Source organism: Lissotriton vulgaris, chromosome 4_1 (assembly GCF_964263255.1).
Source record: "Lissotriton vulgaris chromosome 4_1, aLisVul1.2, whole genome shotgun sequence".
Lineage (NCBI taxonomy): Eukaryota > Metazoa > Chordata > Amphibia > Caudata > Salamandridae > Lissotriton > Lissotriton vulgaris.
The window spans coordinates 1,589,955,380-1,590,099,558 of record NC_141691.1 but is presented as its reverse complement, the minus strand read 5'-3'; the positions used below and the strand labels follow the sequence as shown (position 1 = coordinate 1,590,099,558).

General features: G+C 45.7%; 1 protein-coding gene and 3 non-coding genes across 14 annotated transcripts; all 4 read left to right on the top strand.

Moving 5' to 3' along the window:
* The first annotated feature begins 45,486 nt into the window (after positions 1-45,486).
* LOC147724276 (uncharacterized) lies at positions 45,487-138,127 on the top strand. Of its 11 annotated transcripts, XM_086965829.1 has the most exons (19): positions 45,487-45,559; positions 64,005-64,041; positions 64,315-64,390; positions 88,154-88,241; positions 88,978-89,071; positions 89,274-89,367; positions 89,570-89,663; positions 89,866-89,959; positions 90,162-90,255; positions 90,458-90,551; positions 91,235-91,342; positions 115,048-115,141; positions 115,344-115,437; positions 115,640-115,733; positions 117,087-117,190; positions 123,061-123,152; positions 123,807-123,900; positions 134,149-134,256; positions 137,653-138,101. In XM_086965829.1, the coding sequence occupies exons 3-10, from the start codon at positions 64,345-64,347 to the stop codon at positions 90,547-90,549; spliced, it is 696 nt and encodes a 231-aa protein (XP_086821955.1). In that variant the 5' UTR covers positions 45,487-45,559; positions 64,005-64,041; positions 64,315-64,344; the 3' UTR covers positions 90,550-90,551; positions 91,235-91,342; positions 115,048-115,141; positions 115,344-115,437; positions 115,640-115,733; positions 117,087-117,190; positions 123,061-123,152; positions 123,807-123,900; positions 134,149-134,256; positions 137,653-138,101. The 11 variants fall into 11 exon arrangements, with proteins under 11 accessions (XP_086821955.1, XP_086821961.1, XP_086821950.1 ...); XM_086965835.1 differs by lacking the exons at positions 90,162-90,255; positions 91,235-91,342 and adding an exon at positions 114,309-114,399 and having other exon boundaries at positions 137,653-138,127; XM_086965824.1 differs by lacking the exon at positions 90,162-90,255 and having other exon boundaries at positions 137,653-138,127.
* LOC147724279 (small nucleolar RNA SNORD87) lies at positions 91,072-91,154 on the top strand. Its single transcript, XR_015295383.1, has one exon. It is a non-coding gene; the product is annotated as a small nucleolar RNA SNORD87 (small nucleolar RNA).
* LOC147724278 (small nucleolar RNA SNORD87) lies at positions 115,490-115,572 on the top strand. The gene has a single exon (XR_015295385.1). It is a non-coding gene; the product is annotated as a small nucleolar RNA SNORD87 (small nucleolar RNA).
* Positions 116,931-117,013, top strand: LOC147724277 (small nucleolar RNA SNORD87). The gene has a single exon (XR_015295384.1). It is a non-coding gene; the product is annotated as a small nucleolar RNA SNORD87 (small nucleolar RNA).
* Positions 138,128-144,179: the final 6,052 nt, after the last annotated feature.

The window sequence follows — 144,179 nt, the reverse complement described above, 5'->3', positions numbered from 1 at the left end:
CAAAAAAAGGGGGCCCACAGGTCAGGGTAAGAGGCAGCTCTATCATCTAGTGTAGGGGACATGCGTTCCATCCCCAGTGTAAACCACAATCTGTGCAGCCATGAAACGTATTCAAGAATTTTCTCCGTCCCCCAAAACAAAGGGGTTACTTGGCGCACAGCGCTTAGTGCTAAAGCCGTTTGTATGCCACAGTTCGTTCGCAAAGGAAAGGTCTGTGGGTTGGATAGCCCTAGAATAATATAGACAGGGATTCGGGGATAGAGGTGTCAAATGCCTTATCAATATCATTCAGGACCTGCTCCCAATACCTAGCTAATTTGGAACAGTGCCACAGGAGATGGAAAAGAGAGCCTTACTGCCTGCAGCCTCACCAGCATTTTTCAGACTCCCCTTTATTCCAGCTACGTATATGTGCAGTTGTGAGGTACCACTAGGAGACTACCTTATAGGTTGACTCTGTACTAGCCATATTGCGTGCAGTGTAGTGTACCATATAAAAAATATCATCCCATTCTTTGGGAGTGAGAGTTCACTCCAGTTCCTCTTCCCAGCGTATTTGACCCTTAGATTTAGAAGTGGAGCCTTCCTTAGAGAGCAAAGCATTGAGTCCAGTAATGAGATTTTTGTCATCAGTCTTAAGAATCAACCATTCCTTGAAGTTAGTAAGGGGTAGGGAAGAACCAGTCTTATAGCCAGATGATGTCACCCTGGGTCTCAGCTGTAAGTGAGGGAACATGTCGGTCGGAAGCAGGTAGCAGTCATGCCTGAGTTGGTTGAAGGGAATAATCCGGGTACGGTAAAAAAACAAGCACACTTGTTTACTGCCCCCTTTCTGCTATTGATTAAAAACTGAGTCATAACCAGGAGGGAAGGCGGGATTGTTAAGAATAGGTGTCATTGGGCAGGGACACGTCATCAGTTCATGTTTGAGGGCTACAGATTCCCACATTCTCATCGTTGAGGATGTCACGGCGAGGAGTACAGCCCCAAGCAAGGTTGTTTTGAGGAAGTCAGGCCTCCTGCCAGATATTAGAGTCAGCGACAGTCTGGTCAATAAAGGAACAATGCTTTTTCAAGTGGGAGTGATTCCACTCTACGATGTAGCGAAGTTGTGTGTCTTGGTAATATTGTGTGATCAGAGGGAACCCCAATCTCCATTTCCTTTCTGACGAGACAATTTGCTTATGGTGTAGACGCAGCTTCTTGCCAGTCCAAATGAATTGATTGATAGCTATTTGTAATGTGCGCAGAACTGCCGCAAAGGGTGCCAGAGGGATGGTTTGGAAGACATTGAGTATGTGCGGGAGCACTGTCATTTTAACTGCTGCAATGCGACCAGTCCATGCGAGATGAATTCGGCTCCATGAGAATAATGTATTGCTCATCTGGGTGACGAGGGCATTGTAATTTACAACTAGGGTCTTCCGGAGAGTGGAAGCTATCTGTATACCCAAAAACGAGATGGTCTTTTCCACCCATACGAAGGGAAATTGTGAATGCAAGATGGTTTCATGAGGAGGGGAAACTGATAGGTTCAGAATTTGTGACTTTTGGAGATTGACTTTAAATCTAGAGACCTCACCAAACAGACGAAGTTCATTGAGTAAGGATGGCAACGAGGTCGTCGGATCAGATAAGGATAAGATAATGTCATCAGGATAGAGGCAAATAGTGTGGCTGTCCCCGCCAAACTGAATGCTGGTCATCTGTGAGTTGTCCCTGAGTCTTTGCGCCATGGGCTTCATATATAGCGTGAAGAGAAGCGGGGACTAGTGTCATCCCTGTCGGAACCCGCACGCTATAAATAACGTGGAAGACGATATTCCGTTGACACGGACAAAGGCCCGGGGAGCGCTTTCAATGCAACATACCCTTACTATAAATGTATCCCCAAATGCAAATTGGCGAAGGGTCTCAAGCAGGTATGGCCAATGAATGAGGTCAATCCCCTCTCTTTGTGATTTATGGGTTACGTCAATAAGGTGCAGTAGTCATTTAGTGTTGTGGGCCCATTCCCTTGTAGGAATGAAACTGGATTGATCCAGATTGACCAAGCATGACATAAGTGGGTTTAGGCAGAAAGCAAAAATCCCAGTAAAAAGTGTGGCGTCTCTGTTAAGGAGAGAAATGGTTCTATACAACCTGCAGTTTCCAGGGTGTTTAGATGTCCTGAATATTATGTAGATTGACTCCTCCAGCATTGAGGAAGCCTGTGTTGAGGAATGAGTTAATAAGCTGTGTTAAATTAGGCATCAATTCCTTACAAAAAGTTTTGTAGAATAGGGCGGTGAACCCATTCGGCCCTGGTGCTTTAGAGGGTTTGAGGTGAGCAATAGCCCAATCACCTCATCCACTCGTATAGGTTGATCTAGCTCTGACGCAAACGCCAGCGGAAATCGAGTCAGGGAAACCCCATGGAGATATTACAAAGAGTCACCTCTGGGGCTGTCAGAGGAGAAATAAGGGATCTATAAAATTCCATGAATGCTGAGACAATCTCCACATCGGTGTAGACCTCTACACCTTGACCTGTAGCTGTCGTCTTTACGGAGCCTGAGTGCACTTTGTTGAGGATACATTGAGCTAACATATATCCACAGCAATCCTTACTCAAGTAAAATGCATGCTTGAGACACAGAAGCGATACAAAAGGGGATGATGGATGGAGCGTTTGAGCAAATCAAACACTCACCCCCAGGCAACTGATCTGGGTAAAATCCATCACCATTCTTTAGCTCACTCAGCCACCCCAGTTCAGACATGGCCATATGCAAATCAGTCTGACCCTGTGCCTCATGGGAACAGTCCAGCCCGAACTGCCAAACTATGTCTTCCCTGGACCGGAAACAAGCATCCTGGACCGGTTTCGGATTCATAATCCTCATCAGCCAGGCTATCTTGAATCCAGTGGCCAAGTGAGCAAGGGACTCACGTCTGAGCATACCATGCCAACTTAGGGCGAACAAAGCGATACAAAAGGGGATGATGACGATTATGAATCCGAAACCGGTCCCAGGATGCTTGTTTCCGGTCCAGGGAAGACATGGCTAGGGATGTGGAAGGGACGCAATAATTTAGGCATGGAGGATGCCTGTCATAGCTTTAGGATCGGCGGGACGTAGAGCTCGGTAAATGCGTCTCACCCTGTAGTGTAGTTTCTATATCCCTGATAGGCTCAGCGCATTGGAACAATATACACTATAGATTTGACATAGGACTACGGTCAGTATGTCTCTATCGAGTACAATAAACTTAATAACTTCTATGTGCCAGCTAACTCAGAGGTCACTAGAAACTTCTCGAATGGGATTCGTTTCTGCCAACCTCATAAACATGACAACTTTGTTTCCCTTAGAAACGGAACAATATATTCAGAGTCATGGAAACAATAGATTACGGTTTCACTCAGTCAATCGTGCATGCTTCGTTTCTACAGAGTTGCATAGAAATAGAGAGACGGGCATGTCAACAAAAGGGTTTATTGAACAGTCTTATTTCTCATGCAAGAGATATGAACTGCTACAATCGTAAGACAGAATGCGAAGTATAATACGTACAGCGTTAGTAGTAATAGAAAATAATACTGTAATAGCATGGTCTGTTGCTATGACATATATAAAAATGCATACATAAATAACACAGGCTAAAATACTCAACTGGTGCTTCTAAAAGAATCCTACCCCAGTATACCTAACCTAAGTGTAATACGAGGGAAGAAGTAGGTGCTCTTTTTAACCATAGTCTAGTTTAGTCTAAGTTTTAGCTTTGCCAAGAATTGCCAAAAGTTTCTCTAGGTTTTAATCATCTCCATACCTTAGAATGAGAGCGGTTGGTATCTCTTTCCCGGGACTCGATCTCTAACACCCCGCAAGGGGAGTCAGAAACACTGGAGCTGGATTCTCGGTGATGAGGATGACAGCGTCTTGGTCAGTGAGTCAGATGGGGACTTGACTTCCTTCGGGACTTGCTGTGGCGATCCGCGTCCTGCAACGAACCGCTCCGTACCTTGCCATAGCAAGTGAAGGTATATTTATACAATGAACGTGTTTAGGAATGCCAGTATTGACTTACAAGTCGGGCATAGGAACGTCATGAATGAACCCCTAAGGAATAGATGTCCATGCATAATAAATGAGTTCTTGGAGAAATCCATATCCAGGCAAGGGGAAGTCCTAAAGGCTTAAGAGTCTGGTTTTCCAAGAACTTGTTGTGACGAAGAGGATCGGATGTAGTTGACCATGCCTGTATTGAGTTAGCATGAGCAATGCCTAAATAAGGGCTGGATTTCGTTGCCTAAATAAGGGCAATGTGAATTGTACCTATATAAGGGCATGAATCGGGAAATCTATATACGGTATCTAAATCGACACACAACAACCCGTCTGCCACCTTTGACACATCCCAAACTGCCATTTCAAAAAAAGTAAATAAGACCCCTATGGTGGGCTTGGGGAGGGGGCCGCATGCCCCCCTCCTCTTAAAATAGAAAACAGTAAAATAAATTAGTATGTCCCCATGGAATCGGTGCCTGTAAAGGGTTGGAAAGTGGAGCTACACACATCCTTCCTCAATAATATTTTTTTAAGGATATCCCAGGTGAATAAAACTCTATTAAACATTTTTGTAATAATCATGGTTATTAAAGATGGAGGTTAACTGCCCATGAAGAAGGGGGGTTGGACTTTACTTTTTTTTTTTACTTAGAAATTCACTGAAAAAGTAGGTAAAAGTTACATTGTGCTTAGATGGAAATTTCAGTGGCAATGTAAAGTATTAAAGTTATAGTTATCTTTAGTAACTACAACTCGTGCCCTAAAGTAGCTATAACCCATGCCCTTGCATGCACTGCTAACTAACCCAAACATTATATCACTCATGATCTTTGACATTATTGATAACATGACTGAATATCTGGAATGAAATCATTGATGACGAGACCTCTACTCTGCATCCCAGAGCCTGATGGCCTTGTGTTCCTATGTCCTTTTTCTAAGCCCTGAACTCCTCAGTGGTGCTACGCATTCCAAGATGATGATGGCGGTTCTTGGGAGGGTGGCGCCTGAGTGGGGGTGTTTGGGGATAGGTACTTGGAAAGAAGTGTGAGGTGAATGTAAGAAAAGAGTTGAGTGTAAAAGAAGAGTGTAAGGGAGAAAGGAATGAAAGTCAGTGTAATAAAAAAGAACTGTAAGAGGGTTAGAGCGGCAAGAGGTGCACTCCTGGCTGGCACAGTTAGACTTTCGATGGGCACAGAATGCAGGTGCATGAACACAAAATCTTCAGGCAGCCCTTTGACTACCAGATGATTCAAACAACCATATCTGATAGTAGGAGCTGCATTAGTTCCTCATTGCACAATAGGGAAAGACCAGGAAAGTGTCACATCTACTACAATATGACACTGTCCTGCTCCCTGCCAAGGGGTGGCGCACAATTAGGCTGCATGGCGCCATTTTCACTCCTCTGGACGATAGTGCAAGGATGTGTGTGTGATGTCTGGCATAGATTTTGTGTTGGAAGGGTAGCCTTCCAGTACAAAATACAATGTAGAATAGTTTAATTTTCTATTCCAACTCCAGCCCACGTTACAGTAGGGAAGGTGTTGGAATAGAAAATTAAACTATTCCCTATCCAACAGCGCCCTCCAGCGCAAGTCGTTGTAACGACTTGCGTTGTAAAAGCAGCGTAGTAATGGCAGCGTGTGGTAATGCCCGCGTTGTAAAGGCTGCTCACCATTGGTAAGATCCTCGGGTTGAGACTTGGACTTGAAGCCAAAAGATATCTCCTGAATGTCTGAGAGCCCACCAACTTAAACAGTAAAGACAAAATATGGGTAACTGTGGGCTTGATGGTGGCAAAAAGGAACATAGCTGTGGGGTTCCGGAGTAAAGCCCAAGGTGGAGACCTGGAAGGCCAATATGGACTGGTGTATGGCTAGAGAATAAACTGTATACATTGCACGGGGGTGCCCCACATTTTGGTCTGCTATATAGAGCAATTGGAATGACTATCATGGCAATATTTGTACCCTACCATGTATCCTATCTCTTGAAGATCCTGTGATGCCATAATTGTCGATAAACCACTATCTAATGTATATATAATGTGTCAAAACTTTCCATGTATGCATATTGGTATTTGCAACTATCCCTGCTATTTGTGTTTAGCAACTGTCGACTCTCTGTTGTTCAACAAAAATAATTATTAGAAAAAAGAAATTGTGTGGCATTGAGTAGAGTTGAGTGGACTTGTGGGGCATTACGTGGAGTGGAGTGGAACTGTGTGTCATTGTAGAGTGGAGTGGAGTGGACTTGTGTGGGATTGTGTGACTTGGAGTAGAGTGGAATGGAACTGTGTGGCATTGTGTGGTGTGGAATAGAGTGGAATTGTGTGGTGTGGAATTGAGTGTCATTGTGTGGTTTGGAGTGGAGTGAAATTGACCGTCATTGAGTGGAGTGGAAACATGTGGCACAGTGTGGCGTGGAGTGGAACTGTGCTGCATTCACACAAATCTTTGTTACCCTCTCTCTCTACCATATAAAATGTACTACCACTATCACATTTCGCCAGAGCTGCTCAGATGGTTGTATTAAGCTTGTTGTGATGCTCGGGACAGGCAGAACCTTTGAATTATTTTGATTGCATTTTTTAGAGAATTCAATAAGATGTGCGGTTAAGATGAAAAAAAGTTCAAAATATGAGTGTAGCAGTAGAAATTAAAATGTGAGGAGCTTGCTTTTTTTGCAGATGTTAAACAGCCTACATCATCAAAGACGTAGAATGATTGCACGCAAATTAGATTAAAGCAATGATAGGCAACGTGTCAAATGAACAAGTTGCACGCTGCAGATGTTAAGGCATACATGCCGTTTGACCCGATTCAGTCGAGAGATGACTGTCTTTTTTTAAACAAAACATTGTCTCCATCATTAGAAGTCAATCCGAGAAATACATTCTCCCGATTATTATTTTTTTGAATCTCCCACTTTCGCCAGCTGCGGGGTGCCTTAGACAATGCGCTGCAGAAGGTACATTTTTCTACGTGCTCTGGGAATGCCCACACATTCAGTCCTAAGGGGGAAGAATCTTCTCCACACTCACAAAGGTGTGTGGAAATTCATAGCCAGCTCCCCACGACTTTGCTTGCTGAATGTTTGGGTGGCCACCAATTTGACCCAGACCGAGCGCATGTGGGTCTCACTGGGATTTGCCCTTACCAAGAGAAATATAGCTCAGATATGGTGGGCTGGGGATTTGCCCACCTACCAGAAATGGTCCAATGACATGGACAATGCGATGATTGCAGAGAAAGACGTCTTCAAACACAGGGATTGCCCTAATAAATGGGACCACAAATGGGCTAAATGGAATGTTTCACGTGGCGGTCTCTGTGTATCCCCAACTGAGGAACTACGTAGGGCTGGGGTGGACACCGATTTTGACATTATTTAAAGTTATACAGGGATTGTATATGACTGTGTTCAATGATTACTTGATATGCCACCACTGTATTTTACTATCATGCGGCCTCACTGCCTTCCACTGTACATCACAACTCATTAATAAAAAGAATAATACTTTTTTTTTAAAGTGGGAAAAAAATGAAATCTTCCACTTTCTTCTACTTAAATGTTGGCTTGTATGGTAAGGAAACAGCAGCGTCTGTTGATTAATGTGGCACAGTACCGGTTTCAAGATAAGGTAGAGCATGAGCATGGCAGTAAGTATATGACTAGACAAAACAGGAGAGTTTACCAGGGCATTTTAAGAATGGTAGGTGAATTCCGTAAACTGAATGAGAAAATATAGAGAAGGTGAAGGTGCGGGGGCTAAAAAGCTCAAGAGACAAAGGGGTGGGAGAGGAAGAAGAAATAATACTTTTATTACAGTCTGAGCAGTGGAGGATACTGTGAAAATGAGGAGACGGGTTTGTAAGAGGTGCAGTAAAACTTAAGAATTTATTCTGTTACAAAAGCACCCAGAGCTCATGCTGCTTACCAGGATCTCTGCCAATGGAACTAATGTTCACAGAGTCCTGGCATGCATCGTTCCAGCCTCGGTCGTGGAACCACAATCAAACAATTCATTATATACATAAAGATCGGAGACATCCATGCGCTGGGTGCAGCAAGCAAGGGCCTTGCGCTCAATAATGCTGTAATATGTCGCAGACTGTCTCAGCATTCTTGCGAAAAAGGCTATGGTGTGTTCCTTTCCAGATACACGCTGTCCTAGGACTGCACCCAATCAGGTGAGACTAGCGTCTACCATGAGGAAACATTTACAACCATCCTGAAAAGCATGCAAAGCTGGTGCCTCAACAATCAACTTCTTGACTTGTTCGAAAGATTTTTTTTAAATAAACAGATTTTATTGGTTTTAGAACATGTGAAATTACTAAGCCATAATTAATGACATCTCTTCCATCTATAATCCCCCGTTGTAGCCCTGACCCATTCGAGCCGGACAGTATAGACAATATATGACAATATTTCCTTTCCCTAAGGTGACAGCAAGGGGATGTTCCCACCTCTGGAATTCTATATTAAATCCCAAGCCTTATACTTGCAATAACACAATAATCCGTTATTAACCCCACAACCATTCAACTGCCCTCCCCCTCCCTCTATCACCGATGTGTTCAAAACATTCATTGTGACTACATCATGTATCACGTGTCTTGTTCGAAAGATGACAATACTTCATCAGATCAGACAAACTTTGAACCGTGCGCAGTAGGGTCCACAATGGCTCAACAGTTTGGGCATAACCCTTTACGAATAGTGCGTAGTATTCCACTGGTCCCAAAAATGACCAGAGGGTATCTTTGTCTTTGGGAGAAGCATCAAGACTGATTGCTTTAATTAGAGACAACTTGGGTTTGATGCCCTCTGAAGACAAAGTGTGACCCAAATAGTCCAGTCCTAATAGTCATACCTGCTTTGTCCAATTTGTTCAATACCCTGGTCAAAGTTTTCAAGTATGTTTACCAATCATCTGCGAACAACAGAATGTTATCCTGATAATCCTGTACCCCTGGCATGTCTCCAAAAAGATTATCCGTCAGTTTTTGAAAGACACTAGCCACGGAGGCCAGACCAAACGGCAATCTAAGATACTTGTAAATCCCAAAAGAAGTGACAATTGTGATGACCTCTTGAGAATCCATTGGTAAAGGTATCTGCTGGTAGGTTGAACGCAGATCAATGATTGAAAAAAACTTTGCACTCCCCAGCCTGGCAACAAGTTTGTGAATTTTAGGGAGGGGATCACAATCAATCGAAATGTTTTTATTCAGAGTGCGCAAGTCAGCGCACAACCTCACCTCACCAGTTTTTTCCTGACAATAAAGATGGGGGACACCCATTCTGAGGTGTCGAACGGTGCATTGACACCTTCATCACACTGATTTAAGGGTTGCCTTTAGTTCATCTCTTACACTGAGAGGCAAGGGGCGTACCTTGTAAACAATGGGTTGGGCACCTATTTTAAGTCCAACTTGGTGCTGGAAACCTTTAACAGTGCCTAAGTTGTTGGAAAATAAACCAGGAAACCGATCTAGTATCTTTTTATAGTGCGGTCTTCAAGACCTAGGCAGTCCACTTTGTCTTCTTCGTTCTCCGAAAGCCCAACCCCAGTATAACCCTCAGGGATATTTCCTACAGCAATGGGGTTAGCTAACCCTGGAATGAGCTACAAGCCCATTTTCGCCAGTTCCTGCCACCCAATTATGTTGTGTCCTTTAACCGCAACATAACATTTTGTGTAAATTTCTCTTCCTAGGCATTCCAACCTTGAATTGAAATAACCCAACATTTCTATATCAAATTCGCTGAATGCTTTGGGGTTAACATCAGTATGAGTTAAAGTAACAGAACCCTGCCATTTGTCAAAAAACATGATGTCCAATAAGATTGGTTTTAAAAAAAAATGTTTTATTAATTTTATTTTGAAAATTTCGGATGGGTAACAAACAGTAACCCCGGGTATAAGTATCAAAGCACCCCTCCCAGCCCTCAAGGTGTGAATACATCCACTTACCTTTCGTCTACTTTCCTACTACAGTTCAGGGAATACACAGCCATTTAGCCAACAACCCAGTAAGCAGGGCAGGCGGCGCATACCTCATGCAGCATTGCTAACACAGCTGGCACAGCAAATGATGGTCGGACACAACTCTATCTCCCATGGCGCCCGCCCACCAGGATCGCAGAGCATTAGATGACCTAGGTACAGCACCCAGAATTCCTGTCAGACTTAGCATTCCTGCGCCTCAGTAGCAGCAGCCCCATCCTCTTTGTTCACAAGGTACTTTTGGTAGAGTCCCCAGTAGTTCTTGGGCCTACTCGTGGGGGGGAGAAGTTCGCAGTAGTTCTCAGATTGCGTATAGCAATATACCATCTCAGGTGCCCATCGGGTATAGTCGGAGCAGGACCTCTCATCCAGCAGCACGCCACTACCTTACGCGCTATTAACAGCCCCATGCCCACTAGTCTACGCACAGACACCAGTAGCTGCTTGGTGTATCCCAACAGAGCCATCGTAGGGTCCGGAGCTATGTCAGATTCTACTGCTGCGCTGATTTCAACAAAAATCTTACCCCAAAAGTCCCATACTCCAGGGCACTGCCATGCCAGGTGTAGAAGCCCCGCGTCAGGGGTGCGGCATCTATCACATTCCACTGTGGCCCTCAGGCCGTATCTGCAGAGTCTGTCAGGTGTGTAATATATTCTATTTAGAAATTTGAAATGTATTAGCCTATGCAGACCATTCAATTGAAAGCGTCTTAGTGGCGGTGCAACAGTATTTCCACATATCATCATCCAATACCGTTTGCAAATCAGACTGCCATGCCAACCGTGAATAAATATAAGTGTTTTCTCTATGTGTTTGCGAGAGGGCGTACAAGTGAGATAGTAGTTTCTGGGGAGAGGTGGCCTTAAGTATGTACGTGAGCTCACGTACCTCGTGTGGCTCCGCCATGTCTCCCCCCAGAAGCTCAGAAAGCGCATGACAGACTCTGTAGAACTGAAATCTCAGCAGTGGAGTTGGGAATTCCAATTCGGTTACTACCTGTTCCCAAGTCCTGACGACTCCTTCGACAAATAGATCCCCTGCAACCTTAATGTTAAGTTTCAACATGGCAGCCACCACCCCCTCTCCCGAAGAGGAGGCAACCATCGCACCCAGTCTATAGACATAATAAGGGAGTAAAGTAGCGCACCACCCTGGATATGTAATAGCCTGGACCACGCATGATTCGTAGATGTCACGAAATCGAGTATTCCAGTCCTACGATCTGTAGATTCAAAGACCGTGTGAGGGAGTGTGAGGGGCCGAGCGAACAGGGTTTCCAATTTAACGTGTGGTATATCCCGATTCCCGTGAACCCAAGTGTGTAGGTGTGCGGCCTGCGCTACTCTGTAGTACACTTCGAGGTCAGGTGCGCCTAGGCCCCCCATGGAGTAGGGCAGAGTGAGAAGCGACCATTTAGCTCGGGTTGACTCCCTGCCCAGGCAAGCTTCGTTAATAGTTGTTGCAGCCTCTGGAAGAACACCCTCGGAAGCACCATCGGGATGGATAAAAACAGGAAAAGGAATCTGGGGAGTACCACCATCTTCATAATAGCAATTCGTCCCAGTAGGGAAAGGGGGAGTCTACACCAGGCCTCCACATCATCCTCCAGTTTGCTGAACGCAGTGCCATAATTAGCCCTAAACATGGTCTCTGGGTCTATGTGTAGTTGGACCCCCAGATATCGTATTGTGTCTGTTGTCCATTGAAGTGGGTACTCCATGGTGGTCGGTTGAGTAATTGGAGTCAGGGGAATGCTAGTAATTTTGACCAATTGACTTTCAATCCAGATAAGGCGCCGAAACGGACCAACTCTCTGAGAACCGACGACAAGTTATTGTCAGGGTCGCGGACATAAAGCAATGTATTATCCGCATACATAGACACCACAATCTGATAGTTTGGGAAGCTTATGCCCCTATTGCCATGATACTCCCGCAGGGCTCAAGCCAAGGGTTCAGCCACGAGGGCATATAACAGGGGCGAGAGTGGGCATCCCTGCCTAGTACCCCTCGTGATCGGAAACGAGTTGGTGACTAAATCGTTTAATCAGGGCCTGGCACGCGGTCGGAAGTACAGTGCCCTATCATTTGGATAAAAGGCTGCCCCAGTCCCATCTTCATTAAAACCATTCTCATGAATGACCATTCAACGGAGTCGAAGGCCTTCTCCATGTCAAGAAAAACCGCCAATGCCTTCCCATCCTGACGAACGTGCTGCATCACGCCCAGGACTGTCCGGATATTGTATGTCAGTTTCCTGCTCAGGATAAAGCCCGCTTGCTCAGGGGCTACCAAGTCTGGTGCCAGAAGAGCCAACCGAGTGGCCAAAACCTTGGCAAACAGTTTTGTGTCCACATTCAACAATGAGAGGGGCCTATATGAACTACAGTCCTCCCTAGGCTTGCCCGTCTTCAGTATCATCACCAGTAGCGCCTCTCTCATCGAGTCCGGCATACTGCCCTCCAAACAAATATCATCAAAAAGAGCCGACAAATGCGGGATAAGCTGGTCCTTAAATGCTTTATAAAATGCAGCTGTGAGACCATCTGTGCCAGAGGCGCTTCCCGATTTCCTTGCAGCCAAAGCATCCGAAATTTCATCTTTTTCTATCGGCTGCATAAGGAATTCCCTATCGGAGTTTGTTAACATGGGGATGTCGATATGGCCAAGGTAGTCCTCAATGTCATCCTCAAGGTTCCCACCCCGTGACATGTATAGTTCCGAGTAGTAATTCTTAAAAACGTCGGCTACTTCTAGGGGATCGGAGAGGAGAGCTCCGCTGGGCGACTTTATTTCTATGATGGAATGCCGTTTTCCAGTCCCTCCGATAATCCTGGCCAGCAAAGCGCCAGGCCTGTCACGTTCTCCATATACTCTGGCCGTGGCATACCTCCCCATGTATTTAATTTCTCTATCGGCTTCCTCGTGGAACTCAGACAGTAGCCTGTTAATGTCAGCTGCCACCGTCTCGTCTGCCTGTTCTCTTTGTCTCCTCTCTAGCGCCCCCAATTGTTTCTCCAAGTCGGCCAGTCTCGTCCTAATGGATTTAAGTATCCCAGAGTGCTTTGACATAGCCACACCGCGTATATACACTTTAAAAGCCTCCCAGACTTCCTGAAAACTCTCAACCGAGCCCAGGTTAGTATCAAAAAATGTGTCGATGGCCTCTGCCAACTCCCCCTTAAACACCGGATCCGGTAGCGAGTATGGCGGGAACCGCCAGGTAAAAGTGGGAATGGATCAGCCTGGAGTCAGCAGCTCCAGTAGCACAGGAGAATGATCTGATAATGTCCTAGGGAATACCCTACTGTCACCAACCGCACCCATTCTGAAGGAGGGAACCAGTATGTAGTCTATTCTAGTGTGTATGTCATGGTAAGCGGAATAGTGTGTGTAGCCTCCCTGTTGTGGGTAGCGGGACCGCCATACATCTTCAAGGCCCAGGCAGGTCATAGCTCTCTGTAACTCCATTGCTGCCACTGACGGTCTACGATGTGGGCCCGATGACCTATCTAGAGCAGGATCAAGGGTGAGGTTCATATCCCCCCCCCCCCCACAACAGGAGATTCGGGTTATGTTGTCAAGCCCTGGCCTCCAGTGCCCGGTAGAAATCTGGAGAATCAAAGTTGGGACCATAAGTGTTAATAATTACCAAGGTCAGTCCGAGACCAGTGCACCTGGAGATAACATATCTGCCCTCAGGGTCTGCCTCCAGTGTGTGTTGCGTCATTTTGGATTTTGGATTTACCCAAGTCATCACACCCCTGGCATGAGTTGTAAAACACGCAGTAGCTGTATTCCCCTCCAGGCCCCTACATTTCAGCATCCCACTATTGTTTGGAAGGTGAGTCTCCTGAATTAACGCTAGATCAATATGCTGACGCTGTAGGTAGCTAAGTACCTTCCTGACGTTCCTGTGGTCATTAAGACCCTGTACATTCAACGTAAGTATCTTAAACCTGGGCGGGGTTGTGCGGCCTGTGCTATCCGTCATTGTCGCCATTAATGCCAGTCATAAGTGTCGCCGCTATGGATGCAGCCTGCATGCGCCATGTGGGCCCTGTGTCAGGAGGAAATTGGTACAGTTTACCTTGAGCAAATGAACAAACCCAACCCAGAACCCCTCCACCCCCCTCCCACAGTAGACCAACCCCAACTCGGCCTAACATGTTCGCTTCCCTCCCTAGAGTAACTACCCTGAGAACGCCAAAGGGCTCCCTAGGGAGCCAAAAATGCACACAGCACTGGGGCCGAGGTTGCCAGAGGTAAAGTCAGTAACTCAGAAAAGTTCTGACTTGTGGACCGCCCCGGGCGCCATCGCCCTACAGTGTAATCTCAATGAACATCAGCACGGCTCTGTAATAACAAACACCTTAGATACAATGCCTCTTCAGCGTACGGACACCAATATGTGTACAGGTAGGGTCTGCTCACACTTCCATCTAGGAGTGCTCTGCCTGAGCATATTGTCCAATATAGTCATATATCAATATTACAAAACTATACAGTTCGGAATGATCTCATCCATAGGCCAGGTAGGCTGCATCCTTGTGTATGTACAGGAGACCCGTTCACAACCCTCAAACTGGAGCTGAAACGGCAGACCCATCAGTGGCGAGTGTCAAATCCGATTGGAGATGTCATATCAGAGAAAGAGTCTTGTCTCGAGTCCTGTTCAGCATACCGGCCCTCGTATTCATTCCTGCTCATCCAGTTGGCTGTTGTTGCTCTCCCCTTCGGTCTGGTCACTGGGGCTTCCCCGATGTTCCTTAGTCCACACCTTTAGGGTCTTTTGGAGATCCTTCGGGTCCATGAAGAAGTGGGAATGACCCTGCCGGTTAATTCTCAACTTTGCTGGGAACAGCATGGCATAATCCAGCCCCAGGTCCCTCAGCTGTTTTTTATATGGGGAAAAATGCTTACGCTCTTCCTGCACCTTTGCTGTGAAGTCCAGATATAAGGAGATTGCTGAGCCCTCGTATTGCAGGGTCTTCTTTTCCCGAGCAACACGTAGGGCTGTGTCTCTATCTCTGTAGTTCAAACGTTTTGCGATAATAGGCCTTGGGGGAAACCCCGGGCGAGGTTGAGGGCCCAGTGTGCGGTGCGCTCTCTCCACAATGAACATTGGTGAGAAGACGTCTTCCCCAAGCAACGAGAGGAGAAGTTTTTCAACGAAAAGTTCAATTTTTCCAGTGGGTGTCGTCTCCGCATTTCAAGTAATCCGTATGTTAGATCGACGCGAGCGGGCCTCCAAGTTCTCCGACTTGTCTTGTATCACCTGAAGAAGCCTGCCAATCTGCTTACGGTCCTTGTCCAGTTCCGTTTGGGCTTCCTCCACTTCAGTCAAGCGCCTCTCCGACATGTCCAGGCGCTCCGCGTGCTTGTCAACGCGCTCCGCCATGCGGTCCATCCGGTAGGTGAGCGCATCAATCTTGGTGCCGATGGATGCCATACTGTCCTGGAGGCCCTTCTCCATGGTGATCAGTAAGTCTTTAATGTCCGAATAGATCATGCTGTCCTTCCCTCTGGACACAGGTGCGCCATCCATTTCCGGGGCGTCAGAGGATTTGGCGCAGCGGCTCTCAAAGGGGAGCTTGCTTTGTGACTTATCTCCTTTACCCATTGTGGAGCGCAGCGCCGCACTGTCACAGAGAGAAGTCACCCTCGGTGGCAAGAAACGCCAGACAACAGGCAGCAGGCTGAGTGAACCCCGTAGCGCACCACACCAGTAGTATTCCGCTTCGATAACGAGTCGCTAGGCCGCCGCAGGCCCCCCTAGCGCAGCATTCCGCGATGACCACCCTTCGCCTTCAAGTTATTGCCAGGCGTTGCGGCGTAACTCCCGGTGCAAGACAGCGCGGCCCTTTCGCAGTCTGTCCTGTCGCAGAGCGGCAGTAATTAGGCCACACTTTCCAATAAGAGCGCTTTCGGTCACTCCATGCTCTCCACCAAGAGTCTCTCCGGGTCCGCACATAGGGGCCTCAGAGCTTTCAAGGGCATCAAAGCCCGTAGCAGAGGGAGCAATGCCCAAGTTGCAATCGGCTGCTCCCCACCTTCCAGGGGGGGGGCAGTGTCAAAGAGTGCCCTCCGCGGGAGCAGGCCGGGGGGGGGGGAGGCGACCCCTCTAGGGTGCCACAGAGAGCCCCCACTCACCACCGAGTCGATCTCCTCCACGCTCTCACGTCGTGCCTGATGAGTGTGCCCAGTGGTAGGGATGAACCGCCACTCTCCTCCGCAAGTCGTGTCGCCGATTCCAGGGCAGTCCCATAGGGCAATGTCAGTGGCCCGGCTCAGGCCCCACCGCAGCGCCGCACGTCGAGTGACGTCGGCCGGCGTGCGTCTACCCCAGATCCGCGGCTCTGCGGCCCAGCGCCCGCAAGGTTCCTCCTCTCTCCCGCGACTCTGTAAGAGCGGAGCAGGGGTAATTTCGCCCGCACAGGAGACCGGAGGTGTCCGGCTAGTTGAGGGTGCGATGTCCAGTCCCTGGGGCCCGTCAAGTTAGGATTTTTGAAGGATGATGTGGGCGATGGCGCGGAGCTCTAGAATCAAGCGTCCGCCATCGACCCTGGCAAGCTGCGACCCCACCCCCCACCCCCCCTCCGATAAGATTGTTATAGGTGAGCCAGAGTCTGCCATGATTGCAATTTCTATTTTGCCAAACAATGCATTTCCCAAAGGACCTTTGACTCTATTACTGTCAAACACAGTATTGTATTCTACGGTTAACAGTACATCATGCAATTGTTCTGTGCAACCGTGGAGGAGTGTGGCTCAATGGTTAGAGTGGCAGACCTTGATGCAGAGCTCTGGCCCGGGACCAGGGTTCGATTCCCACCTCGGTGGGTCTCGGGCTCAAATTTCCTCGGACCAGATATTCTCGCCTCAGTGCCTATTCCAATCATGGGTCCCACGCTGCAACTCTGGGCAATAGCTTGCTTAATCTCCACAACGGCCCCAACAGCGCTAGGATGCCTGGCTTCACCCTGGGAGTGCCCAGGAGTGGACACTTCACAGGGAAAGCCAGGAAGGGTTCCACAGCAGTATGAGTAATAGCGCCACGAAACCGCTTGGTAGCAGTGCGCTCTACAAATACTTTACATTTACATTTACCATCAAGGGGTTTGGAGAACTGTACACTCTTGACTCTAGTGGTTCTTTTAGAAGATTTACAGACACCTTGGAAAAGGGCTATTTTGTTACACAACACGCATCTTTTACCTACAGCAGGACACATAGAATTATAGCTAAGATGTGACCTCGACCCACACCTATAGTAACTTGTATGCCCTTCCTCAAAATGTATTTAGTGGGTCTGGTTAAGTTCACCGAATTAACGCAGTCCCCAGTTTCATTTCCAGAGGTCTTGACCAGATTGACAGACTGTTCATTTAGTAGTGCTTTTGAAGTGCTCATGGAACTCTTGATGCTTTTGGCAATGTCAATCGTTTCCAGGAGTGTGGGTTTTCTGAAACTAAGGAGGCGTTCTTGTATATTCCTCAAAAAACAAGCGAAAACCAATTGATCACGTAGAGTGGGCCCCAAACTCACAGGTGAAGGCTAAAACTTGTAGCTACGAAATGGATTCATCTACACACTCATCTGCACGCTGTTTTGTTCCTGAAGAAGTTGTGTCTTTCTAACATTGGCTCTTGATCATATTGTTTTGCCAAGCGAGCTAATTCCTCTTTGTAAGCATCCCAGTGCTCCATATCACCAGCCTCTCCTAGGGGTGGAGGAAAAGAGGGTAGATTTTCAAAGACATGCTGAACAGCGAGTCCCAAGCAACCATAAAGAATTACTACTTTCCGAGCAGGTGAAAACTTGACTGCGTCAATTGCTACAAGATGATTTTCAAATATTTGTATCCATTGCCACCAGCTAATGCTAGGTTTACCTGGATGTTGTAGGAAAGGAGGCGTCTGTGCAAATTGCTGTGACGTAGGCTTTAAATTGGAAAATGAGATAATAAGAGCTTTTAGACATAAAATAGAAAGGTGTGCCTGTCACCGTAGGTGTCGACACACTCAGATCCTACCTGAAGATTGATATTGATCATTGACGTGAAAATGGGCCTGTTTGGGCAGCCAAATCTAATATGGCCGCCAGTGTGATGACGTTTTAATATGAGTGCGAGGCAGATTCACTGTGGGTGTGCCGACCACTTCTGTGGCGGTGACGTCAGGCCCTGACACAAGCCCCGTGCCTGCTCTGCTGAAAGTGCCGACCAGACATGTAGCAGTGACGTCAGGCCCTGAATTGAGCTCCATCCTTGCTCTGCTGAAAGACAGGAGCAAGGGTGCACAGCAAACGTGCCCGAAAAGAAATGACGAGAGCCGCAGTGAGCCGCAGAGCTGCACTGTTCATAAATGGATCCTTCCTGAGTGCAAGAGGTCCTTCCTGAAGTTGGTCGGTGGGTGCTTGGCACGTAGGTTCTTCCAGTCATTGCTAGATGTGAAAATGAGGAGACGGGCTTCAAAGAGGTGCGGTAAAACTTAAGGATTTATTCCGTTACAAGAGCACCCACGACCGAGAATTCCTGCTGCGTACCAGGTTCTCTGCCAACTTAGCTAACGTTCACAGAGTCCTGGCCCGCATTGTTCCACCCTTGGTTGTGGAACCACAAGCAAACAATGCATTACATACATAGATATCGGAGACATCCACGCGCTGGGTGCAGCGCGAGATGCCTCCACGAGATGCTGCATACTACAGACACTAATTGAAAGTAGGTAATCTGTGCAGTCCTTTATGCACTGAAGAAACAGGAAGCTGTGCCTGGCGTGCACTGGCCAATATAGAAGCAGCAAAGAAGAGCTATAATGAATGGTAAATAATGGGTGAGCTCCAAGCCTTTTATTGTAAACAATAGTAAACAATACCCTGCTAAGAGGACAGCACAGTTGCTGTTGTCAGGCGAGACTTAAAAACGCATACAGGAGGGGCCGACAGGACACCCCTCTTGGGTGCTCCATCTCCCAACCGTATTATCCTGCAGAATCCTGCTGCGAAAACTGCCCTGTCTGCTACAGGGGCTTGGGGACTGAAACCTGCTGTGATTGTGAGGCGCTGGGGCGATTCCAGGGTGCGGTCACGCCTTGGAGCGGTGCCTGCTCGATCTCGGCCTGTGGAGGCCGCTGACTGTGTTGCCTGCGTTGCTGTCTGCTCCTGTACCCTGGTCACTGTGGGGCCTCCGCTGATGGACGCAGGTCTTGGCGGGACTTTGGCTGTTGGTGGGCGAGGACGCTGTCTGCTTTTCATCGCAGGAGCAAGCTGCCTGCATGAGTGTGCCTGTGTCAAACTCAGACCCCGTAAGGGGGCTGATGGGGCCTGGTTAGCTGCCCGCTACCTACGCCGGTGAGATGCTCGGACCTGACTGGCGATTATATTACGGATCCTGTCAGGACTGCGGCCGGAGATGAGCAGTTGAGTGGCTCCCTGGCGTAAGAGGGCAGAGAGTGACAAAAAGAGCCCGCAGCGGTGCTGGAGGGCTGGGCCTCAGGAAAAATGGCCCAATGCTGTTGAAACTCGAATGAGCCCGACCGTTCTCCTGTGAATGGGTGTGAGGTGAGAGGCCCTAATTGGGAGGCAGAGACTTAACCAGATCCTCAGAGAGGTGACCAGTGGCTGGCTGGAGGAACAGCCTGCTGCAGGGGGGCACGCTGTGTATTGAGTACTGCTGCCCTGAGTGGAGCGTGGCCCTGGGAGTGGGGTGAGCCTGTTGAACTAACTGGGTGCTGTGGGGCCAGGCCTTTGAAATTCTCCCTCTGGCACGTAGCAGTCCATTCCTGCCACCTATAAGCCTCGACTTGGACCCTGGCTATGAGACCTGTGAGTGTAGTGTCGTCTGCCTGACCCTGTCTGCATACGGGGCAGGTGGAAGAGGATAGGGAGGGACCGGGGAAACAGGAAGTCAGTTGGGATCGGGAACGAGAGAAATAAAGAAGCAGTTACACCCAGCTCCGGGTCCGCATCTAATTGGGGGGCCAACCATCTAACACTGGCGACGAGGGTGGAATGCCCTGATCCACCACTCGCCCCCCCTCACTGTGGTTACAGCGTGTGCCTGCCCATGCCAGGAACCGGCACGAAAGTGCAAAAGGCGCAAAAATAGACGCAATTGCACTAAAACAGCGAGCTACAGCAGGTCCAGCAGCCACGAGCAGCAGCGCGCACAAGGGTGAGTCGGAGAAGGGACTACCTAGGCTAAAATGATTGTAAGAAGTGAGAGCAGCCTGTGAGCAGAAAGGAGAGCTGTGTCTCCACCGGTGGCCATTTTGAAGTCAGGCGCTGGCCACAGGATTGCATTGGCCCCTGCTGCGGTGGCCATCTTGAGGTCAGGCGAATACAGAGAACCTCATAAGAAACCCTGAAATGTACAGAAATAAGGCGATACGAGGCCAAGTGAACCTGAATAGGCACTCAAGATGCCTGGTGAACCAGATACTTTGCGCCCAGAAACTACAGGGTCCACCCAGCAAGTCCCGCAACCGCACCCGATGATGATGGGAGTGTCCTACCTACGCCCGCAAGAGCCCCTAGAACTAATGTCTGGAAACAGCATGGGGCCGAAGTGGAAGAGCTGGGCAGAGGACTTCGAGGACCTTATGACAGGGTCTCAGGTACAAGACTCCAAGCAGAAGCTCATAGCGTTGCGAAACCTGATAGGAAAGGACATTGCGCAGATTATCAAAGAATTACCCGTCGCCACGACCATTTCATATGAGGAGGTGAAAGGAGCTCTAGATCAGAAGTTCCTACACAAACGAAACCTGGACTACGAACGGTACACATTCAACCTTGCCTCCCAAGAAAAAGACGAACCAACGTGCGACTTCATTGCTCGCATTCGGCGCCTAGCACGGTATTGCGAGTTTGACGCATTCATCACAGAAGAAGCTCTACGACTGCGTATCATCGAGGGATGCCAATCGGAATCACTGCGTCGCAGACTACTGAAGAAACACTACACATTGGAAGAGATCGAAGAACTCACACGTATCAATGATCAGGCAGAAGACCAATCTAAGAGAATGGAATCCAGCGAGTCAGAAAAAAAGGAGCAAGCCTTCCGGATGCAGTCACACGTAGACTCGAAACGCTACTCAGACCGCCGCAAGTCGGACAGACCGACGCAGAAGACCCGAGCAACCCCATCGCGCCAAGGAGCCCGAAGTTATCATACGAGGAGGTCCGCCTCAAAAGGTTACAGATGCGCTCAAGACTACCCGCACTCGGGACAATGTCCTGCCATAGGACAACGATGCCATTGTTGTGGGAGAGAAAATCACTTCGAAGCAACCTGCCAAAAACGCCGGTCACAAACAAGGTCAGCCAAGTCGAACTTAGAAACCTGACACCACGCCTGAGCGGTAAAGGGGAGGGAAAGTCGCTCTTCCAGCTCGTCGAGGTCGAGCACTCACTCAACTGTATCAGGAAAATCTCGGAGGTCACCGTCTCGAGAATCGTCCTCTCCCACGCCCGTGTCACAAGATAGTGACGAGTATGTCCTTATGGTGTCAGTCACCGACAGACTAAAGAAATATCCAAGGCTGAACATTCATATAGGAAGCTACCCGGCAAAATTTGCCCTAGACTCAGGAGCCTCTTTAAATTACATCTGCACCATGGAATATAACAGCATGAAGCCTCAGCCAAAACTGGAACCAGCCTCTGTTCGAGTCTACACGTGAATGTCCAGGAAACTCCTGCCCTGCCTAGGACAATTCCGCACGACTCTAACTTACAAAAACCGTCAGATCCAAGCTCATATCCATGTAATTAAGGGTCCTGAGGCAGCAGACTGCCTCTTCAGTATGCCGACGGCGGAACGCCTCAAACTTGTCGAACTATTATACTCTGTGGATGATTCCCCGGACATTGTCAACAAATTCCCCAACCTATTCAAGGGTCTCGGGAAACTCAAACAATTTAAAGTCAAACTTCACATTAATGAGTGGGTGCACAACACCATAGGAAGGTACCATTTCATCTACAACAGGCAGTAGACGAGGAGCTCCAAGACTTACTACGGACGGACATCATTGAAAGATCTACAGGGCCCACCCCATGGGTGTCTCCAGTGGTAGTCGTACCTAAGAAAGGTCAGAAAAGCAAAGTGCGCCTCTGTGTGGACATGCGCGCCCCGAACACCACCATCGAGAGGGAGAGACATCCTGGACCTCATATCAGTGATATTATCCCCCTGCTTTATTGTAGCCACTGTGTTCTCAAAGCTGGACCTCAATAAGGGATACCACCAATTGGAACTCCAAGAACAATACCGGTATATCCCCACCTTCACCACGCATCAAGGCCTGTTCCAATATAAACGCCTCAACTTCGGAATTTCCTCTGCAGCAGAGATCTTTCAAGAGGCCATTCGGAGAGTCATCCAGGGCATCCCAAATGCCTTTAACTACAGCGACGATATCCTAGTGTTTGGAGAGAACCAGGTGGAACATGACAAGGCCCTAGACCGTGTGTGCCACGACCTACTTAATGCCAACCTCACACTCAATCCGGACAAGTGTGAATTCCACAAGTCCACGCTCAAATTCTATGGGCACATTTTCTCCAAAGATGGCATGAAACCAGATCCCAAAAAAGTATCTGCCCTCGCAGACACCCCACAACCAGAAGACGTCAGTCACCTTCGCTCCTTTCTGGGAACGGCAAGTTACTGTGCCCGATACATTAAAGACTATGCTACCATCAGCTATCCACTCTGGGAACTCACTCGTTAAGGTCAACAATGTCTGTGGTCATCCGCATGCGAACATGTTTTCAACACAATCAAGGACGCTGTGAGCACCGCCATCAACCTTGCTTATTTTGACACCAAACGGAAAACCGAGATCACAGTGGATGCCAGCCCCGTGGGGCTAGGTGCCATCCTGGCTCAGTATGACAGCAACGCAGATCAACGTCACGTGGTCGCCCACGCCAGCCGTAGTCTTACGGACACAGAGAAGGCATACTCTCAGTCAGAGAAAGAAAGCCTTGCGGTTGTCTGGGCTTGTGAACATTTCCACCTGTTCGTATACGGCAAGCACTTCACGCTCATCACGGACCACCAAGCACTCATCACCATCTTTGGCAACCCGCGAGCTAAGATACCTCCACGGATAGAGAGATGGGGTCTCCGACTACAAGACTACATCTAAACTATCATCCATAAGCCTGGGAAGGCCGAAAACCCAGCAGACTACATGTCAAGGCATCCACAATCTCACTTGCGTGAACGAGGCTCGATGGCGGAGGAATACATTAATTTCGTCATCAACAGTGCACGCCCTCCAGCTGTGCCCCTAGAAGCCATTCAAACATCCTCAGCCGAAGATCCTACCATCCAGGCCATCATGGGTCAAATACGTGCTAACTTCTGGAGACGCCTTGACACCAGCCGCCACGATGCGCCCGCGGATGCCCAGGAACTGTTGGCATTCAAGCATGTTCAGGCAGAACTCTCCGTCAGCACGGACGGTCTACTGTTAAGAGGAGGGAGGATAGTCATTCCCCAACGGCTTCATCAAGGGATTATCAATCTGGCTCATGAAGGGCACCGAGGAGTCGTGGCCACCAAGAAAGCACTTCGAGAACGTGTATGGTTCCCGTCCCTCGACTACATGGTGGAAGCCACACTCAAAGACTGTGCCTCATGTCAGCTTGATAGTCGGGAGGAACCACCGGCTCCTTTGCAGATGTCTGAATTACCCGATAGGGTGTGGCAGCAGGTGGCTATAGACTTCTTCAGGCCACTGAAATCAGGCAAATACATCCTTGTCATCATGGACGAATACTCCCGCTTCCCTATAGCGCAGAAAGTGTCCTCCACGAAAGCATCAGCTGTTATTCCCGTCATTGATGAGGCGTTCGCAGCCTGGGGAATACCTGTAGGATTAAAGACAGACAGCGGACCACCGTTCAACAGTCACAAGTTCGCTGAATTTGCGAAGCACCTCAATTTCAACCATCGGAAAATCACTCCCCTATTGGCCCAAGCCAACGGCATGGTTGAGCGATTTATGGGAACCCTTAAAAAGACAGTTCAGCAAGCGGAACTTGCTCACTGTGACATTCAGCAGGCACTAAATGAAGTGCTGCGAGCGTACAGGACCATGCCACACAGCACCACAAATCAATACCCCGCCACCCTGATGCTAGGGCGAATTCCCCGCACGAGATTGCCGACATCAAACACTGTTATGCAACCCCGACTCGTGACCACCGATCATGACCCCCTGGTAAAACTAGACCATGCAAAGAAAGCCAAAATGAAAGATTACGCTGATTGGCGCTGGCACGCGCGACAGAGAGACATTCATGTAGGAGACTGGGTGCTGGTAAGACAAGATCGCAAGACCAAAGCAGGAAGCCGATACCTTGCCCACCCGATGTGAGTCTCTAGCCAAAAGGGGACTATGAAAACTGCCGAATCAGAAGGAAAAAGGATAACCCGGAACATTTCTCATTTCAAGAGATACCACTCGTCGGCCCACGTTCGTTCTCAAGACAGCGGGTCCAGCACGGATTCGTCGAACCATCGAGAAGACAGCGATGGAGCACGTCCCATGCCAGTGAGGCTAGAGGACGCACAAGACAGGCCTACTCCAGATCAAACACGAAGCTGTCGCCCAAAGAGAGTAGTCAAGTGACCCACTCGACTCATTGAAGAACTCTGAGAGACAGTAAGCATTATTGTATAAAGGGGGGAGGTGTAGTGTCATCTGCCTGACCCTGTCTGCATACAGGGCAGGCGTAAAAGGATAGGGAGGGACCGGGGAAACAGGAAGTCAGTTGGGTTCGGGATCGAGAGAAATAAAGAAGCAGTTACACCCAGCTCCGGGTCTGCGTCTAATTGGGGGGCCAAACATCTAACAGTGAGCACTGCTGTTTATCATTGGCCCTTCTGAGCTGAGGATCACTTTGGGAAACGCTCTGCCGAGAGGGAACTGCCCTGCTGGCCTAAGCTCCTGGACTTGTGGTGGTTACCTGACTGTGACAGTTCTCCATATTGAGCTCCTTGGGGGCTTATAATCCAGCTGGGGACTCATGGTAGGCTCCCATTTGGCCTCTGGGCGCTTGCTTGGACTGGGTGGCGAGGCATCACCACAACAGGCCGAATCAATGGTTAGGCCTGCGAACATTCGTGGCTGCAGGGTTCTGGCTTAAGGGCTGCAGCTGTAGCAATTGTCCAGTGCCCTCTTCTGGTTGGCCTCCTACTGGTACTGTGCTCCGCTTGCTTTGTGGGTTCACTCCGCCTGTTTGAAGGCACTTCTACCCCTGCTTTAACCTTCTGCAGCTGTTTCGCTGGTGAAGCTCTCCTGGAGGTGGACTAAGAGCTGACAATCTGTGCTGACTTAGCTCTACCATGGGGAAGGACAGGCCCCAAAGACAGGTGCAGGGCAACACCATCACCTAATACACCACTCCCCATCAGGCCACACATAAGATCACTAGACAGGGCCCTCTGAGTATTTCTATTAGGGTGGTTGTGTGTTTGGGTTTTAAGGTTCAATGCTATCTTGACGTGTGTGGAGGTAAGTAGATTGGCCACTTGGGGCTCAGATTTAATGGCTGTCCCGAGCAAGTATCGGCTCCTCTCTTGGAATGTGTGGGGCCTGGGGTCCTACAAAAAATGTTATAGGGTGTTATATTTCCTCAAGCAGTATGGTGTAGGCATTGCCTGCCTACAGGAAACCTACCTTACTGACACTGAGGCCATGAAAGTGGAGAAGAAATGGAGGGGCCAGGTATTTTATGCCAATTAATTATCCTTCTCTCGAGGGGTGTTGGTTTTGTTTGCCTCTGGAGTACCTTTTGCATTGACTTGCATGGAAGCAGATGTTATGTTATGTTAGGTGGTGTTTTGTATAGCGCTCGGCTACTCCGAGGTGTGTCCCGGCGCTTTAAGTGACCTACAATGGGAGCAGGGTGGCAGGCAACGAGGGGGCAGTCCTACTGAGCAAAAAGCCAGGATTTACGGTCCTTCCTGAAGGCCAACAGTTTGATATTCCTGCGAAGAGAAATCGGCAAGGAATTCCAGAACTGAGGCGCCAGACGTTTGAAAGATCGGCCACCAGTCCGTGCTCTTCTTATAGCTGGGACCACAGCTAGAGCCAGTGACTCTGACCTCAGCGATCTGGCAGGCTGATAGAGAGCCAGCCGCTTTTGAATGTTTTTGGCCCCCGTAGCATGAAAAGCCTTGTGGGCCAAAGTAAGTGCCTTGAAAACTATCCGTTTCCGGATAGGCAACCAGTGGAGAGTGTACAGGAGGTCAGACACTCTGGCTCGCCTATGTAGGGCAAAAATGGCCCGAGCCGCAGAGTTCTGAACCACCTGTAACCGTTGGAGAAGATACTCTGGCAGGCCCAAGTACAGGACGTTGGCATAATCAAGCCTCGATCCAATAAGGGCTTGCACCATAGTTTTCCTGTGTGCCAACGACAGCAAGGGGAGGAACTGACGGAGCATCTTAAGGAGGCCGAAATATGTTCCTGCTAAGCCAAGAATCTGGGACTTCAGCGTTAAGCCATTATCGATTTTAACTTCAAGATTCTTGGCCATCGTAGATGCCGCCGATGGAGGGAACATATTTACAGGCCACCAGTCCTGCCAGCTAGGATCAGATCGACAGCCGAAGAAGAGCACCTCAGATTTGTCTGAGTTACACTTGAGGCTGTTAAGCTGGAACCATTTAAAAACAGCCCCAAGGCACCCTTGGATGTTCTCCTCGTCGAACTCAGACCCCTTCCCACACGTGAAGAGGAGCTGGGTGTCGTCAGCATAGGACACGATCTGGGCCCCAAAAGACTCTGCCAGTGCGGCCAGAGGGGTCATAAAGATGTTAAAAAGAGTTGGGCTTAGAACAGAGCCCTGGGGAACTCCGACCTTCAGTGGCGGCACTACCGCAGAAAAAGGGGGGGCCCAGACCGTTTGACAACGGCCCGCTAGAAAAGATCTAAACCAGCTGAGCACCGTCCCCCGCAGACCGATCTCACTAAGTCTAGTGAGGAGACCCTCATGGGGGACGGTGTCAACAGCCGCCGACAGGTCGAGCATCACCAGCATGGCTTTTCCTCCTGCATCCAGTAACTCCTTGATTGCCTCTGTAACTTCCAGCAGCGCCGTCTCGGTGCTCAAGTTGGTACGGAAGCCGGATTGAGTGGAATGTAACAGATTGTGGCTTTTAAGGAAGCTAGAGAGGGATGTATGTACGTGCTTCTCCACTATTTTAGCAAAGGCTGGCAAGAGGGAGATAGGCCTATAGTTAGCATGTATCTCCGGGTCCAAGCTAGGCTTTTTTAGTAATGGGATGATCATGGCTTGTTTCCAGACTGACTGTACCACACCAGTGCTGAGTGAAAGGTTCAGCACGGGGTTGACAAGGGGATTAATAACCTCAGCTATTTTAGCCAAAAATTTGGCTGGGCAAGGATCAAGAGGAGACCCAGACTTAAGTTTAGCTAAGAGCTCCAGTGATGTAGATACAGCTAGAGGTGGAAATTCCGAAAGAGTGGGCTCATGGCTAGAGACTGACCCAACCCTAGCACTGGAGGCGGGATCCGCCGCTACCCCAGCCAGCAAAAAAGAGTCCTGAATAGTCTTGATTTTGCTGGAAAAAAAATTGGCGAGTGAAGACACCCAGGATTCCGAGCGTACACATAACGGCGTACTCATTTTGGGGGCAGTGAATTCCCTTACAATTGTGAATATCTCTTTACAGGAATTGGTGGTCGCCTCAATCCTCTTTGAGAAATAAGCTTTCTTCTCAAGCAAAATATCCTGATGATAGGCTTTAATGGAGGCCCGATACGCCATCTTAGCTGTGATGTCATATTGGCGACGCCAGGCCCCCTTACACTGCCTCCGTGTCAAGGCCAAGGCTTCTGTGAACCACGGTGCAGAGGAACGTTTGGCAGATTTGTGGGGGGCAATCTCGGGGGCAAGATCAACTAACCTCTCCATAATCCATGTCTGCATCGATGCCAAATCCCTCTCTAAAGTCCCCGACAACGGGCATGGGTGAAGTAAAAGCGCCTGAGCCAACATTTCAGGAGAGACCCGATGATGAGCCCGCAGGGCCTGACAAGGCCGTAAAGGGGTGCTATAAAGTGGTTTATCAGTGCCTAGGATATAGAAGTTAACCAAGAAATGGTCCGACCATAGCACAGGAGAAGGAATAGAAACGTCTATGTGAACGGTGGAGAAAACCTGATCAAGGGTATGGCTTTTGCTGTGAGTGGGTGTATTCAGGAAGGGGGAAAGACCTAGGGGGGAAGGGGGGGCGGTATCTGCTTTTACAGGGTAGATTGGAGGGTGATGAATTGCTTTTGACAATTCATATGGACCAAACACCGATGATGAGTTCAGTGCGGTATGTGGTCTCCCCAGCGGTTGATCCCACTTTAATGTGGGTGGGGGACTTCAGCTGCATTCTGGATGGTGCATTTGAGCATCGCCCTCCCAAACCCATGATGACATCCACGCTGCAAGACGTTATGGGGCATTTGGGGTTGTGCGGTGTAGGAAAGTGCCCCTTTTTGAATGGTTACCCCCCACTTTTTGCCTGATATCAGATGCACTTTGACTGAGGGTGCACTGGGTCCATGCCAATCAGGTTCCTAGTGCCTGTGTTGGATTTACCGAATGCTAAGAAGTTTGGTATCAAACTTCTCAGCACCAGAAACCCACACTGATTCCAGTGTTGGATTTAGTACAAAATGTACTCAGAGGGCATCTTACAGATGCCCCCTAAAAAACGACCAGCTCACTCATGTTCAGCTGACTGGTCTGCACCAGCCTGCCACACTCAGGCATGTTTCTGACCCCCAGAGGTTATTATTATTATTATTATTATTACTGAGTTTTATATCGCGCCTGGTTACCCTTGGGCATCCCCCCGCAGAGGTGGGAGCCCTTGTGCTCTCGTAGGTCAGGAACAAAGCCTGCTTAGGTTGGAGGTGCTTCTCACCTACCCCCAGGCAGAAACAGCCTTAATGGCGGTGAGACTCAAAGGCTTCCTGCCCTTGTTATGCTGACCACGGCCTCTCCAGCTAGTGAAGATGCCCGCCTCCATGACCAAGCCCCACTTTTGGTGGCAAGGTCAGGAGGAAAATAAGTAAGCAGAAGAGGTGTGCCTACCTTCTACCATGACCACCCCTGAGGTGCCCTGGACTGAGGGGACCCCCTCCTTAAAATATCCTCTATTTTGAATGAAAGGAATTTAGCCAATCAGATTAGGGGATGCCCCATCCCCAAAGGGAGGAGACATGCATAGGGTGTAGTCACCCTAAGGCAAGTAGCCCATTGACTACCATCTGCCAACAAATGTAACGCCCCTAAATTCAGTATTTAGGGGCACCCCTAAACCTTGATCCTCAGATTCCTGCGGCCTGAGAAGAAAATAGCGAAGAAGACACTGTGCAGCCAAGCCTGAAGATGACTACTGATTGGGCCCCAGCCCTATCGGCCTGTCTCCTGCTCAAAGACCCTGCAAAGAAGACTACACTTTTCCTGTGGCCAGCAACTTCCAGAACCCGAGGAAGACTGTCCATGTTTCACAAAGAACAGATCTTCCAAGGACATCTCCTCCCAGTCACCCCAGTCTTAAGTAACTAACATTGGGCCCAGTAACCTCTGCACCCCCCCTCCCCCCCCTGTGCCGCTGGTGGTGCAGTACCTACCTTGATCTAACTCTTTCCCAGTGTTGGTCCAAACTCCTGAAGACTGGATACGTAAGTCGAGTCCTTACCTGTAACTGCATATAACTGTTTTCCTTCCATAGGATTGCATTGCAGTTTCTGCCTATTACACTAAATGTCGATCTTTTACATTTGCTAAGCTTGCTACTGTTTGAATGACATTGCCAAGGTATTTTTAGACTAATGTAAAGTATTTGACTGCCTTTACAACACAATAACAACTGCATTTGAAAAGTATTTCTATTCTTGAAACTGTTACTAACCTGCAACAGAGTTCCTCTTGGTTCTAAAATAAAATAACAAAGTAATAACTTTTTATACAGAACCATTGGTCTTGGATTCAGTCTATGAGTGTGTGTAATCATTTCTTGCCTGAGTGTGTACAACAAATGCCTAACACATCCCTCTGATAAGTCTAACTGCTCGACCACACTCCACAAATAGAGCTTTTAGTATTATCTACTTAAGCCTCTCGGGAGCCAATGGACTCTGTGCACACTATGCCTTACTTTGGTATAATATATACAGACAGCCTCCTATAGGCGACCTTTGGAGGAAGTTCACCTGGTGAAGTGGGGGTTTACCTGTTTCTCTCCAACTCACAGTACTTTATATAAATCTTTTTATTAACTTTTGCTTCATACAGGATGTACAGGTAATAAATGCATTATAAAGCTAAGCAACAATCCAAAGACATCAATGCGTGTAACATTTTTCAATGTGCTGTAATATTACATTCACCTCTCAAACAAACGATTTAGACTAAAAGGTCACATGCATCACCATAACCCTTTCCAGACTCTGTGTCTTTTCTAGTCTTCAACATCTCCTGAACTCTCTCCTGGAACTTTTAGCAGACTTGATCACATTTTATTGTCTACCCATTTGGCCCCCAGCGTACTGGGATGACTCATCTGTACTATCTGTGCTATCTTTCTGATCATGCCCCGGTGACGTTTGCTTGACTGGGGGGGCGGCCATTGATCTCCATCCACTTGGAGGTTTCCGCTGGAGATATTGCAGGATCCTGTGGGCAGGGATACACTGGCTTGGGCCCTGACTGAATATTTTGAGATCAATTGGGCCTCTAATCAGAACCGGGTAATGGGGGGCAAGGAAGGCTGTCTGGCGAGAATGTTGTGTGGGTCTTTCCTGTGGGGTGCGCCGGGCATTACAGGAAAAGCTTCTTCGGAAAGAAGGAAATTTAGCGGAGATACAGAGGCTCCTCGCCAGGTGACGTGGAGCGTTGCCAAGATGAGGTGGCCATTCAGTGGGAGGTGGCTTCGGTCAGAAATTGGCTTGAGGGTTACACCCTGAGGTCATACTGCCAATCGCTATATAGGGAGGGGGACAGCTCTGGGCAGCTTATGGCCTGGGTGCTCCATCAGGAGATGCCACAGGCCCCTATCTTGCATCCTCGGACACCTCAGGAGTGGGATGTGACTATGCAAAGCGATATTGTGAAGACCCTTAGGGATCACCCAGAACAAGAGAATGCCCAGGGCTTTAAGTTGGATGAATAAACTGGGGAGTCTCTCACAGTGTTGTGGCTAATGTAATTAAGGGCATGGCTTAAAATACATAAGCTAAAAATCTGTGTTTAGCACAGTGTGCCGCCCGACATGTATTTTGCTATTTCTGTCACTGCATCCAGATATATGATACAACAAGTAATATCATGCCTACAACAAGTCATGACTATTGGCTTTGTCAATGGTTGTTAGTTGCATAAGATAAATAAGCATAAACTATGGCTTGTATATATTAAACAAGCATTGGCATAGCCAATAGGTCTCGCCTTTGGGACCTTATAAGTGTTTAGTTATGCAGCACAATATCCTTGGTGCAACAACATTAACTGTTGCATGGCTAAGCACCTATAAGGTCCCAAAGGCGAGACCTATTGGCTATGCCAATGCTTGTTCATCAGAGAAATGGGTAGCAGTAAAGCATGACTTTAGACCGGATGCCACAGAGTTGTTGTGTCAATGGCATGTGCTATTTTACATTATCCTTGCAGGCATGCTTTGTTTTTTGAGATGAAGGCCAATTCAAGTCTGACGTTGTTAAAAAGCTGTAAAAGGGGTCAGATGGCATCGCAGATTCATGAATACCAGTGGCACGATTTACAGACCAACCCCGTTCTTTACTCAGCAAGTCCTTGTAGTGTGTCTGTGAGGTATTATGCAAATAGATTACATAATGTGCATTTCAAATTCACTTCCTGATTACCATTAAACAGCCTTTATGATGTTAATAACTTGTGGAGTCGACACCTCGCCATTAGGTTTGTATGGTAGTGTATATAACGTTGTCAGTGAGTGCTTTGTTATTATAATCTTTAGTAAGGGAGTAGTCATTTTAGTCCTATGCTAGGAGTGGCTACCAAACCAGAGTCCTACTTCTATGTCTGTGGTTATCGTGATCTGGTCACACTTAAACATAATATATGAACAACATATAACAGGGTCGGCAAACGGTAGTCAAAAAAAGAAAAACAGTCCTTACCAGATTTTCAGCATAGCCTTCAGATAAAGTTGCATAAAAGGAATTTAGGGGGGGCGTGGCCAAGATGGCGGTGTGAGCAGACGTGCCTCGTCGAGCTCCCGCCGTTGGCCGCCGATTTATCGCAACTAACGCATCTTCCCCGGCCCCGGGTGCCGCCCCGGGGTGCCCAGACCCGGCATTGCTACACCGGCATTCCCGAGGGGCATTGTAGCGGCCCTAGAGCGCTTGGACCCGGCAGTCTCAGACTGGGCTGGACGCGGCCTGCGGACGCAGGGAGAGCGACATCGAGGCCGCGAGGGGCGGAGTCAAGCGGCCGACGCCGCGGCAGCCCAGGCGGGCAGGGCAGGTCCGACCCGCGCGGTTGGGCGCGAGGCCTCCCGCGGCTTCTCAGCGGGGGCTTCTGCGGACCTGCCGATTCTTCCTGGAGGGACGGCCGGACCTGCAGAGCGGCGGCTGGGCCACTGGTGAGTGGAGGCCAGGTTTACAGCGACGGCACTCGTGGTCGGCGGGGCCCTGCAGGTGAGGAGAGGAGAGGGGGGCGGACGATCCCCTGCATCGCGTCCACGACAGACTGTGGTCTCAGGGTACCTGGGAAGACTCGGCCTTGGCGTTGATGGGCACTGCGCGGGGCACCGTTCACTGAGCCCTCCCCAATCCCGGACTACATCGGCGGGCCGCCATCTTGTGGGATCGGTGGCGCGCCCCAGCTGGACTTGCTCCCTGAGCCCCACCTCGGGGCTACGCATCAACCCTGCGGCCTTACTCCTGCACTATAGCGCGCTCCAGATCCGCGAGGGCTGCAGGTGTGTTGGGGTGACCCCGGGAGAGTGGAGAGTGGCAACAAGAAGGCCCAGCATCGGGGACAACTGATCACAGTGCTGCTACTGGCCGGAGGGTGACCGGCTGCCTTGTGGTCTTCGGAGTCTGGCGGGTGGAGTGCCGCCATTTTGTGTAATTGCCCGGTCCCACATCCTACCGCGTGGTCCGAAGCTGGACGTTGTATGCCGCTGCTGAGGCAGGGTGGACAGCCGCGCGGCCTGTTCTAGAGTGATTGCATTATCCGGGAGCCCCCGGAAACCAGAGCACGGGGTTCGAGCGGACACTACGGGAGATCGCTGGGACTGGTCACTACGTCGACTCTGTCCGGGGCCTGGTGCTAGGAACTGTAACGCGTCATTGCCCCGGTCTGGCCCGCGCCGTCCTGATCTGCTCCCTGGCCCTAGGGCATGGCTGCTAGTAGGGTGCGCAAAGACAGGACCATTAAAGACTTGCTCGCTCCTGTCAGTATGGGAAAGAAAACCGACCTTCAAAATGTTGGAGCCCAGGCGGTGCCCACTAAGCAGGTGGCTGGCTCGCCGGGCAGCCATTCCCATAGTAGAGACGAGCCTGTCACCAGATTCTTCTTGGAGTCTCTGTTCGGCGGATTGAGAGAGGACCTCCAACTCCTTAAGGCGGAACTAAAGGATGAGATTCGGGAGCTTCGGCGAGACACAGACGCCATTGGGGAACGAGTAGTGGACCTCGAAACAAAGAGTGACAGCCGGGATGTGGAAATGGAGGCCCTCGAACAAGAAATCATACGCATTCATGACCAACAGGTCGACTTGCAAACGCATGTGGAGGACTTGGAGAACCGTTCTCGGAGACATAATATTCGAATCCGAGGAGTGAAGCATACTCCGGATATAACGGACCTCTTCAAGTTCACGACGGGCCTCTTCAACCATATTCTGGGCCGACCAGCGGACTCGGTTCTCATTCTGGACAGGGCGCACCGGACTGGACCGCCCAGGGCCTCCGGTGCCCTGCCGGCTGATATACTGGTGTGAGTCCAGGACTTTCGCACCAAGGAGGAGATACTGACCAAGGCGCGACAGCTGGACTCTATCACATATGGCGACCACTCACCAACGCTTTTTCAAGACCTTGCCGCCATCACCCTTGAAAAACGCAGGTCGTTCAGACCGGTCACCCCTGAACTGAGGCGACTTGGCATAAACTATAGTTGGGGGGACCCATTCCGCCTAGTATTTAAATGGGACAACAAAATACATCAGCTGCGGTCCCTCACTGATGCTTGCCGGTTACTGGGCATTGAGAAACCCGACTCGGAGAGCAGCTCGCAGTCCGGGAATGCCCCGGAGACCGGCTCTTCTAACAGATGGCGGCAGCAGAAGCGGCGACGCAGACCGCGTCGTCCACCCCAGGAAGAGATTCACAAAGGACAGAGAGCGGCAGTCGAGACAGCGGCGGCGGCGGAGCTGATGGTGGCGGATACGGGCTGATGGCCGGGTGCCCTGGACGCGGGATCCCTCAGGCTGGTGGTGGATTGCCTCGGCGGCTGACGGCGGGAAGACTCCCGTTGGTGACGGACACATTCCTCTACTATTTTCCACTCATCTGTGAGAGATGAGGGACAGTATGGTACTTTGGTGGCTTGATGTTCTGTGGTTTTCACTTTGGGGAAGTTGGGGGGGGGGGGCGGGGAGGGTGGAGGGGGGGACGGGTGCTGGGCAGGGGTAGTTTTGGTTATGGGCGTGCGAGGGGGGTTCCAGGTCCAAGGGGTTCCGCAATGACAGGCAAGTGGGCAATCCTAGTTATCCAGGGCTTGCCTTCGCTAGGCACGACTCAGCCCGGTTCCGGAGGTTCGCAGGGAGGGATGGTGTACATCAGGGGTCACAGAAGGTGTTCAGAAGAGAGGGGTGCGGATGATGATTTATGGCTTCCACTGAGGTACGCATCCTCTCACTGAACGTGAGAGGTCTCAACAACCCTATCAAACGCAAGGCGGTACTGTTATGCCTCGAGCACTCACAGGCAGATATCTGTCTCCTCCAAGAGACGCACTTACTGCAGAAGGACTGCATACGCATGAAATCTCACCTCTTCCTGCACCAGTTTTTTTCATCCACACCACACAAGAAAGCTGGGGTTGCTATACTGGTGGCAAGAAGGTTCTTGGGGCAGGTCCTACGACAGGGAGCGGAGATCAAGGGGAGACTCTTATCCTGCGATTTCACACTGGGGGGATCTGACTTTACGGTCTGTTCGGCCTATGCCCCTAATGAGGGACAGGAGAGCTTCTTCCATGAGGCGCTTAACCTGCTGACAGCCTCGGCGGATAGACACATATTGCTGGGAGGGGATCTTAACCTGGTGTTCGACACTGCCCTAGACAGGTCAGCGCAGCGCTCCACACAAGCCGGGTCCTTGTCGAAGGGCGGGTTGGCGCGTTTGAAGGACCTAGGCATGGTAGATCTCTGGTGCAGTTTCCATCCGAACACCAGAGCTTATTCCTACTTCTCAAATGCACACCGCACTTACGCCAGGCTAGATTACTTTTTGGCCTCTACTTCCTTACATTCCCTCGCCGCAGCGGTAGAGATAGGAGTTGCATCCCTTTCTGACCATGCCCCCCTGTTGGCCACTTTCCTCTTCCTACCGGTGCAGCGGCCGCCCCGGTGCTGGCGCCTGCGGGACACACTGCTGCACCGTAAAGAAGTGCCGGGGAAAATTGTAGAAGCGATCCAAGATTACCTGTTACACAACACCACAGCAGAAACCTCCCCGACCACGCACTGGGCGGCCTTAAAAGCAGTCCTCCGGGGGGAATTCATAGCTATAGCGGCAGCGGAGAACAAGGCGCGAGCGGAGAAAAGGGAGGAACTAACGCAGAAAGTCAGGGAGCTGGAGGGCATGCACCAGAGGACATGCGCGCCGAGGATATGGAGGCAGTTGACAGTAGCTAGAAAACAGCTGAGTGCGCTAGATCAAGATAAAGCGGAATTCGCGGCACTGAGGGTGCGCCACATGTACTACACCGGGGGGGATAGGTGCGGGCGCCTTTTGGGACGGGCTCTCAGGGAGCAACGTCAGCGCCAGACAGTGCAGGAAATCAGGACAGCCGGGGGAGGCCTGGCCACGGAAGACAGGGAAATTGCAGCCGCATTCGGCGCATTTTACACCTCACTGTACTCGGGAGATACGCTGGACCCGGAGGCGAGTGACCCTTTTTTGGACTCTGCCCAACTGCCAGCACTTACCACAGAACAGGCGACGACCCTGGATAGCGACATAAGTCCCGAGGAAGTGATCTCGGCCATCTCTCGGCTCCGGCTGGGGAAGGCCCCGGGGCCGGATGGCTTCATGGCCCTCTTTTATAAGAAATTCTGCATCCACCTGGTGCCGCTCCTTACCAATCTATTCAATCATCTCTCCGACCCCGGGGCGATCACAGAGGATTTGCTAGATGCCACCATTTCTGTGATCCCTAAACCGGGAAAGGACAAAACGAGCTGTGCAGCATATAGGCCCATCTCGCTTCTCAATATCGACTTGAAGCTCCATACCAGTATCCTCGCTACGAGGCTCGGCCCGCTGATGCCGAGACTGATCGACCCGGACCAGACGGGGTTCATCTCGGAACGCCAAACCATCGGCAACACCAAACGGGCACTACACCTTATAGAAAAAGCCACACGCACGGAGGGGGAATACATGCTATTGTCCATCGATGCAGAAAAAGCCTTTGACCGCGTCCATTGGCCGTATTTAGAGCGGGTGCTGATGCGGGCTGGATTAGGCGACCGTTTTCGGGCCTGGGTGCTCAATTGCTACTCTAGGCCCTCGGCGACAGTACGGGTCAATGGGTTCTCGTTGCCCCGCTTCCCTATAGAACGGGGCACGAGGCAGGGTTGTCCCCTCTCCCCATTACTATTCACCCTGTATATGGAACCCCTGGCACAGGTGATACGCCTTACCCCGGAGATCCACGGCATCAAGATGGGTGCCTTCACACACACCATCAGCCTGTATGCGGATGATGTCCTGCTCTCCCTCTCCGCCCCTCGAGAATCCCTCCCTGCCTGTGTAGCGGTACTCGACACTTTTGCAGGGGTCAACCTCAGCAAATCCGTAGCGCTTGACCTCTCTCTAGAGGAATCTACGAGGACATTCCTAGAGGGCCTCTTCCCCTTCCCGTGGGCGTCGGGGGCGGTACAGTACTTGGGCATACAACTGGTGCCGACCTTACAGGGTACGGTCCGCAGGAACTACACGAGACTGAGAACCACGATTAGATTGGAGCTGGGTAGGTGGAAACACCTTCCCCTGTCCTGGCTGGGCAAAGTGGCAGCTATTAAAATGACAATCTTGCCGCAAATACTGTATCTATTCAGGGCTATCCCTATGCGGCCGCCAGAGGGGTGGATTCGCCAAAAGCAGGCGGAACTAGCCAACTTCATTTGGAACGGGCGGCGTCCTCGCATGAAGCTACGCCTGGCGATGCTGCCTTCTGAACAGGGGGGGTTGGGCCTCCCGGATCTGCTCCTATACTTCCAAGCGGCGCAGTTACGGACGCTAGTGGAATGGAGCAAATGGGAGTCGGAGAAGCACTGGCTCTTCCAAGATCAGGCAGTGGCGGGTCGTACCCTGCAGGAAGTGCCCTTCTTAAGGCGGTGCCATCGACCCCCGAATCTCTACGCCTCCCTCATTACAAGGACGCCTCTAGAGGTCTGGGACCAGGTGAACGTAACACATGACCTAACGTCCTTTCCATCCCCATTGACCCCCCTGGTGTCCATTCCGGACTTTGACCCCGGCATGGATACGAAGGCTTTCGCGAAGTGGGGCCCTGCAGGTTGCAAAGTATTATACCACATTTATGCCGAGGGAGGAGCCATCCCCTTTGATGCCCTCCGTCGGGAATTTGGACTGCCGGAGGAAGAACGCCATTGTTATTTTCAGGTGCGACACTGGGCGCTCCAGCCTACCACTAGAGCAGGGGCTGACCGCAGACTCAGTGAATACGAATACTGGCTGCTCTCTCGAAAGACTGACCGTGGCCTCATTTCGGATCTTTACCGCATGCTCCTGGGCAGATACGCACACATCCATAATGCAGGACGGGCGAGGTGGGAAAGAGATTTAGAACGCACGCTGAGTAATAAAGAATGGGAAGGCATCTGTTATAGGGCCCGTCATTCCGCGCACCACATGGGGCTGACGGACACTCTCACAAAACTGGCCACATATTGGTATTATACCCCCGAAAACCTACACGAGATAGACCACACTAGGGATGCGCTCTGCTGGCGGGGCTGCGGGGAGAGGGGTACACTGGTACACCTACTGTGGGGCTGCTCCCGCCTGCAGGCTTACTGGACTCAGGTGCTAGATGAAGTGGATTTACACTTGGACACCACCATCCGGAGGTTCCCGCTTATGTATTGCTGGGCTCCCCAATCCCATTACATATCCCCTGCGCTCCCACAGAGGCCGACTGATAGCCATAGCCCTGGGCTCGGCGACACTGAATATCCTCACTTACTGGCGTACCACACATATCCCCACTTTTCAGGGTTGGCTGCATCGTCTCTGGTACGTCCTGGGGATGAAGAAACTGTCCCTGATTGCAAAGGGGGAGGGCGACAAATACCCGGACCTGTGGCAGCCCTTCTTGACACTTCTGGCTTCCGAATTTAGAGAAGTGACCTGCCCTAGATATCTACGCCTGTTGCGGCTGACCCAACCGGATGCCACGAACACGGAGGCCTGAGAGAACATCACAACGAACTAGGAACATGGACCTGGAACAGGGGTGGGGGGTGGGTAGGCCGGGGGGTGGCGGGAACGGGGATGTTTCGTTGTGTTTTGGTTCCTTTTACCCTATCTGGACACTATTCAGCCTTTTGGGACACGGACTCACGTGCGAGAGCCGGTATATGATAGCGATGCCCTTTTACTCAACGTCTCCGCTGTTGGGCCTCACAGACACTCTCATGGCACTGGGGCACCGGGACGGGGTCCACGCCACGCATACGTCCAAGCTCCCCATACCCCCTTTTTCCCTGTTGGGCTGTTTTCTAAAAGCTGTATTGACGCTGGCCGGGCTGAATGTTGATGCCGGGCCAGCCTATGAAGCATTTTTGTATGATGTACTGACTTTGCAGCGCAATAAACAAAGTTTATACATAAAATGAATTTAAATTGGGGGTACATACGTCACTGACATGCAAGCATTGCTCAGGAATAGACATCCAACTTTGTTCAAAGAGACGACAAATATACTTAATGGTGTACATGCTGCACGCTCTTTATCTCACTCTATTCAGGGGTTTTTAGTTTTTGTTTCCATACACTACAGAAAAACTGGAAATAGAATAAAACAAGTGGGTGCTCGCAATGCAAATTAAAACAAGCCCGGGAGTTGTGTGTGTTTGCGCGCTTAATGAGCATGACGAGGAATGCCATATGGTGCCTCTGCTTGTAAGCGCGCGCCGGCGTACATGCACGCAAGCTGTAGGCCGGCCAGGTAGCATTTTTTGAAAGCCCTTAGTAAAAGTCTTGCCAGACCAGCGCATGCGCTGGGTCAGGCAAGACCTAAAAAGCTTCCAATTAAAGCCCCAGTGACACCACAACAATGTTGCTGCTCCTGAGTTTCAAAAAGAGAAGTGGCAATTTGCAGTGTGCGCTAATAAATAGGGCCCCTTCACTCGCAACAGCGCTCTGAGTCTTGTTTTTGAAAAAGCAGACACATGGGATATGTAAGTAGCAAGGATTTCCCTTCCCCTACAGCGCTCCCCTGGCATGACGGCATGACGCAACTTCTGCGCTATTGAGAAGTGAGCAGTGTGAGCAGCGCACATGGATGTGTCTGCTATCACTGCAGTCCGGAAAACAACGGACCACTTGTGCCAGGGCACAAAACAGAGCCCGATCGAGACCCGTTTCGAGGCCCCCTTTAAAAAACTGCTGGTGCTCAGCACCGGTGAGACCCGGCCCGCGTAAAGCCCTGAGTATGCCTGCCCATGGCTGCCGGATATAGAGCGTATTGGTATTGCTGACTTTTAAGCAAGTTTACCAGTTCCAAGGTTGGGGGCTGTGGTGACTCAGCAATTGGACAGAGACCTCACTTTAGAAGAGGTTAGGACGGCTCTCTCATGCCTTCCAGGAGGGAAGACTTCAGGGAGTGACGGCTTCCCTGCCGAGTTTTATCAAGCCCTCACCCCAGACCTCACGCAATGGCTGCTTGAGGAGTACCAAGAGGCCTGTGAACATGACGTTTTGCCTCTGTCCATGTGCGAGGGTTGTATTTCTGTGTAGATGAAGCCGGGTGCAGTGGCCTCTGACCCCTCTGCCTATCAACGGGTTACAATGAATAACACAGACACAAAGATCTTCTTAGTAAGGTACTTGGTCTTAGGCTATGGCCGGTCATTTCCCACCTGGTTCACGTGGATCAGTGTGATTTTATTCCAGGGCGTACACTACTATGAATCTGCGTTGGCTGATGCATGTAATGCATGAAGTAGAAGGTAGGGGAGAGGAATTGGTGGTGGTTTCTATTGATGTTGTTAAGGCGGTTGATACAGTGGACTGGCATTATCTGATGTGTCTGTTGAAAGTAATGGGGTTTGGCACACAGTATCGGTCATGGGTGTGTCTACAGGTTACTTCACTGACAGCTAAGGTGTGGGTTGGTCACCTGTGCTCTGATTCGTGGGTGGTGAGTAGAGGTACGTAACAGGGCAGCCACTGTCACCTCTATTTTACACCATAGCTCTGAAGCCACTAGCGATCCAAATTCGGCAAATAACATCACAGTGAGGTATCCGTGTGGGCGATGTTAATCATTTGGTATCTCTCTATGCAGACAACAGTCTCTTTTATCCACCGCCAGACAGGGAACAGAAACGTGCCCTGGCAAATCCACTCGACCGGCTCCGGGGTGGAGGGGGGATGGGTGTTACTGAGAAGCACTGGTTGCTAGTGTCAGGCCCTGCTGCTACTTCCGTTACTTGGGGCCGATACTGCATCACTGCTGCAAACCCAGCCCCCCTATCAAAACTGGTCCCCACGGGTCAAAAACCAGCCCCCACCCTTTCGGCCCACTGAGAAAACACCTGGTGCCCGCTATGGCCAGTCCGGCCCTCCTTTTATCTCATTTCCCCATGGCTACTCCTACACTACTTAGAGACGTTCGGGGAACTTACAGGTCTTAGGATTAATCAGGGCAAATCATTGCTCTTTCTGCTGGAAGCGCTGCGGATGGAGACCCTGCCTATCTGCCACTCCTACCCCTGCTTTCGGAAACCAATCAGTTCTGTTATTTAGGGATCATGGTGGCCTGCACTGCCCCACAGCGACAACGCTGCAATGTTGATAGTGTCACAGAGGGTCTGAGTGCCTTGGTCCGAATTTTGGAATGCCCTTCCGCTGTCCCGCATGTTTCGAGTAGCCATGACAAAGATGGTGTTTTTGACTAGGTGTCTGTATACCATGCAGCATTCGTTTGACACTCTTCTCCGAGTGGTATTTCTGAGATTACACTCGCCAAGACGCCGCGGCATTCGAGCGCTTAATAAAAACTTCAGTCAGTCAGTCAGTCTTCTTATGCCACTTGTATGTATGAGTGGTAGAAGTAGGGTAGTATGTGAACTTCTGCTTTTGCCTACCTGGGAGGGTGGCTTGGCAGTCCCTAATCTGGAGATGTATTATCTGGCCTCTCAGCTACAACATGCTGCTCATTGGGTGCCAGATGGGGAGAAGTGGGATAAGACACTACTGGCTGATGAGCCACGTGGTACCATTCTCTCACAGTTGTTGCTTTCGGGGACAGTATGGGGCACCCGTCTCGTACCTCATTAAGCATACAGTGTTTCTTTGGGAGAGAGCTGTCAAAGTGGTGCTGTGTAGAGCCGCCTTTGCACATGAATTGACCTTCTGGGACTTGCCACATTTTCGTACGCTTTCAGAGTCAGTAGATGTTTCTGCTTGGCTTCGGAGCAGATGCGAGACCCCCAGGGACTTGTATAGCAAAGAGGATTTTATTACGTTTAAGGTGGCTCAGGAAGTCTTTGGACTAGGGAATGGGCAATTCCTAACATGTGCCAGTATTGCTGCCATAAGCTGGGAAATATGGCGTATGATCCCAGCTGCACTGTCCACTTCACTCCTGTTCAATCAATCAATCAATCAATCAATCAATTAGTATTTGTATGAGCGTGCTCATCACCTCTGGGGGTATTCAGGTGCTGCGTGGGGTGAGGCTTAGCTGAACAGCCAGGTCTTGAGGTCACTCCTGAATTCAGCGAGGGAGGTAGCGGTTCGGAGGTGGCTGGGGAGTCCATTCCAGGCCCTGGCGGCAAGGTGGGAGAAGGCGCAATCACCAGCTCGAGTGTGACGGATGTGGGGCAGTGGCGAGGGCCAGGAAGGCAGACCGCAGGTGTCTTGTGGGCTGGTGGAAGGTCACACGGTTGTTCATGTATTCTGGTCCCATCTTGTAGAGGACTTTGTAGGTGTGCGTGAGCAGTTTGAATTAGCATCTCTTCTTGATGGGGAGCCAATGAAAGCTGCGGAGGAGTGGGGGTGATGTGGGATCATCTGGCCAGGTCCAGGATGACTCTTGCTGCTGCATTCTGGATAGTTTGGAGGTGCTTGAGGATGAGGGTGGTATTTGTTGCATAGAGGGCATTTCCATAGTCAAGGCGACTGGTGATGAGGACTTGTGTGACAGTTCTGGCATCTTTTGGAATCCATCTGAAGACCTTAATGAGCATTCTGAGGGTGTTGATGCAAGTGGAGGCAACTGAGTTGACCGGGAGAGCTCGCTGTTGAGGATGATACTGAGGTTGCGGGCATGGGTGGTGGGATCTGGTCCAAGGGCGGGGTCCACCAGCAGTTGTCCTACGGAGAAGGCGGTCTTCCGAAGAGGAGAACTTCGGTTCTGAGGGTTGTTGGAGCTGCGGGAGCCCCCCACTTAGTCTTGCATTTATATAGAGCCATGATGGATGATAGACCTAGATCCCGTTCCAGGCCAGGACCACCTGGGAGAAGGAGCTGTGAGGGACCCTGAAAAATACGCACTGGACTAGGTCCTGTTCTATGGTCAGGACTGTGTCCTGCAAGGCACTATTTAAGTTGGTTCATTTGAATTTCTTGCACCGTACTTATATATTTCCGGTGCTGCTCCACAGGATAGACCCCAGTAGGCCTAGAACTTGTCAACGGTGTCAGGCACAAGTGGCATCGTACCTGTACCTTGCCTGGCATTGCCATTTGGTCAGCTCATTTGGGGAATGTGTAGTGAGGCGTGTGGCCACAGTTATTGGTGCTGAGATGGAACTAGACCCTGTTGTTTGCCGGTTGGGAGCTATTAAAATGCGTAAAGGCAGAAAGATGGATTTTAAATGTTTGCACTTACTATTGTTGCTGGCAAAGATGAGAGTTGCTATTACCTGGATGGGGCAGAGTGGTCAAGTATGGACGGTTGGGAGAGGGATGTGTGTGAGTGTGCAGTAGCAAAGGACGTACGCCTCAGGAAATGTAGAAGTGATGATAAAGTAAAAGATGACCTACATGTTTGGGGGGCATTGTTGACTAAATGTGTTGGACAGGAGGGGGAACGCAAGACGTGTCTTCTGAGGATGAGGTGGGGGTTCCCCCGATGCGGAGTTGTGACGCCTGTGGTTCCATGCGACGATGGTATTGTGATGTAATATACATGATTTCTTCTTTTTGTGGGGTTTGATCTGTGATAATCTATTACTACATGTCAAATGTTCGGAGATGGCTGTGAGTCAAGTATTTATTTACTTGTGTTGCTGTTTTGAGCAGTGGTAAACAATAAAAGATGTCTTTAAAAAAAAACACATACAGACGATTTTATATAAAGTCCTATCTAAGTAACAGCCCTGCAAATACCTCACATCAGGCATTAGACTCTTTTTAAAGTATTTGTGGAATTTTTTATACATGTTTTAAACTATTTATTGTAATATGTATTCTGTTTGGAGACCAACGGTCTAGTAAATATACTTTTACTACTACTACTACATTAGACTAACGCATTTCAGTGTGGTGGTCCTCATCACCGCACTGAAATGCAATCACACATTGTAGTGCCTCCTCAGCTGTCAAGCTGGAGCACTGTCAATGCACTATTACTGAAAGCCTGGAGTGGCAGTGTGCAGTGCACTCCTGGCAGGCTTGGGGGCTTGCTAAACTGAGTGCATAAAGCTGTAGCTGCTCTATAACAATGTAACTTTCCTGGATTCATCACCGAGACACCTCGACTGACTCAGGATTCCGAGCACCCAATGCCTGCTACTTAGATAGTCAGTGAGGGTGAGATCAATCATCAGGACAAGTTTTGTATAGGCAGGACTTCCAGCGGCGCGAGCCGAGTGAGCAGTAGTTCAATAAAGTTTGTTTTGGCTGCTGGTAATGCAGCTTGGCAATCTTTCTAAAAACAATTATCATCCTGCGACTGGCTTGACCCTTCGGCCAGCTAAAAGTGAACCATGGACCTCAGCAGCTGCCCGTCGTAGTGGTTCCTCACCCAGTAGCTGAAGACGAGTGCAATGTCTGCGTAACATGTTGGTTAGTGTACTTCCATTTCTGGTGCATTGCAGCAGTTTTTAAGGTTTTCTTAGAGTTTATTGTTGCTCAAATGGGTGCAATTTCTGATATTTGTATGTTTCCCATGTCTTCATTGCATATATGCCAGCATTTTAGAAGAGCAAAGCAGTGCTTTAATAAAAAGAATCAGGAGAATGTATTTCCCCCATTGATTTTCTTTTGAAGGAAAGGCAAGACACAACCAAAATAAAACCGTTGTATTGCTTCAAAAATCGGGAGTCTCCTGTCTGAATCGGGCCTATTGGTATTTATGCCATTGCTTGATATTTGCTGGCGAGAAAGTGTCACTTATAATCATTGAATGTCACTCATAATTACACTGAAATTATAAAACGGTCACACAAAAGCAATCTGAAACCTTGGCAGCTGTGAAAAGTTATTTTAGTAACACGTCCAGGCCTTTGCAGGATATTAATACATAAACCAGTGGCCAGTATTTTTCTCCCAGAAAGGTCTCAAGCTACTTTCTTATACATTATATTCTAGCCTGTGGTAGACGCTCTGGTGTTTTTACAAAGTTACATTTGAGAGGAATGTACCATTTAGTCCGTAAAAGGAAGGTAACAAGAAAATGGCAGATGTGTGCTTTTTATTTAGCCACTTTGAACACCAGATCATTCTATTAGGATTAAGCATTCATCTCAAAGATTCATAGAAAGCACATTTATACATTGACATCTGAAACTAAGCTATTACAAGATGGCGGCCACATTTACTCCATTATATGACTAGGTCTGCATTTGTTTAGCTAACGTTCTAAAACCATTTCCCGGATACCGGAATGCTTGTCCCTTTTCTTTTTCCATGACGCTCTCTGACTCGGCCTCGTGTTCTTTCTTTCGACTTGTTGAAGAGGTAAGGTAGCTCTTTGCCCTCGGTCCTCGTTGAACTTTCTTTTTCCAGCAATCATTTGTTTTTTTCATATCCCAATAGCTCAACCTTTGCTTACAGGTAATGAGTAAATTGTCATGTCGAACTCGTACGCAAGAAGAGAAGCTTAAGTCTGCGTGTAAGGATCCAGCTTGCACGCGTGCTGTAGTGTTCCACGTGGTATACGGGTCGGGCCACTCCTAGTCTCTTTTACAGAAGTTTTTCAGTAATTCGTTTTTTATTTTAGCTTAGTTGTGTTAGTACAATTGGATTATGAAACAAAGTCTCTGTTATCCTGAATTCACCAGTTCGTTAAATTTAATCCCAGCACTGGAAAACTGGTGTCCCGAAAGAGTTTCTGCCCTGGTGTGTAGTGAATATCCTTGGTTAAAAGGGTTGTAGTATTCCAAACGTTCTAATTCTTTAAAGCCAGCCTCGTGCTCGTTTTTTTAAAATTATTATTAGCTCTGGGAACACTTTCAACGTTCATTCGCTTTTGTGTTTACATTTTTTTTTTTTAGGTTAACTTCCCATGGTTGCACGCGTTTACGAAACTTCTTCTAAAGCTGTTCACACTGTTTACGCCCCATTCACTGTTAGGGTAAGATCTTTCCCCACGGAAAAGGCAGACGGCTTCTATCAGTATGCTGGAATGCTTGCCTTTTGTTACTTAGTTGTGTGAAGTAAATGCCTCAGCACGTTTTTGGCACTTCCTATTCATGCTCCTTACCATTCTTTTGCACTGAGTAGGCGTTATCGGATTGATTTTTTTCATCTTAATCTATTTGGTCATTATGATCAAATTCTGTAATAAACATTGCCCGTTAAAAAGAAAGTTAATATACAAGAGCTGTGCTATATTTCGCTACTATATAGGCAGCCACACGTGCAATTGCCTTGCAGCCGCCTTGCAGTCAACAGGGTCATGGTTTAAATGATGCAGCAGGTGTAGTAGCTAAGGGCCCAAAAGTTGTCAGAACTCCTCTAAACACATATTGCTATATTTGACTTCTAAACAGGCAGTTATGGTGTTGTTGAAAGGGATGTCATTTGAATGGTGCAGCAGATGCAGAGGCACTGGGGGCCAAAAGCTTTAGGTACCCCACTAAACCCAGATTATTGCTAAATGTTACTACTAAACAGGCAGTTACCTGACAGGCAATAGTCATGCTTTCAATTGTGGTGCAGTGGCACCAGGCTTAAAAGTTGTCATTGCTCCTCTAAACACAAAAAATTGCTATCACATCAATTAATTGTTATTGCTCTCTTGTTTTTCAAACTGTTGCTATTACTTATCCGCACTATACCACTAATAACAGCGCAATATATTGCGTTTTTGTACATAAACAAGTCATTAGATTTTAATAGACTTTCTGTAACCTATTGTACAACTGTTCCGCAAGTTACAACAAAAAACAACTTAAGTCACAGAGACTAAACCTAATGCATTTACCAATGCTTGTTTTTTGTACCGCCCCCACAAACTCAAACTGGTAGTTTCTTTTTCTAGTTAAGTTTGGTGTTTCAAGTCATAGAATAGCAAGCTTTGTTGGCTAAAAAGTCTTGTGACGTTGTTGCTATTTAGTACCATGCGAGTCCCCATTATTTTTTTAGCATTTCTAGACTAGTCTGCCTCATTATTTATTGGTCCTTTCTTATAGTTGAATTACTCCACAGCATTGAGCCTTGTGGTGTTCGTAGTATTGTATTCTAACCACTATTTTACACTCGCAAACTTTAATTTTTTCCATGTAAAAACATAGTGTTAGTATTTTTTCTTCCTTTGACACAAACTGAGAAAGTGGAAATAATCGTGGAAATATATTTTCTCCATTGACTTGTATACACGCAGTCAAATTTAAGCGGGAGAGAGCTAAAAGCAAGACATTTTTTGCTTTGAAAATTTGGAATCACCTGCCTGAATCAGGTCTGGTGACGTATGACTATCAAACCTTCTGTGCCTCATCTCTTCCTTCCAGTTATTCCGACCGGTTCTGTATGAATGTTATGAAAATCCTACCTGAAGAAACTGGTTGTGACTAATCTTTTTGCCGAACCGTTTGACAAATTTTGCTCCAAGAATGACTTCCACCAGGTTGATGAGAACAACCTGTTGTATCCCCCTTATTCTAGTCTAGTGTTGTCTAGTTGTATCAAACGGAAAACTTTTTTTTGTTCTGTGCCTCGGGCGAGTAAGTACTTTAGGCTGATTGGCTAAGGTACTTCTGAATTTGTTACTTCGAAACTGGCAAACCGGCTTTCAGCACTCCAAAAGTAGCTTATATTTTGGAGTTATTTAGTCTTTTCCTCTTTGAAGTTTCTCTTAGCCTGGTGCAAGGCCAGGATGGAGCCTGAATGATGTCCCGTCCTTGAAGTGGAGGGGGCAACTAAGCTTTTTGGTGGGGCAGTAGAACATGTGCCTGCCAGATAGATCATCTCTGCCAGTGTGTGTCTGATATGTATAGACTATAAAATAACCAGTATTCTACTTTACTGTTGTACTAAAGTGAGCCAGTAAGAGAACTCTGAATCAAAGGGCATTGCATATTAGTTTACAGTGAAATTCATTTAAATAAGTATGTTAGGTTCCTAGTGCTTTCTCCTGGTCAACCTGACATTGGAATGTATACCTTTTAAGGAAACAAGGGAACCCAAGGGCAATACACTAGGGACCTTGGGCGCTTAATTGTTACTAAAGACAGTGGTCCCTAGAACATGGAAGTTGAACACTTGAATCAACATACGCTAAATAGTCAGTATGTTCTTCGTCCAGCAGGACAGAATTTTATTTTGACAGGTATAAATAGTAATACAAAGTATTCAGTAGACAGACTTAATTCAATCAAGGTACCATTGTGCAATACATTCTGGGTTTTTAAGAGACATATGGTACATAGGTGTCAAGGTTTCGATGCCGAAACTTGGATGTGTGGCATCATCTTCAGGACAGTAATATAAAGCATGCCATTCTTGAATTCATACAATTGCCATGGGTTTGGGCAATCCGCGCCTAATTGCAGATTGAGTACAGATCGGGCGAATTTGTGACAGGGGCCCAGAAGTAACTGGTATGCCGGATTCACGCAATAGGGGGAAGGGTCCGTCGCGGATGGCGGTATTCGGCAATTTTGAGTTGATACTCGTGGTCTTCGGTGGTGTCTCGCAGGGATTGTATGAATTCAAGGCAGGCATGCTTTATATTACTGTCCTGAAGATGATGCCATGCATCTAAGTTTTGGCGTCGAAACGTCAAAACCTATGTACCATATGTCTCTTAAAAACCTAGAATGTATTGCACAATGGTACCTTGATTGAATTAAGTCTGTCTACTGAATACTAGGAAACAGACCGCTTCGCCCGTTTTTGCCTTAAAATTGCTGTTTTGTTTGGGTCACAGGCTGTGCCCCATTGACATTACCTCTCAACTTTGTATTATTATTTATACCTGTCGAAATAAAATTCTGTCCGGCTGGACAAAGAACATACTGACTATTTAGCATATGTTGATTCAAGTGTTCAACTTCCATGTTCTTGGGACCACTGTCTTTAGTAACATTGGAATGTATACCAGCTAAAGCACTGCCGCTTTGTTACACCAGTGCTTAATTTGAGCTGGTGGGCCTCACCACCGCCACTTATTTTTCCTCATCTGACTTTGATCCAGTGCAAGAGAGGGAAAAACACAAAGGGGAAAGGAGGAAAAACAACCAATAAAGGTAGAAAGCATAGCTGAAAAAGAACCTGCAAGAGTGAGGTAAAGAGGCAGGGAGTGTCAAGTGGAAGATTAAAGAAGCATGAGGTGGCATCAAGACTTTGCAGCATGGTATTTAGCACCCGGACCTTCGATAGCGTCAGCTGTGGGCTTCTAAGCAAAACTATGGGCCCTGGCACGTTTTTTTAAAAACACAAGTAAAGCACTAGTTACAACTTAACAGCATATCCAGACCTCTAGCATAATATCTAATTCTTTCCACAGTGGACATTCTAGAGCCCACAATTTCATCCTAACATGCAAGTTTGACTACACACTCCAGTGTACATGTTAAAATGTCACATTGGTGACCAATGTCTGCTACACAAATGCTAAAAGCGATGTAATTATAGGAAAGACTAACGTTCTCCTAACTTACCTGGGGGTAAGACCAACACAGAGGTGGTGAGCTAAGAAGTAGGATACCACTCTTTAGACTGGTGAAAGCGGCACTCTGGCGAGGTCAGTCAACAGGGTAGCCCTCCGGTGGCTGATAAGGCACAGCTCTCCAGTCCTCCTCACCCATCTCTTAAAAATAAACCATCTTGGCCTAGGTAATATAAACTGGGAAAAAATCTATTGGGCTCTGATGGTCCATGCAAAATAGAGAATGCCAGCTCATGGATCCCTTCACGCCTGAATACAACAGTGGTCTTCAAAGTTTTTAAGGCCGCATCCCTCAAACCCCCATGGTAAAAATAAATCGGGCCCACCCCAGAACTTTTTTTATTAAAATGGCAATGTGTAAACTTATTCAGAATTGCAGTTGTTTTGTTACCCCTTTAAAAAATGCAATCAAATACATAATTGCCAAATCTACTATTCTGGACAGCCATGCCTTACAAAAATGTAAAGGTGTTCCCAGTGTGGTTATCAGAAATGGGCATGGGTGGGTTTGAGGAATATTTGGAGTCCCTTTCTCATTGACACATACTCCTAGACAGGATATACATGACGACAAATTTTAGTGATGGCTCATTACAGTTGGCTTAATGCTGCTCCTTTTTTTTTTTTTTTGCTAAAGCATCATTGATCAACATGGCCAGAGCCTGTTGCCTAGCAGTTTGTATTGGCAGAAAGACTAACAGTACTGCTCCTCTTCATAGAAAGGCTATCTTCAGTTTATTCTCTCACGGCACATTTCAGGCCTCGAAAATCTACTCACCCATTCGCTATAGTGAGTCAGATTTTATCAGGGCAAACTTTATTTTTTATTTTTTAGGGCCTGCTCGTCCTTTTTGTTGAGCGCTCGAGCTAGCAAAGGACAGGTGTTCTATTCGTTCGGAGAGTGATTGAGCAATGAAGAGCCTTTACATCATGTTCTTATGCGTCACTTTGTTGTGTATTCAAAGATTGAAGTCAAATCTAAGCTAATGGTATTTCTAAGACTGCAAAGTTAAAGGATTTTCGAACTGTCTGAAAAGGGAGTCTAAAATAAAAAGCTCTAGCATGTCCGTTTTATTTCTAGCACGCATTTAAATAGCTTGTAAATGATTTGTACAAATATTTCTCAAAATGACAGGTAGGAAAGCAATTTTGGGTGGTAATACAGAAATATTATGGAAACTCAAAGATTTTAATAAGATCTAAACAATCAGAACACTTTAGTTGGTTATGTGCAAATGACATTTGCTGAAACCAGATTTCCGCACACTATCATTTGTATATAATTTTATTAGTAGAACTGTGTCATTAGGAAACTTCATGGCCACTTCAATGGAAAATGTGCTGTTAATGAGTGTGCTACCGTATCATGTTTAGTAAGGTATTTAAGTGAGTTTTTAAACATGAACTGAGCAACATTTCTGCCTCCACCTTGAGGACAATGCTTAGTATGAATTCAGCTGCAAGTCAGGCGTAGCCTATATGTGTTTACGTTCTTATTTTACATATCCCTAAAGTTTATTCAATCAGACCATTTTTGTTGGTACGCTCGTATGATAATGCAGAAAAAAGTGGTTGTGAAATAAGGTATTTGTCTAAGATCACACAAGTTGAGGCCAAGTTATGGGTCAAGCGTATTAGTTAGGCTAAGTAGGTTATTCATTTCACCAGGCCTAGAGGCCTGGTAAGATTTTTATGACAGCAGACACTTTGACCAGCAGAACATCAAATCACCACAGACAATGCTGTGTATTACCACCCATTCATGGAGTAGGAAGGGTAAAACCTAACTTGGCATCTTCCTACACCTCCAAGCCATAAATGCTGACACCTTCCCCTCATAGTCTGCATAGCCCCCACCCTGAATGCTCTGTGCAGCTTCTACCTGCTTTACAGGAGCTTGCACTTTGTCAGTAAGTACAAATTTCTGTTCAGACAACATGTAAACCCTTACTGATATATCGATCTGTACTCCTATCCCCCACTAAGTAAACCTTTCTAGGCAAATCTAATAGGTCTAGCTTTAATAAGCTAGTACATGCATTCAGCTTTTATGCCTGTATTTACACGTGGTAGCTCTTTAAAGTGAGACCTATTGGCTTTGATGTTAATGGTGGTGGTGATCATATTGGTGGTAATGGTGTTATTCTGTGGTAATGGTAACACCGATGTTTGCAGTGTTGGTACGTATTAGTGTTGTGGTAAGTAGTTGTGGTAAATAGTAGTAGTGTTGGCTGTAGTAATGGGTTATAATTGTGGTAATGCCGACCAAGATGGCAGTTGTTGTAAGTGTAGTGATGATGGTAATGTCTTGAAAAGAAACCGATCTGTGTGAAAACACATACTTTAGATTGCCATTTAAAGGTCTGGCTTGCACTCGAGTAACAGTGGGATAGAAATGACACTCCCTAACGTGCCCATTCCTCCTGAGAAATGAATGTGATGTAATAATCGTTGTGACTGTCTAAAGGAATAAATGCAGCTTTTTTGATTGCTCCTTCTGATTGTGTTTATGTAGTTGTGTGTTCCCCAAAGACGTAATAATTCAAGAATATAAAATGAACGGCCCAGTGACAAACCAATGTTCACCCATTCAATGAGATTAGAGTCCGCCCTTATTAAAACTGAATCAGTTTAATCATGCATTTCTATGTGATACCAGTAAACATATTTGTCTGGCTTAAATATTATTTTCATACTTTTGAGCCTTTAAGACACATGGTTCCTTTTATATTGAAGCCATGCGTTCAGTCTTCTGAGCTCCTCACATGCTCTGGTGTGGGACCCAAACATACTACTTCATCCCCTCACAGGGGTCTGCTGTAAGACGCTACACATTCTCCTATAGTGCTCCAAACAGTTATTCGCTTCATGAATGAGCCTTGCAATTTTAGGTCGGACTTCACAACAGTGTAATGGTGAGGCTTGCAGTGCCCCCATCTCAGGCTTTGGACAGAGGCACAAACCAGCTCTTAGCCAATTTCAGCTGAGTATGTTGGGTGAAACTCTAACTCCAAATGTTCTACTTTGTGGCCTCTTGGCTAAGCACATACCATTAGTATTTCAATCAATTTGTGGTGAGACACAAGGTGACACTTGGCTTTTCCTGAAAGTTTATTGGTATGAAGGTCCATAAGTGGGCTGGTCGAAGGTACTCTAAACGGCTGGTGGGGAAACCTAGTTGCTGTGAATAGGAGAAGCTGTCCGCTTTCTCGATGGTAATGACTTTACCAACAATGCTGCCTCCTTGGGCACATGGATAAAACTGCCACTGTCCAATACACAGGACTAGAGATGCTCGCTAGCTGTGGAAACAATTCGTAGTCTGTGAATTCGAGTCCATAGTATCTGCTTTGTGGGGTTTAAACCTGTAAATCCTTTTCTGGAATGTAACCCCCCCCCCCCCCCCCCCCAGACCTAGGTAATGTGTCCGACTTAACTTCTTTTCTTATGCTCCACCTGTTGTGTTCTTTGACAGATGCGTAGAACTAGAGTATCTCTACCAAAGACACACACGAAAAAAAATCTTTATATCCAGCTGTTGTGTGGAAGTCCCGAAATCTGTTATGGATGTTAGGGTAATCTCACGAGGGGCACCTCTGAAGTGTCATCCTTGAGTATTGAGTGACTGTATCCTTGTATGAAGTGAACAGAAACTTTCCTGCCCCAGCCTTCAAATTTTCCCTAAAAATCACTCCAGCAAATTTCACGTTGCAATCAGTCGCAGGAGAACAATCACTTCTCAAACCAGTGCTCTTTCAGGTAGATTTTTACTGTGTGCACTACTTTGCCTAGGACTTGTGCCAATTCATCATCCAAGTAACCGACCCAATGTGTTATACAGTCTGTCAGCTAAGTCTGGACAGACTGCCCTTTCACATCAGAGAAACACTTTTTTGTACTACACCTGCGTTCACCACAGACCCCATCAACTGGTAAAGATGTAAGCAGGCACTTGTGAACAGCTAATGTAGAATACTGCGGAGCACAGAAAAGTACTTATGAAGCATTGTGCACCACTGGCTTTCTAAGATATCACCCTAGAATGATCCAGAAGTCTTCAGTTCAAGGTGCTGCACCCAGGTCGACGCAGCAGTATACAATGTTTATATGCACCGCTACGTCACGTTGAAAAAGTACTGCTGTGATATGTTGAGGAAGTGAATGATTTTTTTTAATAGCTCTTCTATATTGGGTTTTCACATCACTGTCGCAGCACAGTAGGTCATATATAATTATCAGCATCATGAAACGATGATCAAGAGAAGTCTGTACACATGACTGCACCGTCATAGTGCACAATAAACAGTACGCACAATAGAACATCCCTCCCCTGGCTCTTGCCTAGCCTAATGTGGCCTGGCCTGGACCGTCAAGTGTCTCAACCGTCCCTATCTGGCTTCTAATCTAAGGTGAGGCTGGCGCTGTAGCCATATGAAGGCTGAAACTCTGCTTTAGACGGGACCACTTGAACTGTGTAATTCAGCTGCATTTTCCTCGTCATTGATTTGTGTGAGATCCAGTACCTGCTGCATAATTAGCCGCATTTAACAAAAAAATGCTCTAGCTCGAACTTATAAGTTACTAAAAACCTGACTACATGTGTTGCCTCGCAGAGGAAGGCTTTTTACAAAGGTTGACTGGTCACCTTTCAGTTCATTATTGCTCTATGTGGTTATAAACTGGTACTAATGAGGTACAGCCCTTGCCCAGACAGACTTAATGTGTATATTAAAACTATTGTCAAAAAATGTTTCTCTATGCCGCATAATTTCTCTTCTTGCTGCATAGTTTAGTGAACCCTGCCACACATTTTTCTGCTCCACTGTTGCATAATTCCACTGGCCCCGTACGTAGGACACAGTGCATGACTCCGCCTGTTCTGTCCGCTTTTGGCCCACAGCCAGAATACCAATCTGCAGCGTCTGGATATTATAGGTTTCGACCTGCTGGCAGAAAAGGAACCTTTATTCCCAGTGCAATGGGAGCAACTTTGTTGACATACCTAGGTTTTTGTGGTACCTGACGTGGTTATAAATGTTTATTTTTCACACTGCTTTCCTTTAGCGTGCTCTGTTTAGTCGTGCCTCTCCTTGTGGAATGCAGAACATGCTATGCAGTTATCTTTCCTAAGGCATGCAAGCACAGCACACCTATAAACCACCATTACAAAAATAACCTGCAATGTGTAGTTCGCACCCCATCGTATCTACCATTGTTTCAAATGATATGGGGGAGTGTATTACTTGAACACAAGCTTAAAGCCCGAAAGCCTAACGACTGAAGTCTTTGCGGTCGTGAAATGCCTTGCGCTAGGTTTGTTGCTGGTAGACTGTGCTGATGCATTGGAGAAATAAGTGTCAAATATGCGAGTATTGATTTTTGGGAGTTATTTTCAGTCTTCAGATTTTTAATGATCAGCTGAGTAGCAGTATCACTCCCATGATGTCTCAATAAATCATCCGCTGCAGTCGTGTGTCCTGCTTGTGATGATGAATTGCCCCCTCTGTGGGGACACTGAGGGCCGGGATGTGTCCAGTGCGCTGACCGTGCCCTCTGCAGCTTGTCCTTGGGTGGTAGCTGTCGAGGGTTTGTTTCCTGGGTCTCGGCCGATCTCGCCTGTGGTCTCGGAGGTGTCACCAGCGTGGAGAAGGTCTCGACCTTGAAGTGAACCTGCTGGCATTGCACCATTGTACTGCTATGGAGACCCTTGACCTCAAAGCTGGGTACATCTACCCTTTCACCTTGGCTCATCTTTCATCCTTGTCAGAGGCAGTGGGACAAGCGCTCGTTAGGAGAATCATCCTTGGAAAATCAATGTTTGCGAGCATTTCTCTCTCGCTTGTCTGTAAAACGTTTTTAATTGATGTCAACAAGTGTAGCTAATAGCCTTTAGGGACCGCCGGAAGTAAGTTTCCAGTGCATTTTAGTGTTCGTTATTTTTCTCCAACCACTTCCTTTAATTTGCAAGGTTAGTCAGTAGAAGAAAACCAAGCCTATGCCCGATCTTGTGAGTACTTTTAAATATGGAATTGTTCGCATAATCCCTAATGCAATAAATTCCTCTTCTGGTAATACATTCTCGCAAGTAAAATTACAGGCAAGATTCGGTGTGCCAACAAAATCTCGAATGTAGTTAAGGGACATTTCTTATCAATTTATAATCTTGATTATTGGGAATGCATGCTAGATATTTAGGAGCGATCGTGGACTCAACTCTTATTCCAAGCGGTAAATCAAGTGGACAGACTAAGCTTCCATAGGATGAGATGTCTGACAAACGTTCTTACCTGTGGTTCCTGCAAACAGTAAAAGTTGTCATTACCCGATGCACTCTCACCATGCACATGCCATTGGGTACGCCTTCAGAGTACCGCGCCTACTACTGAGAGAATTCAAAATGTCAGCCAGATGGCGCATAATCTACCAATGCAATATGACCGCGCATATGGCCTATTTCTACCTGTTTTGGCTCAGAGTAGCCAGAACGATCTGCTTTAAAGCAATGTGTGTAGCTCAGTGGGCAACCCTTAGCAGAAACTGTACTTGTATCACCAAACAAGTACTTTACGCTCATAACTAGCACCGTTACTGTCTGCACCTACATTCAGGGGAAAAAATAACTAGTCGGACCTCTGTGCCAAAGGCCGAACTCTGCATTCCAGTGCCTGCTAGGATTTAGGGGTGCCGCTCGAGACTGTCAGTGTCCCTGTGGAGTTAAGCTCGCTACTGGAGTAGCTGGGAGCCAACGCGCTGTTTGGGGGCATTCTTCCTGGTGATCCGGCCGCAGAGGAGGTGAGAGGCGCGGCGAGCGGGACTGCGAGGTCCAGCATCCCTTGCAACATCGTCAGCTGGTTCCTCTTCCCGCCGCGCCGCGCCCCCTCCCAGTGCCACACCCCCCTGATATATTTAGGTGCACCTGGGTACGCGCATAGCGGGACGCGCGCGGGGCGAAGACCGGGCAAAGAGCGGGCCGTTTTAGGCCGTTAGAGGCCGGCAGAGACCGGACCGGGCCACCCCTCTGACGCTCTCTGCCCCTCAGCCCCTCTCCACTTACTCCATAATGGCGACCAGAACCTCACGGAGTAAGTCTGCCCAACAAGGTTTAAGTACTTTGGAAAAATTCTTCCCAAAGGCGAGTATCCAAGCTAGCAAATGTCAATCAGTCACAGAAACGCACCTCGAGATGGGTCCCGAAAGCGTGTTTCTGGATCAAGGGGATACCTTTTCAACAGATGTTAGCACACCCATTCCACTGGACGTCACTCATATGTCACTAATGGACAGTGTTGATCAGACCATAGAGTCGGTCCTTCAGCAGTTAAGAACTCCTTTAACGCAGAGGGATAGGAACTCCTCCCGGCCATCTGGGGCTTCTGACCACTCTGCCATTCCGGATAATATGGGAACAGACTCGCAGGAAGCGGGACAGGCTGCCCTGCTCGCAGAGCCTGCAGGCAGCGGAATGGAACAACCCCCAAAAAGGAAAAGGTCCAGGAAACCAAAGAAGGCAAAAAGGGCCAAAGTTGATATAATTGAGCCAAACCAGGATGTCAGTACAGACATTTTGGCCTCCCCTGAGCTTATCCTATCAGGGTCTAGGTCAGATCACTCGGGCTCTCCAGCACCTGCGGCCCTACCATTGACCCCGGTCCCATTTATCTTTGGCGGGGCAACTTCTAACAGCACTGATACAATAATTAATTCACTCACAGTAACCATTAAGAATTTGTTAACCCCCATCTCAGCCAAATTGGACGCCATAGAGAGTAGACTTAAGGCCTTGGAAAACCTTCATATAAGGAAGAGCCCTGGGTCAGCTACAAATGCTCCTGTAGCTCCCCAGGTTTGTTCTGGGAATAGACCGCTGTCCTCTGCACTGTCCCAGGTCCCTCATACGGTACTGCAGAGCACAAATGGTGCGTCTGCTCCTCAGACGCACCCTTTGCCACCTTCAGCGCCTAGGCCCCCTGTCCCGGCCCCTAGGAGATCTAAGCAGCCTCCTGCGCCACAACCAGGGGTGGCAGTGAACTCTACCAATGGCCCCACTGGTGGTATCACTCCCCCCCCCTTGATAGGCGCAGGGTGGTCAATCTGCCCCCAGAAGCAGTCCCATACACGGCAATCATGGTGGGAGTACCTGAGTTAACTGGCGATACAAGGGAGCCTCAAGACTCTTTACGAAATAAGGTTATAAGTTGGCTTAGTATTAATAGGCCGCTGCCACCAAATCTGAAAGGTGAGGTTTTGATGGATAGGAGGATCCCATGGATTGGCCTTACCCCAAAGAATAGGGCAGGGGATTGTATCATTGTAAGTTTCAAAAGCCCACATGTCGCCAACTACATTTGCAACTGGCTCGTAAGGCCTGACAAGTCCAATATTGAATTAGTACCCCTATCACACTTCTACCCTAATGTTAGCAACACGGAGGTAGGGAGGGAGAAGGGGTGGACTAGAGTAGGCTTTGCTGTAGATGGCTCACGTTACAGACCAAGGCATTACTTACCACCTGGCCAGGCCAATTTTATACATCACAATAGATTTTCCTGCTTAGATCAGGTCGACTGACCACAAACCGGGGAGACTTCTTCTAGCCCTGGGAAGATGGTGGATGAGGTGCAAAGTTGGGTGGGATTGAGTATAGCCCCTGTAACTGAACACGGCCCGCAGGATACCGCTAAAAATCGAACGGTTATCATGGATGATAGTCTGGGTCAACAGGGGCCCCCACCAAACACCGGGTCTGACCATATCTTGCAACCTGGGGTGGCGGAATTGGTTGGGCCATCCCCCATCGCGGTTTGCAACATTGCTTCGCCAGACACTTACCCATCCATAGCCGTTGTGCAACCTCCTACTGGAGGTCAAGGTACCCTACCATCAGATCCGGGGCTGAGAATTCTCTCCTGGAATGTGGCAGGAATTGCAAATAAGGAAGGCTCACCGGAGTGGGATCAGCTAGTAGGTAGCAGTGACATCCTCCTTTTGCAGGAAACATGGGAGAGGGACACCCAAACTAGGAGAGGGTTTGAAATATTTGAAATCCCTGCCAAATGGAGTGGGAAGGGGAGGCCGTCAGGTGGCTTAGCAATCTGGATTGCGAGTCACACTGGGTGCCAGGCAGAACAGGTGCATACGTTCTCGCAGGACATTCAGTGTGTTCGGCTCACATGGCCTGGCAAACCACCGTGGGCTATTGTTAATGTCTACTCGCGACCAGTTGCCGCGCCAAATGAATCACCGACCCTAAACGATCTATCCTCCTTCTTGGGTCAACTTCCGGGAGACTTCAAGGTGGTGCTTGGAGGAGACTTCAATTGCCACTTTGAACCCCTGGAAGGCCTACTGGAGGGTGCCCTTACGGCCGAGGATGACTACTGGGGGGTTCCACCCTCGTCTTCCCCCCACCCCAAAGCCTGGTCCCCCCTAGCAATACAACTCATGTCCCTTACCCTGAACTACGCACTGAGGGCTTGTAATGGTCGCACCCCTTGTAATGGTCGCACCCCTTCAGATACCCCCTCAGTGTGTACTTTTAACAGAAGGGGCCATGAGTCGAGGCTAGACTATATCATGCTAGATATTACGCTCTGGCCAAAAGTCCTCGACTTTAGGGTAATAAATAGGTCCGATAGTGACCACAATGCCCTTTGTTTAAACATCCAGTGGCCTCTGCCCCCAGTGGGCATATCCGTAGAAAGTGGAGGAGAAGACACGGGGGAATTGCTCCTTACAACAAACAGGCGCCGGGTTAAGTGGGGAAAGCTTGCGAGCTCAGAAAAGGCCATCAGCAAGCTATATGAGTTGGCACTCCCCAGGTTCATGGAGGTGGACGTACTTCTAAATGAACCAAGTACCCCAGAATATAATGAGAAACTGGGCAACATACATCAGGACCTAGTGAGGGACTTGGCCGAGGTATTTCACCCGGCGGTGCCAACCCGAAAGAAAAAGACCCACGTTCCCACCTGGTATACCTCCTCCTGTAGGGCAGCAAAATCTGAGCTTATTGCTGCAATAAAAGAGGGGTCAAATAAGGCCAAGGTACGTGACCTTAGGAAGCATTACAAATCAGTGATGGCGACTGCTAGGACCGAGTGGGACTGGAACCATTGGCAGGACCTTCATGATGCCCTAAAAGTCAGGGACTCCCGGAAATTCTGGGCCCTTGTAAACAACGGGATAGGGGAACTTGAAAAAGCAATCGAACCCAACATCGCCCCCGTGGTTTGGGAGGCCCACTTTGGGGTACTTTACCAAGACACGAACTCCTGCCCTGATACAGCCCTGTTAGCGCCCTTAGGCTCCCATGACTCTCGCATGGAACTATCCCTGGGGGAAGTGGAGGTGGCCCTAGAGCACTTATCGCTGGGGAAGGCGCCAGGTCTGGACAGGTTACCCGGGGATCTTTTTAGGCACCACCCGGACATCTGGGGCCTATACCTTCTCATCCTTTTTAATGCCATTCTAGGAGGTATGGCAATCCCCGGGTCCTGGCTGGGGGCAGAGATTGTTCCGATCCACAAGAATGGATCCACTCTGCTCCCCGCCAACTACAGGCCTATTAGCCTAATAGATGTACCCCAAAAGCTCTTTGCGCGCCTCATCCTTAACCATCTCCTGGACTGGGTGGAGGACAATGACATCATGAGCCCCCTCCAGGCTGGCTTCAGAAAGAACACGTCGACCATGGACCAGATCTTCCGCCTCCTCCTATATTGGAAGACGGTCACGTTAGAGGGAGGAAGGCTGTACATGGTCTTCGTGGATCTGAGGTCAGCCTTTGACCTAGTCCCAAGAGGAAAACTATGGGAGGTTTTGCAAAAGCTAGGAGTACCCCCCCACCTCCTTAGCATTATCATCAGGTTGCATGAGAACAACTATGCACAAGTGAGGTGTGGGAGGGATGGCAAGCTCTCGGGCAAATTCCCGGTCCGTCGAGGAGTCAGACAGGGCTGTGTCTTGGCGCCGACCCTGTTCTGTCTTTTCATTAACAGTGTCATTCAACATCTTGACACTGTTAAGGACAATGATGCTCTGCTTTTGGCAGGCAGGAGGGTCCCGGCAATAATGTTTGCTGACGATACCCTCCTGCTTTCCAAATCCCCCATGGGGATTCAGAGGATTGTGGATGGTTTTGGCCTTTTCTGTCGCCAACATGGGCTGGAGGTGAACACGGAAAAAACTAAGTTCATGATCTTCAACCCCCCCCGCCAAAGCTAGACCCAATCCTAAACTGGGGGATGTTAGTCTTGAGCGGGTCTCAACCTTTATATATTTGGGGGTAACACTCCAAGAAAACCTATCATGGGACTGCCAGATAGCGAGATCCAGGCTGAAACTTTCCCAGCTATCGGGCGCACTCCTGAAGGTGGCTAACAAGTCCACCTTTAAGCCTGTAAGCCCGGCCCTGGAAACATACAGGTCCCAAACGAAGGCAGCAGCCATGTATGGTAGTGAGTTGTGGGGACACAAAGCAGGGAAGGTTCTGGGAGGTGTGGAAAATAGTTTTCTGAGACGCTTACTTGCTCTCCCGCAAGGTACGCCACTCCTCCCCTTAAGACTCGACTTGGGCCTTCCCTCTATTGCTGAAGATCTCCTGTCGAAACCCGTGAAGTTTTGGCATCGGATATGGACCACCAAGGAACTGCATCACTACAGACAAGACCTTATTCATGTAATGAGGCTGAATGCTAACAGCAAAATTCCCTGGCTGGCTTTTATCAAGGCGGAACTGTTTAGCTTGAACTTGCCAGACTTATGGGATGATCCAGCCCAGGGCTGTCAAAGGATCACGCGTAAAACTCTTGCGCAGCTGTATAAAAACAAAAACCTCGCTGACATGGACAATGCTCATAATAGCAGCACCTTGACGGGACGTTTTATGGAATCCAAAAATTCTTATGCTTTTGAACCCTTTATGGATTTTATTTTTCCTCTCTTGGCAAGGAAATTGTTCCTCCATTGGAGGTTTGGTACACTCCCCACCAAAGTATTTACCTTCAAATGGTCCTCAGGGGGTGACAAACTTTGCCCATGCTGTAAAGCCCAGGATGAAGACGACCTACACATGTTTGTTTGCCACGCTTATCAGAGTCCCAGGAAGCGTTGGATAGCACCGTTGTGTCGGAACCTGGGCTTCAGGAAATACTTGCAGGCCTACAGGGTCATGAAAACTAACACTCTGGGCCATATTGTCTTTGCTGTTTCAAAATTCTTAATGGCAGCATGGATAATAAGGAAGAAAATGTCCCCCTGGACTGGTACTACCTTGCATTCCCTACCCCATGTGGGTCCAGTAGAATTTTTACATGTAAATATTGTGTTTTAAACATATGTATTGTATTTTATTGCATCTTTTATGGCCTATGTGGCCGAAATAAAGAATATTTGGAATTGGATTTAGGCATGTTGACAATCTCCTACAGTTTCCAAAGTACAAAATACTTAGTAATTGGCAGTTACATTAACTAGAAACACAAATCGGTGTCTGACTTGTACAAAAGCTTAAGTAGGTATGCACGACTGCATTTCCTTAAACTGAAACATGTTTGAACCACGCGCACCTCCACGCTCATCCCTCGTAGCCCATTCTACAGCCGTGCACCTAAGACCCAGTGAAAATCGAAGTGCTTCGTGTCCTCGTCAAGCATATGAAGCACTATTCACATGTAACTATTCACTACAGTGTAGCAACTGCTTTGATACGATTACATTAAGCACTGCTCTAATCTTTGTGCAGACGTTTTTGGTTATTTTGCATTCAGCATAATGGCAACAGGGAGTTTCCAAGGACAGGTAAGATATTATCTTGCCCGTCATAGGTAGATTGCAGTGCTGCAGTTATTATTATTATTGCATTTCTTATATAGCGCCAGAATCGACCCCTGAAGGGGTATCTCCGCGCTTGCCTTGGGAACCCGTCCTGGTTTTTCCCTGTGAGATAGCCCCTACAGGGCATCCCCAAGGTGAAAGCCAGGCATCCCGCCGCGGGGCCTTTGTGGAGATTAAGCAAGCTTAATGCCCAGAGTTGCATAGTGTGAACCCATGATTAGGTCAGGCACCGAAGCGAGAATTATCGAGTCCGTGGACATTTGAGCTCAACACCCTGCCGCGTCGGGAATCGAACCCTGGTCCCGGGTCTGACCTCTGCTTCAGGGTCTGCCTGCTCTAACCAGTGAGCCACACTTCTCCACTTCCGGTGGAAGTATAAAACGATTCCACTGAAATGTTTTATACTTCTGGTCAGTGGCAGAAAAACCCTAGGTGAAATAGTTATCTGGTATTGTAGGCATTGCCACACCCATGTGCCGCATTTGTCTTTCCAGCATAAATGAACTGCAGCACCCATCACTTTCAAAACACACCACGCCGCTTATTCTATGCAAAGTCACTCAGCATGTTACTACACTTGCTTCACGCATACACTAATTTGCACATACCACTTTACAGACACTGATCACATATATACTCGCCATCAAATATTTTATACAGACCCTTGCTATTCCATTGACATCTTTTTCGGTTTAGATTATATTTTCCTTTAAGTTTGCAACATGTATGCACGTTTTTTTGTCTGGTGATGCTCTGACTGGCATTACGGTTGTATTTCTGAAGTGTTTTTATAGTAAACTTCCACTCTGCACTAGTTTTTTGTCAATCATTGCCGTCATTTTCTCTGGCAGGTTGATAAGTGACTGAGAGGCTATTTGTGGTCAGCTGTTTCCTACCATTGTCATGTTGGGGAAGAGTTGTAAAGGGGATTTGATTTCTGAATAGAGAAATAGTCGAAGTTGATGTTAAGGAGTAATGCTGCTGTTCCACCGAGCCAGGTCCCGTAGCGAGGCCAACTGGCCGTAGAAATGATTCCTGACCCTAATTCTCTAGTGCGAAGGGTCACAATTAATTGTAGTTCACATGAAAATGTGCTGTTGACTTTTTTTCCCTGTGATGGAGTTGGCCTTTGAGTTAACTTGTACAATTAGCCCCCAGAGAGGACGGACTTTGTTGCTTTCTGTAAAAATGTTGCCCTGACTTCGTGGGGCTGTTATTCTAGAATTCACTGGAGGTTTCCAGCTTCAAATTCCCCATTCTTTTCAAAACCCTTTACTGACAGAAGGTTGTGACATTTTGGTTTGCTTACTTTGAGGCCAGTTACCTGTTTTAATAGCTTTTCATACCCCAACTTGGAGACTCGGCTACATAATTATACTTGTCGTTTTAATAGACTGATTGCTGTGTGTTTCTGTGTGGCTGTTTATTTAATGTCACACGCTCTCCCTTGCTTCTCAGGTGGACCCATGGCTTCGGTGAACCATGTGCTGCGAAGGTAAGAGGGCATCATATGGTGTTTTTTTATGTAGCCGCAGGAACTTATAGGGGGTGCTCTTCGCTCCTCCCTCAGTGCTGCTCTTTCATCAGCGTTTCACTGCTTGAGAATGAGAGATTTGTTTGCGGGTTCCATGAGTCACTGATGCCGTTTACACATCTGCATGCTGATGACAGCCTGTGAATCTGAGATGCCAGTAAAAGGTACAAATTGTTGAAAATTGTGAAAAAGGCTGCTATAAATGTTAATTTCATTGTTGTGTTTCTTATTTAGAACGAAGAATGTCTTCCCTAACTTGTTTGGATGCCGGAACTGCGGCTCTCAAGCTATTGGTGCATGGCAGTTGGAGGTAAATTACATTTTCTTTTTTTTGTGTTTTTTTTTTTGTGTGCACATTTGAATAATTTTTTGCACTCCCGATGCCCGTATTGGGCTTTTCGAATGCCTCATTGGGATGAACTGGGAAACGGAAATGCTTAACTAGCTCTGCTGAAGCTTGCATGGCTAAAGGTTGCCCGGTTACTACTAACACAAACCAGTTTACCCCCTGTTCAGACATTCACGTTGTATTCATCTTACTAGCACCGATGGAGGGAATAATCCATATTGCAAGGATGTATGTTCTGAGAAAGTATGTTATCCCTGTGCACTCACTTTGATAATGAACAGGTTAAACTGTGCTTCTGAAAGGATCGGGAAGGCGCTCTAGTCGTCGCACGTAGTCTAGCCGTGCCTTTAAACGAAAATGTCAAGTGTTGGGGGTAGGATCACCTGCCCTCAGGACTATGCGCTCAGTGAACAACCAAACACGTTGGTTTCTTATCCAAGTTAGATTTATTTTGATTCAACCTTGTGGATACTTCAATTCATTGTGGATACTTCAATTCATTGTAAAGAACGAATTACAAACAATAGTTCCTTGCGTGCATAATCTTGATCTTATGTCGCAATAATGAAGTTCATCGTAATTTTACATCCACCCAATGCATTTCGGGGCAGAAAACCATGACCCTTCGTCAGGGGTCTGAAAACAAGGGGTATAACAGGACCATATTATTTACATAGAACTGCATCACACCAGCACTTGCGACACTACAAATTGCGTTTACGCAATCAAATGCCCTTGTGGCAAAGTATACGTTGGACAAACAGAACGTAAAATAAAAGTACGTATTACGGAACATAAGAGCAGTATCCGACTCGCAAATGCGAAATACACCATAGCATGTCATTGGAAAGAAGCTGGGCATCAGATAGCCCAATTAAGATTCATGGTTCTCGATACTATCCCACAACGCCAAGACATGGATCCTTTGAAACAAAGACTAAGAGCGGAATTCCACTGGATCAAAAAACTTAACTCTGCTCATCCAGTCGGGATGAATGATCGTGTAGAACACTCTTGCTTTCTATGATCCATCACCTCATTACAGCATTGACTTGTGAATAACACTGGTCCCCTTCATTATTGTATATTTTCATGTGTTCAATAATTGTGATCTGCAACTATTTTAATTTGTATTTTCGATCATGATCGTTTGTATCGTGTTCTCATATCACACACGTATTTGGGGTAGAGTAGCCTTTTTGCGTATAATCTTATCACCCCGGCACTTCTAAAACTTCCTCATGTTGAAGCACCGTTACTCAGATCACGTGGTGGGTGCTATACTTTTTTCACGTCCATTCATTGGGTAGATTTATCCGATCAAGTGACCCTCGGTCCTCTTGTCAAAACTGTTCTTGTTGCACCGCGTAAACTTTCCAGAGTTCACTGAGACGCGGCATCGCCCGATCCTTTCGTAAGCGATTATTTATTTTCATTCACCTGTATCGTTTTCTTTAATCACGACTTTCGGGTTACACGTAATGCATGGGGACACTTTTGTCTGTCTCTATTTCATCTCTCGTTTCTTTGACCTCCATACACGTATTATCAGCTCATGTCACCTGGTGCACTTATCAATGTTTATTTTGTTCACGAACAATACCTACGGCATGTTTCCAATCCATCGAGTCGGTGAGTTAACGGTAGCACATTTTGTTCACGATTCACTTGATACATAATGTTCACATCGACGGAGTAACTAATATGGTCCTGTTTTACCCCTTGTTTTCAGACCCCTGACGAAGGGTCATGGTTTTCTGACCCGAAATGCATTGGGTGGATGTAAAATTACGATGAACTTCAATATTGTGTCATAAGATCAGGATTATGCACGCAAGGAACTATTTGTAATTCGTTCTTTACAATGAATTGAAGTATCCACAATGAATTGAAGTATCCACTAGGTTGAATCAAAATAAACCTAACTTGGATAAGAAACCAACGTGTTTGGTTGTTCACTGTGCGCATAGTCCTGAGGGCAGGTGATCCTACCCCAACACTTGACATTTTCAAGGATGTATGTTCTCTCATCTTTCAAACGTGGTTCTGCAACGGTCTTATTTCTGTTCTAAAGCCTATTGAGTTCCCTACCCTTTTTAAGAGGCAGAATTGGCTCTGTTCCAACCACATACACACAAAATAGAACCAAGGTGAATCACCACCAAAATATTCAGATTGAGTCAATTATGTTGAACATAAGACTGAGGACTTTGTACCGCTGTCGTAGGGTCCTCACTGTGTTTTTGTAAATTTTTATTTTTTGACATTGTCTGTTTACTATCTCTGCCTTTGTTTGTGACCAGTCCCTAGAAATTATGGTGCAGGCCTGTGGCACAGATTTTTGCTCCTAAACCAGATTTTTAGCAACATCTAGGTTTTCGGGATCTGGCGACTTTAATCAAATTTCAGCTTTTCGAAAACACCCTCCGATTTCCTACAGAACATTTCACGTTTACTTTTCTAAGGAACTGAGTTTGCGGTCTAATTGTTATATACTTCTTGGAATTGTGATGAGAATCATTCACTTGGTTGGTCTTTGGTCTTTTCTGCAGAGGTCTTTAGTTTACCTCGAAGATTCCAACCATCTTCTGAAAAATTCTAAAAGATTTGTACTACCGCTAACTCCCTGGACCAATAGGTTTGAGGTGAGTAATAGGTCCATGAGGTGGATGGAAGGAACAACTTATATAATGATATTTCACTGCCATAAAGCAGAAATGTAATATTTAGGCTAGGAGGGACACATGTTACATTTAATATTTAAGGCCTTTTATAAAAGAAAGCCATTTACACTTATTCTATGTAAAACACTAATAAAATGCATCAGTTTATTCATGAACCACATTATTGTTTTGTAGCTCTTCTGGGCTTAGTAAATGTCTGACCAATTTAACTACATTCATTAAATGACACCATAAAGGGCGAAGTAAGTTTTCTGGCATTAATGATGATTGCATCTTTGCCGTTTACCCATCTGACGTCTATTTGGTGAAGCTTTTACTTTTCTGAAGTGCCAGAAATGTGTATAGCCGACATTCAGTAAAATCGGGGGTAACCTTCGATAGAAGGGGCTCCTTCAAGCCACATCTGGAGGCAATGAAACGCAAGACTGTCGTCCTGACAACAGGATTCATAACCCTTTCAAGGACATTTAACGGCCCAATTAAGTGGGCCATAATGCAGAAGGTGGTCTTCCAAATTCCTTCTGTCGATTACAAATGGCTGTGAAATAATTCTACACACAGCTACCTGACTGTTAGATCTTCTACTGGCAAAAGCACACAGAACTGTGTGTCTACTTTCGAATTGCACCTCACAGGTTCAGCTCTGTTTGGAACGTGGACAATCCTGGGCGACCAGATGCTCCCGTCTTAAGATGTGCTATAAATTCAGGTTGGCAGACACAAACTCGTTCGCATCCCGAGTCTGGCACGAAATAAGTTGACCCCCAAGTCTTAAAATAGGCAGGCCCTCTGAAGATGCTCGCCAAGTATTACTAATTTCCAGTTTGTGGGATATCAGGGTTTCGCAAACACAATGTTGGAGGTTGGCAGACACAAACTCGTTCGCATCCCGAGTCTGGCACGAAATAAGTTGACCCCCAAGTCTTAAAATAGGCAGGCCCTAGAAGATGCTCGCCAAGTATTACTAATTTCCAGTTTGTGGGATATCAGCGTTTCGCAAACAGAATGTTGGACGGAGCGCAGAAACTTTTCAGACACACACCCCCAGTGACCGATCTGGGTTGAATCCATCATTATTGTTAAGGTCACTTCGCCACCTCCGTTCAGACCCAGCAATATGCAAATAAGTCTTGACCTTGTGTCTCATGGAAACAGTCCAGCCTAATCTGCCAAGCCAGATCACTGATCAAGGTTTCGCCCTCTGTGTTTAAGACACTATCGTCCACCCTCCATACCCACCTATACCGCCATTCCAACATGGATCCCATCGGCAAGCACACATATAAAATCAACTACCCTTCCTCACTCACCAAAAAAGCTGCTAAACGCTTCAAACACAACTTCCTGAGGTCCTACCCAGAAACACTCTTTGCCGACACCTACTTCTCACCGGTCAATGGATCCCTGAACATTCATATCATCTTCTACACCACTCGCAGAGCTCAATGGAGAAAAGCGTTCCTCACCTTACTCACCGTCTCCACTTCCAGGAAATCCGCTCATGGCCTAACTCTCTCCATCACACCATCACAACTCTTCCCAGGTAGATCCACCATTACTATATACAACAACGGGATTGTCCTAATTCAATCCACAGACAGGAACTTGGAACTACTAGACAACCTGTTCCCCACCTTCAAAGAGCACCTCTCCAATCATCGGACTGCCACACATCTCCTCCAGTATTGTCACCCCTGACCTCACAGCCCCCTCCCACAACCCTTCTAACCTAGCTCCGCACCAGACCGAAGCGTGCCTCACCTCTACCCCAGCACCCTAGTCAATCACCCACCTGCTATAACCACCCCTCACTCCTCAATCACAGACACAAATCCCGCCCCTTCATATATCAGCCGCCACACTACCACCAGCCCTTGGTTCCCCATTCATACCTCTCCCATTCCTCTCTCCCCTGACCCCACAGCTCCCACTCACAACCCCACTAGCATAGTTCAGCACCTGAACGACACGCATAACGACAAATCCCACCCTCTATCCCCTCCCATTCTCAGTCCCCACTACCACCCTCTAACCAACATTGCAGAGCACACCACATCCATTAATTTAACTCCCCCTCCCCACAACAGGACCCTTTCCAATCCCATTCCCCCCCCCCACCCCCCCACTCTCAGCCCCTACTATCCCACCTGCTCCCCCACCACCACTAACATACACTCAACCCCCACTCGGCTCTCTCCGCCTGACACTAATGCCCTCATCCACACCACCAACCTCCTCCATACGCCATCCACACCCATCCCTCCCAACCCCTCTCCTATCTAACACCAACACGCACACCGCCACCACGGAGCCTTGCGCGAACACCAACCCACCCCCTCACCCGCACGCTAACTCTCAGGTCAGTCACTCACCCATAACTTCCATCCCAAACACCAATATTTATCCCATACTAGACAAGATTATTTCCACCCTCCACGAGCTCAAAGAAGACATTCACACCATCAAAGAAGACACTCACACCATCAAAGAACTACTCCTCACACACCCCAGACAAGCCTCACACACCACCACCCCTCCTCCCAATCTGCGCCCCACCCTTCCGGATGACTCTCCCACTCTGCACCCCTCACTCTGGACCGCGATCCCTGTCCACAATCGCAACAATCGCCCCCATCACCCATGCAACCCTCTTTCAGATCGACACACTCACCCTCCTCCGCTCCTACGACCCAGTTCCCCTAAACCTCACAACCGCCACACACCTCTCCATTCCCACGATACACTCAAATCCCCGTAGACCTCCCACTCTAAACAACAGAATCTCCGTCCCTGAGAATCTCAGAAAAGTCCCCCTCACCCTAGAACCCTCTACCTCCCCTGTCACACCCCGACTCAAGTGCACTCTCCTCAACTGCAGATCGGCCTCTAGACACTCCTCCGCCATCGCTGATCTCATCTTAACATTGGACCTTGACCTAATCATCCTTACTGAAACCTGGCTAACTGAATCTTCTACACCTATAATGGACATTTTGGTTCCCCCCAATTACCACATCATTAGACTCGACAGATCTGGCAAGACAAGTGGTGGAATTGCATGCATATACAGGAACAATCTTTCCGTTCTGAAAGTCAACGCACCTTCCCTACCCTCCCCAACCTACTATGAATACATCTGCCTCGATATTATCAGTGAGGGCAAACCGATATGCTCTCTTCACAGCATCTACCACCCACCCAGGGACAACCTCACCTTCGCCCAACAAATCATGGATCTGATCTCTACCAACTCCGGACGACTGGTCACTCAAATTTACCTTGGCGACTTCAACCTCCACTGGAACGATCTCAATGATGGGGTGGTAAACAGTTTTAAAACCTTCCTCAATGCCCTTGACCTCACACAATTATGCAACCGCCCGACCCACGAGAAAGGCTCTATCCTTGACCTTATCTCCAAAGAGGACGCTATCCAACTTGAGTCTATTCAACCCTGTGACTGGTCAGATCATCATATTGTTACATTCTTCATTAAGGAGAAAGTCAAACTCAGCAAGGTTCAATCCTCCAAGCCTAAAGTCTGGAAAAGAGACCTGAAAAAACTCAACCCAAACTCCCTACCCCCGAACAGTCATGACCTCCTACTCCCTCCGACTGGCGCCACGGACGTCCAATCCTTGACCGACCACTATCTCAACGCCATGACCTCAATAATTGATGAGGCTGCACCCATGCAGCTAAAAAGAGTCTCCGCCAAAATCTCCAATCCATGGTATGACGGGAGTCTTAATGAGGAGAGACGAACCATGCGGTTGGCAGAGCTCACTTGGAGAATGGCCCCCTCTACACTGCACCTAAAAACTCTGAAGGAAAAGAGAAACGCCTACTTCAGGAAAATAAAGCGCTCAAAATCAGCCGCCTTCAGCCTTCAGCTCGACCAAGCAAAAAACCGCCCGAGAACTTTTTGAGCTAATCAGAACACAATCTAAGGAACAACCCCAACCACCCATCACTGTGCGCAAAGCACCCTCCTGTGAAGACTTCGCTGCTTTCTTTACCCAAAAAACTGACAACATTAAGAGCGATCTCATTGACGCAAGCCTTTACCCCAAACCCCACTGCACTGCATCCACTGAACCAAAAAACAATGCTACATGGTCATCCTTTGACACCTACTCTGAAGAGGAAATTGGCAAACTGCTCAGCACCTTAAAACCATCCAATCACCTCACGGACCCCCTCCCTGCTAACGCTGTCAAAGACTTCACCCCGCTGCTCCTCCCACTCTGGACTAAAATTATCAACAGCTCACTCCAACAAGGAACCATCCCTGACGCCCTCAAAGTCGGACATGTGACACCATTACTAAAGAAACCTACAGCCGACCCATCTATTTATTTATTTATTTTATTTTCAGAGTTTTATATAGCGCGAACAAGATCTTTGCAGATATCAGAGCGCTTTACATAAAAGAGTACATGAGGGAACAAAGTCAAATAGGTAGGTCGATAGTTCACAGAGTACAGAAGGGAACATGAGGGAACAAAGTCAAATAAGTAAATCAGTAGATCATACAATACAAATAATACAATTGGGTGGCTGCAAAGCAATCAAGTGGGTGATAAGACAGCTCGTACAAATAGATAAGGGGTCAAGCAAGTAATAAAGATCATCGCGGGGTGTTGATAGGGTTCGAGATAGTAGTACAGGTGAATTTAGCCATGAAGATAGCTTTTACTTCTTTTTTGAAGAGTGTAGTGGAAGAGAGAAGCCTGGTTTCGGGAGGGAGTGAGTTCCAAATCCTAGGCGCCATTCCTGAGAAAGAGCGCTTGTATGTTTTCTCCTTCCGGAATCTTCGAGGTTTCAGCAGAAGATTGTTTGCGCCTCTCGTGTTTCTGGTTCCCCCAGAGATTGTCAATTTCTGAGCAAGGTAGCCGGGTGAGTTTAGGTGTACAGCCTTGTGTGTCATGCAGGCTATTTTCAAATGTATTCTGGCTTCAAACGGCAACCAATTCAGGGATTTCAAGTCAGGGGTGATGTGGGAGTGCTTTTTTGACCCCGTGATAAGTCTCGCTGCAGCATTTAGAGATGCTTTTAGTGGTGCAGTTGTAGTTAGTGGGAGTCCACAGAGGGAGGTGATGCCGTATTCAATTCGTGGGATGACTAGTGCTTGCACCGCTGTTTGGAAGTCTTTGGCTGGGAGGTAGGGTTTAAGTTTCCTCAGAGTATTGATCTGGAAGTTCGCTCCCTTTGTAGCTTTGCTGACATGTTGCTGCATGTTGAGATTGGTGTCGAGTGTTATGCCTAAAGATTTTGCTGATTCCACGATGGTGGGTTGGACATTGAGTGCGGTTAGGAGTTTAAGCCAATGTTGAGTGGTGGTTATCTTCGCTGGAGGTGCGATCAGAAGGAACTCTGTTTTCAGGGCATTGAGTTTGAGGTGATTGTCGGCAAGCCAGGATTGGGTGCATCTGATCGTTGAGTTCAGGAGCAGGATGTCATTGGGAGATTGCAGTTTGAGGTAGAGTTGGGTGTCATCGGCATACATGTGAAAGTGTACATTGGATTCTTGTAGCAGAGTGGTGAGCGGTTCCATGACTAGGTTGAACAAAGTTGGGGATAGAGAAGATCCTTGGGGGACGCCTAGCGTTACAGGTACTGGCGTGGACATCAGGTTGTTGCTCTTGAATTTCTGCGTCCTGTTGCGGAGAAAGGAAGTGAACCATTTGAGGACAGTTCCAGATAAGCCCATTCTTTTGTTTAGTAGTTCTATTAGATTCTCATGTTTAACGGTGTCGAATGCGGAGGAGAGATCGAGAAGGATGAGGAGGCAGGTGTCATTTTGGTCTAGCATTTGAAGTGCGTTGTCAATTATGTGAGTCATGGCCGTTTCTGTGCTGTGTCCTGCTCGGAAACCTGATTGGTGAGGGTTGAGGAGATCGAATTGCTCAATGTGTTTAGTCAATTGTAGTTGTGCACATTTTTCCAGCAGTTTGGCGAGAGTGGGGATATTGGTGATGGGACGGTAGTTGTTGAGATCCGCGGGGTCGGCTGTTGGTTTCTTTAGTAGAGGTGTGACCTGACCAACTTTGAGGGAGTCAGGTATGCTTCCTTGTTGGAGAGAGCTGTTGATGATTTTAGTCCAGAGAGGGAGAATCAGTGGGGTAAAATCTTTTGCAGGGAGGGGGTCCGTGAGGTGATTGGAAGGTTTCAGGGTGCTGAGTAATTTGCCAATTTCTACTTCCGAATATGTGTCAAAGGTTGACCATGTCGCATTGTTTTTTGGTTCAACGGGTGCTGGGCATTTGGGTTTGGAGTAGAGGCTTGCGTCAGTGAGGAGATCGCTTTTTATTTTGTCGGTTTTTTGGATAAAGAAGGCAGCGAAGTCTTCACATGAGGGTACCACACTCCCAGTGTTGAGTGGTTGTGGTAGCTCTTTGGATTGCGATTTGATTAGCTCAAACAGTTTTCTCGGGCGGTTCTTTGCTTGGTTAAGTTGGAGGCGGAAGAAGTCCGATTTTGAGCGTTTTATTTTCCTGAAGTAGGCGTTTCTCTTCTTCTTCAACTCTTTTAGGTGCATTGCAGAGGGGGCTGATCTCCAGGTCCGTTCTGCCATTCGCATGTCTCTTCTATCTTCGTTGAGACTCCCGTCGTACCATGGTTTGGAGATTTTAGTGGCGACTCTTTTTAGTTGCATAGGTGCAGCCTCATTGATTATCGAAGTCATAGTGTTGAGATAGTAGTCAGTCAGGGTTTGGACGTCCGAGGCGCCTGCAGGAGGGAGTAGGAGATTGCAGCTGTTAGGGGGCAGAGAGCCAGGGTTGAGCTTTTTCGAGTTTCTTTTCCAGACCTTGGGCTTGGAGAGCTGCACAGGGTTGACTTTGACTTTTTCGTTGATAAAGAATGTGATAATGTGATGATCCGACCAGTCACAAGGTTGGATGGATTCAAGTTGGATAGATTGCTCCTTGGAGATGATCAGGTCGATGATGGAGCCTTTCTCATGGGTCGGACTGTTGCATATTTGGGTGAGGTTCAGGGCATCGAGGAAATTTTTAAGACTGTTTACCACTGCGTCGCTGCTGTCATTCCAGCGGAGGTTGAAGTCACCAAGGTATATTTGGGTGAGCTGGCGACCGGAATTGGTTGAGATCATATCCATGATTTGTTGGGAGAAGGTGAGGTTGTCCCTGGGTGGGTGGTATATGCTGTGCAGAGTGCATATCGGTTTGCCCTCACTAATAATGTTGAGGCAGATGTATTCACAGGATGTTGGGGATGGCAGGGATGTGGAATTGACTTTCTGAACAGAGAGGTTGTTCTTGTATATGCATGCGATTCCGCCACCTATTTGGCCTGTTCTGTCGAGCCTGATAATGTGGAAGTTGGGAGGAACCAGAATGTCCATTATGGGTGTCGAGGATTCAGTTAGCCACGTTTCAGTCAAGATGATTAGGTCAAGGCCCTGCGATAAGAGGAGTTCAGCAATGGCTGAGTGTTTCGTCGCCGATCTGCAGTTGAGAAGCGCGCATTTGAGGCGGGGTGTGTAGAGGGTGTTAGATTGTTCTAGCGAGAGAGGGACTTCTCTAAGGTTATTGGGGATGGAGGCTCTGCTGTTTAATGTGGGTGGTCTAAGGGGATTTGGGTGTATCGTGGGAATGTTGCGGTGTGGGGTGCTTGTGTGAGTTTGGGGGGCTGGTTCATAGGAGCGGAGAAGGGTGAGTGTGTCGAGGTCAGAAGAAGAGTTGTGGGTGCGGCGAGGGCGGTTGTTGCGATTAAGAGCTGGGATTGATGTCAGCTTGGGGCATAGCTGAGTGCGAGAGTTGGCCTGAGAGGTGGGGGACACATTAGGCGGGGAGGTGTGGATGTGTGAGGCGTTGCAGGGGCGTTGCTGAGGACTACGGGAATTGCTGCGCCTATGAGCAGGGTTTGAAGCCTGGTGTGGGGCGTGGTGAGGGTGGGGGACCGCCGGGGGGGAGGTGTGGATGTGTGAGGCGTTGCAGGGGCGATGCTGAGGACTACGGGAATTGCTGCGCCTATGAGCAGGGTTTGAAGCCTGGTGTGGGGCGTGGTGAGGGTGGGGGACCGCCGGGGGGGAAGGAGGCAGGCTGGGAAGGGGGGTGGAGGTGGCTGGGTGGTGTGTAGGACATGTGGAGAGTCGTTCTTTGATGACCTGGATGTCTTCTTTGATCTGAGTGAGGGTGGCCATGATGAGTTCCATCGTAGGGTAGGTGGTGGGGGTGGGGGTGGCAGTCAGGGGTGATTGGCTGGCCAGGGAACTCGTGTGCAGGCGAGGGGGAGGGCTGGTGTTCAAGCAGGTCTGCGTTGTGTTGGAGCGTGGGATAGGGTTAGGGAGGTGAGAGGTTCTGGACTGTTGGGGAGTGGATGGGATAGGGAGGAAATTGATGTTATGGGTGGGGGCATTGGCGGTAGGCGTGGGGGACAACGTGTAGGCTGGGAGACTGGTAGCTGTATTGGAAGGAGGATAGTAGGGGCTGAGAGTAGGAGGGGGAGTGGGAGTGGAGATGGTCCTATTAAGGGGAAGGGGCGTTAAATTAAGAGAGGGAGTACGTTCTGCGCAGTAGATTGGTGGGTAGTGAGGACTGAGAATGGGGGGGGATAAAAGGGGGGAATTGTCAGAATGCGTGTGATTCTGGTGCTGGACTAAGTTGGGAGTGTTAAGTGTGGGGATTGTGCTGTCAGCGCCGAGCGGGGTGTTAATGCCCGCTGTAGGTGTGAAAGGTGTGTTGAGGGTATGTGTGGAGGTCCGGACGTTGGTGGAGGGGGCGGGGGAACGGGCGGCGTATGAGTGGGAGCGATCTATGTCTGAGATGGGGTGCTGAGTTGGGATAGTGAGGTTGTGGGTGGGGGATGGGAGGTCAGGGGTGGTAGGTGTGTCCCTGATTGAAAAGTATGCAACTGAGAGGTCATGGTTGGTGGAATTGGGGGAGATATGCGTGTTTGTCCGTGACTTGGAGAGGTGTTCTTTGAAGGTGGGGAACATGCTGTCTAGCAGTTCCAGGTTCTTGTCTGTGGATTGTAATAGGACAATCCCGGTATTGTAAATAGTGATGGTGGCTCTGCCTGGAAAGACCCGGGATGGGGAGATGGAGAGAGTTTGGCTGTGTGCGGATTTTCTAGTCGAGGAGACGGTGAGTAGGGTGAAGAACGCTTTTCTCCATTGAGCACTGCGTGTGGTGTGGAAAATGATATCGGTGTTCAGGGATCCATTAGCCGGTGAGAAGTAGGTGTCAGCGAAGGGCTTTTCCGAGTGTGACCTAAGGAAGTTGTGTTTAAAGCGTTTGGCGGCTTTTTTGGTGAGTGATGGTGGATAAATGATTTTGTAAGTATGTTTGCCGATGGGGTCCATGTTGCGTTGCAGGATTAGGTGGGTATGGGAGGATGCAGTAGTGGACTATAGTAGTACCAAAGTGCAGAAAGACAAGTTTGCAGAAACGGGTGCAAACAGTTGGAAACACAATGATAAGTCACAGCAAGCAAGATGTTATAAAAAGTGACACTAGTACTCAGCCAGCCTTTCCAGGCTATGAGAGTGAGCAGTAGGGCAAATACATACGGTAATTAGTAAGGTACAAGGTGTAATAATAGGCATAATACTGATAAAATATAAGGGTGGGGTACAATGGGTGAGTGCACTATACTATAGTTGATAATATTGATATTGGAAAGGATCCAGATACACAATTTACAAGACTCAAAATTCAAAAATCGAGGGTGACACTGGTTGTCGGTTCAACTAGTGTGAGGTAGAAATCTGTGCATTTACAAATGTTCAGAATACAAGTGAAAGTGGCACACGTGAGGGCTCCAATATACGAGGTAATAGTCTGTGCGTACAGGTGTTCAAAATACCGATATAGGTGTAGTACTGCAATGATGTGTAAACACTCTGGCCTATATAAGGTAGTAATCTGAGTAATACAGATGTTTAGAGTAGAGCTAGAGCGTACTAATGCAGTGATGGCAAACACACTTTCCTGTATGAGGTAGCAATCTGTGTAGTACATACAAACATCTAAACAATTACCGTCCCATTGCCAATACTCCCACTCTCGCCAAACTCCTGGAAAAATGCGCACAACTACAACTGACCAAACACATTGATCAGTTTGATCTCCTCAACTCCCACCAATCAGGCTTCCGAGCAGGACATAGTACAGAAACCGCTATGACTCACATAATTGACGACGCCCTTCAAATCCTTGACCAAAATGATACCTGCCTCCTCATCCTTCTTGATCTCTCCCCAGCATTCGACACCGTTAAACATGAGAATCTACTCGAATTATTAAACACAAGAATGGGTATATCTGGAAATGTTCTCAAGTGGTTCTCTTCCTTTCTACACAACAGGTTGCAGAAATTCAAGTGCAACAACCTTTTGTTCTCGCCAATACCTGTGTCGTTAGGCGTCCCCCAAGGATCCTCATTATCCCCAACTTTGTTCAACCTAGTTATGGAACCTCTCACCACCTTGTTACAAACATCCAATGTATTCTTTCACATGTACGCCGATGACACCCAACTATATCTCAAAGTGCAATCCCCCAAAGACATTGTTCTCCTCAATTCAACGATCAGAAGCACCCAATCCTGGCTTGCCGATAATCATCTCAAACTCAATGCTTTGAAAACAGAGTTCCTTCTGATCGCACCTCCCGCGAAGATCTCTACCACTCAAACTTGGCTTAAACACCTAACTGCACTCAATGTCCAACCAACCATCGTGGACTCAGCAAAATCTCTGGGCATAACACTCGACATCAATCTCGACATGCAGCAACACATCAGCAAGGCAACGAAGGGAGCGAACTATCAAATCAATACACTGAGGAAACTCAAACCCTTCCTCCCAGCCAAAGACTTCCAAACTGCAGTACAAGCACTAGTCATCCCTCGAATAGAATACGGCAGCACTGCCCTCTGCGGTCTCCCTCTAACTACTACGGCACCCCTAAGAGCTTCTCTAAACGCTGCAGCGAGACTCATCACTGGGTCAAAAAAACACTCGCATGTCTCCCCTGACTAGAAAGCCCTGAATTGGCTGCCTTTTGAAGCCAGAATACATCTGAAAATCGCTTGCATGACACACAAGGCTGTTCACCTGAGCTCACCCGGTTACCTCGCCCAAAAGCTGACAATCTCCTGCGGCTCTAGAAATACTAGAGGCACAAATAATCTTCTGCTAAAACCTCGAAGATTCCGGAAGGAAAAAACCTATAAACGCTCCTTCTCAGGAATGGCACCCAGGATCTGGAACTCACTCCCTCCTGAAACTAGACTCATCCCCTCCATCACACTCTTTAGGAAAGAAGTAAAAGCCATCCTCATGGCTGAACACACTTGATCTATTAACGTGAATTTTAAAAGTCTCTGCACCGATCTGTATTATCTATGATCCCTCGATTATTCGTATTACTTGCATTATTGAATTACCAGACTGTCTATGCTTACAACTATTTTTACTACTTGCATTATTGATGTACCTGTTTACTATGCTCCCCCATGTACATACCCCACCCCACCTATACCTACAACTGTGATGTACCTTATGGCCTGTTATTCGCCCTCCTGGTGTTATTCGATGCTCTGTAAAGCGCTCTGATATCTGCAAGGATCTTGTTCGCGCTATATAAAACTTTTTAAATAAATAAATAAAATAAAATAAATTCATTCTCTGCAAGAGGACAAAGTAACTTTAGCAGAGAGCTCATGCGTGGTAGGTCATTAACATTCAGTTGTCTCTTACCAAAGCCCTATTTTGGTCAAGGGTAGTAGTTTCACATACAGCTCAAGATTATGTACCTTAGGCTAGAACTCCACCCAACTCTGGATGCAAAACCACCTATGACAAAAACTGCCAGCAGTGAATACTGCAAATTAGGTGACTCCGGGAAAGAAACCATGATTCACAACCTTTGCATTTGCCCCATTTTGATGCCTGAACACCGATGTTAAGAGGGATTTATAACCCCCAAAAAGTCATCATGCAGACGCACTCATTTCAGCACTTTACCCAGAGCACACTCAACTAAACGTGATTGTCAAATTCATGGCAGGCTTCATTCAGTTCAAAGGTAAAATCAATAAGGCAAAAACACACTATCCCCTTGACAAATGCCAGTGTGAAATGACCTTATAAATAAGTACTGTCACTTTATCCCTGGCAAATCGGATAACAATGAGACTATATCAGCATGTTCATTCCGCTAACAGCTATTTTTATTCGCAGTTTGATCTTTTGCTGGACAAGACTTTACATATTTACAACAAGGGGTGGTGAGGGACAGAGTCTCTGAATTAAACAGAATACTCTCACCCAGTCAAGAGATCAGGGCTAGATCCAACACCGTTTTTTAGCTCACTGCACCATCCCAGTTTCAGAACCTGGCTGTATGCAAATTAGTCTGTTCCTGTCCCAGTGCATGATGGGAACAGGGCAAACCAAACTACAAAAGCCAATTCTTACACTGGGAAGGAAACAAGCTACCGGGGACCGGTTTCTGGCATTTCAGCCTCTTCGGCCCGGCTTGCTTGAATCCTGATGGTGCAATGAGCAAGGGACTCACATCTGAGTATACCCTTCCACGCTTAGGGTGGACAAAAATATTTACAACAAGGGGTGGTGAGGGACAGAGTCTCTGAATTAAACAGAATACTCTCACCCAGTCAAGAGATCAGGGCTAGATCCAACACCGTTTTTTAGCTCACTGCACCATCCCAGTTTCAGAACCTGGCTGTATGCAAATTAGTCTGTTCCTGTCCCAGTGCATGATGGGAACAGGGCAAACCAAACTACAAAAGCCAATTCTTACACTGGGAAGGAAACAAGCTACCGGGGACCGGTTTCTGGCATTTCAGCCTCTTCGGCCCGGCTTGCTTGAATCCTGATGGTGCAATGAGCAAGGGACTCACATCCGAGTATACCCTTCCACGCTTAGGGTGGACAAAAATATTTACAACAAGGGGTGGTGAGGGACAGAGTCTCTGAATTAAACAGAATACTCTCACCCAGTCAAGAGATCAGGGCTAGATCCAACACCGTTTTTTAGCTCACTGCACCATCCCAGTTTCAGAACCTGGCTGTATGCAAATTAGTCTGTTCCTGTCCCAGTGCATGATGGGAACAGGGCAAACCAAACTACAAAAGCCAATTCTTACACTGGGAAGGAAACAAGCTACCGGGGACCGGTTTCTGGCATTTCAGCCTCTTCGGCCCGGCTTGCTTGAATCCTGATGGTGCAATGAGCAAGGGACTCACATCTGAGTATACCCTTCCACGCTTAGGGTGGACAAAAATATTTACAACAAGGGGTGGTGAGGGACAGAGTCTCTGAATTAAACAGAATACTCTCACCCAGTCAAGAGATCGGGGCTAGATCCAACACCGTTTTTTAGCTCACTGCACCATCCCAGTTTCAGAACCTGGCTGTATGCAAATTAGTCTGTTCCTGTCCCAGTGCATGATGGGAACAGGGCAAACCAAACTACAAAAGCCAATTCTTACACTGGGAAGGAAACAAGCTACCGGGGACCGGTTTCTGGCATTTCAGCCTCTTCGGCCCGGCTTGCTTGAATCCTGATGGTGCAATGAGCAAGGGACTCACATCTGAGTATACCCTTCCACGCTTAGGGTGGACAAAAATATTTACAACAAGGGGTGGTGAGGGACAGAGTCTCTGAATTAAACAGAATACTCTCACCCAGTCAAGAGATCAGGGCTAGATCCAACACCGTTTTTTAGCTCACTGCACCATCCCAGTTTCAGAACCTGGCTGTATGCAAATTAGTCTGTTCCTGTCCCAGTGCATGATGGGAACAGGGCAAACCAAACTACAAAAGCCAATTCTTACACTGGGAAGGAAACAAGCTACCGGGGACCGGTTTCTGGCATTTCAGCCTCTTCGGCCCGGCTTGCTTGTTCTGAGCTGGGATGGGGCAGTGAGATAAATAACGGTGATGGATCAAGCCCTGATCTTTGGACTGGGTAAGAGTGGTCTGCTCAATTCAGACACTCTGTTCATCACCACCCCCTTTTGTAAATCGATTTTGGCCACTATAGGTGTGGCAGGGTATACTCAGACATGAGTCCCTTTCTCACTGCTCCATCAGGATTCAAGCAAGCCGGGCCGAAGAGGCTGAAATGCCAGAAACCGGTCCCCGGTAGCTTGTCTCCTTTCTGGTAAAGAATTGGCTTGGTAGTTTAGTCTGCCCTGTTCCCATGATGCACTGGGCCAGGGACAGACTGATTTGCATATAGCCAGGTTCTGAGCTGGGATGGGGCAGTGAGATAAATAACGGTGATGGATCAAGCCCTGATCTTTGGACTGGGTAAGAGTGGTCTGCTCAATTCAGACACTCTGTTCATCACCACCCCCTTTTGTAAATCGATTTTGGCCACTATAGGTGTGGCAGGGTATACTCAGACATGAGTCCCTTTCTCACTGCTCCATCAGGATTCAAGCAAGCCGGGCCGAAGAGGCTGAAATGCCAGAAACCGGTCCCCGGTAGCTTGTCTCCTTTCTGGTAAAGAATTGGCTTGGTAGTTTAGTCTGCCCTGTTCCCATGATGCACTGGGCCAGGGACAGACTGATTTGCATATAGCCAGGTTCTGAGCTGGGATGGGGCAGTGAGATAAATAACGGTGATGGATCAAGCCCTGATCTTTGGACTGGGTAAGAGTGGTCTGCTCAATTCAGACACTCTGTTCATCACCACCCCCTTTTGTAAATCGATTTTGGCCACTATAGGTGTGGCAGGGTATACTCAGACATGAGTCCCTTTCTCACTGCTCCATCAGGATTCAAGCAAGCCGGGCCGAAGAGGCTGAAATGCCAGAAACCGGTCCCCGGTAGCTTGTCTCCTTTCTGGTAAAGAATTGGCTTGGTAGTTTAGTCTGCCCTGTTCCCATGATGCACTGGGCCAGGGACAGACTGATTTGCATATAGCCAGGTTCTGAGCTGGGATGGGGCAGTGAGATAAATAACGGTGATGGATCAAGCCCTGATCTTTGGACTGGGTAAGAGTGGTCTGCTCAATTCAGACACTCTGTTCATCACCACCCCCTTTTGTAAATGGACAAGACTTTACAGGCATACGCCATCACTTTAATACTCACTAGCACTGTTGTTCCTTTGGTTGAACAGCAAAGTGATTATATTGGTATGTTTAGCCATTTTAGTATTATTAATCGTGTCTGAACGCTTGATGGGGCAGAGTGTATTTGATGAGCATGGCCATACCAGCACTCACTGGCTGGACAGCACTTTTACAGGCATGCACATCACTTTAGTACTTGTAATAACGTGTCCAGACATAGACTTGTACCAAGTAGATTTAATCCAGAAGGAAGACAACTTAACATCCACAGGAGGTAGGAGTAGAACCGCCAGATCTCATTCAACTCCAGGCAGTACGGACATTAACACATTCTACATGACATGCCATAATTCTACAAGTGACATCATATAAGAATACAACACACCTCCCCCCTATAGGAAAACAAAAAAAAACAACAGAAAAAAAAAACAATTAAACCCTTGAAAATTACTAATTAAAAAAAAAAAACTTAAGAACATACAAAGTCTCTAAATTTTGCAGGCATATGTTTCACGCGAGAACTTGTGCGTACAAAAACAGGTTCTAGATTACATTCTTGAGCATTTTCATTCGAAACAACATCATGAACATTAGAAAAAGCAGACTGTAAAGAAAAGTACAAGTTTGAGGAACAAACGCATGAGATGATCCCAAATTGTCAAAAACCTCATGCGAACCGGGAAAACCCGAGTCAGCATCAGGAAGTGACAGATTTTCGTGAGATTTCACGTCCAAACAAACATTCTTATTTTCCATGACATTGGATCTGGAAATTGAGATGCGCCTAAAATTCCAAATTTTGCCACCTTCCACTCTAACAGCCTTACTAAAGACCTCAGTGACTTTAACTGGAGAAGACCACCTGGAAACGCCTTTAGGAATAATACCACCAAATTTCACTCTCACAAAGTCACCCACAGATATTTTAGAGGAAACAGACCTTTGAGGAGAACTCTGTGATATTTTTTCTTGGTATTTACCAACACGATCTCTAATACTTTTCATATCTAATTCCAGATACTCAGTCTCTCGCCTTCAACCACCAAGGCAAAATTTTCGTACCTGGCTTCCTACAGCGTAACATTTCAAAAGGAGATAAGCCGGTAACAGAGTTGGGAGACATGCGATAAGTGAACAAAGTAGCCTGTAAGGCCTTTTTCCATTTCAAACCACTCCGTAAGGCTAATTGGCAGGACTCCTTAATTACCCTGTTAAAACGCTCCACCTGACCATTGGATTGTGGAGAATAATTTGAAACTCTTTTATGTAGAATACCACAAACTTTCAAGAATAAAACAAAAACTTCACTCACAAACTGTGGCCCATTGTCGGAAATAATTTCTTCTGGTAAGAGCTCTCTACAGAAAACTTCATTTAAGAATTCAACAACAATTTCAGAATTGACCTTTTCTACAATCTTCAATTCGGGCCACTTCGAAAAATAATCCACAAGAACCACAGCAAACATATCCTTACCGGACTGATATTTGAAAGGACCAATGATGTCAATGCCCAATTTTCTCCAAGGTCCAAAAGCAAATTCAACAGGAGAAATCCCAGCAGAAATCGGTTTCACAGATTTATCACTTAAAGAACACGGAGAACAGTTTCTAACCCACCTGTCAACCATGGCATCCATTCTAGGCCACCAGTAAACCAGTAAAATTCTCTAATCCTTCTCTTGGTCGTAGACATTCCCAAATGACCCTCATGAGCCAAACTACAAATGGACTCTCTAACATCATTTGGAGGAACAATTTTATCATCTCTATAGACCATGTCATCAATTACCATCAATTTATCTTTAACCTTATAAAAGGAAGCCAAATCACCACTCAATTTCCTTTCTTCAGGCCAACCATTTCTCAAGAAAACTTTTACTTTCCCAAGGACATCATCATGAAGCATAGCTTTTGACCAAACACTTTCAGTAATAGAATTTTCCTGATCTTTCCCAGCAATCAGATTAACATCGCACAAAGTAAAAGCCACATCACACTCGTCAGAAAGATCGCTGTTCGAACAATCACTAATAGGGAAACGTGACATGCAATCCGCATGCACATTAAGGCGTCCAGGAACATAAACAACCTCACAACGGTATTCCTGCAACTTAGCAGCAAGACGAGCAGTGAGAGTTCTACCACCTCCAGCTGACAACATACTGACAAGGGGTTTATGATCTGTTCTCAAAGTAAATTTCATCCCCAAAGAAATTGACGAAAATGCTGAGTCGCCCAAGTACAAGCGAGAAGCTCTTTCTCTATTGTGGAATAATTAAATTCAGCATCTCGTAGAGTCCTTGAAGTGTAAGACACTACATGTTCTCCCAAACTGTCCTTTTGCATCAAAACGGCACCTAGGCCCACATTACTCGCATCAACGCAAACTATACGATCTTTATGGACAGAAAAAAGGTTTAAGAAAAGGAGCATTGATAATTTTACCCTTTAAAGTGTCAAAAGAAACTTGTTGTTCTTTACATCAAACACATTTTGCTTGTTTTTTTAACAAAGACCGTAAAGGGTGCACAATGGTAGAGTAATCTTTAACAAATTTGCCTTAAAATTCAGTGAGTCCTAAAAAGGACAACAATTGCTCTTTAGAGGAGGGAACAGGAGCATCAGTAATACTTATGACCTGATTGAGTTTTGGTTTTATGCCATCTTTAGAAATTCCGTGTCCTAGATACTCAACCTTAGGTTGTCTAAACTTACACTTATTGAATTTTAAAGTGAGCCCTTTCTTCTGAACATTAGACAATACACAGTGTAAGTTGTGATCATGTTCTTTAAAATTTTCCCCAAAGATTAGAATGTCATCTTGGAACGCGATGGCTCCTTTACAGTCACAAAGAACCTCCTTCATTAGGCGTTGAAAAACAGATGCAGCACTGGCAAGTCCAAAAGGCATTCTTAAATATTGGAACATGCCCTCTGGAGTTACAAAGGCCGTTAATTTCTTTGATTCCTCATGTAGCTCGACCTGGTGGTAGGCACTAGCTAAATCAATCGTGGAAAAAACAGTGGCACCAGTAAGTGAGGAGATTAATTCATGTATATTAGGGAGGGGCTGTTTATCAATCCAAATCTCTTTATTTAAGCTGCGGAGATCCACACATAGGCGGAGTTCGCCAGAACTCTGAGTGATAAAACGATGGGAGAAACCCAGGGGGAAGATTCGATTGGTTCTATGATTTGTTTAGACACAAGATCCCCAAGAATTTCTTTAAGTTTCTCACGATAAGCCAACGGAACATTCCTGACCCTGTGCCTGACTGGAATAGCATTATCATTAAGAATGATCTTGTGTTTAAAATCCGAAAATTTCCCTAAAGTATCTTTAAAAACATTAGGAAAAATATTTTGAGTGTTCTCCACGAAAAGAGTATTATCTCCTAAATCACTTACACTCAATACACATATATCACCCAAGTATACTGGAGGATCGGCATTGGGATCAAGTTTAATTCCAAGCATTCGTTGGTGTGGCCATCCCAAAATAGCCACGCCTTCAGTGGCCACATATACTTTCCCTTTGGTGTATCTGTCTTCTACCTGAATGTCAGCCCAAAAGAAACCTTCAATATTTATTTTCTTCCCAGTATATCCACTGGGAGAAATATCAGGAGAAAGTAGTTTCCTGTCGCCCCAAAGACTTTTAAACAAATTTAGGCCAATAATGGAATACCATGAGCATGAATCAATCATTAAAAGAATAGGTTGGTTATCAATTAAAATTGTGTAGGAGGGAAATTCTTTTTGATCTGATTAATCTACAGACAAAATGCAGTTAAAACTATGAACTTCTTCTTGAGAAATATAGTTAACCCTTTGGGAAGAACGACAAACATTAGCAAAATGACCTTTTCTCTTACATTTAACACACACTCTTTCCCCAGCTGGACATCCCCTGTAGTTCCCTAAGTGATTCGAACTGCCACATCTATAACAAGAGACATTTTTCCTGTAAGAAAACTTATTGTCAACAACATTCTTATTTTCAGAAAACTTCTTGTCATTATCTTTTTTTGGAGGTACTCTATTGGAATTAAATGAATTAGTTTGACTCTTTACTAACGAGACTTCAGTCTCAGGAACTTGTGACTTCGGTGTTTGACCTCTAATCTCAGAAACAAATAATTCAGATTGTTCAATCCCTTTCGCAATATTAATTACGGCACTCAAAGAGGATTCTGTTCCCAACCAAAGTCTTTCTTGAATTTTCTTACTCTTTGTGCGCATCATTATTTGATCTCTCAGGACTTGTTCGTAAGAAATAGTTTCAAAGGCACACGAACAAGCTAAAGAACGTAAGGCAGGAACATAATCCTCAATTGACTCATCTTGTTTCTGGGCGTGGGAATAAAACTTAAAGCGTTCCATAACAGTATTTATTTTCCTGCCAAAACGAATTTTCATTTGTCTAGAAGCTTTTTCAAAAACATCAATGTCTCCAGCATCATCTATAGGCGGAAGATTGTCAAATTCGTTAATGCCTGCTCCACCAAGGCAATGTCTAAGAAGAGTTAATTTGCGTTTGGCTGAGCACCCATCCTTTTCTAGGACGTCAAAGTAAGCCAAAAACATTGGATACCATAAATCCCATTCAATGTTTGGCTCACCAGCAATTTGAAGGAAATGAGGTGGAGCAGCAATGTTAGACCTTTTTTTTTTTTTTTTTTTTAGTAAGAAAATTGAAACAAACTAACAAAAAAAATAATTAAATTTCACTACCTTAATAATAGTTAGTAAAAGGTGGTAAAGCGCCAATCAATAAGTCGGTAAAAGAATAAACGGTGACGAAGTTATGATAGAAAAGAAAGATGCTTCGTGAATTTATTTTCCGACAATCATGAAGAGAAAACAAAATGGCGGCACGTTGCTGACGTCATAACGTCAGTAAGGTGAAAGGGTAATACCCAGAATGCACATCGCTTATCTTGAACAAGGAAATGAAGCTTCGTCAGTCACGGGACACAGACCCGTAGATGGAGTCTCTTCACTGTTGCCAAGGGACGGATGTAGAAGCGCAGCGAGCGCAAGATTCCACAACGATTTGAAGAATGCTCAGTCCAACGGTGAAAGAAAGAAAACGTGAGTAAAAGGTTTTCTTTCTGAAAATAAATCGTGGAAGACTCACTGTTAGTTTTCACAACGAGGTTTCTCCGATTGGAAAGTACAGACGACGTGGTTTCTCCGACAGGAAGCGCTGCTAGGGTGTTTTCTTGCTCTGAACGATTCCAGGCAGGCTTGAAGAAAAGATACTTTACATATTGAAATATTATCTTGAAAACATAGTCTTAGGAAAAAAAACGTCACTCAAATTAAAGTAGGTGACAAATAAAAATCGAAAATAAACGTGAACGCTGTCTTCAGATCCTTCTTCTGAGTTGCAATACTTGGTTTCCCAAATGTCGCCAATAATTATGTAATAACGGGTCCAGACATAGACTTGTACCAAGTAGATTTAATCCAGAAGGAAGACAACTTAACATCCACAGGAGGTAGGAGTAGAACCGCCAGATCTCATTCAACTCCAGGCAGTACTGACATTAACACATTCTACATGACATGCCATAATTCTACAAGTGACCTCATATAAGAATACAACAGTACTCCATTAGCACTTTAGTTCCATTGGTTGGGTAGTAAAGTGATTATATTAGTTGGTTTATCCATTTTAGTATTGCTCATTGTGCCCAAACGTTTGGGGCGAAGTGAACTTGATAGGCACGGACATACAAGCTCTCACTAGCTGGCCAGCAAAGAGCATATAGACACGTTAAGTCACTTTCAGTTCTACAATGTAAGTCAGTTTTGTCTGTTTGTAACTAATGTTCGTACTGCTTTTGAGTTAATCATGTGCTTGTGTAGTTGTTTTAATTTACTGTGCACTTAAATGAAGACATACAGTAAATGTACTGTTTATTTAAATTCATAATGACTTTTCTCAACAGGGAGAGATTACCCCAGGATGAACTGCTGCTCCCTTCGTTTTTCCTCTGTCTTCTCAGCCTATGATCTAAAGATTTTGGCAAGTGTGAGGTAAACCAAAATGAACTAGTTTCTTTTCAGAAACCGTGTTTAGGAAACCCTGTGTGCGGAGTTACTCTAAGAATACAAATGTGCAGGTTGTCATGTTTGGTTGGCAAGGCGTGAACATAATTGGGGGCATGATGAATGGCCACTGATGGTGACATTGTGTCTGAATGCAACATTGGTGGATTTCACAAATGGCCACTGATGGTGACATTGTGTCTGAATGCAACATTGGTGGATTTCACAAATGGCCACTGATGGTGACATTGTGTCTGAATGCAACATTGTTGGATTTCACAAAGTGACCTAGAACGGTACAGCTGTGGAGAAGCTTAGACCGTTAAGCAGTCATGTAAATCTTGTTGAGGTATTTTCACAAAGCTTAGTGGGGTTTCTGCTTGGTCGTGTTTGTAGTGGCGCAGAGCTACAATACTGTTCTACTTTAAGAATTCTTTCAAAAGTTGCTGGATGTATAAATCATTCAATTAAACAACAACCAGTAAAAACTGAGTGGCAAATCAGGCGTGTTAATAAACGTAATAGCTGTTACCATCGGACAATACAGAGTTGATATAAATCACAGGTACATTTCTTTTCTGGCACCAATGATTATCTTTTTGCCGTTTACCCATCTGATACTTACTGATGAGTCTCTACAAACTCTGATGTGCCAGAAGGTTTCATACAAGCAAAGAATAAGGATCCAGACTATTCTCTAAGCGTACCTTCCTTCTCTCAACAGGAATAGTTCTCAAAGGGGTCGGTGGCTATCTTCACTGTTTCTCCGGTGTCTTACCAGCCTGCAAATACCTACGAAGTGGATCCAGTGTTTTAAGGTAACATTGCTTGAAATTGAACTAATGTCTTTACTGGAGCTGCGTTTACTTTTCTGGCACCAATGATGATTATCTTTTTGCCGTTTACCCATCTGATACTTACTGATGAGTCTCTACAAACTCTGATATGCCAGAAGGTTTCATACAAGCAAAGAATAAGGCTCCGGACTATTCTCTAAGAGTACCTTCCTTCTCTCAACAGGGAGAGTTCTCAAAGGGGTCGGTGGCTATCTTCACTGTTTCTCCGGTGTCTTACCAGCCTGCAAATACCTACGAAGTGGATCCAGTGTTTAAAGGTAACATTGCTTGAATTTGAACTAATGTCTTTACTGGAGCTGCGTTTACTTTTCTGGCACCAATGATGATTATCTTTTTGCCGTTTACCCATCTGATACTTACTGATGAGTCTCTACAAACTCTGATATGCCAGAAGGTTTCATACAAGCAAAGAATAAGGCTCCGGACTATTCTCTAAGAGTACCTTCCTTCTCTCAACAGGGAGAGTTCTCAAAGGGGTCGGTGGCTATCTTCACTGTTTCTCCGGTGTCTTACCAGCCTGCAAATACCTACGAAGTGGATCCAGTGTTTTAAGGTAACATTGCTTGAAATTGAACTAATGTCTTTACTGGAGCTGCGTTTACTTTTCTGGCACCAATGATGATTATCTTTTTGCCGTTTACCCATCTGATACTTACTGATGAGTCTCTACAAACTCTGATATGCCAGAAGGTTTCATACAAGCAAAGAATAAGGATCCAGACTATTCTCTAAGCGTACCTTCCTTCTCTCAACAGGGATAGTTCTCAAAGGGGTCGGTGGCTATCTTCACTGTTTCTCCGGTGTCTTACCAGCCTGCAAATACCTACGAAGTGGATCCAGTGTTTTAAGGTAACATTGCTTGAAATTGAACTAATGTCTTTACTGGAGCTGCGTTTACTTTTCTGGCACCAATGATGATTATCTTTTTGCCGTTTACCCATCTGATACTTACTGATGAGTCTCTACAAACTCTGATATGCCAGAAGGTTTCATACAAGCAAAGAATAAGGCGCCGGACTATTCTCTAAGAGTACCTTCCTTCTCTCAACAGGGAGAGTTCTCAAAGGGGGCGGTGGCTATCTTCACTGTTTCTCCGGTGTCTTACCAGCCTGCAAATACCTACGAAGTGGATCCAGTGTTTAAAGGTAACATTGCTTGAATTTGAACTAATGTCTTTACTGGAGCTGCGTTTACTTTTCTGGCACCAATGATGATTATCTTTTTGCCGTTTACCCATCTGATACTTACTGATGAGTCTCTACAAACTCTGATATGCCAGAAGGTTTCATACAAGCAAAGAATAAGGCTCCGGACTATTCTCTAAGAGTACCTTCCTTCTCTCAACAGGGAGAGTTCTCAAAGGGGTCGGTGGCTATCTTCACTGTTTCTCCGGTGTCTTACCCGCCTGCAAATACCTACGAAGTGGATCCAGTGTTTAAAGGTAACATTGCTTGAATTTTAATTAATGTCTTTACTGGAGCTGCGTTTAGAGCCAACACTAGACTATGTAAAAAGCATGGAGTTTAAAAAATAACCCCCCCCCCCCCACCCCCAAAAAAACTGGGGTGACTTCCAGATGGCTTTTGCAACTGCACCCGTGGGAGTACTGCCAATCATCACACAATGGAGTGGTAATTGGCCAGAATACTACTTTTGTGAATTTCACAGTCCAGTTCTGGCCCTGGGCATGTTATGCCCCTTAAATAACGAAATTATGCAGCCACAAATCTGATAGGAGTACTTATTAAAAAGCTGTCCTTTTGAACAGATAATGTTATATATATTTTAACCCAGGCACTGATCCCTTCACGTGACTACTGTACTGTTCTAATTGGTACTTCCAAGTGTGATTGGTGCTTGGGTCTCAAGAACAACTTGAACATGAGCTCCAAGGAGCCTGTTAACAATGAAGGATAGTAAAAATGTTTACCAAGTTCATGCAACTCTGATGGAAATTTTTTTCTGGCATTAATGATGAACATCTTTTTTGCCGTTTACCCATCTGACATTTGCTGATGAGACTTTACAATACTGAGATGCCAGAATTGCACCTTGACTCTGATATTCTATTTGGAAATTCTTGATTGAAGCTGTTTGTGACTGTATGACTGTTTATTATTGCAGCGCTCGGCTTTGTTCGTTGGAGTAGCTTGCTGCTTCCTCTGTTGCTAACCTCTTTTGATGGAACTTTCCACTCCCTTAACTCAAAGCCAGCAGATAAACCATTTCAAGGTAAAAACGAACCCAAGGACATTCTTTCTTTGTGACACTACAGTATACATGTGTATCTGTCTGGCATTTCTAATTATGATATTAAAACGTGTACAGCATGAAAAACCGAGACCAGATTTTTAAGACCAAGTGGTTTTTCACTGCGAAAGACGTTAACCGTTTTCAGTGTTGAGTTGGCACGTTGGGCACCCTGGAAATATTCTGAACTGTTGAAACCGTTCCAACCAGGGGCAGGAGAGAGGACCTAATTCAGTCAGTTGTTTATGGTCCATTGGCGTTTTGCTCCTGTCATCTCACTTATTCCCTTTTAAAAGTTGCGTAATTTTTGTGCAAATACCAGTTTACTTCATTGTTAAAATCGATAGTTTGTTAGCATAACAAGAGCTCTCACTTTTTTTGCTTCACTGTCGTACAGAAAGTATAACCTTCTATTGTTGCGGATGCGTCATAAGAGCTGTTGGCGTTCATAAGTTATTTGATGCCTTTATTCAGGAGATTTCATTTAGGATGGCAGATAATCTGTTGGGTTCCCAAGTTGGCCTCTTCACCTGATGTCAGTTGTAGTTACTCTGTTGTGTGCTATGATGACACCGGCGTTCTACATGTTAGCGCCATTCGCACCAGGAGTCTGCTTTTGAGTCAGTCACTAAGAGTTTGTACTTAAATTTCCGTTCATAAATTTCCTAGTGAAACGGAGTATCATCTCACCAATGGCCTCAACTGTTAGTGAAGGTATTTTTTACTCTGCTGTCTTGTACCGTTAGCTGACCATGCAACCAAAGAGTTTTCATTGGCCAAAGAGTTTTCTTTGGCTTTTCTAAAGACTGTATGTATCTCCCTAAGCGTTTATACCTGTGAGTTTACGAATCTGAACTGCTACTGCATTTTGTGAGTCAAAGGGTGATCCATCAGTCCATCTCATTTGTTTTCATGTCCCTATAATGGAGTGAAGCATTTATTCAAAGCTAATCAAATTAATTTTGATTGAAAGCAGTTGCAGCGTATATTGTGGGTGTAGCACTAAAGGTAGTGGGGAAACTGACAGTTGGAGGGGCCTATATTCGTAGAACTTTATAGCCATTGTAATTAAACTAGTAGCCATGCGATCAGTAGTACTGGTAACTTAGACTAGTACTACCTGTTCTTTTAGTGTAAAGGTGCTGTACTGTTAGACCACCGGAATTATGAGATTTGGCAGCTGTAGCATTTTCCATATAAGTATACGTTTTCTACATAATCGAACACCTGGTGCTTAATTTGCAGATTTAATCCCCAATAATTTGTTTCTAGCTCAAATGGATCGAAAATTACTAAACTTGCCACGGTTTGAATTGCCCCGCAGTGGAAGGGCTTTGTCAAAATTTGACTGGTCACCTTTCACTTGACTGTTAAACTGTTTCTAATGAGGTGAAACCTCCGCACAGTCAGCGATATAATGTTTAAAAAAAATGTAGTGTGCTGCATAATTTCTTTCCTGGCCACGTAATTTAGTTTACCCTGTGGCATAAGTGAACAGGCAGGAAAAACTGATGCTATACCCATCATTTATCCAGTACTCAATCATCCCTCCTTTGATCAGTTTCAACCAGCTACTGAAGATCAGATCAGTACACTGATTTGTAAGATCAAATCAGGTTCCCCGCTTGATCCTTGCCCCCCCCCACTATAATGAATAAACTACAGAATGTTATCACACAGCCGCTAACTGAAATATGCAACTCCATATTTAATTCAGGTGTCTACCCAGCTAGCTGGAAGAAGGCCATTGTTAAACCTTTAATTAAAAAGCCTTCTTTAGACCCCACCATTTCGTCCAACTACAGGCCTATTGCCTGTCTACCCTTCACGTCCAAGGTCATAGAGGCAATCATGAATAAACAGCTCTCAGAGTTTATTGAACATCATAAACTCTTAGATGACACTCAGTTCGGGTTCCGGAGGGAACACGGAACTGAGACAGCATTAATAAAAGCCTCGGACGAAATTAGAGAGATTATGGACTCAGGAGGAGCTGCAGTTCTTATATTATTGGACCTGTCGGCGGCCTTTGACACGGTCGACCACACCATCTTGGTCGACCGTGTCGCGACCCTTGGAATTAATCATCGGGCCAAAGACCTTATAGCCTCTTTTCTAGCCAACCGTAGACAAGCAGTAAAGCTGGGCAATTACTACTCCACCACCACTGAATTGCCTTGTGGGGTTCCACAAGGATCCTCGTTAAGTCCTACACTTTTTAACATTTATGTTTCGGACTTGGCGAGGGTCATTAAATCTCATGGGATGCGTGTAACCACCTACGCCGATGATACCCAGCTTGTGTTGGCGGTGCACAAGAATGGCCCTGTGGTAGCAGCCAAGTTTCAGGAGGGACTACTGGATGTACAATCATGGATGCACAGTAATTGCCTGAAACTTAACGCGGAGAAGACTGAGGTTATGACCTTTGGCACGATCTCCCCAGAATGGTCAAACACATGGTGGCCCAGTCAGATGGGCCCCCCTCCGGTGCCAGTCACTAAGGTCAGAAATCTTGGAGTGATTTTTGATAACAGGTTATCTTTTGGATGCCATGTTAACAAGGTGGTTTCGGCGGCTTTCTTTGTACTGAAGAAAATAAAAAAACTCCTGCCGTATCTACCAGTATCTGCAGGAAAAACGCTAGTTACCACTTTAGTATTTTCAAAATTAGATTATGGAAATGCTCTCTTTCTTGGTACACACAAATATCTCTTAAACAAACTTCAGTCCATCCAAAATATGGCAGCACGGATCCTGCTTAACATCCCTAGGCGACATTCCACCTCTGCAGCCATTCGCCATCTTCATTGGTTAAGAGTCGAAAGCAGGATCAAATTTAAAGCTCTTTGCATAGCCTATAAGGCCATTCACCAGACTGGACCCAAGTTTTTAAAAGAGGCTTTCCAGGTGTACATCCCCAAAAAGAATCTAAGATCAGCAGCTAGCTATCTTTTGACCGTCCCCCGGACAAGAACGGCCACTTGGGGTGATAGACGATTCTTGGTAACAGCTCCCGTGCTTTGGAACTCACTTCCTTTGCACATTAAAACTGCTCCCACCCTTATTAATTTCCGCAAATCACTGAAGACTTGGCTTTTCAATCAATGAGAACGTGCTCTGATTGGTGCTGTAATCCGGAGTATTTGTTGCGCCTAGACACCTTAGGGTATTAGTTGCGCACTAAAAATTCCATAAATAAATAAATAAATAAATAAGTTGGGTCCTTCCCTGTCCATTTGTCAACCTGGCTAGAAGTTACACATGTGCTGGCACCCCTGATGGTACCAGCAGTACAGTGGTAATAGTACAATCATACTAATTGAGTGGGTTATAGTACCAACCAGCTTAAGTGACTGATGCAGGTAGGGAGGTAACATATTTAGCTATACTAGTTGTATGATGAAGTTTTCTAAAGGTTTTTGTACACGGTACAGGGCTTAAACTACCCCTGAATTCAGCTAATCACAGTTCAAGGTGAGCCACAATCTCTTCATGTATCCATGGCTCTTTGTGGTAATTTGGTGAAGTTCAGGATCTTGACCAGCAACAAAAAAATCATACACAGCTTTTCGAGGTAGTTTAATGTCCAAACAGAGGGCACTACAATATTTTAAACTAGGCTCTCCCATGCATCATAACTAAAAAATAAAAAACAACGAAAAATGGGGCTATCAGTATTCCTACAATTGTTTGTCTGCAATGCTATATTCTGGTGTATTCTAGGTCTTTTCGTCCTGCACCAGTTTTTGTTGCAGACTGACCAGGATTGGTTGTGCTTGGTTAGCTGGAGTATGTCCATTTCCCTTTGTATCCGGACTAAGGCGTATTATTATGAGGAATTTGCAATTTCACTATTAGAGACTGTCATTACGGTTTCATAAATTCACCAATCTAGTTACTCCAGTGGTAGCCGTGCCGCCACTTGAAAAGATGAACTCTAGCAAGGCAGTTGTTTAATATGGGCCTAATCTTGGGAATTTGCTTTGTGCGATTTAGTCCTTTGAGCAGTTTTCCGTCTTAGGTTCGAAGTGAGCTCTACAAAATTACTTTGTTCCATACAAAAAGATTGATAACAACCATTCTGGAGACAGGACTTCTAAGAGCCACCCTTCTGTGTTCAAAAGCCCTACACCCCCAAAACAGGGGAGAGTAGTGCTGTTCCTGAAGCAGTGCTCCGTAAGGTTGGCAATTCCAGAGGCTGCTCTATCTTCGAGAGTGGTGCGTCAAATTGTTTACAGTGTCAGGGAAATAATGGACTGTAAGTTGAAGCTTCGTGGGTCACCAATCTCTTCCTCTGAAATGGTTGTCACAAGCTCCTAGTCTAATACCAAGCTGCTCTTCTGTGTCAAGAACTGCAACTCTCTGTAAAAGCAAAATAGGGCTGTAGAATTACCCCACAGATACTAGTGCTACTTTGTTTTTGTTTTTTCTCCCCTTTTCGTTTTTAATCTAAATCTTAATCTAAAGTAGCCGGGTAGCATTCGCTTCTTTCCTCCTTGATGGGTTGGCTGTTGATATCGGAAAGTGGCATATTTCTTTACTTTATAGCAACCACCGCCCTTTAATTGCTAGTCATTGACTCTTCCATCGCCCCTCGCTTACTCTGACCACGACCCACTCACTGTCACTATCTGTATTAGCAGGACACCACCATATTTCTCCTACTGGCTCCTTAGGGATTCGCTGCTCCAATCATAACTATTTGTAAGTAGATTGGCGATTACATGCAGACAAAGTACACCAGTCAAAGCTCTTTGGCTTCCTTTAGGGAGGCATTGAAACTGGCCTTCTTCAGGGATTTTATTGCCATATCTGCTGTATCTGCCTCAGAACATTGACTCCGTAAGGAGAAGCAGAAGAACCTTGAACGTAGAGTCCTTGAGTTAGAAGCACTCCACAAGTGCCCTGTGGCCCATCTGGGTTAGAGGGAGCTAGAGCGACCTCGCTTGCTCCTTATGCGCCTTGATTTAGACTGAGTGGAATGTGCCCTAGTTCGCTTGACGCATATGTGCTACCTGGGTAGCAGCTGCTAGGGGAGAATGCTGGCACTTGGTTTGCATGCTAAGATTCACTTCTGCTCCGTTCGAGCAATTCGCCCTACTCCTACCACTACTGTCCATTCCGACACGCAGATTGCAGATGCCTTTCAAAATTTTTATTAGTCTCCCGGATTTGATCTCAACAGATCAAGTTGGTTTCATTCCGGGATAGCAATGTGGGGACAACATTCGGCGCATCTACTATTCGTTCAACAAAGTGTCTCGGTCCCAAAGAGAAGCCCTTCTCTTGATCGACGCTGAGAAAGCGTTCGATAAGAGATCACTGGCCTTGACTTTTTTGAAAGCATGTGGAAGCGTTGCCAAGGATTAGCAACATGACTCAAGCACATAGCGTTGAAAACTTTCATTAACTTGCAACCCGCTCACCCACTTTTAAATACCAGGACCCTACGCTTTGTTTAAGCAACTGGAAGCGAGAGTCACATAGCTCCCCTTTGACTAATATCTGCCCACTCAGCACTATACTGGAGGTCTGAGCTTGACAGTTCTCTGGACGCTGAAGAAACTTGTGCGCAAGTGAAATACCAGGAAACGACTCGGAAGCAGGGCTATAGGCTCTCCCTCTCACCTGGGTGGAAAACAATTGGTAACCATTCTGGTGCCTCAAATAGAAGCGAGGGCGTTTAGTAGTTACTACACCAGTCCATTTGGGATGCATTGAATCCGCATTCGCCATCTTTCAATTGTCGTCAGCCGTCTGCACGGCAATTGAGGTTTACTACACATTGCAGCAGCTTGATTTTCTACTCTGTAGGTATTGTAGTACTGCATCCTCATTTCATGGTATTCACTAAACCGCACAGCGAGAGACCTAATAAACACAGAACAACCAACTTCATGAATTTGATGGTCAGAATTTACTATCGGTCCATGATAAAAGGAGAACGTGATGCTATGCTCGGCCATATATGCCGGATGTATGTACAGGAATATAAAACCATCCCATATAATTTCAACCCATCAAAGAGCCCAATTCTCATCTGAAATCTCCCTGCCAGTGGCTGAAAAGTCCGAAGGTCCCCCTACTCGGAGGGGAACGAACCGGTGCACAGCATATAGACCGTGGCCTTATTCACTAGACATTATTAATCAAAGAAGTCTGATTGTTGAATTTCCAAGTGTTTTATTTTTCACTTAGTGAATATTCTTTAGTATTATTATTCCTCAATATACACCAAAAGCATGTTACTGGGTGATCCATAATTCAGTCATTATGATCCATAACAAAAATTCCCGATGCATTTCGGGCAGACGCCCTTTCTCAAGGGAAATGCTCTACAAAAAGAAACAAATGTAACCAAAGTCAATAATATGGAGGCAATTAAATACTCGACCGAATGACTGCATGTTTAAGCCGGATTTAAGGTGGCTAGACAGCAAGTGACGATGGTTAAAATAAAACGTGACAAAAAATCCACCAAGGAATTCTAAGTAAAATGCAGATAACCAGAGAGGTGCAGGCAAGCGAGAAACAGAAATAATGGCAGATAGTTACACAAGACGACTAAAGCGTTATAAGACCCTAGGGCAGGTCAGAACAAACCTCAGCATGCTCGGTAGCGCTAAAGTAAACTTACATGAGGAAGTTAGTAAAGTAACAAGATAGTAGTGGGGATAGAATCAACGATCCTCAAGTTTACGCGCTCAGTTATACATGAAACAGTTGTGTTTCTTCACAAATTTTTCTTTTATTGTATGTTTTTTTTTCAACCAATTCTCAATTCATTGGTACATCCGATTATTTCAAAAACTTGTTTCTTTGCGGACATAATACACTCCTTATGTCACCATTTCCATAGTTTACTTGCATTTATAATCCACCCAATGCATTTCGGGTCATAAACCTCGACCCTTCGTCAGGGGTCTGTGAACAAGGGATAAGACAGGACCAACATTAGTTGCTGCCACAACTGACATCATTTCAAAGTAAGATAATTCACAAAGAATATGGAATGGTGAAACAGAAACATAAAAAAAGTATTTGAGCAAATCAGGAAGATAGGGTGGTAGATACGTGAAGTGCTGAGCTAACAAACCTTACAACCCTGCCTCAACCACTGAGACATCATCCTCAGATGATGACAGCAGATCCAGATCAACTCTCACAACACCAGATGTTGGGTCACAAACACCGAGTACATCCACAGACTCCTCGGTTCATTTTTTAGAGTCGGGTCCAGACCAACAGAAAGATCCAGGGGGGGAAAAACCCGCAGAGGAAACAGGAAAGTCACCTCCACAAACCAAAAAGAAAACCAAGGGCAGACGTTAAATACTCGAGATAACCTGGTTATTAATATATCTTCCACCGTACTTACCAGAGATGAAATCAACACGTTACAAAAGGGTCAATCCTTCGTTCCAACCACCACGATCAACTCTTTGGAACTGGAAGTCAGTGCTTTTAAATTGACCCGTAACATACGTTTGAGACATTTTTTCACCAACATCAACCCTGTTTCCACACAGGAAGAAGACATGCTTAGAGGACTGAGACCTCACAGCACATTCATGCCACCACAGAGTCATAAGATCATTGACGCTTTTGAAAATCTGATCAAGCAGGAAATCAAGCACTTGCCCTTTCAATCTAACACAAAACGTGGGAACTTAACCCGGAAGGAAAGAAATATCCTCCAGAAATTGGCTGATGACCCGTCCATTACCTGTCAGAACGCAGACAAAGGCGGTGCCCTAGTCGTTATGGACACCACCTTTTATGACCAACACGTTGAAACTCACATTAATGACAGAAACACCTATGATTTTCTACAAGGAGATCCAACCAAGGAGTACTCTCAAGAGCTTATACTCATTATTAAGACTGCATTTGACCAAGGTACAATTGATGACAAGACCCGCAGATTTTTAACACCATCCAACCCTAGACCTCCGGTTCTTTACATGTTGCCTAAGATGCACAAGCACCCCACTCATCCCCCCTTTCGGCCCATCGTGTCGACAAGAGGGAGCCTGCATGAAAACATCGGCAAATTCTTGGATAAATATTTGCAACCATTTGTCTTAGCCACCAGATCACATGTCAAAGACACAACTGACTTCCTGCTCGAGATTGAATCCATTATGAACAAGCACAAGAATACTCAACTCATCATGTGCACGGTGGACGTTTGTTCACTGTATACCTCCATTCCACACGATGGAGGTATTGAAGCCATAGAACACGTCTTATCCTCATCCGATCTAGATGCGGATTTCAAACTATTCCTAATGCAACTAACTATTTTCACACTATACCACAGTTACTTCTCTATCAAAGACAAGTGGATGCTCCAACTTAATGGCACTGCCATGGGAAATTCGGCAGCTCCCTGCTACGCTAACATTTATATGAAGCAATTTGAGGAATCTTACATCATGACTCAGAGCAGTTGGCAAAAACATGGACGTCTTTACCTACGCTTCATAGATGACATTTTCCTCCTATGGGAGGGTAACACAGATACTTTGAATGCCTTTTTGGAAACATGGAATCAATTTAATCAAAGAATCCAATTCACGTGGCAACACAATGAAAATCTCATACATTATCTAGACGTGGAAATTCACAGGAGTCAAGGCAATTGGTCCACCACTGTGTATCGCAAACCCAGACAGAAACTCAACCCTTCACTACAGCAGTTTTCACCGTTCTGGCCTCAAGAACAATTTACCCTACGCACAACTGTTACGGATCAAACTAATAGTCTCTGATGAGAATGAATGCAAAACACAGATGAAACACACATTGGACAGACTCAAAGCACGAGGATATCCCACACCTATATTGGACCTCGCCATGGCAAGAACTGACAAAAAAAGTAGGCTCGCCTTGTTGCAACCCAAGCACAAAGAACAATCAGAACGCATTGTGGTTGTATCCAAATATTCCAAAACGTCCAACCGCTTTCAAGCCATCATTCGCAAACACTGGTCCATTCTCACCCTTGAACCTGATTTTAAGGGTTTGTTTAATTAACCACCCATTTTCGCATTCACTAGAGGCAGAAACTTGAAGGAAATCCTATCCAAACCAAAACTTGATGACACACCCAAGATCTACAAAGGACTGAGACCTTGCTACAACTGTTCGAATTGCAACAATTGCATCTCTGGTAATGTTATCTGCCACCCGATGAAAGGGCACCCCATCAAATTGAAAGTAAACGCCACCTGCAACTCAAATAATGTCATATACCTATTGAAGTGTCCATGCGGAAAATGCTATGTGGGTCATACAGAACGAAAAATCTGCACACGGATTTTAGAACACAAAAGCAATATACGGACCAACAATCTTAAATCCACAGTTGCTTCCCACTTTGCTGAATCCAGACATACAGTTGCCCAACTAAAATTTTTGATCTTGGAACAAGTACCAGTTACCTACAACAATAAGAACACCCTACTTAAACGTGAGAACTTCTGGATCCGTTTCCTCTCCACGATGGTGCCAAACGGGCTGAACGACCGAATTGAATTTTTGTGCTACTTATAATTCATCAAGAACACTATATCCGTCACTGTTGATTGCACTTAATGTTTCATTGCACTGATTTTTGTCTATTTGTTCCTTTACCCGTTCTAACATGGCGACCTATTTTCTTCCTTCGGGGTCCGTTTTCCCTGTTTACTAATCCCACGTTTCGTGTCCTTCCTTTATGTCTTGCACACTAGTTATACACACGTTTGAACCTCCTTCATCGGTATCATCACACCGCTGTTACGCCGTGAGGCACTTTACTAACTTCCTCATGTAAGTTTACTTTAGCGCTACCGAGCATGCTGAGGTTTGTTCTGACCTGCCCTAGGGTCTTATAACGCTTTAGTCGTCTTGTGTAACTATCTGCCATTATTTCTGTTTCTCGCTTGCCTGCACCTCTCTGGTTATCTGCATTTTACTTAGAATTCCTTGGTGGATTATTTGTCACGTTTTATTTTAACCATCGTCACTTGCTGTCTAGCCACCTTAAATCCGGCTTAAACATGCAGTCATTCGGTCGAGTATTTAATTGCCTCCATATTATTGACTTTGGTTACATTTGTTTCTTTTTGTAGAGCATTTCCCTTGAGAAAGGGCGTCTGCCCGAAATGCATCGGGAATTTTTGTTATGGATCATAATGACTGAATTATGGATCACCCAGTAACATGCTTTTGGTGTATATTGAGGAACAATAATACTAAAGAATATTCACTAAGTGAAAAATAAAACACTTGGAAATTCAACAATCAGACTTCTTTGATTAATAATGTCTAGTGAATAAGGCCACGGTCTATATGCTGTGCACCGGTTCGTTCCCCTCTGAGTAGGGGGACCTTCGGACTTTTCAGCCATTGTGCTCTCACTGTTTGGTCAGACAGTGTTTATCCGACTGCACGCTACAACCCATCACAATCGTATCAATTTGGGTTCACCCACGCTGTGCGAGTGCCCACTCAATCTAGATCTCCCTGCCAGTGCCAGAATCGGGCTACCCTTGCTTTCATGCGTATTTGTCATTTGTATAGGTGTGTGTATATGTACATGTATGACCAGTTATTCCAATCATGGCACCATTGCCCATATGTCCTTCTACTTGTCATATCCTCTGGTGGAACAGTTTGGGGGCATGACCTTACTTGCCCACCCTATTCCATTCAATAGTGTCATTCAGGCCCATTTGATCTCCTTTCTCTGGACAAAAAATCCAGCGGGCCTCTTTCCTGACAAGCACATCCTCAATTGCATTTGCATCGCCCATTACTCTCTCCAGCACTGTCCACTTTAAGTCTCTGCAATTGTTCCGCTTCCTGGTAATGGCGGACCAGTCGTGTAGTCCACTTCCCTGCCTTAAGGGTGCTGATATGTTCTTGGACTCACTTTAACCTTCCTTGTAATGAGCCAGATATGTTTTCCACAGGCACATGTCAGTCTGTAGATCACATTAGTAGTGTTACAATTACTGAAATGATTTTGACACCAGATTTTTCCAACCACCAAGTGAATACTTTTCAAAGCTTGGGTCAAGTCACAGACCGTACAATTCCCACATGGGAAGTGTCCTGATGGTATTTCTGTGTTTTTATTTTCTGGCGGGGTTGGCGAGTGTAAACCAACTGGTCTCAAGTTTGTGGCCCTTTTAAATGCGAGACTCGGTTGAGGCATTTTTTTGGGGCCAGTCTCCAACGAATGGCAATGCTTCCTAATGATTTTCTGATTATTGTAGACAGGCGGTCAAAAGTAGTCCCCACTGGGAGACCGGTCTCTTTAGTTTCTTTCCAAGAGTGCCTTGTGTGGACTATTCAGCGCTCTCTTGCGTATCCTTTTGATCACTTTTTCCGGGTAAGCTCTATTTGCAAGACTTTTTGCCAGACGCTCTGATTGTTCAATGTACATACTTGTATCCGTGCAGTTCCTACGGTATCTAAAAAACTGACCCACAGGGAGATTGTCCCGCAATGCCCTGGGATGGAAAGTTTGGTAGTGCAGGAGAAAGTTCCTATCAGTCTGTTTTTGATGAAGCGTGATATGGAGTTTCTGATCTTTATCAACAATATCCAAATCAACAGCTGTGGTCTGTTGATAGTCCATTTAAAGTGTAAACAACTATCAGCCACATTTAACCAACCAATAAAGTCATGTAGCCTGTCCTCACAACCTGTCCAGATGCATAATACGTAGTCAATAAATCTCTTCCAAAGAGAGAGATATATATATATATATACACACACACACACATATACATACAGTTGGAATGGGTTGGAGACATGATGTATAACATTCTCAAATTGACCCACGTAGATAAACGCCAGACTAGGCGCAAAGGTTGCCCCCGTCAAGGTCCCAGAGACCTGGAGGTGTAGTTGGTTCTGGTAGCCAAAAAAGCTTTGTGGGAGTGCCCACTCAACACACTCAAGGACAAAGGAAGGGGGTGTGTCATAGAACCACTTGCAAGCCCAAAGTGCACACCCTCCCGCCACCAGCATCTTGTGGAATACTGGTAGGAGGGTTTTCAATGTAGATGGTGACCAAAAATTGGTTCATTGGATCTTATTCTAGAGCATGGGTACTCGCAAACTTTCTCTCTGGGGCCAAATTTACAGTGTGTTTTGTGTCTGAGGGCTGCACCGGTGGGGGCAGGGTAAGTGGGGTAGGGGCGGGCCTAGAGCAAAAAAAACTGCGACCATGAGGTTGAACACAGGTCCCTGCAGCAGACGCCTTCGTCCACTGAGCTACAATACCCGGCATACACACCTCTCTCTGTCTCTGTCTCCCTGGCCCAGGGGCGACGGCGCTGTTTAAGCATCGAAAAATGCCTGGGGCAGGACGGCTGCATGATCACAAAAGCAGCCAAACCGTAGCTTCTCTGATTTTTTTTTTTTTTTTTCCGCTGGAGTTTGCCATCCAGACTTCACATCACGAACGATAGGGGCCAAGTGTCAGCGTGTTATCTTTTTATCCAAATATTTAGACGTGGCAGCTCCAAAGGGGGCAGAGTTTTCATGCAGAATAACAAGGGAGTATTATTAAACGCCCGACTATTAGTTAAAGGCAGTGTACACTTTCTTCGAATGTAAAGGAACCATGTAAATCTGCTCAGTGGAATAATACACGCTGCAAGGGCGGGCAGCCTGCAAACCACCGGTTCCAGTTCTGGCGCACCCCCTCAACCTTTCATCTCTCTGGGGCCAATAAGAAGTTGACAATCGATAGATTACATAACACCAGCTACCAATATAGCGCTTTGAGATTTTGCGGCTGAAGTGCTTTACAGGGAAACATACTAAAAAACTTACTTTTGACTCATTAAAAGCAGAGAATGCGCCCTCGTTAATTTCTTTTGAAATTGGATCTGTGCATACGCAGCAGCGGGGAGGTCGGGCTCGATATGAGCAACATTAACATGATCTCTGCAGAGTTTTGGACTCGGACAGCTTCCAGGCGCGCGCACACAGCCGCACCCCAGCATTTCACAGGTCCTTAAAAGACCATTAGCATGTTAATGAGGCTATTTTCACCTCTCAGCGCCCCTCCAGCCCCACTCTGACTACGGCGGAAATCGCCCGGCCCCCACAGGCAGCAGAGTCCCAGAGTCAGCTCTGGTTGCAGGCAGCCTTTAAAAAAAAAACAAAAAAAACTCTGGTACGGTGTCTGAAAGGTCCACGGGCCGCCAGTGGCCCGCGGGCCGTACTATGAGTACCCCTGTTCTAGAGGGTCCAGGATGGTAAGGATGTCTGGTATCCTGGAGAAAGATAGTTGGTTTAAAACTGTTTCCTTTAGTAAGAAATCTTCAACCTGTGATCAGGGTTCCAATAGCAATTTGATACCCGAAACAATCAGGCGTTCAGAGGGTGGACGTTGAGCCTTATGAATTTTAGGCAGTATGTAAAATGCTGGAATACTTGGCTTGGGATTAATAAGGAACTCCCCTTCTTTGTTAACCATTTCTTTTCCTTGGCATCTGCCACCATCACCATAATCATATCTTGGAGTTCACCAATAGGATCTTTCATAGGTGGTCTCTAGTTTGAACGTACCCCCAGTCATTTCTGAACCTCTGTTTGTCTTTGATAATAAGTACCACAATTGCACCGCCTTTGTCACCTGGCTTTATTTTTTTTGTTGTTTAGTTCTTCTGTAGAAATTTGATTGCTACCCAGGCAGTTTTGTTCATTTTCTGAAATGTTTGTTGACCACGTAACTGTTCCAGGCTAGCGATGTTTTAGCACCCGTTGTTCCAACACTGTTACTTTAGGGCCCAAGGATGAAGACCGGGGACAAAACACCGAAGGCCGGTGTAGATTAGTTGAAAATACTGAAGGAGGTCTAGTGTCTTCTCTTCAAAGAACCGCCTGGTAGGAGCTCCTCGAAGGAGCTCCCAGTGCTTGGGATCCCTTAAGTGGGTATATCCCTGTTAGCAGCAGCCATCGACCTCCCCAGGAACAGGAATCTTGTTCTGGACACCGCCGCGACCCGCCAGCTTCACAACGTCCGTGGAGGAACGTGCTGGGATAGCGGAGCAACAACAAGGCGGAGTGAGGCTCGGGTCGGTCGTAAGAGACACCCGTTTTCCTCCACAGCCGGGGACAGAACAAAACGCACACCGGAGTGTCCCCTCCCTCCTCCGAACGGAAGGCAGACACGGAGATCTGGAGCCAGGGAGACACCTCAGCGGACACCCCAGGACCGAAGGGGGATGAGGCAACAACAACAACCTCGGAACATCTGCCTGTTTGCTGCTGAGGACGCCGTTCGCTGCACTTGCACCGGCATCGACAGGAGATCACCGAGAGCAGCGAGGAGCCAGACGACAACGGAGCCCCCCCACCACCTTTGCAACACCGCCGCAGCAGAGGAATCAGAGCGGGACAGAGGGCACCAGGAACAAAGCGGAGCATCGGACCCCACGGCACAGCCAGGAACACAACTCACACCGGAGTGTCTCCTCCCACCCCCGAACTGAAGCGGTGATCGGGAGCCAGGGAGACACCTCAGCGGACACCCCAGGGGGCTGAGGCAACAACAACAACAACATCGGAACAAGACAACGGAGCCCCCCCACCCCTTGCACCACCGCCACAGTAGAGGAATGAGAGCGGGGCAGCGGACACCAGGGCGAAGGCGGGAGAAGCACCGGACACTGTCGATGGTCGGTCCCGACGGCAGAAAAGGCAGCACCGGGTCACAGCGACCCACCCCCCCCCCCCCCCCCCCCCCCCCCCTCCCCCGCACACCGCAGCAGAGGAGCACGAGCGGTCTGGAGAGCAGGGAGGGACGTTGACCACAGGTGCTGGCTCACACGACGGGGGTCACTAGATCACGAAGCGGAGCCGTGAGAGCTAACACAGCTCACAATCATAAGGAGCAAATTAGGACCAGTTGGGGCGGCGGAACACCGAAGTCTGCCCCCCGTGACATCGGTATACTACTGGGATGCATTTTTTAACCAGTCACATACACCCACGAAGGGGAAGGAAGTCAACCATGGATTTCTGTAATGCTTCTGTTTAACTCTGCTGGTAAGAGGGACTGAATCACAAAACTCAGGTATTTACTTTTCCCACCCACCGACTCTCTTTTTGAAAAGACTAACTCACGGAAAAACTCTATTCCTTTGTACAAAATGGCGGGGGCCATAAAACTGTAACAATAAATCCCCCCATACCTTCTATCTTCCACGTGCCCCTTCAGCTCAACTCCCCCACATAGAGATAAGACTCCCAGCCAGACTTGAGCTCTGGTTGCTTGAACAGGAAGTGGAATCTCTTCCCCGGTGCTCAGAGCAATAGCAGCAAAAAGAGGACTATTCTCTTTCAGCCTGCTTAGCAACAAACAAAGGACTACTTGCCTGATCTGAACTATTTGGCGGCCATCTTAGTCTAGTCTCCAGCCTCTATGGGATTATAGTATTGTAGACTAGTAGAACAGAATGCCGGCCTATGCCTATATATTATTATACTCTCACTATAGTTTTATTACTTGTTTAGACCTGATTACTACCTCATATACGAAAGAATGCCTACCTATTACTATATTGGTGCAATATTGCCCTTTTAGCCTTATCTGAATGTATGTACTACACAGATTGCTACCTCATACAGGAAAGTGTGTTTGCCATCACTGCATTAGTACGCTCTAGCTCTACTCTAAACATCTGTATTACTCAGATTACTACCTTATATAGGCCAGAGTGTTTACACATCATTGCAGTACTACACCTATATCGGTATTTTGAACACCTGTACGCACAGACTATTACCTCGTATATTGGAGCCCTCACGTGTGCCACTTTCACTTGTATTCTGAACATTTGTAAATGCACAGATTTCTACCTCACACTAGTTGAACCGACAACCAGTGTCACCCCCGATTTTTGAATTTTGAGTCTTGTAAATTGTGTATCTGGATCCTTTCCAATATCAATATTATCTACTATAGTATAGTGCACTCACCCATTGTACCCCACCCTTATATTTTATCAGTATTATGCCTATTATTACACCTTGTACCTTACTAATTACCGTATGTATTTGCCCTACTGCTCACTCTCATAGCCTGGAAAGGCTGGCTGAGTACTAGTGTCACTTTTTATAACATCTTGCTTGCTGTGACTTATCATTGTGTTTCCAACTGTTTGCACCCGTTTCTGCAAACTCGTCTTTCTGCACTTTGGTACTACTATAGTCCACTACTGCATCCTCCCATACCCACCTAATCCTGCAACGCAACATGGACCCCATCGGCAAACATACTTACAAAATCATTTATCCACCATCACTCACCAAAAAAGCCGCCAAACGCTTTAAACACAACTTCCTTAGGTCACACTCGGAAAAGCCCTTCGCTGACACCTACTTCTCACCGGCTAATGGATCCCTGAACACCGATATCATTTTCCACACCACACGCAGAGCTCAATGGAGAAAAGCGTTCTTCACCCTACTCACCGTCTCCTCGACTAGAAAATCCGCACACAGCCAAACTCTCTCCATCTCCCCATCCCGGGTCTTTCCAGGCAGAGCCACCATCACTATTTACAATACCGGGATTGTCCTATTACAATCCACAGACAAGAACCTGGAACTGCTAGACAGCATGTTCCCCACCTTCAAAGAACACCTCTCCAAGTCACGGACAAACACGCATATCTCCCCCAATTCCACCAACCATGACCTCTCAGCTGCATACTTTTCAATCAGGGACACACCTACCACCCCTGACCTCCCATCCCCCACCCACAACCTCACTATCCCAACTCAGCACCCCATCTCAGACATAGATCGCTCCCCCTCATACGCCGCCCGTTCCCCCGCCCCCTCCACCAACGTCCGGACCTCCACACATACCCTCAACACACCTTTCACACCTACAGCGGGCATTAACACCCCGCTCGGCGCTGACAGCACAATCCCCACACTTAACACTCCCAACTTAGTCCAGCACCAGAATCACACGCATTCTGACAATTCCCCCCTTTTATCCCCCCCCATTCTCAGTCCTCACTACCCACCAATCTACTGCGCAGAACGTACTCCCTCTCTTAATTTAACGCCCCTTCCCCTCAACAGGACCATCTCCACTCCCACTCCCCCTCCTACTCTCAGCCCCTACTACCCTCCTTCCAATACAGCTACCAGTCTCCCAGCCTACACGTTGTCCCCCACGCCTACCGCCAATGCCCCCACCCATAACATCAATTTCCTCCCTATCCCATCCACTCCCCAACAGTCCAGAACCTCTCACCTCCCTAACCCTATCCCACGCTCCAACACAACGCAGACCTGCTTGAACACCAGCCCTCCCCCTCGCCTGCACACGAGTTCCCTGGCCAGCCAATCACCCCTGACTGCCACCCCCACCCCCACCACCTACCCTACGATGGAACTCATCATGGCCACCCTCACTCAGATCAAAGAAGACATCCAGGTCATCAAAGATCGACTCTCCACATGTCCTACACACCACCCAGCCACCTCCACCCCCCTTCCCAGCCTGCCTCCTTCCCCCCCGGCGGTCCCCCACCCTCACCTCGCCCCACACCAGGCTTCAAACCCTGCTCACAGGCGCAGCAATTCCCGTAGTCCTCAGCATCGCCCCTGCAACGCCTCACACATCCACACCTCCCCCCCGGCGGTCCCCCACCCTCACCACGCCCCACACCAGGCTTCAAACCCTGCTCATAGGCGCAGCAATTCCCGTAGTCCTCAGCAACGCCCCTGCAACGCCTCACACATCCACACCTCCCCGCCTAATGTGTCCCCCACCTCTCAGGCCAACTCTCGCACTCAGCTATGCCCCAAGCTGACATCAATCCCAGCTCTTAATCGCAACAACCGCCCTCGCCGCACCCACAACTCTTCTTCTGACCTCGACACACTCACCCTTCTCCGCTCCTATGAACCAGCCCCCCAAACTCACACAAGCACCCCACACCGCAACATTCCCACGATACACCCAAATCCCCTTAGACCACCCACATTAAACAGCAGAGCCTCCATCCCCAATAACCTTAGAGAAGTCCCTCTCTCGCTAGAACAATCTAACACCCTCTACACACCCCGCCTCAAATGCGCGCTTCTCAACTGCAGATCGGCGACGAAACACTCAGCAGCCATTGCTGAACTCCTCTTATCGCAGGGCCTTGACCTAATCATCTTGACTGAAACGTGGCTAACTGAATCCTCGACACCCATAATGGACATTCTGGTTCCTCCCAACTTCCACATTATCAGGCTCGACAGAACAGGCCAAATAGGTGGCGGAATCGCATGCATCTACAGGGACAACCTCTCTGTTCAGAAAGTCAATTCCACATCCCTGCCATCCCCAACATCTTGTGAATACATCTGCCTCAACATCATCAGTGAGGGCAAACCGATATGCACTCTGCACAGCATATACCACCCACCCAGGGACAACCTCACCTTCTCCCAACAAATCATGGATATGATCTCAACCAATTCCGGTCGCCAGCTCACCCAAATATACCTTGGTGACTTCAACCTCCGCTGGAATGACAGCAGCGACGCAGTGGTAAACAGTCTTAAAAATTTCCTCGATGCCCTGAACCTCACCCAAATATGCAACAGTCCGACCCATGAGAAAGGCTCCATCATCGACCTGATCATCTCCAAGGAGCAATCTATCCAACTTGAATCCATCCAACCTTGTGACTGGTCGGATCATCACATTATCACATTCTTTATCAACGAAAAAGTCAAAGTCAACCCTGCGCAGCTCTCCAAGCCCAAGGTCTGGAAAAGAAACTCGAAAAAGCTCAACCCTGGCTCTCTGCCCCCTAACAGCTGCAATCTCCTACTCCCTCCTGCAGGCGCCTCGGACGTCCAAACCCTGACTGACCACTATCTCAACACTATGACTTCGATAATCAATGAGGCTGCACCTATGCAACTAAAAAGAGTCGCCACTAAAATCTCCAAACCATGGTACGACGGGAGTCTCAACGAAGATAGAAGAGACATGCGAATGGCAGAACGGACCTGGAGATCAGCCCCCTCTGCAATGCACCTAAAAGAGTTGAAGAAGAAGAGAAACGCCTACTTCAGGAAAATAAAACGCTCAAAATCGGACTTCTTCCGCCTCCAACTTAACCAAGCAAAGAACCGCCCGAGAGAACTGTTTGAGCTAATCAAATCGCAATCCAAAGAGCTACCACAACCACTCAACACTGGGAGTGTGGTACCCTCATGTGAAGACTTCGCTGCTTTCTTTATCCAAAAAACCGACAAAATAAAAAGCGATCTCCTCACTGACGCAAGCCTCTACTCCAAACCCAAATGCCCAGCACCCGTTGAACCAAAAAACAATGCGACATGGTCAACCTTTGACACATATTCGGAAGAAGAAATTGGCAAATTACTCAGCACCCTGAAACCTTCCAATCACCTCACGGACCCCCTCCCTGCCTTCGCAGTAAAAGATTTTACCCCTCTGATTCTCCCTCTCTGGACTAAAATCATCAACAGCTCTCTCCAACAAGGAAGCATACCTGACTCCCTCAAAGTTGGTCAGGTCACACCTCTACTAAAGAAACCAACAGCCGACCCCGCGGATCTCAACAACTACCGTCCCATCACCAATATCCCCACTCTCGCCAAACTGCTGGAAAAATGTGCACAACTACAATTGACTAAACACATTGAGCAATTCGATCTCCTCAACCCTCACCAATCAGGTTTCCGAGCAGGACACAGCACAGAAACGGCCATGACTCACATAATTGACGACGCACTTCAAATGCTAGACCAAAATGACACCTGCCTCCTCATCCTTCTCGATCTCTCCTCCGCATTCGACACCGTTAAACATGAGAATCTAATAGAACTACTAAACAAAAGAATGGGCTTATCTGGAACTGTCCTCAAATGGTTCACTTCCTTTCTCCGCAACAGGACGCAGAAATTCAAGAGCAACAACCTGATGTCCACGCCAGTACCTGTAACGCTAGGCGTCCCCCAAGGATCTTCGCTATCCCCAACGTTGTTCAACCTAGTCATGGAACCGCTCACCACTCTGCTACAAGAATCCAATGTACACTTTCACATGTATGCCGATGACACCCAACTCTACCTCAAACTGCAATCTCCCAATGACATCCTGCTCCTGAACTCAACGATCAGATGCACCCAATCCTGGCTTGCCGACAATCATCTCAAACTCAATGCCCTGAAAACAGAGTTCCTTCTGATCGCACCTCCAGCGAAGATAACCACCACTCAACATTGGCTTAAACTCCTAACCGCACTCAATGTCCAACCCACCATCGTGGAATCAGCAAAATCTTTAGGCATAACACTCGACACCAATCTCAACATGCAGCAACATGTCAGCAAAGCTACAAAGGGAGCGAACTTCCAGATCAATACTCTGAGGAAACTTAAACCCTACCTCCCAGCCAAAGACTTCCAAACAGCGGTGCAAGCACTAGTCATCCCACGAATTGAATACGGCATCACCTCCCTCTGTGGACTCCCACTAACTACAACCGCACCTCTAAAAGCATCTCTAAATGCTGCAGCGAGACTTATCACGGGGTCAAAAAAGCACTCCCACATCACCCCTGACTTGAAATCCCTGAATTGGTTGCCGTTTGAAGCCAGAATACATTTGAAAATAGCCTGCATGACACACAAGGCTGTACACCTAAACTCACCCGGCTACCTTGCTCAGAAATTGACAATCTCTGGGGGAACCAGAAACACGAGAGGCGCAAACAATCTTCTGCTGAAACCTCGAAGATTCCGGAAGGAGAAAACATACAAGCGCTCTTTCTCAGGAATGGCGCCTAGGATTTGGAACTCACTCCCTCCCGAAACCAGGCTTCTCTCTTCCACTACACTCTTCAAAAAAGAAGTAAAAGCTATCTTCATGGCTAAATTCACCTGTACTACTATCTCGAACCCTATCAACACCCTGCGATGATCTTTATTTCTTGCTTGACCCCTTATCTATTTGTACGAGCTGTCTTATCACCCACTTGATTGCTTTGCAGCCACCCAATTGTATTATTTGTATTGTATGATCTACTGATTTACTTATTTGACTTTGTTCCCTCATGTTCCCTTATGTACTCTGTGAACTATCGACCTACCTATTTGACTTTGTTCCCACATGTACTATTCTATGTAAAGCGCTCTGATATCTGCAAAGATCTTGTTCGCGCTATATAAAACTCTGAAAATAAATAAATAAATAAATATGCATCATTTCAAAGAACTCAGTCCTACTTTTGGATGCGTCAAGTTTAGGGATCGGTATATAACCCAGACCTTTATTTAGGACGTACAGTTCAGCTGGGGATAGTTGATAGTTTAACCACGAATTGTCTACCGGGGTGTCCTGCCCCAGCTGTGTTATCCTGGGGGAGTGAACCTGCCATGTCTGTTCCTGATTCTGACGTTCTCTGCCTCTCCCTCTCTAGCCTACCCCCCAACCCCGCCTCTTTGGTTTTGGCCTAAAAAAAACTCTATAATGCACCCAGGTCCTCGTTCGCTTAGTTCTGAGAAGTGACTCTCACCCTTGATTGATTTGAAGTGGATGGTTTCTCACCCACTTCCTCTTCTGTGCTTGTATTGTCAAAGGTCCAGTTATATGGAGCCCTCCTCCCTTGTCGGCGACCACCCCTCTGGTATGACTGCTGTTGGACATGCTCTGTACTTGGTTGGTCATATTCAAGATTTCGTTTTAGGCCTCTGATCTTTTGGTTAACCATCCAAGCCAGCTGTTCCTTGGCATTAATTGTGTTTTCTTTTTATATAGATTCTTCTATCTCCACAATTTCTTTCAATAGTTCCTCACCGAGTCTCTTGGCTGTGTTAATAATGAGGGTCAGCCAATCATAAGTACATTTATTGGCTATAAAATGCCCAATATACCCGAAATTGTTTGTCCTCAAGAAATATTTTAGGTTCAATCCTCTCTAACCACCACTGTCGAAAAATAGCTTATCTTAAAGCAAACGAAAGACCAATTATGTTCATATTGTACACTATTCTTGGTTCTGAGGAGGAGACCACGTGCTCAGCAGTCCAGAACCGTTAGGAAGGGAGAAATCTGCAGATCCTTTTCTGATACTGAGTGGGCAAGCTTATTTTACCCAGCTCGCCACATGACATGTCTAGCACAAACTGCATACAAGATAGTGTTCTTGACATGGAATGTCCAAAGCTCTAAGGAATGTTGGAGAGGATGCAGTGGGGCTGGTTCTCCATCTTTTATGGCACTGCCCCAAGCCATCTGTTTTTGGGATCCGGTTTTAAACGACCTAGACAAAGCCTTTGCTACTTCATGCCACGTTTTCCCGTCTATACTGTACTTTGGCTTCCTTATCCCCATACTTTTCCTCTCTATTCGGGCAGAGGAAAACACTTGGCATTAGGTGGACCACACCAGGTTATTCTTGCGCTTTGTGGAACTGACAATAAGACTATATTAACATGCTCATTCCGCTAGCAACTATTTATTTGTGTCTTGATCTTTTGCCGGATAATACTTTTAACAGGTCGGCACCGTCACTTTATCACTAATTAGCGCTTAAGTTCCATTGGTTGGGTAGTAAAGTGATTATATTGGTTTGTTTATCCATTTTAGTATTGCTTATTGTGTCTTAATGTGCGATGAGGCAAATTCTACTTGATAGGCACTCACTAGCGGCCCAGCAAAGAGAATATAGACATGTTAAGTCCCTTTCAGTTCTACAATGTACGTATCAGCCCTGTATTGTCAAATCCGTTTTTGTCTGGTTTTAAATAATGTACGTAATGTTTTTATAAGTTAAATTATGGGCTTGTGTAACCGCTTTAATTTACTGTGCCCTTCATTGAAATAAAGACATACAGAAGAATGACTGTATTTAAATTCACAATGAGTTGTGTTGCTCGACAGGGAGGGATTACTCCAGGATGAACTGCTGCTCCCTTCGTTTTTCCCCTCATGTCTTCTCAGCCTATGATCTATAGATTTTGGCAAGTGTGAGGTAAGCCAGAATGATTTTAAACGAGTTTCTTTGCAGAAGCAGTGTTAAGGATTAAGTAAACCCTGTGTGCCGAGTTACTCTAAGAATACAAATGTGCAGGTTATGTTTGGTTGACAAGGGGTGTAGACCAAATTGAGGGCGTGATTAACGGCCACTGACAGTGACATTGTGTCTGACTGCAACATTGGTAGATTTCACAAAGTGACATCCTAGAACAGTACAGCGATGGAGAAGCTGAGATCTTTAGGAAGTTATGTAAATCTTGTTGATGTCTTTTCACAAAACTTAGTGGGGTTTTTGCTTAATCGCGTTTGTAGTGGCATAGAGTACCAGTACTATTCTACTTTGGGAATTGTCTTTCAAAAGTTTGCTGGATGTTTAAGTCATTCAATTAAACAACAACCAGCAAAAACGGAGTGGTTAATCAGCCGTGTTAATAAATGTAATAGTTGCCATCGTACATTGCAAAGTTGATATAAATCACAGGTACATTTCTTTTCTGGCACCAATGATGATTATCTTTTTGCCGTTTACCCATCTGATACTTACTGATGAGTCTCTACAAACTCTGATGTGCCAGAAGGTTTCATACAAGCAAAGAATAAGGCTCCGGACTATTCTCTAAGAGTACCTTCCTTCTCTCAACAGGGAGAGTTCTCAAAGGGGTCGGTGGCTATCTTCACTGTTTCTCCGGTGTCTTACCAGCCTGCAAATACCTACCAAGTGGATCCAGTGTTTAAAGGTAACATCGCTTGCAATTGAACTAATGTCTTTACTGGAGCTGCGTTTACTTTTCTGGCACCAATGACGATTATCTTTTTGCCGTTTACCCATCTGATACTTACTGATGAGTCTTTACAAACTCTGATATGCCAGAAGGTTTCATACAAGCAAAGAATAAAGATCTGGACTATTCTCTAAGAGTACCTTCCTTCTCTCAACAGGGAGAGTTCTCAAAGGGGTCGGTGGCTATCTTCACTGTTTCTCCGGTGTCTTACCAGCCTGCAAATACCTACCAAGTGGATCCAGTGTTTAAAGGTAACATTGCTTGCAATTGAACTAATGTCTTTACTGGAGCTGCGTTTACTTTTCTGGCACCAATGATGATTATCTTTTTGCCGTTTACCCATCTGATACTTACTGATGAGTCTTTACAAACTCTGATATGCCAGAAGGTTTCATACAAGCAAAGAATAAAGATCTGGACTATTCTCTAAGAGTACCTTCCTTCTCTCAACAGGGAGAGTTCTCAAAGGGGTCGGTGGCTATCTTCACTGTTTCTCCGGTGTCTTACCAGCCTGCAAATACCTACAAAGTGGATCCAGTGTTTTAAGGTAACATTGCTTGAATTTGAACTGTCTTTACTGGAGCTGCGTTTAGAGCCGACTCTGTATCTGTTAATTCATAGATTAGACTATCTAAATGCCATTGAGTTTTTTTTTTTTTTGTTTTTTTTTAAAGACTTTGTGGGGTTTGCCTCCAGATAGCTTTTGAAATTTCACCTGTGGGAGTATGGCCAAGCATCACACTAATGGAGAGTATTAATTGGCAGAAGCGGCTGCTTCCTAGAAGCAGCAAGGGGATTTGGGGGGGTGAGAAATCGAGTAAAAAATCACATACTTCCTGGCTGGCCACATGCAGCCGCGTCTGTGTCCGTCCTCTTCCAGGCTTCTTGTGGAAAAACAGGAAGCACCAGGGCTCCCACACTCCCCGCAGCCAGGGCTCCCACACTCCCCGCAGCCAGGGCTCCCACACTCCCCGCAGCCAGGGCTCCCACACTCCCCTCAGCCAGGGCTCCCACACTCCCCGCAGCCAGGGCTCCCACACTCCCCGCAGCCAGGGCTCCCACACTCCCCGCAGCCAATCACAGTACTGCAATGTAGTGTAGTGATTGGTGTGAGCTCCGTGACGCAGCGCTCAGCCAGGGGCTGGAGGGGTGGGCATGTTCTCCTTGCAGACTGCATGCAGAACAGGGGAAGTGTGCCCGAGAGGTCTGACCAAAGAGTCATTGTGCACTTAAGAGTGTTCTACCACTCCTCCCCTGCTCTGCAGTCCCACCCACTCATGCATGCTGATGCAGCAGGAGAACAAAATAAAATGATCATAACATTACGCTATTATCATTTTAATTTTCCTTATTTTTGCTCCTTCCTGGCAGTGGTGCAACGACTCCGCCTTAGCAGAGGAGCCACCACAGGTAATTGGCCAGAATAAATCTTTGGTGAATTTCAGGCAGTCACCTTCTGGCCCTGGACACTTTTTGCCCCATGTATAACTGCATTATTTGGCTTAAAAACAGATTTGTGAGTACTGCTTATGAAGGGTTCCTTTTGAAAAGACAGTGTTATAAATGTTTATTTTAATTGAGGCACATTTACCTTCACATGACTACGGTTCTAACTGGTACTTCCAAGTGTGATTCGTGCTTGGGTCTCAAGAACAAGTAGAACATGAGCTCCAAGGAGCCTGTTAATAACAATGAAGGATATTAAAAATGTTTACCTAGTTCATGCAACTGTTGGAATTTGTTTTCTGGCATCAATGATGAACATCTCTTTTGCCGTTTACCCATCTGACATTTGCTGATGAGACTTTAAAATACTGAGATGCCAGAATTGCACTTTGACTCTGATTTTATATTTGGAATTTCTTGATTGAAGCTGTTTGTGACTGTTCTATTATTGCAGTGCCCGGCTTCTTTCTTTTGAGTAGCTTGTGCTTCCCCTGTTATCCTCTTTCGATGGAGCTTTCCACTCCCTTCACTCAACTCCAGCAGATGAATCATTTCAAGGTAAACTAACCCTAGGACCTTCTTTCTTTGTGACACTGTACAGCATACATGTGTATCTGTAACTGGCATTTTTTAATAAGATATATTAAAACCTGTACAGCATGAAAAACAGACTTGGACTTTGAAGTCCAAGTGATTCTCACTTCGAAAGACCGTGAACCTTTTTCAGTGTTGAGTTGGCACGTCGGGCACTATGAAAATAATCTGAACTGTTAAAACTTTTCCAGTCTGGGGCTGGAGAAAGGACATATTTTAGTCAGTTGTTTACTGCCTGTTGGTGTTTTGCTCCTGTCCTCTCACTTCTCTCTGAAACGCTACGTAATTTTTGTGCAAATACCAGTGCACTTAATTGTTTAAATCTTATAGTTCGTTAGCATAATGAGCTCACTCCTTTTGCTTACCTGTTGCACAGAAAGTAAAACCTATTGTTGAGGATGCATCATAAGAGCTAATGAAGGTACATGCTGGCATTCATAAAAGTTTGCCTTTTTTCTGGAGATTTCATTTGTAATGGCAGATAATCTCTTCGCTTCACAAGTTGCCCTCTTCACCAGCTGTCAGTTGTAGGTAGTTCATCTTTCAATGGCTTGCTCTGTTTGTTGTGTGCTGTTACGAAAAGATCTCCATGTTGACGCCATTCGCACCATGGAGTCTTTTGCCTTTCTGAGAGTCAGTATCTCAGAGTTTGTACTTTAATTTCCGTTTATAAATGTCCCAGTGAAACTCGTCTGTCAAATGGCCTCAGATGTTAGTGAAGGTATGTTTTACTCCGCTGTCTTGTACCATTAGCTGAAGATGCCACCAAAGAGTTTTTTCTGGCTTTTCTGAAGACAGTTTCCCCATAAGCGTTTATAGTTGAGTTTAAAAATCTGAGGTGCTACTGCGTTTTGTGAACCAAATGCAATCAGAGTGCAGTGGCTACGTAGGGTGAAATTTCCCTTGGATGTAGATCCATCACCTCATATCTAATTTAGTTTCATGTCCCTATAATTGAGCGAAGCATTTATTCAAAGTTAATCCGATAAATGTTGATCGAAAGCAGTTGCAGCTTATATTGTGGGTGTAGCCCTCAATGTAGTGGGGAAACTTACAATTGGAGGGCTAGTATTAGTCTAATTTGAATATCCTTTGTATTTCACCTCGAAGTTATGCTAGCAGTATTACTGGTAACTTCGACTAGTATTAACTGTTCTTATAGTGTACAGGTACTGTAAGCAAGGCCACTGGAATTATTCGATTCTGCAGCCATGGCATTTGTTTGCATAAGGATACATTATCCACATCGAACATCTGCTGCATAATTTGCAGATTTAATAAAAAAAGTTTCTAGCTCCAATGGATAACAAAATTACTAAACATGCAGCGGCTTGAATTGCCCCGCAGTGGAAGGGCCTTTTCAAATGTCGACTGGTCACCTTTCATTTGAGTATTGAACTGTTACTAATGAGGTGGAACCTTGACTCGGACAGCGATAACATTTTTAAATAAAATGAATGCAGTGATACTGTTACAAAATGTGCTGCATAATTTCTTTCATTGCCACATAATTTAGTTTACCCTGTGTCATAATTTGGTCCGTCCCTGTCCATTTGTCACCCTGGCTAGAAGTTACACAGGCGCTGGCGCTCTTAGGATGGAGTCAGCAGTACAGTAGTAATAGTACGATAAATAGTATTACTAATTGAGGGGGTTTTAGTGCCAACCAGCTTAAGTGACAGTGATGCAACTAGGGGTAAAAGCTTTAGCTATAATAGTTGTATGATGACGTTGCTAAAGGCTTTTGTACACTGTACAGAGCTTAAACTACCCCTAAATTCAGCTAATCGGTTCAAGGCGAGCCACATTCTCTTTATGTACCCCTGGCTCTTAGTGGTAATTTAATAAAGTTCAGCATCGTAACCTGCAAAAAAACAAATCCAGCGCTGTTCGAGGTAGTCTAATGTCAAAATAAAGGGCACTACAATATGTTTTAACTAGGTTCTGCCAAGCATCACAACTAAGAAAACCTAAACGAAAAATGGTGCTAAGTCTGCCTACATTGGTCTACAATACTATATTCTGGTGTATCCTAGGTCTTTTCAGCCTTCACCAGTTTTTCTTCCCTTCAACTTTAAAATGCTGTTTTTTGGTGCAGACTGACAAGGGCAGGTTGTGCTTGGTTAGCTGGAGTATGTCTATTTCAATTTGTATCTGGACTGAAGAGTATTTTGAGGAATTTGCATTTTCACTACTAGACACTCCCTCATTAGTGCGGTTTCATAAATTCACCAATCAAGTTACTCCAGTGGTAGCTGGGCCGCAACTTGAAAAGATGAACTCTTGCCAGTAGCAAGGCAGTTGTTTAATAAGGGCCTCTTCTTGGGAAATTGCTGTGTACAATGTAGTCCTTTGAGCTGTTTTCCGTCTTAGGTTCAAAGTGAGCTCTACAAAATTATTTTGTGCCATACAAAAAAATTGATTATAAGAACCATTCTGGAGACAGAACTTCTAAGAGCCATCCTTCTGTCTTCAAAAACCTTGCAACCCCGAAACATTGACTCTTTATTGGGAGAGTAGTGCTGTTCCAGATCCGAGCTCTGTAAGGTTGGTAATTCCAGAGGCTGCTCTATCTTCGAGAGTGGTGTCAAATTGGTTACAGTATCAGGGAATGGACTGTAGATTGAAGCCTGTTGAGTCACCTATCTCGTCCTCTGAAATGGTGGTCACAAGCTCCTAGTCGAATACTGAGCTGCTCATCCGTGTCAAGAACTGCAGATCTCGAACAGCAAAATATGACTGAAGCATTACCCCACGGATAGTAGTGCTGCCCTGTTTTTTGTTTTTTTCCTCCTTTTTCTGTTTTAAACTTCAAGTAGCACTCGCTCCACTCTCACCTTCATGGGATGGCAATGGGGAAGGGAGAGCGACCGTCTCCCTTTAATTGCTATTCATCGACTCCTCGCCCACTCGGACCACGACCCACTTGCTTTCTTCATCCGCATTGGCAGGACACCACCATATTTCTCCTGCTGGCGCCTTGGGGATATGCTGCTCCAGTGACCCTCAACAGTCATAACTACTGTTAGTCGATTGGTGATTACATGCAGACAAACTACACCAGTTGGATAGCATTGACTTCCCTTTGGGAGGGATTGAAATTGGTTGTCCGCAGGGATTTTATTTCCATATCTGCCTCAGGACATCGACTCCGTAAGGAGAAACAGAAGAACCTTGAAAGTAGTCCTTGAATTTAAAGCACTCCATGTGCCCTGGGGCCCATTGGGTTTGGAGGGAGCTAGAGCGATCGTGCGTGCTCATTAATCACCTTGATTTAGACAGAGCGGAATAAGCCCTACTTCACTTGAAGCATAAGTACTACTTGGGTAGCAACCGCTGCGGGTGAATGCTGGCTCATCGATAGCATGCTACGATTCACTTCTGCTCCTCTCAGGCAATTCACACTCCTCCAACCACTACTGTCCATTCCTACACGGAGATGCCTTTTGCAACTTTTACAAGTCTCCCGGATTTGATCTCACAAGGGTCAAGTTGGTTTAACCGCATCGCTGCTGCGGTTATTTTTTCGCTGTGCGGCTGTTTTCAATTAACCGAGTTACATGAGGAGCTCAGCTAGTCATCCGCACAAGTCACCCGTGGCTGATGACGAGCTGAGCTCGCCATCAGCATCAAAGGGGTTAATTCCAGGATGGCAATGTGGCGACAACACTCTGCACATCTACCATTTGCTCAACAAAGTGTCTCGGTCCCAAAGGGAAGCCCTTCTTCTCTTGATCGACACATTGCATGCATTCAATAAGAGTCTATTGGCCTTACTTTTTTTGGACTTAAGAATGCTTTGATCCTGGGCACCAGTTTCTTGGTTGGATTGGGAGCATCTATAGCTCACCTATAGCTAAAGTGGGAGTTAATGGGCTTTTATCTTTCCCTGTGTGGTAGGGCATGAGACAAACGCTCCCTTATCCCTCTTGTTTGCTCTGTGGGGCCCCTTGCCCTACACATGTGGTCACATCCAGATATCTCTGGCATCACATTTGGTCATGAGCAACATCTAAATAGCCTCTATGTGGATGACCTGATTTTAGCTGTTTCAGACCCTTTTACTTCTCTCCCTGCTTAGTTTCTGAACTCCAGACTTTTGGATCCCTTTTCGTGTTTCAAGTCAAAATGCAAAAATAAAAAATTTGAATCTTTCGGTTCTCCCCCCAAAATAAGCTATCTTTATGTGCCCATTCCCTTTTTTTGGGCGTCTACTTCATTCCTTATCTCTGGGTCCATTTCGCAAATACTATGACTATCGCTCTTGCCTATAGCGCATTTACCAAACAACTGCGGTCAGATATCCATTGCTGGAATGGCCTGGGCTTATCCTGGATGGGTAGGATCACCGCATCCTTTATCAAGCATTGCCTTTGACACCACCTATTGACCCCATTCCATGCCAATAGAGATTAACAGGTTTATTTGGGGGTGGGGGTGAGGAGGTGGCTGGGAGAGAAGCCTCACTTACATAAAAATCTTCTCTTCAGCTCTACACACGACGGTGGCCTTGCAGTACCTTCACTCCTGCGGTACTACTTCACCTCGCAACTTCAAGCTCCGGTGGAGTAGATGTCACTGAGAAACACTGGTGTCTCATGGACCTGGTAGTCTCTGGCTCCCATATTTGGAAAGAACCCTAACTTCTCAAGAAACATGGGGTTCTGATACTGAGTGGACAGGCATATTTTACCGAACTTGACATATGGCACATAACATGTCTAGCACAGACACTGTATACAAGATTGTGTCCTACTGGTACATGACTCCGGTGAGGATTAGGACATGGAATGTCCAACGCTCTAAGGAATGTTGGAAAGGATGCGATGGGTTCACTCCACCTTTTATGGCACTGCCCCAAGCCATCTGTTTTTGGGATCAGGTTTTAAACGACCTAGACAAAGCCTTCACAACGTCATTCCACGTTTTCCTGTCTATACTATCTCTAGACTTTTCCCCTCTATTCTTGCAGACTAAAACACATGGCATTGGCATTAGGTGCAGCGCACCAGGTTATTCTGTATTAACATGGTCACACAAGGAGATGATGGACGGAGCGCTGATGTTTTTCAGACACTCGCCCCAGTCAGATCTTGGTTCAATCCATCATCGTTCTTTAGCTCACTTAGCCACCTCAGTTCAGACCCAGCTGTATGTTTGACCCAGGTCTTACCTGAACCGGAAACAAGCATCCTAGCTCATTCAGCTAACTATTTATTTGCATCTTGATCTTTTGCCGGTTAAGACTTTTTTAGAGACACGCACCATGGCTTTAATACTCACTAGCACCATAGTGCCATTGGTTAAACAGCAAAGTGATTATATTGGCATGTTTAGCCACTTTAGTATTAGTAATGGTGTCCGAACGCCTGATGGGCTGAGTGTATTTGCTAGGCATGGCCACACCATCACTCACTGGACAACACTGATACAGGCAGGCACAGTCACTTTAGTACTCATTAGCACTTTAGTTTCGTTGGTTGGGCAGTAAAGGGATTATATTGGTTTGTTTATCCATTTTAGTATTGCTCATTGTGTCAGAGTGTTTGATAGGGCAAAGTGTACTTAATAGGCACAGCCATACAACACTCACTAGCTGGCCATCAAAGAGAATATAAACACGTTAATCCCTTTCAGTTCTGCAATGTCCATATTATCTGCCCTGTATTGTCTAAAATCCGTTTTTGTCTGTTTTTATATAATGTGTGTAATGATTTTATAAGTTAATCATGGGATTGTTTTATGGCTTTAATTTACTGTGCCCTTCATTGAAAAAAAACATACAGAAGAGTGACTGTTTATTTAAATTCGTAATGAGTATTTTTGCTCGACAGGGAGAGATTACTCCAGGATGAACTGCTGCCCCCTTTGTTTTTCCTGTCTTCTCAGCCAATGATAATCCATACATTTCGGCAAGTGTTGTGAGGTAAGCCAGAATGACTTAAAACTAGTTTATTTGTAGAAGCAGTGTTTAGGATTAAGTAAACCGTGTGTGCTGAGTAACTCTTACAATACAAATGTGCTGGTTGTCATGTTTGGTTGGCAAGGGGTGTAGACCAAATTGAGGGAGTGATTAATGGCCACTGATGGTGACATTGTGTTTGAATGCAACATTGGTGGATTTCACAAAGTGACATCCTAGAACAGTACAGCTGTGGAGAAGCTTAGACCGTTAAGCAGTCATGTAAATTTTGTTGTTGAGCTCTTTTCACAAAGCTTAGTGGGGTTTCTGCTTGGCCGGGTTTGTAGTGCATAGAGCTACAGTACTGTTCTACTTTGAGAATTGTCTTTCAAAAGTTTGCTGGGTCTTTAAGTAGTCAAGTAAACAACAACCAGCAAAAACTGAGGGACAACGCAGGCGTGTTAATGAGTATAATAGTTGTTTATATCGTACAATACAAGTTAACATAAATCACAGGTACATTTCTTTTCTGGCACCAATGATGATTATCTTTTTGCCGTTTACCCATCTGATACTTACTGATGAGTCTCTACAAACTCTGATGTGCCAGAAGGTTTCATACAAGCAAAGAATAAAGATCCGGACTATTCTCTAAGCGTACCTTCCTTCTCTCAACAGGGATAGTTCTCAAAGGGGTCGGTGGCTATCTTCACTGTTTCTCCGGTGTCTTACCCGCCTGCAAATACCTACGCAGTGGATCCAGTGTTTTAAGGTAACATTGCTTGAATTTGAACTAATGTGTTTACTGGAGATGCGTTTAGAGCCAACACTAGATCTGTTGATTCACAGATTAGACTTTGTAAATGGTATGGAGTTAAAAAAAAAAAAGACTTGCAGGAGTTTGCTTCCAGGTAGCTTTTGAAACTGCACCCATGGAGTTACTGATGGAGCAGATTTCATCTGCAGTCAGGCATTGTTTTATTTTTTGTGCTTCAGACAGACTGCATTTAAATTGCCACACACATTTTGGTGCAAGTTAAAACCAAAGGCACATGAAAAATATAAAAGTGACACCTAGTCTTTCTGAAATGCTTGTGCTGAATTAACATGTGTTTTTACAGTATAAAGAAAAGTGGCCTTTTTAGCTTTAAAGATGAATAAAATGTGTTTCTCTCCTTCCTAGCTCATCTATTGCAATCTGAATTCACTATTTTCTGTTTTAAAAGACTTTAGCTTGGTACATATTTAATAAACGTGTTTAGTTTAAAACACCTCTTTTTATAATGTGTGAAAATAATGCACCAATCACTATACATGGTGCTAAAATGCTTTGTACATGAAAAGGTATCTAAAACATTGATAACATGTTTCTGTGTGTTACATTAACTGTATGTGCTTTTAAATTTTACACTAAAGCATAACAGGCTTTATTATACATTGCACATTTATTTTGCATGTTATTATAAATAATAGAAAAAGCTGCTTTAAAATTAGTAGCTGGGTTAGGTAAACATTATAGTATTAAATGGTATACATTGTACACATTAGTGCTGTATCTAGAGTATGTCCTCTTTTTATTTTTATTATGTGTTTACATCACATGACCAACCCACGTGACCTAAGAACTGGGCCTTGCAGCATTGGAACCTAGCCAGTTGGCTACCGAAGCTGGGACTCTCCTGAAACGCCCACCTTTGCCCTTGAAGAGATGCTGTTTTTATGTCTAATAATGATACAATGTTGCACACTTTTAAACTCTAAGGGGAGGGTAATGTCACGTGAAATACGTAATAGGGGAACATAGAATTATAGGTGGTGACAGTGACTTAACCACCTCCCTTGACCAATCAAAAGATGGGACCTTGTCACTTGCAACATTTGTGGGTGGTACCTGACCTTGAAGGCACTATAAAGGTGGCTGCACACACTGGAGAATCGTCCGTCTGGGCTGACTAGCTGACCAGACACTGACCCACCACTCTACAATAGGCCCCATAGATAGATGCTGCGGAGCGCTCTGCCAAATTTTCTAAGTATAGCACCCAGATAAGGAGAAGTGCTACAAAGCTCTTTGTCATTTTTTTCCCCACCGGCTCCTTTTAACTCAGCTGGCACTGGGCACATTAGGGAGGAGGGGGCGTGTGAGCCTTGACAGGAGACACAGATTAGAACAGGCATCTCTGTGGGTTAGGCACGAGATCGTGGCGGGTATTTTTGTTTGGGCGTTCCGAGGATAGTCTGATAAGAGGGTTTCCCTGTTGATTATTGCAAAATCCTGGCACGTCATATTTGGCACAATAGGCTACATTCCTCTCTGCGAAGGGCGGGTTGCTTGCTCTTTGGAAACGGACAGAAATGCAGAAGAGCAGTGAATAGATAGAATTAGGTTTAAAAGATTTGTCCAACTTATGCATTTAATTTTCTTAATGGGAGACTATTGATTACCCTTGCAAAACTATTTTCTTAGAGACTCTTTAAAAGTTTTGTATGACATTCTGCGCCACATTTTTCCTTCCTACATGTAAATGCTTATATGCAGACTGTAATAAGTTCTGTACTAATGCTATTTTACCTGTTTTCCAAATTCTGTAACCTGATTGATGCCACTGATGAATAAAGGGTCATAAAAACCTAACTTTTGATTAGAAAATAAAACCCTTTAAAACTCAACAACTCTCTTTATTGGCTTAAAATAATAATTGCATTTTTGACTGTTCATCTTTATTTAAAGTCTCCTGAAGGTAATACATGGTGTGAAGGGCCCAACACCTTTTGAGCGGTAAAATTAGAGGTAGCATGAGGGTTTTGCATTGAGAAATTACCAGAAGAAATTACCGCTCCATCAGTTTTTGGTAAGCAGAGGATGGTCGTTATTGATTAGTTTTGGTGATTAATGATTATTGATTTCACCATCAACTACTCAACTAATGGATCATTGACCTTAAGTAGGGAAGTAAAATAATTGCCCAAGTTAGATAAATGTCCAAGTCCTGATTCCTGACTCCAATGCTCAGAACCTGAAGACTGGCAAAGCAGTACTGGAAGGTGATGCAAGAAGTGGTGTGAGTATGAATAGGGTTGTGAAATGTTGTTAATATGCTAGCATGTATGTATTTTTTGAAGTGTTGAAATAGTAAGGGTTTTTACTGTTGGTGACATTTTGCTCATTTTGAATTGATGGTGTTATTGATTATATTGGTAATTTGATAGGACATAATTTTTGGTTATTGATTACATGTTTTAACTCTTCATGTTAAGTTAGTGTCTTGTTCTATGTTGTTTGGAACACGCAGGTATGCACACCTGTGGAATCCCGGGAAGGAATAGCGGGTGGTAAATGGAAGCCACACTGCACTGAGGTTACTCGTCTGTTGGAATAACACTGAGAAGCTAGGTAGGGCTGGCAGTGTTAAATTAGGGACTATTTTCTGTGTGAGTGATTGTAGCAAAGAGTTCGCTGGTGAAAATTTGGTCTGATATCACCTAGAAAGGGTCACACCAAAGGAGTAGCAGGTTCTTCTGAGCTTGAGTGACAGCAAAAGGGTTCGCTGGTGAAACTTTGGACTAAGATATATCCTGAAGGATAAGTCCAAAGGAGTAGCAGGTTCTTCTGAGCTTGAGTGACAGCAAAAGGGTTCGCTGGTGAAACTTTGGACTAAGATATATCCTGAAGGATAAGTCCAAAGGAGTAGCAGGTTCTTCTGAGCTTGTGTGACAGGTAAGCGGAAGGGATTTACCTGTAGTGTTTGAAGAGTAAACGGAAAGCCTTACTTTGTGAAGGGTAAGCGGAATGTGTTACTCGCAGTGAATATAAATCTATCCTTTATTTAGCACAACAGAGTAGCGAATGTATTTATGTTGTTACTAACAGAGTTATTGATTAAGAGAAATATTGCAGTGATTTTGTGGAGGGTCAGTAGTAGGAGTAAAACTGACTAAAATTGAGACTGACAACTTTGGAAATAGAAATTGCATTGAACTATTGCAAAAATGAAATTGTTTGAAGGTTTAAAGAAGCTGTTAGGAGGTAAAGTGAAAAATTCGTTTTTTATTGGTGATGCTCCTGAAGGAACACCTGTGCATTTTATGTCTACCAATTCGGGACAAAATACATGTATGTGGGTTCACCAATGGTGCAAGATTACTAAAAAAGAGGGTGTTTTGAGGTTTCCAAAAGATGGTACTTTTGAATTGCAAATTATTGACAAATTAAGGGAAGTGTTATGTGAAATAAAGACACCATCTAAAGCTGCACAATTTGAGGCCTTAAGCTTGTGGGAAAAGACAGCAAGAGAGAAAGCAAGTGAGGATAAAAAGGTAAAGCACCAAATGCAAGAGAAGAGGATTAATGATGATAAAGAACTCCAAATAAATAATGATTCAGGGGATAAAATAATGGATGCATTGTTAACTGAGTGTCCACCACTTTATGTGGTTCCCTTTAAAAATGCTGAAAATAGTGTACTAGTAAGCACTACAGTGGCTACTGCTTCTGTTGAGCAGAGAAAAACACAGATTGAGAAAACTGTGCAAACATTTCAGATTGACCCATTACCTGTTGTTTCAGCACTGACAGTGATACCTCCAGGTGTTACTGCTTCAAATGTGCCTGATTCAGTCCAAGAATTGCTAACTGCAGATGCACCGATAATGCATAGAAAAATTATGACTGTCCCAATTGATATGGTCCCTACTGAAAAGGTTCAAAGAGCTGCAGAAGGAGTGATTATGGCAGAGTTTATTTCAGAAACTCAGAATTCACAGATTATTGAACAGAAATTAGCCCAAGCACTGAAAGGTGAGGGAAAAATGGCCTTTACCACATCTACAGCTCAGGATAAAATAAATATATTTGAAAATGGGATTTCTCAAACCTGCTTTGAGGAAGCAGCAGTGATTAAAAAGTTAGACAACATGGGAGAACATATTAACACAGGCCCTGAAAGAGAGACAGCTTAGTGTTTTAAATTCAGCACTTGAACATGTAGAAAATAACAGTCCATGCTGTTTAAATAATGAAAATGTGAACAAGTGTCAGGAAAAAGAATAAATTTCCCTGAGTAAGGTAACAGCTGTATGTGCATTAACTACACATAATGGCCTGACAGATTTGGCTCAAAATTATGAAATTGATGTTTCAGGAAGTTTTCCATCTCAGAAATGTTTTAGGGTACATATGGATGATGAAGCAAATGAGAAAATGTGCTCTTCCGGAATGCAATTGCATATTGCAGAAATAAAGTATATTTTTAAATGCAATGGGTTTGAGAAATTAGGAGACAAATGGGCAAGAAAACATGAGAAGAAAAAGAAACCACCAGACCTAGCAAGGAAACTGGAAAAGGAAAAGAAGCCACCAGATTTAGTTAAGAAAAATAAGCAGAATGGGGGAGAAGCTTTTGCTTACTCATTGAGAGAAAAGGTAGGAGAAGTGCATGTTCCTATGCCACAGAATAAAAGTGAACTTGCAGCATTTCTGAACATTCCCACAATTGAGAGACAGAATTATGCTGTGGTACCCACAAATTGATGGATTTCTTGACATTTTAAAAGAGTCGTGCATTAATTTGGAAATGTTCTTTTACATTGCCATGCAGAATGAATTGTGGTTTGAATCTAAAGTTATTCAAAGGCCAAGTGAAGAGGCAATGAAAAGGGTTTGCATGAATGCACCATCATTTTCTGTTGTTATGGAGGAAAACATAGCAGTGATTATTTTCCTGAAGAGTGGAGTGCCAGTAAAGGATGTTGATTTGGTACAGATTAAAAGAACACAGGATGGAAGTAAAGGTGTTTTGGTTTGTGAAAATTCAGGTATGGATGTTGTACTGCTGGAAAATATGTCCTTTTGCCATCTTTACAACAGATTTAAGCATTGGAAGAAGAAAAATAAATTTAAACATGATGCACAAAAACATGGAGAAATGCAGATGCAAAATATAACAGCTAAGCAAATGCAAACGTCAGTTCAGAAACAGGTACCTATGGCAGGAATTTTCCAAGCAAAGATGGTCCCACAAAATATGGAAAAAGCTAAAATTAATTTAAATAGGTTGTCCAGAGCAAATGTGAATTATTTCCAGAGGCAAAATCAGAACCCAGTCCAACAGGTTGCTGTGTTTGAAAATGAGAGTTTTAACCCTCACAATTCTGAATTTACCAATTCCATTGTGAAGGTAGAGGAAAGTCCAGATTTAAATGCAGGAGTTTTAAACAAAGAAATTACAAACCCAGTTTTAGAAAAATGTGCACCTAAATTAGGCCCATTTGAGGAAAATTACAAAACTGTTGTCTGTGACTCTGGCCTAGCAGAAAAACAATTGTTTTGCAAATTAAACAGCACAGAATACTGTACACCAGATAATGTTATTTTTCAGATTCCGGATGAGGATGTACATTTTAAAATGGCCCAGCAAGAAACAGCTGTAGCATTATTTTCAGAAAAGACAGTTGAAAAATTACCTTCTGATTTTGAAAAAATAATAAACACTGAAATAAGAGAGTTCATAGAGAAGGATGCCAGATTAATAAAATGTGCAGAACATGTCTTATTAAAATTAGAACAAAGTGACATGTATTCAGGAACACCATCAGTTGCAGAAATTTTACCAATAAAAGGATTTTTGATGGAATTGATTGGAAGTTTATGTAACTTTCTGATCACAGGTTCACAGAAAATAAATGAAAAGAAGAGAATAGTGCAGGAGATTAAAAGCATATTTTTTCCATGTTGTCCTGTGGTACCGAATCCAGCCAATGTATTTTTTCACATTCCATGTGCTGAAGAATGGCTTACTTTTATTGATTTTTGCAAAGCCCATGTAACAGTGCCATTGCATGAGAATAGTCAGGAGTACTGTCAAAAAGAAAATGAATACCTGGGACACAAAATTGGAAAGGGAGATAGAAAGGTGTCACCAGAGAAGGTGGAAATAATTTCCAAGATAAATCCACCTCAAATTCAGAAAGAAGTCAGGACATTTTTGGGAATGGTTAGCTGCTGTAGAGAGTGGTTACAAAACCCTTCCCTAGTGGCTAAGCCTTTACTGAGGCTGACACATGAGGATGTGTCTGATCCGCTTCCATTGGACAACAATTGCACAAAAACATTCCTAGAGTTGAAAGAGAAAGAATGTTGCGCCCCAGCACTAGGAATGAAAGTTTATTTAAAAGAAAATATACCAATTTGCAGTGAGAGGGAGGGCTGCACTCTCTCATTGCCTATTCAAAAAGATGACTGTGTTCAAAGGTCTGTGATGTATTGCCTATTGACCTTTGACCCTAACTTCACAGGAATACCAGCAAATGGATTGGATTGTGATGAAACTGAATATGAGTGTCTAAATATCATGAAAATATGCATAAAGCCAAATTCAGACTTTAATGATGAATGTCTGAGTCAGCCCAACAATGTCCATTTTGTAGATGGCCCATGTTTGAAAGGTGACACATTAAAAGCAGCACATGCTGTGCTCCTTATACATTATGTTGTCAAAGCTTCATGGCTTTCAGTAGTTACCTCAGCCCAAAATTCGAAATTGATTGCCCTTACCATAATATGCAGTATATCTGCTCAAATGAGTCACTGTTGTCATGGGAGAGAGAAATGCTTATTCAGTTGCACACATTTGTGTTCTGTTAGCATGTACATTCTATGGAATCTTCACAGGTGAATTAAAAGAGGCTCAAGAAAATGTTTTTAAAGCAGCACAACAGGGTTGTATCAGAACTGTTTTTGAGAAAAGCGACAACTGCAAAGTGGTAAAAGTGTTATTGCAAAGACTGATGCCCAGGTATAGATTGCCAGTTTCTCTGAAATCAGATCATAATGTGGTCTCAAAGATGAGTGCAGAACAACAGATTGGACAAGGAATGGATTGCAGCTATCTGCCTGAAGTGTCAAGCATAATAAAGCTACACAATGGCAGCACTGAGTTACCTTTTGCAAAAGACGGTGTCTCACCAACACTAAAGTGGCTTGAAAATGCATATGCAAATGCACTTGTGGAAAACACTGAGGAGAACACTAGCCATTGCTGTGTAGGTCTGGTTGATGTACAGTGTGCAGTTTCTCACCAGATTGCAGCTGCTACACAAGATCTGCATAATGGATGGTACAACGGCTTTGGTCTGAGAGATGCTTTGTTGAAACATCAGAATCTGATCGAAGTGAAAATAAGTGTGAAAGGCATTGGTTGAAAAAAAAGTGCAAAGGATTGATGGTGCTCTGTCAGAGTTTCTCAGCACCTAAGTAGTCTAATTTGCATTGAAAAGGTAGAGAATGCCACACTGTATGAGCCATTCTGATGGCAAGCTGATGACAATGAGCAAAGAAATGCTGAAAATGTCCTGTTGAATTCTTTTTTTTATTATTTTAGTTACTTATTTTAAAGAAGACTAACTGTTCAAGAAGCTACTTACAGAACTCTGCACTAAAACAATTGAGCTTGGCTATATATGATCTGATTACAGATAGACTTGTGTTTGCCTTAGAAGTAGAAGTAAAATTGTTATATGCTCAGCTTTTGCAATTAAAAAAATCACTTTTGAAAATGAAATATGGAAATGTGTGATGAATTAAAAATCATTTTATTATGATTTGAATTATCAGAAGGGTAGATTGATGGAGCAGATTTCATCTGCAGTCAGGCATTGTTTTATTTTTTGGGCTTCAGACAGACTGCATTTAAATTGCCACACACATTTTGGTGCAAGTTAAAACCAAAGGCACATGAAAAATATAAAAGTGACACCTAGTCTTTCTGAAATGCTTGTGCTGAATTAACATGTGTTTTTACAGTATAAAGAAAAGTGGCCTTTTTAACTTTAAAGTTGAATAAAATGTGTTTCTCTCCTTCCTAGCTCATCTATTGCAATCTGAATTCACTATTTTCTGTTTTAAAAGACTTTAGCTTGGTACATATTTAATAAACGTGTTTAGTTTAAAACACCTCTTTTTATAATGTGTGAAAATAATGCACCAATCACTATACATGGTGCTAAAATGCTTTGTACATGAAAAGGTATCTAAAACATTGATAACATGTTTCTGTGTGTTACATTAACTGTATGTGCTTTTAAATTTTACACTAAAGCATAACAGGCTTTATTATACATTGCACATTTATTTTGCATGTTATTATAAATAATAGAAAAAGCTGCTTTAAAATTAGTAGCTGGGTTAGGTAAACATTATAGTATTAAATGGTATACATTGTACACATTAGTGCTGTATCTAGAGTATGTCCTCTTTTTATTTTTATTATGTGTTTACATCACATGACCAACCCACGTGACCTAAGAACTGGGCCTTGCAGCATTGGAACCTAGCCAGTTGGCTACCGAAGCTGGAACTCTTCTGAAACGCCCACCTTTGCCCTTGAAGAGATGCTGTTTTTATGTCTAATAATGATACAATGTTGCACACTTTTAAACTCTTAAGGGGAGGGTAATGTCACGTGAAATACGTAATAGGGGAACATAGAATTATAGGTGGTGACAGTGACTTAACCACCTCCCTTGACCAATCAAAAGATGGGACCTTGTCACTTGCAACATTTGTGGGTGGTACCTGACCTTGAAGGCACTATAAAGGTGGCTGCACACACTGGAGAATCGTCCGTCTGGGCTGACTAGCTGACCAGACACTGACCCACCACTCTACAATAGGCCCCATAGATAGATGCTGCGGAGCACTGCCAAATTTTCTAAGTATAGCACCCAGATAAGGAGAAGTGCTACAAAGCTCTTTGTCATTTTTTTCCCCACCGGCTCCTTTTAACCCAGCTGGCACTGGGCACATTAGGGAGGAGGGGGCGTGTGAGCCTTGACAGGAGACACAGATTAGAACAGGCATCTCTGTGGGTTAGGCACGAGATCGTGGCGGGTATTTTTGTTTGGGCGTTCCGAGGAGAGTCTGATAAGAGGGTTTCCCTGTTGATTATTGCAAAATCCTGGCACGTCATATTTGGCACAATAGGCCACATTCCTCTCTGCGAAGGGCGGGTTGCTTGCTCTTTGGAAACGGACAGAAATGCAGAAGAGCAGTGAATAGATAGAATTAGGTTTAAAAGATTTGTCCAACTTATGCATTTAATTTTCTTAATGGGAGACTATTGATTACCCTTGCAAAACTATTTTCTTAGAGACTCTTTAAAAGTTTTGTATGACATTCTGCGCCACATTTTTCCTTCCTACATGTAAATGCTTATATGCAGACTGTAATAAGTTCTGTACTAATGCTATTTTATCTGTTTTCCAAATTCTGTAACCTGATTGATGCCACTGATGAATAAAGGGTCATAAAAACCTAACTTTTGATTAGAAAATAAAACCCTTTAAAACTCAACAACTCTCTTTATTGGCTTAAAATAATAATTGCATTTTTGACTGTTCATCTTTATTTAAAGTCTCCTGAAGGTAATACATGGTGTGAAGGGCCCAACACCTTTTGAGCGGTAAAATTAGAGGTAGCATGAGGGTTTTGCATTGAGAAATTACCAGAAGAAATTACCGCTCCATCACACTAATGGAGAGGGGTAACTGGCCAGAATAAATCTCCAGTGAATTTCAGGAAGTACTGGCACCTGGGCACGTTATGCCCCTTACATAACGAAATTATGCAGCTAAAATCTGATGTTTGAGTACATATTAAGTGTTTCTTTTGGACAGACAGTGTAATATGTGTATACATTTTTTAACCGAGGCACAGATCCCCTTAATGTGTCTACTGAACTGTTCTGACTGGTGCTTGGGTCTCAAGAACAACTAGAACATGAGCTCCATGAAGCTTCTTCATAACAATGAAGGATAGTAAAAATGTTTACTAAGTTCATGCAACTCTGATGGAATTTGTTTTCTGGCATTAATGATGAACATCTCTTTTGCCGTTTACCCATCTGACATTACCTGATGTGACTTTACAATACTGAGATGCCAGAATTGTGTTCCTAAACAACGCTTTGACTGATATATTTGGAATTTCTTTATTGAAGCTATTTGTCACTGTTTATTATTGCAGCGCCCGGCTTCTTCTGCTTGAGTAGCTTGCTGCTTCCTCTGTTGCTATCCTCTTTCGATGGGACTTTCCACTCCCTTCACTCAACACCAGCAGATGAATAATATCAAGGTAAAAACTAAATCTGGGAGCTTGTTTCTTTATAGCACTGTACAGCATACATGTGTATCTGTAGCGGCTTCGCCTTTTTAAATAAGATATATTTAAACGTGTACAGCATTACAAACTGAGACCAGACTCCTAAGTCCTTGTGCTTCTCACTGCAAAAGACCTTTTTCAGTGTTGAATTTCCACGTTGGGCACCATAAAAATAATCTGAACTCTGAAAATGGTCCCAACCAGGGGATGGAGGAAGGACCTATTCTAGTCAGTTCACTATCCATTGGTGTTTTGATCCTGTCGTCTCGCTTCCCTCTGAAAAGTTGTGTAATTTTTTGTGCAAATACCACTTTGCTTCATTGCTTCAATCGATAGTTTGTTGGCATACCAAGAGCTCTCACTACTTTTGCAAAGTTTTCGTACAGAAATTTCGCACAAATTCTGTTTAACGCTTGCATTGTTGAGGTTGCGTCATAAGAGCTAATGGAGGTACATGTTGGCATTCATAGAAGTTGTTAGCCTTTATTCTGGAGATTTCATTTGGGATGGCTGATCTGCAAACTTCCCAAGTTGGCCTCTTCACCTGCTGTCAGTTTTTGGTACTCCATCTTTCAATGACTTGCTCTGTTGTGTGCTGTTATGAATCTGGTCTTCATGTTGGCGCCGTTCGCAGCAGGAGTCTTTTACCTTTCTGAGAGTCAGTCGCTAAGAATTTGTATTTTCATTTCGGTCTATAAATGTCCCAGTGAAACGGACTGTCATCTGGCCAATGGCTTCAACTGTTAATGAAGGTATATTTTACTTCGCTGTCTTGTACCATTAGCTGAAGATTCCACCAAAGAGTTTTTCCCGGCTTTTCTGAAGATTGTTTCCCCATAAGCGCTTATAGTTGAGTGTATAAATCCGAGCTGTTACTGCATTTTGTGAACCAAATGCAGTCAGAGCGCAGTGGCTACCTAGGGTGAAATGTCCCTTGGATGTACATCCATCACCCCATATCAAATTTATTTTCATGTCACTTTAATGGAGCAAAGCATTTATTCGAAGGTCATCAAATTAATTTTGATTGAAAGCAGTTGCAGCTTATATCGTGGGTGTAGCCCTCAATGTAGTGGGGAAACTGACAGTTGGAGGGCTAGTATTAGTAGAACTTAATACCCTTTGTATTTCAACTAGTAGTCATGCTAACAGTATTACTGGTAACTTTGACTAGTATTACCTGTTCTTATAGTGTACAAGTGCTGTTCTGAAAGCAAGGCCACTGGAATGATTCAATTCTGCAGCTGTAGCATTTTCTGCATAAGAATACATTATCCACATAATCAAACATCTGCTGCATAATTTACAGATTTAATAAAAAAATATTTATTTCTTGCTGAAAAGGATCAAAAGTAACTAAACTTGCAGCAACTTGTATTTCCCCGCAGTGGAAGTCCTTTCCCAAAAGTAGACAGGCCACCTTTCATTTTCCTATTGCTTGGAGTGTTAAACTATTATTAATGAGTTGAAACTTTACTCTGTTTTAAAATGTTAAAAAAAATAATTACAAATAATGCAGTAATATTGTTACGAAATGTGCTGCATCATTTGCTTTTCCTTGCCACGTAATTTAGTTTATCCTGTGACATGATTTGGTCCTTCCCTGTCCATTTGTCACACTGGCTAGAAGTTACACAGGCGCTGGTACCCCTGATGGAACCAGCAGTACAGTGGTAGTAGTACGATGGTACTAATTGAGGGGATTATAGTACCAACCAACTTAAGTGACAGTGATGCAGGTAGGGAGGTAACATCTTTAGCTATACTAGTTGCAAGATGTTTGCTAAAGGCTTTCGTACACTGTTCAGGGCTTAAATAAACTACCCTGGAATTCAGCTAATCCGAGTTCAAGGTGAGCTACAATCTCTTCATTTATCCATGGCTCTTTGTGGTAATTTGGTAAAGTTCAGAATCGGAGGTGTCCCGGCGCTTAGTTAGCGGGGGGGGGGGGGCAGTGTACCGAGAAGAAGACGGAGGTAGAAATAAGAAAGAAAGTTAATAAATAAAAAGCCACGTTTTTAACTGTTTCCTCAAGGGCCTCTTCTTTAGAATTTGCTGTGTGCGATTTAGTCCTTTAACCCGTTTACCGCGGTGGAATGTCTGCCGCGGTGTCGGGCATTCTGCTGAGAGGGCGGGGCAACTTCGGCTATCGGTCGTGCACAGCACTCAACAGGTAGTGCTCGCGTCGGCCGATGCAAGCACGTAAGGGGGTAAGCAGTTTTCTGCATTAGGTTCAAAGTGAGCTCTACAAAATTGTTTTGTTCCATACAAAAAGATTGATTAGAACACACATTCTAAAGCCAGGAATTCTAGGAGCCATCCTTCTGTCTTCAAAAGCCTTACAACTTCGAAACTGATTCTTCATTGGGAGAGTAGTGTTCTTGAAGCAGAGCTCCGTAAGGTCTTCAGTTCCAAAGGCTGCTCCATCTTCGATAGTGGCACATCAAATTGGTTACAGTATTGGGGAATGGACTGTAGATTGAAGCCTGTTTGGTCACCCATCTCTTCCTCTGAAATGGTGACCACAAGCTCCTAAGTTAATACTGAGCTGCACCTCTGTTTCAAGAACTGCAGATCGTTTTTACATAGCAAAATAAGGATTGCAGCCTTAACCCACAGATACTAGTACTGCTTTTTCCTTTTCTGTTAAGATCAAGTAAACGGATAGCACTCGCTCCACTCCTCCTTGATGGATAGCAATGGAGATCAGAGAGTAACATTTTACTTTGCTCCTGGTGTCCAACATTGTTACAGTAGGAGCACATTTGTGCACACACCTCACCAACCAGAACTAAATGTGACCATTCCAAACTTATTTTTGTGGTCTGAGAGTTGGTCAAAAAGCCCTCCCTCCTTTTTTTTAAATGGTCATTGGCTTTAATACTTTCAGTGAGAGAATCTTATGATGAACTGGTTATAAAGTTACTCTATCTTCCACCAAATGTAGTATTAGATGTACATAGACTTTTCTAGGGTGCCCTGTCTTACACTTGTGCTCAGCATCTGCACCTCTATCAGGGAATTCCCAGTGGTTTCCCATAGGGTTATGGTCCCTTAACAATTTAAAGATATAAATGCCCATAGTTGCCTGCAGTCACTGAGATTGTGCACTTGTTGCCTAAGAAATAAGTCTTTGTTCATCTTCGCCCTCCTCGGGCAACTTCAGTCATGCAGGCTACCAATAAATCTGCAACCTGGTCCTTTCTCGAAACTGCTAAAAGCACTATCAAAGGAAAAAATCAATACATTTTGCAAATATCTGCAAGCATTCCAAAGTTATCTGTTGCATGCCACAATTGCATAACTATCACCCTATCTATATATATATATATTTTTTTTTTTCACTGAAAACAATTTTTTCCATTCCAGAAGGTCTAAAAAAGGTAAATGCCACTAAAGTGACATGCAGAATCTGCGAAAGGGTTCTTTCAAGAGGTGATCCGAACAAGAAGTATTCTTGCAGTACAGCAAGTATGATGAAGCACCTCAAGACTCAGCACCCCGTCAACCTGGCTCTGGAGGAGTGCAGAAGACTTCGAGAGAACCCTCCCTCCGCCTGCAGTGGAAAGTACTTCAGCTGCAGCAATATCGCCAGTACATCCGGATATACTTCCAGAATTTGGACAACTGAAAATTCACTGTATTAAATGCAACAAACTACTCTGCTATGGAGAGCAGTCCGTCTATCTAATCTCTACAGCACAGAAAAATCACAGCTGTAGGTTTTATATATATACTTTTTTTTCCTGAAGTTGACTGTTTTGTTCATCCTGTTCTCTTTTTTTTTTAAACTGAAAAATCACAATCGTTCAAAAAATAAAACAAAAAAAAGCTTTTCAGAACTAACTTCTGGTTAAAAGAGCTAGATTTGTTTGATAGTGTTTGAAACTGGTTGAATGTATGCATAGTGCATAATTGACTGAAAGAATGCATTAGTAGTGTATGGTAAAAGTATAAATGCAGAACTATAAGGAAGTGCTGCAGCATTATACTGTAAGCTCTTTAGCTGTAGTGTGCTGTGGTACTTCCGAAGCAGAGGGATGCAACATATGTACATAAATGTGTTGCAAGTCTATGCTTCCCTCTGCACAGCTGCTTAAACTGCAGCCATGTGGTGACACATGCCCCTTTGCACAATAGTGCAAGGATATCTGTGTTGTGTGGAGTTTGTTTTTGTGCAGGAAGACTCCTCCAGTATTAGGGGTGTCTTTCATAGATTCACATGCTTGAATATTCCCCGTCGTCGAAGTGGGAGTCCCACGGTACATAAAATAGCAGTAATATATGCATATATAAATAAAAATTACCATAATTATATATATTTATATATTTATATATATATATATAGCAGTAAAGTATCCAAAACTTAAAAAGTACCATAGAACAGAATAGGCCCATAGAAAGCCTAAGGGAGAAACTCACTTTCGTATAATATCAGTGTCATTATGTTTTGGTCCACATTCTAGCCAATCAGGCTGTAGTTCCCTCTAGAACCTTCTCCTCGGGAGCCCAAGTCCTCAGATTTTCTACTGCACGTCGTGTGAAGGGAGTCTCCCTGAGCTCTGCTCAGTTTTTCATCTTACATAGCTGTTTTTTCTTCTCAAATGTCTTCTTCAAGGAAATCTTTGTTCAGACCTTGTCCATCATGTGGAAAATTGCGTCTCTTTCATAAAGATCCACACAGTAAATGTATTTACTGCCGCTACCCGGACCATGAAGTGAAGACCTGTAAGTACTGCCGTACTTTTCCACCTAAAACTTTAAGGGACAGAGAGGCCCGTCTCCTTCTGTGGCTTCAGAAGTTGAAGACAACGGACACTGTGGTCTCGGAGGATGAGTGTCTCTTCTTTCCAGTCAAAGACCTCTCGGAAGCGTGGGTCGGAGTCAGAGATGCCTTCTCCTTTTTCTCAAGAAAAGGAGACTTCTAGAAATCTCTAAAGTTGGCTCCCCACAGGATTTACCTCCAATTACGCCTACGAGACCTGGCTCTCTGGCGTCATTGTCCAAAGCCATGCCTTCATCCTCTAAAACGGGCACTGGGTCGTCGACGCATCCGTCGACTACATCGACGAAATCCGTAGATGCTGTCTCCACGTTGACATGTTCCATGTCTTCCAGGACTACGTCCACCTCGTCGACGACAACCCATGAGGTGAGACCCATTGCCTCTGTCTTAAAGATCTCGTCGACGGCTGTCAAATCAACCTCGTCGGCGAAGAAACAACCGTCAATGCGCCATTTGTCGATGCACTCCTCGTCGTCGAGCAAGATTACAGCATCGTCGACGGGCAGCGCCCTCGTCGTCGTAGTCGACGACTACTTCTTCGACGACTGCCTTACCGTCGACGACGACTTCGGCGGTTGCCACCTCGTCGACGAGCAAGTCCCTACCCTCGTCGACGGCGAAAAAATCTTCGTCGACGAAGGCTAAATCACATCCGTCAACAGATTCTTTATCTGTGGACACGGTGCAGACGCTTCAACCAGCTTTTGGATTTTCCACCACCACGACGTTGCACCATTCTTTGGCCACGGCTACCACCTTCGGTGGTCACTGCTTCCACGCTGAAACGAATGCCTCTTATACAGTTGAGTCCTATAAAGAGTGATTCTACTCTTCCTTACAAATTATTTCAGTCTGCGGAGGAGGACTCCAATGATGGTTCGGAACTGGATGATGTCTTTGGACAAGCGACTAGCCCATCCGAGCTACACATCAAGTGCCAATATTATGATGAGGAAGAGAACGTCTAAGATGGGACAGATCTATTTCCTGTAGACAGGTCAGAGGCAGGACGAATATAATCGCAGATTTCCACCATCTAGGCCTGTTTCTCCAGTGCCGCAACCTCCTCCACAGCCACAAATTTCTGCACCAGTTCCATCAAGGTCACCGGTGCGTACCCAGCATGATGCGGATGAGGATCAAGACCCTCACAACACGGATCCGAATGATGATGATAACGGCCTTCAAGAGTGGGACGATTACAGGGCTCAGACACCTTCAACTCCACCAACGTCGCCATTAGCTTCGCCTCCTGTGGACATTGGCAGCTTCCACAACTTGATGGTCCGCGCTGCTAAGAGATTTCATCACACTCTAGATGTCCAACAGACTGACTGTTTTCTTTACGATTTTAAAGACTTACCTCAAAGGCAAGCTCACACTATTCCAATAATCGACCACATTTGGAATGAAGGTCTCCAATTGATGGAGCGACCAAATTCGATCCCGGCTGTCTTACCAAGGCTCGATATAAAGCGCCAGCAGATTGTCCGACATGCCTAGTGTCACAGCCTTAGGCGGATTCCGTCATTACTCAGGCAGCTCAAAAAAGGTCTCGCAATCCTTCCACACCTCTCACACCTCTCACTTCTCCTCCAGATCAGGAAGGCCGAAAGCTGGATTCCATAGGAAAAAAGTTTACCACCATGGCAGCCAGCACTGTAAGGGCGGCTAATTCATTGGCTATTCTTGGGCGGTATGACCGCCAAATGTGGTCCGAGATTGCAGCATTGCTTCTACAATTACCGGATGCCATCCGTGCGGAAGCACAAGCCATCATTCAGGAGGGTGAAAAGATCTCCTCAGATCATTGACTGCACCATTGATATCTCCTCTACGGGGTTCAGGCAATTGGCGGGGGCTGCTGTTTTGAGGCGTCAAGGCTGGTTAAAATCTACAGCATTTTGCCCGGAGGTTCAAGCTAAAGTACTCGATCTACCTTATGACTGTGATTTGCTCTTCGGAAACATGTCGATGAGGTCCTCTAATCAATCAAAAAGGATACGGCCAAGGCGTTAGGAACTCTCCCATATAGGAAACGGCCATTTCGAGGAGCACGTGGTAGAGGCGGCAACTCTTCCACTTTTTGTGGATCAAACCAATATCGCTCCTACAATGACAATCTGCAAAGACAAACTTACCAGTCCCAAAATCGACAGACCTCCTCCAGACCATACCAGAGAAAAACCACCTACACAGGTGGTTCAAATACAAAGAAACAAGGACAGTCCCAGCGTCAATTTTCCACCGACTGTAAAAATTGGAGGACGAATCTCCAATTACATCTTGAAATGGTCCGACATCACCTCCGATCAATGGGTCCTAGACGTGATATACCTTGGAGTTTACAAAATTTCCTCCCAATCGCCCCCCTACTGGCCCGCCTCCTCCCCATTTCAAAGAACTATTGACTCAAGTCAAATTAATGATCAGAAAAGGTGCTATTGAGGTAGTACCACAAGGCCAGCAGGGCAAGGGGTTTTACTCCCGCTTCTTTCTAGTCAAGAAAAAGTCGGGAGAGTGGCGCCCCATTTTGGATTAAGGGCCCTGAACAAATTAATCACGTCAAAAACATTTCAAATGTTGACCTTGCTCCAAATTTTAAATTATCTCCATCCCGAAGAGTTCTTCTCCACGATCGACCTCCAGGACGCATACTTTCATGTGCCGATTCACTCCAGGCTCAGAAAGTACCTCAGTTTTACAGTCTTGACACCTACATTTCCAATTCAGAGTAGGTTCTTTACCAGGATCATGGCCCCGGTAGCTGCTTTTCTGCGCCTACAAGGCATTCAATTTTATCCATACCTGGACGATTGTCTTATAAAGGCTCCGAACCCCCAACTGGCAATCCAGCACACTCAGTCTTGCATCTCTCTTTTTCAAAAATTGGGCCTTTCCATCAATTGCCGGAAGTCACACTTTCGCCCGTCACAGCGGTGAGATTTTCTAGGAGCCTCACTAGATTCTTGGCTGGCAAAGGTTTTTGTCTCCCAGGAAAGACCAGACCGCATGCTCAAGATGGTACGATTCCTGCAGTCAAAGCTGTACGTTTCAGTCCAGATGTTGAAATCCTTCTAGGCATGGCTTCCTCAGCCATACAGTTGATCCCCCACTGCAGGCTACATATGAGGGTCATACAAGAGGAATTAGACAAGCAGTGGAAACAGAGCTCAGGATCATTCAACAACAGGATCCTGCTCACGCCCCGCATTCAGGTGGCACTGGAGTGGTGGGCTCACCCTCCGAACATATCCATGGGTCGGTCTTTTCAAGAAGCAACTCCGACTGACGCTCACAACCGATGCGTCCCTAGAGGGCTGGGGAGCGCATCTCTAAGGAATGTCAGTAAAAGGAAAGTGGACGGAAATTCAAGGCACTTGGCATATAAACCGCCTAGAGCTTCTTGCGATCTTCCTTGCCCTGATATCTTTACAAAGGATAGTACAGGGCCAATCTCTGCTGGTGAGGACAGACAACACCACCAGCATGCATTACCTAAACAAACAGGGCGGCACAAGGTCCCTTCTGCTTTCCCAACAAGCACAGGAGATATGGGAATGGGCGATTCGTCATCCAATTAATCTTACAGCCATCCATGTGCTGGGTGCTTCCAATGTCCTGGCGGATTCACTCAGCAGGTCTCTCTCGGACAATCACGAGTGGGAACTTAACCAACCAACTCTCGTTCATTTTCCGTCAGTGGGGCCAGCCGCAGATGGATCTCTTTGCGACTGCGCCAACAGGAAATGCCAACGCTTTGCAAGTCTTCATCCCCACAGTCGAGCGGAAATGCATTTTCGATCACTGGTTGAGCGAATTCATCTACGCTTTCCCTCCGCTTCCTCTGATTCCGCGCCTGTTGCACAGGATGAGGCTATAACCCTGTCATGTCATCCTGATCGCACCCAAGTGACCGCGATGCCCATGGTTCTCGGACCTGCTCTTGTTTTCCCAGAACGAGCCAATATCGCTTCATCCTCTGCCTCACAACCTCACGATGCAGCAAGGGCAGATTTGCCACCCAGATCCAACATACCTCCAGCTCCATGCCTGGAACCTGAACACAATGAATTTGCGAGTCTAACCATAGACTCAGATTGCAGAGAGGTGTTAGCGCACACTCATGCTCCATCCACCATTAAAACCTTTCAGCTGAAGTGGAAGCGTTTGTGTTTGGTGCCTCACCAAAGCCTTGGTGAGGCAATGACCGCCAAACCCGAACAGATCCTACCTTTCTTCCTATCCCTTGCAAAGTCAGGGCTTTCCCACTCCACTCTTAAGGTGTTTTTAGCAGCACTTTCCCGCTTCAGTCACGATGGTTCCACCTCGCTGTATTCATCTAGAATCATCCAACAGTTTTTCAAAGGCCTCTTCCGTATGTTTCCACCCATTCATCGTCCTACACCTGCTTGGCGCCTAAATCTGGTTTTGTCTCAACTCCTCCTACCACCTTTCGAGCCCATCCACTCAGCAAGCTTAAAATTCCTCACGTGGAAAGTTGCTGTATTGCTCACCTTGACATCATCTAGGCATATCTGAAAGAGACACGTTGGTGATAGATTCCTTACCTTAGAATATCCCCAGGCGTCGTACTGGATCTGGAATTTTTTTGCGTAGCAGTACCCTTGCGCGTCGATAGGCGTTGTCTGCGGCTCCACGTCCGTCGTCGGCGCCGTGATGACGTTGTCGGAGTACTTAGACGCCGCCTCCGCGTGCTGACGTCAGTTCTTCTTCTTTTTTCCGCGCCAGCAGCGCAGATCCGGAAAAAGTGGTACCTTAGTCACTTTTTGACGAAATCTTTTTGGATCTTTTGATCATCCCTTTTTCGAGTCTTCGACTCCGATCGGTGCCGGTAGGGATGCCTGGTTTCAAGCCCCCCCCCCCCCCCCCCCCGACGCTCGCACGACGCGGCCGGGGGCTCAGGTGGCACCGCCCACGCGGCTCAGGTGGCACCGCTGGATCCGGTTCCGGGTCGTCGCCGGTGGACTTAATGACTCCCCGACGTCTCCCTCAACCCGGTTCCGGCGCCGATTCAGACGCAGTTTGGTGAGTTCACTTTCCATGAACCGACCCCATCCTTTACTGACCCTGAGTACCAGGTGATGAG

Excerpts from the sequence above, each read along its gene's own strand:
- LOC147724276 (XM_086965824.1), top strand. The coding sequence starts at position 64,345 with ATGCCGGAACTGCGGCTCTCAAGCTATTGGTGCATGGCAGTTGGAG. Across the intron at positions 88,242-88,977 it reads AAGATTTTGGCAAGTGTGAG|GAATAGTTCTCAAAGGGGTC; the intron begins GTAAACCAAAAT and ends TTCTCTCAACAG. Across the intron at positions 89,960-90,457 it reads AGTGGATCCAGTGTTTTAAG|GGAGAGTTCTCAAAGGGGTC; the intron begins GTAACATTGCTT and ends TTCTCTCAACAG.